General features: G+C 46.5%; 5 protein-coding genes across 6 annotated transcripts in view; 2 read left to right on the top strand and 3 right to left on the bottom strand.

The window, feature by feature from the left end:
* Positions 1-1682, bottom strand: part of LOC135544945 (vesicle transport protein SEC20-like) — a gene marked incomplete at its 5' end in the record, with an annotated part of 2752 nt that extends 1070 nt beyond the window's left edge. The window contains 3 exons of the mRNA XM_064972635.1: positions 910-1028; positions 1176-1280; positions 1588-1682. Coding sequence (XP_064828707.1) covers positions 910-1028; positions 1176-1280; positions 1588-1682 — 319 coding nt within the window. The remainder of the gene's footprint in view (positions 1-909; positions 1029-1175; positions 1281-1587) is intronic.
* A 5025-nt stretch (positions 1683-6707) lies between these two features.
* Positions 6708-11025, bottom strand: LOC135545538 (V-type proton ATPase subunit e 1-like). The gene is made up of 4 exons (XM_064973206.1): positions 10807-11025; positions 10181-10228; positions 8814-8947; positions 6708-7753 (listed from the first exon to the last, which is right to left on the bottom strand). Exons 1-3 carry the CDS (start codon positions 10908-10910, stop codon positions 8854-8856), a joined length of 246 nt encoding a protein of 81 aa, XP_064829278.1. The 5' UTR covers positions 10911-11025; the 3' UTR covers positions 6708-7753; positions 8814-8853.
* Positions 11026-17752: 6727 nt separating this feature from the next.
* LOC135545539 (large ribosomal subunit protein uL24) lies at positions 17753-21279 on the bottom strand. Its single transcript, XM_064973207.1, has 4 exons — positions 21206-21279; positions 20163-20338; positions 19823-19963; positions 17753-17919 (listed from the first exon to the last, which is right to left on the bottom strand). Exons 2-4 carry the CDS (start codon positions 20328-20330, stop codon positions 17791-17793), a joined length of 438 nt encoding a protein of 145 aa, XP_064829279.1. The 5' UTR covers positions 20331-20338; positions 21206-21279; the 3' UTR covers positions 17753-17790.
* Positions 21280-23525: 2246 nt separating this feature from the next.
* LOC135545159 (serine/threonine-protein phosphatase 2A 55 kDa regulatory subunit B beta isoform-like) lies at positions 23526-92501 on the top strand. 2 transcript variants are annotated; one of them, XM_064972793.1, is made up of 10 exons: positions 23526-23604; positions 75365-75462; positions 76681-76846; positions 78160-78272; positions 80077-80254; positions 82025-82189; positions 86344-86513; positions 88863-88954; positions 89099-89222; positions 92272-92501. In XM_064972793.1, exons 1-10 carry the CDS (start codon positions 23526-23528, stop codon positions 92425-92427), a joined length of 1341 nt encoding a protein of 446 aa, XP_064828865.1. In that variant the 3' UTR covers positions 92428-92501. The 2 variants fall into 2 exon arrangements, with proteins under 2 accessions (XP_064828865.1, XP_064828864.1); XM_064972792.1 differs by lacking the exon at positions 23526-23604 and adding an exon at positions 56560-56644.
* Positions 92502-101580: 9079 nt separating this feature from the next.
* Positions 101581-102930, top strand: LOC135545160 (G-protein coupled receptor 151-like). The gene has a single exon (XM_064972794.1). It carries the CDS (start codon positions 101581-101583, stop codon positions 102928-102930), a length of 1350 nt encoding a protein of 449 aa, XP_064828866.1.
* The last annotated feature ends 19615 nt before the right edge of the window (positions 102931-122545 follow it).

Below are 122545 nucleotides of genomic sequence, written 5' to 3' on the forward strand. Positions count from 1 at the left end.
CCTCCTGCAGCAAAGCACCCCTACAACATGATGCTGCCACCCTGTGCTTCATGGATGGGATGTTCTTTGGCTTGCAAGCATCCCCCATGTCAAGCAAATAGGCACTGAGTTTGAAGGTCTTGAAATACATCCACAGGTACACCTGCAATTGACTCAAATTATGTCAATTAGCCTATCAGAAGCTTCTAAAGCCATGACGTCATTTTCTGGAATTTTCCAAGCTGATTAAAGGCACAGTCAACTTAGTGTATGTAAACTACTGACCCGTTGGAATTGTGATACAGTGAATTATAAGTGAAATAATCTGTCTGTAAACAATTGTTGGAAAAATGACTTGTGTCATGCACAAAGTAGATGTCCTAACCGACTTGCCCAAACTATAGTTTTTGTGGAGTGGTTGAAAAACGAGTTTTAATGGCGCCAACCTAAGTGTATGTAAACTTCCGACTTCAACTGTATCAAATACTGCCAGCTGTTACTGCCAGCTGTTTGCTTGTATTTAAATAAGGCACCCGAGAAAGAAACAGTCCTTGGGTCCTCCATTTTGAAGTCTTTTGGTGGAACCATCTCCATATTGTTCTCACCAGTGGTGTAATGGAAGGTAAACACAGCAAATTGCACTTACACACCTTCTTAAAGTTGCTCAAACGTTTACCCACCTATCGCAAACAAATGCATTGTAAATATAGGGAGTATGACTTTATTCACTGTGAAAGGCGATCAGCGTTTACCCACTTTTTACCACTACATCACTGCTTCTCATTCATCTAGTTCTTCCAGATGTGTAAACACTGAAGGAAAAGGGAGCTAGGGGATGGGGTCAGGGGCCGGAATTATAAACACTACTGTCCTCTCAGAAACAAGACTCCGATATCATTCATCCTCTGTACTCTAGGGGGAGCCACTCACCCAGCATGGTTATGGATTCCTCGCTCTGCGTCACCTGCTGTGACATCATCTGGCTGATGCTCATCAGGCTCTCTGTGATGTCACTGGACGTCTGGGCCAGGCCCTCTTTGGTCACCTTTCTGATTGGAGGAAAAAAAACAAATACATTCTAAATCTTCATAGTAACAGACAACAATAAGACAAAGTTTAAACACACAGTGGGTGAAATAAGGGAAAGACAATGAAACACTCCAGAAGAGTATCTAGAAACAGGCAATATTGTTTACCTTTGTCTAAATTCACTATCTCCTCCATAGAGAAGAGATTCATTTTCCAGGTTGTCCAGCAACAGTTTACTGGTCAGGTTGGCTTTCTTCCATACTGTCTGGTTAATGTAGGGATAGAAAACACACTGTTTCATTAGGATGCTTGCGTACAGTTTATGCAGTACAGACTGGATTCAGTACTGAAGCAACAGCAGTGATCCACACTCCTACCGTGCTAATCCACACTCCTACCGAGCTAATTCACACTCCTATCGTGCTAATCCACACTCCTACCGTGCTAATCCACGCTCCTACCGAGCTAATCCACACTCCTACCGTGCTAATCCACGCTCCTACCGAGCTAATTCACACTCCTATCGTGCTAATCCACACTCCTACCGTGCTAATCCACGCTCCTACCATGCTATTTTACCTGAGCATCTGCCTGCGGTGTCTGTCCACCTCACTGAGTAGAGCCAGTTTGTCTGACTCCTTGTCCTGCTTCCTCCCCATCTGATCTAGGTCCAGTCAAATACTGTTCAATTCGTCAACAATAACTATGACGAAAAATACTCGTCAAGTACCTATTTTTCCTGATTAAAACGTGACGCCCTGTGAAAAAAAACATTACCTTTTCATTTTAGTCAACAAAAATATGACGAAACGAGAATTCCACAACAGCATAATGGACATTTAATTTGTCATTAAGCATTTTTTCATACATTTTGTACAATCAGAAACATGCAAGCAAAATATTTCATGCAATCCTCTCATTGGCAGAATTTGCACATTTCAGTTGCGTGGTTTGATTGAGCTGATCTGCCCGGCTCTGCCACACAGCCACCAGGCAGTCACACTTTGATCACATCAGAAGCTCTATTTCCCCATGTGCGCTGTTATTCATTCATCTGTGTTGCCGCTCTCATGCCGCAGTCAGGAAATGCGACATGTGTTTCATTTTTTCATATGGGAAAAATTAATGCTATTTGTTGACTATTAAAAGTACAGTAATGCTTCTGGTTTTTTGTAAAACTCAAATCCCCCTTTCAATGAAACCACTGGAATTTAACCCCTTGACAGTTATGATGGAAAGAAAATTAGAGCTGTAAATTGTTTAACCTGTAGCCAAGCCTTTATAGACTATATGGTTAAATACGGCTGGCATTGGTTATAATCTGCCACAATATCAAATGTTGCCAGCTAAGGTATACCAGGCCTAGTTGGACAAGGCACGTGGTGGAAATTAGAGGTAGCCTAAATATTCGTTATTTAATAGACAAAACGCACTGACGAAGTGACTAAAACTAGACTAAAATTGTCCAGAGTTTTAGTCGACTGATAACTAAAACTAACTAAGGATGAATCATCCCCAGCTTCCAATTGGCTCATTCATCCCCTATCCTCTCCCCTGTAACTATTCCCCAGGTCATTACTGTAAAGCAGGATGTTTTCTCAGTCAATTTACATGGTAAAATAAGGGTTAAATAAAAATAAATGAAATGACTAACAGTTTATTTGGATAGTCCATCTGTAGATGCTCTTTAGACTATAAGTAACATTTAAACTAACTATATACTAACCCTAAAGCATGAAACACGAGAATCTCGCTGCTGATAGACTGCCAATATGAATTTATTACAGTAGGAGTCCGTTTCTTGTCTCGCTAGAACAAACGCGGTACCTGCTGCGTGCCGAACCGGTAGCAACGAACCTACAGCAATGGTTGTCAGTAGCCAACAACTTGACTTTGAGCCAATCAGAGAGCACAAACCTCCATGAAGGGGAGCATAAAAAAGGGCATTTTCTCTGTACATCCACGATGAGCCAGTCACACCTCATATGCAGTGAAGGCTATGGGATGGTAGTTACCGAAGTGACAGACGCAATGCCCACAACACTAAATACTTCCTCCAAGCTAGCTAACCACTGTTGTGTTTTAGGTTACTGTCCTGCTAAAATGTGGATTTGTCTCCCAGTGTCTGTTGGAAAGCAAACTGAACCTGGTTTTCCCTTAGGACTTAGCCTGTGCTTAGCTCTACTCATTTTCTTTTGATCAAAAAACAAACTCTCGACAAGCATATGTAACAGTATAACTCTAGAACGTCCACCCGCCCATACCCAGGCGCGAACCAGGGACCCTCTGCACACAACAACAGTCATCCACGAAGCATCGTTACCCATCGCTCCACAAAAGCCGCGGCCCATGCAGAGCAGGAGAACCACTACTTCAAGGATCTCAGAGCAAGTGACGTCACCGATTGAAACGCTATTAAGCGCGAACACCGCTAACTAGCTAGCCATTTCACATCAATTACACATACCCATAACATGATGCAGCTATCCCGTGCTTGAAAATTTGAGGAGTGGTACCCAGTGATGTGTTGGATTTGCCCCCAAACATAATGCTTTGTATTCAGGACCAAAAGTATATTTTTTTGCAGTACTAGTTTAGTGCCTCATTCTGTACACTTCCTTTTCACGCTGTCATTTAGGTTAGTATTGTGGAGTAACTACAATGTTGTTGACCCATCCTCAGTTCTCCAATCACAGCCATTAAAAACCTGTTTTAAAGTCACCAGTGGCCTCATTGTGAAATCCCTCAGCGGTTTCCTTCCTCTCCATCAACTGAGCTTGGAAGGACACCTGTATCTTGGACTGACAGGGGGTATTGATAGTTTTGATACATAATCCAAAATGTAACTTCATACTCAAAGCGATTCTCAATACCCGTTTTTTATTCTACTCCCATCTACCAATAGGATCCCTTCTTTGCCAGGCACTGAAAACCTCCCTGGTCTTTGTCGTTGAATCTGTGCTTGAAATTCACTGCTGGACTGAGGGACCTTACAGATAATTGTATGTATGGGCTACGAAGACAGGGTAGTGATTCAAATTCATGGGAAACACCATTATTGCACAAAGAGTGAGTCCATGCAACTTATCTGACTTGTTAAGCAACTTTTTACTCCTGAACTTTAGGCTTGCCATAGCAAAGGGGCTAAATACTTATTGACTCAAGACACTTCTGATTATATGTTTTTATTAATTTGTAAACATTTCTAAAAACGTAATTCCACGTTTGACACTCTGGGGTATTGTGTGCAGATCAGTGACTAAATCTAAATGTAATCCACTTTAAATTCAGGCGGTAAACCCAAAATGTGGAAAAAGTCAAGGGGTGTGAATACTTTCTGAAGGCTCTATCTAGTTGTGGCCGTCTGGGATATGTTAACATTAACTAACTAGCTAAACATTTGTCTATGGGCTGGCACTGGCAGTAAGACATTATGAAGAGTGAATTAAATAGTTTCATTGTTATCTTGCTAGGTAGTTATCTAGCTGTGGCCATCTGGCTCTTAACAAGGGTTTTCTACTAAATAGCAACATCAGCACCAAAGACTTGTATTACTCCATTGTGTTAGCGCAGATTGCTTGGGATTTAGACCTTTAGCATAGCCAAACAACACTGCATACCCGAACAACACTACTGCCACCTTGTGGTGGAATGTTTCAACAAGGCTGAGTGGCTGACTTCCAAGGTATTTGCTGTGTGAACTCTGAAGAGATCGAACAGTGTCGGCAGTCAAGAGGTGGTAGGTGACCCCCTTTGTTTTTACACTGCTGCTACTCGCCGTTTATCACTTTACCCCGACCTGTACAAATTACCTTGACTAACCTGTTCCCCCACACATTGACTCGGTACCGCCTGTATATAGCCTCGTTATTTTGTGTTACTTTTAATTTTATACTTTATTTAGTAAATATTTTCTTAAATATTTATTGAACGGCATTGTTGGTTAAGGGCTTTTAGGTAAGCATTTCATGATTAAGGGTGAACCTGTTGAATATGGCGCATGTGACAAATACAATTTGACTTGACTTTAGTACTGTCGGCAGGCAAATGTTTGCCAATCCTACCGGTTTGTCTGAGCATTTAAAGTTGGATTTATTTGGATAGTGTCTTGTTTTGCACAAACTATAGTTTATATATGAATAGTACAGATAGTCTGTAGAGCATCACTAATATCTATAGATGGCCTATTTCACCTAACCCCTGCAATCAGTTGCAAATCCAGACTGTTGATAAATTCTACAGATGGTCATACTATCCGAATAAAGCGACCGAAATGACTAAAATGTGACTAAGACTAAAATAGCTGCCAATATTTGCACAGCTGTCAAACACGCAGTAGTTTCCTACAAACACCGATGGATACAGCTCAATATACCTGATGTACAAAAGGGTTGAACATCAAGTCTAAATAGGCTTGCTCAGTCTCAGAGAGAGAGACGTATTGAGACAGGAGGATTAACTATGTCTCTTATGTGAATCCGTAGCCACTGGTGTAAAGTACTTAGGTGGTTTTTGGGGTATCTGTAATTTATTATATTATTAAAATATTATATTTTTGACTACATTTCTTAAGAAAATATTGTACTTTTCACTCCATACATTTTGAATGCTTAGCAGGACAGGAAAATAGTCCCGATTCACGCATTTATCAAGCGAACATCCCTGGACATCGCTACTGCCTCTGATCTGGCACTCACTAAAAACATATGCTTCGCTGGTAAATTGTCTGAATGTTGGAGTGTGCGCGTGACCTTCCGTAAATAAAATTTAAAAAGGTGCCATCTGGTTTGCTTAATATAAGGACTTTGAAATTATTTATAATTTCACTTTTGATACTGAAGTATATTTTAAACCACATACTTTTACTCAAGTAGAATTTTACTGGGTGCCTTTTACTTTATCTTTACTTGTACTCAATTATGACAATTGGGTAACGTTACGGACAGCGGTGGGAAAAGTAAGGTTTTGTTTTCACTTCGGCAATCAACTCTTGTCAGTTTGACGCGTGGTCCTGTACACTGATTTCCTCATTTCAATGAGTTCAAATCAAAGTGTATTTATCACGTGCTCCGAATACAACAGGTGTAGACCTTACAGTGAAATGCTTACTTACAGGCTCTAACCAATAGTGCGGAAAAAAAAGTGTGTGTGTGGAGGTAAGTAAAGAAATAAAACAGTAAAAATACATTTGAAAACAGAAGTAACGCTATATACAGACACCTGTTAGTCAGGCTGACTGAGGTAGTATGTACACGTAGGTATTGTTAAAGCGACTATATGCATGATGAACAGAGAGTAGCAGAAGCTAAAAAAGAGGGGTTGGGTTAATGAGAGATAAAGATCAAATCTGGCAAATGTATTTTGTGTGATACCCAAAACAATAAATCAGTCAAAATCGATTCCAAATTGGTAGGTGGCCATTGCTGAATAAAGAGCCCAAACAGCTGCGACAGAAAACAAGATTATTCTCCACAATGAGAACGGCAACATACGTATTATATAGTCAAGAACAAGAGCTTACTGAATCGATAGTCATACCTGCACGAGGGCTTTTACTTCCAAGTCATGTTTGATGATTTCTTGCTCGCGTATTCAGACGTGGACAAGAGGACACCATGCTCGACAACAAACCGCAAGGGAGTATGTGTTGAGCAACAAGAACCGGTTTAACAAAATGCAAAAACTTGTAAATCAATAGGTGGATTGATTGATGGTTTAATATCTATAATTTATAAGGACAATGAATGAAAGACATCAAACACCCAATGGAGGGACACATGGAATCAAAGAAAGGCCACATTACGTGCAACGTACATATTAACATATGGGGTAGCTATAGTCCAATAAAAAAGGAGCCTAAAGTTACTGTTTAGAGGCCAATTGGCTCCGGCAGACGAACCCGTAGGAATCGATTATTCATTGCGGTACGGTTCTAGAAACATAAAGCCCTCTACTTTCACATCACATCAAAATAATTTCACAAACGCTAAATATACACTTAATGCAGTTTTAACCAGTTATTTTACAGTGACACGTTTATGGCGCCCATCTTCCGTGTACACGCAGGTGTTCCTAGTCGCAGAAAGCGAATTAGCAGGTAGTCGCTTCTGTCTACCGTAAACAAACGCTGTAAAAAGGGAAATATGACCGTTTGGGAACCCTAACCATATTAAAAACAAGTGTAGTAATTAAAAAAAAAAATTATCCTAGCTGATATGAAAGATAAGTTCCTATGTTTCCAAAACCTTACCGCAAGCGATGCTTGTTTATGTTCAGAGCAAGCATCGGGGCTCCTCTGGCGAGAAGTTGGTATAGTCAATAGGCGCTAAGGTTCGTTAGCGTCTATGAATGGCAAAGGGGGATACCTCGTCAGTTGTACAACTGAATGCATTCAGCTGAAATGTGTCTTCCGCATTTAACCCAACACCGAATGGGCTAGGGTAACTAGTACCACGCCTTGCAAGATCATATATCAGTATTAGAGAATCAAAAAGTCAGCACAATATACAGAACATGCCATACAAATCAAAGGTTGATACTTCTATTCTTAAAGTAGTAAAGAGGATATTTTCAGAAAAGTCCTTTGGGGATCAGTTTGTACAAAGCACCTTTGCAGGCATCTCTCCACACTCTCTAAGGTCAGGTGTCAAAGGCTGGGTAAGGCTCTAGATTTACAAGAACAGTTCCCTTTGTGAGGAGGCGATCGAGTGCTTCATTGGTGTACAGCAGTGAGTCAGGTCCTCTCCTACAGAGAAAATGTTTAAAGTTAATTATGTATTGCTTTTTCCATCTGGGCATTGCTTTCAGATCAATGCAGATGATTGAGATGAGACGATTTCATAAAAAGTACAGATTAAAATAGATAAGGAGCCACAACTACAGACTACTATTGACAGAGAGAGGTTTATTTGTTAATCGATTCATTTAATCTTGCGGCCTACACATTGGCAGCTAAAAAGGCTGAATTGCCGTAGATGTACAGACGACACAAGGAGCCGAGGCATCTGACCCGAGTTTACCTGTAGCGGGAGAGGAGACTGAGGCATCTGACCCGAGTTTACCTGTAGCAGGAGAGGAGACTGAGGCATCTGACCCGAGTTTACCTGTAGCGGGAGAGGAGACTGAGGCATCTGACCGAGTTTACCTGTAGCGGGAGAGGAGACTGAGGCGTCTGACCGAGTTTACCTGTAGCGGGAGAGGAGACTGAGGCATCTGACCCGAGTTTACCTGTAGCGGGAGAGGAGACTGAGGCATCTGACCGAGTTTACCTGTAGCGGGAAAGGAGACTGAGGCATCTGACCGAGTTTACCTGTAGCGGGAAAGGAGACTGAGGCATCTGACCGAGTTTACCTGTAGCGGGAGAGGAGACTGAGGCATCTGACCCGAGTTTACCTGTAGCGGGAGAGGAGCAAGGGATGGTATACTAGGGCCAGTGGGTTTACCTGTAGCAGGAGAGGAGACCGAGGCATCTGACCCGAGTTTACCTGTAGCGGGAGAGGAGCAAGGGCTGGTATACTACGGCCAGTGGGTTTACCTGTAGCAGGGGATGGGCCGAGGACTGGTAGACTAGGGCCAGTGGGTTTACCTGTAGCAGGAGAGGGGTCGAGGGCTGGTAGACTGGTAGACTAGGGCCAGTGGGTTTACCTGTAGCAGAGGATGGGTCGAGGGCTGGTAGACTGGTAGACTAGGGCCAGTGGGTTTACCTGTAGCAGAGGATGGGCCGAGGACTGGTATACTAGGGCCAGTGGGTTTACCTGTAGCAGAGGATGGGTCGAGGACTGGTATACTAGGGCCAGTGGGTTTACCTGTAGCAGAGGATGGGTCGAGGGCTGGTAGACTGGTAGACTAGGACCAGTGGTAGTACATGTACCAGATGGTATCGTTCTTCAGAGCTGGTCCAAACAGAGGGTTGAGCTGGGCCAGGATCGCTATCAGCCAGCTGAAAACATACAACACATACTAATGATTACACATCTACATATGTCTGTCGTGGCTTCTGTTATGTCCAACGGTGTTCTTTGTGGACCCCAGGACGAATAGCGGTCACTAAAGCATCTAATGGGGATCTAAATGAGGGATAAAGATGCCTTGTTCTACCCTATAGTAATGGATGAACATCACAGCAGGGTCAGCTATAATAGAGGAATCCAACTAAGAGTTCAGCAGACTGAAGGAGACAACATATCACTAGATACTTCCCTCTGCTGCCGTGAACACCATCCCCATTATGTGGCCTGCACTGCACCCTGGTGGACATATGGCAAAGTAACATGACACGGCTTTATCTGCGAGCCTCAGCTTCAGAAGCTAAATAATTAACTAGGAAATTAAATGGCATCTCAGGACTACCAGGTTGAATGGAATGATGACATACAATACAAGCAATAGGCATATACTCTCGGATCATTGACCCACCGTCCTCTAGGGATAGATTTATTCTCTATTGGAAAAAACGACCGCAATGAACTTTGAGCGCGTCAACATCTGTTAGTCATTATGTACTGATGTTGGGACATTGAAATCGAGCTGCAGTCGTCCCAATCAATGTTAATGGCAAATGACCTAAGGGAGAATGGTGTTCCCTCTGTGTCTCTGTGGGACAGATGCTGAACACTTCTCTAGCTCCACATATAGGCCAATAGTCCCGTTTCACACTTTCATGAAAGCAACATTATGCATGATGCAAGATTCAACACACACAACACTTGGCTGTAATCATTACGCCGATTCTGTTTCAAAACGTTTTGCAACAACAACAAAAAAGTTTACGCAAAACAGAAAACGCAAAAGTGAGTTAATATTGGTCAAATTTGGGGCGGCAGGGTAGCCTAGTGGTTAGCGCGTTGGACTAGTAGCCGCAAGGTTGCAAGTTCAAACCCCCGAGCTGACAAGATACAAATCTGTTGCCCCCGAACAGGCAGTTAACCCTAGGCCGTCATTGAAAATAAGAATTTGTTCTTAACTGACTTGTTAAATAAAAGTAAAAAATTAAAATATTCAGGTAGGTCCTTCCCAGTTTAATTTTCTGTTTGATTCTTAAAACAGTAAAGGATTTCCGTGATGTTGCACACCTGCGCCCTGTTCCAACCAACTGATCCAAGTTAATACAAGAAGGGCCCTCATAGTGATACTGTTAAATATTCAGCTACATTCCTGGGAGGACTATACTTACAACAGGTAGCAGCAGACAGCAGTTAGCACCAACATGGTAACTATCACTCTGTGGAGGGAGAGAGGGGCATTATTGCACTGGGCCAAGACATTATTACAAAGCAGTAACAAGAAATTAGGTACAACAAACCAAATGTTAGTTTGTTAGTCTATAGTTTATTATGGCAAGTGCTCATCTCCCAGACGGGCCTACTTCATGCGGATAGGGCTTTATTATGCCAACTTCAGTCACATGCAAGTGACAGAGCAGATGGGAACTAGAAATGGACTGGGGAAGTTCCAAAATTACATCTTAATTCGTCTATATTCCATCAATTTTCCATCAAAACGAAATTTGTCAAATGTTAAAGCTTATTAGTACTTTAAAGTCAACTCAACTATTGTTGGCCATGATGAGCAATATTGTTGACAAAAGAACCAGCTGCCAAAAAGTATAATAATTTAGCAACGGACTGAAAAGCAAATCAAAAAAAGTTATTGGACGCGTACACATAAAATAGTTTTCACATTTTCCACGAATATGAATACAAGAGCCATGAGGTCTAGCATGAAGTACGTCCTTTGTTTGCAAACGTTTATAGTTAGTAAGATATTGATTTTTTCTATCATATTAGCTAATTTACTTACCCTCTGTTCGGTCCCTTGGGGACAAACCACGGCACAACTCCACCAATAATCCCCCAAAACAGAGTCATCACCGACATAGGAATTACAAAACTAAGCTCCGCCATGTCTGTCTTTGGTTATAGAGTTTTAAAAGTAGAAAAAGTTAACTTGTGCGCTTGACAACGCTACACGACCTCGAAGTAGCGAAATGCTACCAGACTAGGAAGTGTGGATCACATGACTTCGCCACAATAAACTGGGCTGGTAGTCCAAGATTTTTTATAAATAAACCAAGATAGACTACAGCCTGTTGTTTCCAATGCGAACAGATGGGTCATAGTGGGCAGAACAAGCATGCGGGTGGGCAGAGCCCAAGCACGAGCTAGCGAGATCATATTGGCCCGTTCTAGCATACATCTGTATAGTTCCGTTGGGGACGCCTACTCTGTGAAATGCGCGTGTGCAATAACTCGATTTTCCATTCCGAAACAACGCGATTTTTTACAACTTTAGCAAAGGCGAAAGTCTACAAAACTTACTCCACTCTGTTCATAACACATTTTATTTTTGGGAACAGCAAACTGTATTGAGATCAAATGTTTAATCGATGAGAAGATTTGCTAAATGTATCCCAAAATTAATCTCGTCCAGTTTCTCCCACTCCCCGCCAGCGTGCTTCCTCTCACTACCATATTTGGAACGGATGCTTCATAATCCAGTGATTTAACTATCTCATTGTTCTGTGGGGTAGTGGTGCCAAAAATTGTTCATAAACTGAACCTTGGAAACTTGATCCAATGGGAAAATCAATGGAGTTTTTGGATAAATGGCCAAAATATCTTAGACCTTTTTTCTATGAAATAATCTTCATCAACTAATGGCACTTTTTGTGAATTTTGAAGGATTTATGTGTAGCAAAAAGCCCTCCAGGACACATACAGCACCCGATGTCACAGGAAGGCCAAAAAAAGATCATCAAGGACAACAACCACCCAAGCCACTTGCCTGTTCACCCCGCTACCATCCAGAAGGTGAGGTCAGTATAGGTGCATCAAAGCTGGTACCGAGAGGCTGACAAACAGTTTCTATCTCAAGGCCATCAGACTGTTAAACAGCCATCACTAACACAGAGGCTGTTGCCGAGATACAGACTTGAAATCATTGGCCACTTTAATAAATGGATCACTAGTCACTTCAATAATGCCACTTGTTTACATATCTTGCATCACTCATCTCATATGTATACACTGTATTTTATATACTGTATTGCATCTTGCCTACGCCGATGTCATTGCTCATCCTTATGTATATATTCTTATTCCATTCCTTTACTTAGATGTATTGTTTATATATATATATACCTTTATTTCAACAAGGAACACAGACTGAGACCAAGGTCTCTTTTACAGCTGGGCCCTGCGTACAATGATTAAGAAACTACACAAGACAAAGAAAACGATCACAGATAGCACAACAACATAAAATACTGCAGCAGATTGTTACATTTACACACAGGTTATTCCCCTAACAGGTTATTCCCCTAACAGGTTATTCCCCTAACAGGATTTATTCCCCTAACAGGTTATTCCCCTAACAGCACAAGAACTTGCATTACCTGAAACAGTTACAAGCAATACAAAAATAAAAATCCTCCAATAAATGTTTAAAATGGGCGACAGGGAGACAAGAGTCTTAAGTTAAAGTTTAGTCTGCAGACTTTTCCATTGGCAAGGAGCGTAACAGGAAAAGGCAGCCATACCCAACTCTGTGGAAATCACATGGGCCTCAAGTGTAATCCATGCTTGAGACCTGGTGTTAGGAATTCTAATTCTAATATTGATGAGTGATGATAAATAAGAAGGTAGCTTATTCAGAAGTGCTTTATAGACAAACACGAGAGCTTGTTGTTCTCGTCTCACGGACAACGAAGTCCAACCCACATTTTGATATAAAACACAGAGGTGAGTTCTGTAGCTAGCACCCGTAGTAAACCTAAGTGCGCAATGATAAATAGAATCAAGCGATTTAAGTGTGAATGCTGTAGCATGCTTGTAGATAAAATCCACAATCTATAACAGACATAAAAGTAGCTTGCACAATTTGTCTTCTATTTGTAGAGGACAAACCTGTCCTGTTTCTAAAGAGGAAACCTAGCTTGATTTTTAGCTATTTATAAAGTTCGTCAATATGCATTTTAAAAGACAGTTCATCATCCAACCATATCCCTAAGTATTTATACGCAGAGACCTGATTAAATCTAGAACCATCTAAGCTCATAAGTGCAAGTGTATTTTCAACCAACTTTTTATAAATCATAAAATGTGTTTTCTTTGCATTTAAAACAAGTTTTGGCTGTATAAAGACCCTTGTAATATCTTCAAATCTGTCTCCAATAGTGATAATGCTTGGTCAGCCGTTGAAGCGATAAAGTACATGACAGTGTCATCAGCATATAAATTAATTTGACACTTTCTTATCTCATCACCGATATTGTTTATGTAGAGAGTGAACAGCAATGGACCAAGTATAGAACCTTGTGGGACCCCTTTAACCAACTCCAATGGCTCCGACAGGATGTCCTCGACTCTAACAGCCTGATTTGCATCCTTTAGATAGTCATGAAACCAACGACATGCATCCAATCCCAGCCCTATTGATGACATTTTACCCAAAATTATCGCATGGTCTACAGTGTCAAAAACTTGAGACAAATCTATGAACAAGGCGGTACAGTGCTTTCTATTATCTAGGGCATTAGTAATATCATTTACAACACGTACAGTGGCCGTAATAGTACTGTGTTTAGGTCTGAAGCCAGATTGATTAGTAGAAAGAGTATTGTTAACAGATAAAAAATTCAATACCATCACCACCCTTGAAGAGTGGTAAAACAAAAGCTGTTTTCCAAGATTTAGGAATCTTTTCTACCACAAATGTTTGATTAAAGATATGCATCACTGTAGTAGAAATAATAGGTGCCGCAAACTTGAGTAAATATCCAGATAGTCAGCGCCTAATGATTTCTTAGAATCTATTGCAGATAGTGCAGATAAGACCTCATCTTCTGTGACTTTTTCAAAATTAAAAAAACTGCTTTAAAAAGAAAATAAAAAATTATAGGCCGAGGGACTGAAACAATAGACCGGTCAGGATCATGTTGGCCATTTTTTCATTCAAAAAGAAAACCATCAGAAATAAAAGTATTATTTAAAAACATCACAAATTTCAGTTCGGTCACTGATGATCCCAGATTCCGATGTAATTTGCTACGGCAGGGAAGTCAAGGAGTTTCCTCATTTAAGTGAGTTAACAGTTTTCCAGAATTTAGCGGGATCACCAGCAGACTCTGTCATAGCATCAAGAAAATACCTAGATTTTGAATTTTTATCCCCATTTATTTCTTAATTGCCTAAAAAGCAGCCAATCAGCTGTTTCGCCAGTTGTCCTCGCCAAGGCCCATGCTTGATTCTTTTGCAGAAAAAGGATTTTCAAATCACAGGAGAACGAAGGATTAGTTCCATTTTTTACCCTAAATCGCTTTAACGGGCGTTTTGATCAGCCATACATTTGGTTGATGTAGAATGTGTATTACGTAGTTGTTGTGGAATTGTTAGATTACATGTTAGATCGGGTCACATCTCCTGCAGCTCTGTCGCACGCTGGGTATGTACATAGTCAATGGTAGGCTTCGAGGGGACTCCTATGGTAGGTACACCTATAGCTCATCTCTTGGCAGTAGTACTGTAGACTACTTTATCACTGACCTCAACCCAGAGTCTCTCAGAGCGTTCACAGTCAGCCCACTGACACTCCTATCAGACCACAGCAAAATCACAGTCTACTTAAACAGAGCAATACTCAATCCTGAGGCATCAAAGCCAAAGGAACAGAGTAACTGGCATTAAGAAATGCTATAGATGGAAGGAATGCAGTTTGGAATCCTACCAAAAAACAATTAGGCAACAACAAATTCAATCCCTTTTAGACAATTTCCTGGGTAAAACGTTCCACTGTAATAGTGAAGGTGTAAACTTGGCAGTAGAAAATCTTAACAGTATATTTGACCTCTCAGCTTCCCTATCAAATCTAAAAATCTCAAATAGAAAACCGAAGAAAATTAACAATAATGACAAATGGTTTGATGAAGAATGCAAAAGTCTAAGAAAGAAATTGAGAAACCTGTCCAAACAAAAACATAGAGACCCGAAAAACCTGAGTCTACGCCTTCACTATGGTGAATCACTAAAACAATACAGAAATACACTACGGAAAAAGAAGGAACAGCATGTCAGAAATCAGCTCAATGTAATTGAAGAATCCATAGACTCTAACCACTTCTGGGAAAATTGGAAAACACTAAACAAACAACAACACAAAGAATTATCTATCCAAAATGGAGATGTATGGGTAAACCACTTCTCCAATCTTCTTGGCTCTATAACAAAGAATAAAGAGCAAAAACATATACATGATCAAATACAGATCTTAGAATCAACTATTAAAGACTACCAGAACCCACTGGATTCTCCAATTACATTGAATGAGTTACAGGACAAAATAAAAACCCTCCAACCCAAAAAGGCCTGTGGTGTTGATGGTATCCTCAATGAAATGATCAAATATAAAGACAACAAATTCCAAATGGCTATACTAAAACTCTTTAACATCATCCTTAGCTCTGGCATCTTTCCCAATATTTGGAACCAAGGACTGATCACCCCAATCCACAAAAGTGGAGACAAATTTGACCCCAATAACTACCGTTGGAATATGCGTCAACAGTAACCTTGGGAAAATCCTCTGCATTATCATTAACAGCAGACTCGTAAATTTCCTCAATGAAAACAATGTACTGAGCAAATGTCAAATTGGCTTTTTACCAAATTACCGTACAACAGACCATGTATTCACCCCGCACACCCTAATTGACAACCAAACAAACCAAAACAAAGGCAAAGTCTTCTCATGCTTTGTTGATTTCAAAAAAGCCTTTGACTCAATTTGGCATGAGGGTCTGCTATACAAACTGATGGAAAGTGGTGTTGGGGGTAAAACATACGACATTATAAAATCCATGTACACAAACAACAAGTGAGCGGTTAAAATTGGCAAAAAACACACATTTCTTCACACAGGGTTGTGGGGTGAGACAGGGATGCAGCTTAAGCCCAACCCTCTTCAACATATATATCAACGAATTGGCGCAGGCACTAGAAAAGTCTGCAGCACCCGGCCTCACCCTACTAGAATCTGAAGTCAAATGTCTGCTGTTTGCTGATGATCTGGTGCTTCTATCACTAACCAAGGAGGGCCTACAGCAGCACCTAGATCTTATGCACAGATTCTGTCAGACCTGGGCCCTGACAGTAAATCTCAGTAAGACCAAAATAATGGTGTTCCAAAAAAGGTCCAGTCACCAGGACCACAAATACAAATTCCATCTAGACACTGTTGCCCTAGAGCACACAAAAAACTACACATACCTTGGCCTAAATATCAGCGCCACAGGTAACTTCCACAAAGCTGTGAACGATCTGAGACAAGGCAAGAAGGGCATTCTATGCCATCAAAAGGAACATAAATTTCAACATACCAATTAGGATTTGGCTAAAAATACTTGAATCAGTCATAGAGCCCATTGCCCTTTATGGTTGTGAGGTCTGGGGTCCGCTCACCAACCAAGACTTCACAAAATGGGACAAACACCAAATTGAGACTACACGCAGAATTCTGCAAAAATATCCTCAGTGTACAACGTAGAACACCAAATAATGCATGCAGAGCAGAATTAGGCCGATACCCACTAATTATCAAAATCCAGAAAAAAGCCGTTAAATTCTATAACCACCTAAAAGGAAGCGATTCCCAAACCTTCCACAACAAAGCCATCACCTACAGAGAGATGAACCTGGAGAAGAGTCACCGAAGCAAGCTGGTCCTGGGGCTCTGTTCACAAACACACCCTACAGAGCAGCACAATTAGACCCAACCAAATCATGAGAAAACAAAAAGATAATTACTTGACACATTGGAAAGAATGAACAAAAAAACAGAGCAAACTAGAATGCTATTTGGCCCTACACAGAGAGTACACAGCGGCAGAATACCTGACCACTGTGACTGACCCAAAATTAAGGAAAGCTTTGACTATGTACAGACTCAGTGAGCATAGCCTTGCTATTGAGAAAGGACGCCGTAGGCAGACAGGGATCTCAAGAGAAGACAGGCTATGTACTCACTGCCCACAAAATGAGGTGGAAACTGAGCTGCACTTCCTAACCTCCTGCCCAATGTATGACCATATTAGAGAGACATATTTCCCTCAGATTACACAAATCCACAAAGAATTCGAAAACAAATCCAATTTTGAAAAACTCCCATATCTACTGGGTGAAATTCCAGTGTGCCATCACAGCAAGATTTGTGACCTGTTGCCACGAGAAAATGACAACCAGTGAAGAACACACACCATTGTAAATACAACCCATATTTATGCTTATTTATTTTATCTTGTGTCCTTTACCATTTGTACATTGTTAAAACACTGTATATATAAATATATATATATAATATGACATTTGTAATGTCTTTATTGTTTTGAAACTTCTGTATGTGTAATGTTTACTTTTATTTTTTATTTCACTTTATATATTCACTTCATATAGTATCTACCTCACTTGCTTTGGCAATGTTAACACGTTTCCCATGCCAATAACGCCCTTGAATTGAATAGTGCTGCACTGTCAGAACTAGAAGCACAAGCATTTCACTACACTCGCAATAACATCTGCTAACCATGTGTATGTGACCAATAGAATTCGTTTTGGACGTGAACCATCATGCGATTCGGCCGGTTCCACCAAGCTAAACCAGAGTATTAAGCAAAACAAAGACATCCCCATACGTGTGGCTTGCCCACTGTGCAGCACTTTACTGTGATAAAACCATTTACGACAGACAATTCAAATAGATTTTTTACAACAGTTTATTGTAAACAATACATTTTCACTCTGCCATCTTCTCAATGGTTTCCTCCTTGTATTTGCCCTTCTCCTTTCCGTCAGCGCGAGACTTGGCCTTACGCTCCAGGATCTTCTTGCGATCCTTGTCCAGCTTTAGCCTGGTGATCACAACCTGAGAGGGAAGAGGGAAAAGAGGTGTATTGGCACAATCATTTAGAGCAGAAGGAGGATTGGTTCTAGGTCAACTTCAATATAAAGTGTGGTGAAAAGACAAGATTCCTGAAACACAAACTGAATTCCTCTTCACGAAGAAACACTTCTCTGCCACAAAACTAGTCTAGCTACGCCATGGAGAAACATCTCAGCCACAATACTAGTCTAGCTACGCCATGGAGAAACATCTCTGCCACAAAACTAGTCTAGCTACGCCATGGAGAAACATCTCAGACACAATACTAGTCTAGCTACGACATGGAGAAACATCTCAGCCACAATACTAGTCTAGCTACACCATGGAGAAACATCTCAGCCACAATACTAGTCTAGCTACGCCATGGAGAAACATCTCAGCCACAATACTAGTCTAGCTACACCATGGAGAAACATCTCAGCCACAATACTAGTCTAGCTACGCCATGGAGAAACATCTCAGCCACAATACTAGTCTAGCTACACCATGGAGAAACATCTCAGCCACAATACTAGTTTAGTTACACCATGGAGAAACATCTCAGCCACAATACTAGTCTAGCTACGCCATGGAGAAACATCTCAGCCACAATACTAGTCTAGCTACGCCATGGAGAAACATCTCAGCCACAATACTAGTCTAGCTACACCAGATGTAGGCTAGGCTTGAGAAGCTAAATTGTGAGTTTCTACAAAACAATGGACAATATGCAATCCTAATCAGTAATGACAAATCCATGTCCAGACATAACACAGAGAGCCTTTCTATTAGACAAATGAGAAGAGCTCTCAAATTCTACACAAGACTGGCGGGGAACTATATCAAAATGTATTACTACTAGTAATATCACTGATGTCCAAGACCAACTGGAGCCAAGTAGGAATGCAATGACCATCAAAAATAAGTAACCTAGGCTAGTCTCACAATTTAACATTGATCCAAGGCAACGGCTTACATGTCAGGTAACTGCACTAAGCGGAGTACTAGCTAGTAGTCAATGTTTCTTCCCCAGTACAAAGCATACACGAGGTGCCTGCTGCCATACGACATGTTCAAATCAGTTTTTTTTTACCTTTATTTTACCAGGCAAGTCAGTTAAGAACAAATTCTTATTTTCAATGACGGCCTAGGAACAGTGGGTTAACTGCCTGTTCAGGGGCAGAACGACAGATTTTGTACCTTGTCAGCTCGGGGATTTGAACTTGCAACCTTTCGGTTACTAGTCCAATGCTCTAACCACTAGGCTACACTGCTGTCCAGAGACTTACAGTAAGGCGGACTACAGTCAACTAATCTTCCTTCATAACAGGAAAACACCCATTGCCATGACATCTGAAGGCTGAAACAAGTGGTGGATGGCAAATAGCTGTACATTGGCTCAGTTTACCCAGGCACCCTATGGAAACATTTTAACTCTTTCTCAAGTAAACATTCCTTGATTCCACACCTTGTCAAAGTGCATTGGAGAAAATCAATTGGAGAAAAGCATCTAGAAACTGATGTGTTACCATGGCTTGTCCAATGGAAATACGCAAATTTAAATCTGCAATTTTTTTTTTTAACCGACCATGGCCCAGGTGTGGTGACCACTGAGCTTGGACACACTGATAAACCTGTAGGTATTTAGAAATTCCTACAGGTATGCAACACCAACAGGTAGCTGCTGAGAATGGAAGTTATTTAGATGGCGTTAAAGCCATTTTTTTTTGCGTCACTCCACAACAGAAAATAGTAATTTTTGAAAAACCACTGTGGACCACTCAAATTTAGTTGAGACACTAAAACAATCATTATCAACAATGGTACAGACATCATGTATAATACATCTATACATGTGTCAAAAAGGTACAGGTGTGTGACTACAGGTAAGATGCCAGAGCCTCACCTTGCTGGGGTGGATGCCGACGTGCACGGTGGTGCCGTTGGCCTTCTCTCTCTGCACGCGCTCAATGTAGATGACATACTTCTTCCTGTAGACCTGCACTACCTTGCCAATCTGCTGGCCTTTGTAGTGTCCACGGACAACCTGCACAGCAAAAACATGGAAAATGTCATTCATAACCACGTGACCAAAATCCTAACGTTCATTTGAATTGGTCAGAAATCAGGTGTTAGTTCTGGACTGGAGTTTTATGTAGTTCCTCGGGCGTGTTAGTAACAACTAATAAGGCAACCTCATAATTAGTATCAAGCCTGGTCAAACTGTGTAGTTCTGGGATCTTCACCTGGACCTCGTCGTCCTTGCGGATGGGCATGGACCTGGCATTGTACTTCTGACGGAGCTCCTTGGAGAGGGGGGAGGACATGATCTTCCTCCGGATGTGTGAGGGGGCATTGAAGTGCCTCTTGCGGTTCTTACGCCGCGAGGATGTCACAAATGGATTCAGCTTCATGTTGATGACTGTAGGGCAAACACAGTAGACAACATTCAGACTAGAGCGGTAGGATGGCCCGACCGATCAATCACAACTTGCGACATTTGTCGTCTAGGCAACATGTTTGTTACCAGTAACAAACCAAAACAACTGCATAGTTTATGTACAAAACAAAGCCAAGAGATTCCCGACCGAAAGATAACGTTTGTTCGCGAGCCTTATTAGCGAGCACCTCAAGCGATATACTGTTGTTAAGGTGAAGCTAGTTAGCTACATAGCTAACGTTAGCTTGTCATTATCGCAAACTCATGTCAATAGCTACAACATTTAGCTAGCTAGACAAGCTATTCACCCAACAACTGCATAACTAACGTTTAACCGTCCAGAGACAATCAGAGACCACCACCTACAAGTTCACACAAAAATCAATGAGCTGCTATGTACGCGTCACATCCATGCTTTCAACATGGCATGGGTACACAGATAGCTACCTAGCAAGGTTGCGAATGCTATGTTTGATGCTTGTCAAGCGCAGTGGACTTCAGTGTTAGCGACATTCAAACTACACATTTCAATGCCATGGGGTTCGCTAAAATATGAGACACTATGAAAATAAATCGTGAAATTAATGTTCGGGCCCAGTTCAATTCGTAGCCTGTCTGCCATTCTCTGGGGTTTAACGGGTAGCTATAGCAAGCCAGCACCGGTCGAGGGATGCAGATTCCGATACGTTTTTATTTAGCAACCAATATAAAATGTGGTTCCAATAGCGATCACTATATAAATATATCAGCGGCACCTGACTCTACGAGTACTTTTGGGGACCAACAAAAGTGTATAACATAGGATGGATGTTGATAACTTTGGTGAAAATGTCAACAAGGAATTCTTACCCTGCCGATTACTCCTCTATGACCGGCGGAAAAGAGACTCTCATTGTACTTCCGCTCACATTAGTTCACACATGAGTCCCGCGAGAAGTGCACACAGAATGAGAGTTACTGCTGCTTGTACTTCGAAGTTGAAAGTTACAATCAATCAAAATAATCAATTTTAATCCAAAATAAAAATGTACAAATATGTATATGTAGTACATTGACAAATATGAAATGTTTCTTTGTTCCTACAAGATTGTTACTGTGCTTTGGTGTTTCACATTAGTCAATGGAATGTATTTTGGCTGTTTATGGATTAGGCCTACAATTTCATGAAAATATTAAATCCAGTAAGGGACGACGACGCCAACAAGAGAAAAAGCATATAGTTTCATGGGGAGGCATCGTTTGATGGAACAGTTCCAATGCCTCTCAGAGCATGCTATAGGTTGGTGGTCAGTGTGTGTGTGTGTGTGTGAGTTCGTCAGGGCGGGCTATACGCGCAGTATGGATGTTGTCCAGGAGATGTCGCCATAAAGCATGATGCAATTTAGTCGGACCTCCTGGACCTTTTAGGACTTTCCATCTTGACTGACACCCTGACCATCAATTAGTAGGCAATATTTCCCGAGAAGAGACCTAATACAAACAAACTACACTGAACAAAATTATAAACACAACATGTAAGCCATGGAATGACTGGTCACTTTAATATTGGAACACTAGTCACTTTAATAATGGACCACTAGTCACTTTAATAATGGACCACTGGTCACTTTAATAATGGAACACTAGTCACTTTAATAATGGACCACTGGTCACTTTAATAATGGAACACTAGTCCCTTTAATAATGGAACACTGGTCACTTTAATAATGGAACACTGGTCACTTTAACAATGGAATCAGTGGTCACATTAATAATGCAATCACTAGTCACTTTAATAATGGAACACTAGTCATTTTAATAATGGAACACCAGTCACTTAAATTATGTTGATGTAACAGTATAGACGTTACGTCTGTCCCCTCGCCCCGACCTGGGCGCGAACCAGGGACGCTCTGCACACGTCGGCAGCCACCCTCGAAGCATCGTTACCCATCACTCCACAAAAGCCACGGCTCTTGCAGAGCAAGGGGAACCACTACTTCAAGGTCTCAGAGCAAGTGACGTCACCGATTGAAACGCCACTAGCGCGCACCACCGCTAACTAGCTAGCCATTTCACATCGGCTACATTGACATACTGCTTTACTAATTTCATATGTATATACTGTATTCTATTCTACTGTATTCTACTCAATGCCACTAGTCAATGTCCTCATTTTTATATATTTCTTAATTCCATTATTGTTACTTTATATTTGTGTGTATTGTTGAATTGTTATATATTTCTGCACTGTTGGAGCTAGGAATACAAGCATTTTGCTCCACCCGCAATAACATCTGCTAAATATGTGTAAGTGGGTGGGCCACGTGGGTGGGCCTAAGCCCTCCAAGGCCCACCCATGGCTGCACCCCTGCCCAGTCATGTGAAATCCATAGATTAGGGCCTAATAAGTCAATTGATATAAATGTATTTCCTATGAACTGTAACTCAGTAAAAAGGTTTTGTTGGACGTTGCGTTCATATTTGTGTTCAGTATACATTGTAGCCTGTTAATTGTGGCTTGCTTGACAGGTATTAATCACCATCATCTAGCCCATTTGTCAGTTTATTAAAACAATATATATATATATATATATTCTCCTGTATCCAAGCCTAAATCCCATGAAGGGCTGAAACACTTTAACTATATATAAGTTAGGCTATCAACCTCTGTCCTTAAAGAGTTGCGGAATTTCCAATTCACTTCGCGCTCTAAATTCTACAATTATTTGGGCGCCTTCGCTCTCTAAATTATACAATTATATAGGCTATTTAAGAAGACGGGGCGGAGGGCATAGGTTAATTTGAATCACGCCGAGACCAGGCAATTTCCAACTCCGCTACACACTACCCCGTACCCCCTCCGGCCCCCTCCCTACCGACTCCCATCAGATAACCGGTAAAAGAGGCGCAACAACCCCCAGTCCTGGCCTGCGCGACACGGGATAAAATGACACCATGCAGATAAAAACGGGATGAACACCGAAGCAAAAGGCCTTGTCACGGATATCAGCGCGCTGTTATAAAGGGTTCTGACCATGCTCGGCCCGCACTGTCTGCCTGGGTGACAGTGATGCGGTCATAGCGCGAGCAGTTCCAGCTCGTTCCATCCCTCTCCGGTCTCTCTCTTGCGGCAGTTCGGATGTGGAGCCAACACCGGAGCACTGCTTTCTGCTAACCGGAGAAGAAGATGAAATGTTTTTCCCGTTATCTCCCGTATCTCTTCCGCCCTCCCACCACCATCCCATCTTCCACATGCCACACCGAAGGTAGGTAGAGACTCAGGAGCTGTGTGTATTGTGGTCGATAGGGGAGGGGAGTTTAGATGTATAGTATAGATCTCGTTATGTTATTGATCATATGGTGAACTATACTGCATATAGGCCTATATGCTTTATCCGTGCTTCTGACCTTAACTGTGTGAGCTGTCATTGTGAGCTGTCATATAGGGTCTGTGTCCTGTCTGTGGTTTTATCCTATAGCATGATGTAGTCTAGTTAGGACAGGACAACACTTATGAATGCAAACGTCACCACTGACTGTAACTCGGATCTGGGTGAAATAGGCCTACTTTTGGGCTTCATTTTGCCTGGAATTTGCACTTTTGGGACTATTCTAAGTATGGGAAAGTATTTGACATGTGATTTTACTCTGGTTGTGCTCCATAAGTGGATAGAAGTTTAGAACTGATCATTCTGAGAATCCTTCAGAGAAACCTGATCATTCTGAGAAGCCTGATCATTCTGAGAAACCTGATCATTCTGAGAAGCCTGATCATTCTGAGAAGCCTGATCATTCTGAGAAGCCTGATCATTCTGAGAAGCCTGATGATTCTGAGAAGCCTGATCATTCTGAGAAGCCTGATGATTCTGAGAAGCCTGATCATTCTGAGAAGCCTGATGATTCTGAGAAGCCTGATCATTCTGAGAAGCCTGATCATTCTGAGAAGCCTGATGATTCTGAGAAGCCTGATCATTCTGAGAAACCTGAGAAACCTGATCATTCTGAGAAGCCTGCTCATTCTGAGAAACCTGATCATTCTGAGAAGCCTGATCATTCTGAGAAGCCTGATCATTCTGAGAAGCCTGATCATTCTGAGAAACCTGATCATTCTGAGAAACCTGCTCATTCTGAGAAACCTGATCATTCTGAGAAGCCTGATCATTCTGAGAAGCCTGATCATTCTGAGAAACCTGATCATTCTGAGAAGCCTGATCATTCTGAGAAGCCTGATCATTCTGAGAAGCCTGCTCATTCTGAGAAGCCTGAGAAGCCTGCTCATTCTGAGAAGCCTGAGAAGCCTGCTCATTCTGAGAAGCCTGAGAAGCCTGCTCATTCTGAGAAGCCTGAGAAGCCTGCTCATTCTGAGAAGCCTGAGAAGCCTGCTCATTCTGAGAAGCCTGAGAAGCCTGCTCATTCAGTGAAACCTGATCATTCTGAGAACTTCTTGGTAAACAGCACTACTACCATTTCATTCGAACAGTGTGACATCTGTGTTTCAATGTTCTCTTGTTAATTTGTCTGGTATTATACAGGGGTATGCCACATTCCATGTGCTTCTTTTTGTTTTCTCATGATTTGGTTGGGTCTAATTTTGTTGCTGTCCTGGGGCTCTGTTTGTGTCTGTGAACAGGGCCCCAGGACCAGCATGCTTAGGGGACTGTTCTCCAGGTTAATCTCTCTGTAGGTGATGGCTTTGCTATGGAAGGTTTGGGAATCGCTTCCTTTTAGGTGTGTGTGTGTGTGTGTGTGTGTGTGTGTGTGTGTGTGTGTGTGTGTGTGTGTGTGTGTGTGTGTGTGTGTGTGAGAGAGAGAGAGAGAGAGAGAAAGAGAGGTCACAGTGGTTAAAATTGTATACTGACTAGTTGTAGAGGCCACAGTGTGTGGCCTAGCTTGTATTGAGACATAACATGGAGGGATGGAGGCTGAGAATGAGATACTACATTATTTAACCTTAATTAAAGCATCCCTCTCACACATGCAGTCTCATATAGACAGTCAGGGAAAGAAGCCTTCAGAATGAATATATGTGACCTATATTTTACTGAGTGGGAAAACTGTCTGCCTTGGATATCAGATGTGTGTATATATAAGGCTCAGTCAGTTAGTCACAAACACATCCACATGCCCACTCTGTCAATCCTTCCCCCTGTCATCCCTCAAATATACTGTATGCCAGTTACTGTTTAAGGCTCAGTCAGTTAGTCACAAACACATCCACATGCCCACTCTGTCAATCCTTCCCCCTGTCATCCCTCAAATATACTGTATGCCAGTTACTGTATAAGGCTCAGTCAGTTAGTCACAAACACATCCACATGCCCACTCTGTCAATCCTTCCCCCTGTCATCCCTCAAATATACTGTATGCTAGTTATAAGGCTCAGTCAGCCAGTCCAGCCCTCCATCCCTCACTCATTCACAAAGACACGCAGGGATGCATACACATGCATATACGTACACCAGCTTGTTCATTCACTCATCCAAACCCCCCCTCACACACACACACCCCTTTCCCATCCCCTCCTGCCGGTACTGACCCTCAATAACAGCCCAGTAGAGCAGCCCAGTGGAGCAGCCCAGTGGAGCACTCCCCAGTGGAGCACTCCCCAGTGGAGCACTCCCCAGTGGAGCACTCCCCAGTAGAGCAGCCCAGTAGAGCAGCCCAGTAGAGCAGCCCAGTAGAGCAGCCCAGTAGAGCAGCCCAGTGGAGCAGCTCAGTAGAGCAGCCCAGTGGAGCAGCTCAGTGGAGCACTCCCCAGTGGAGCACTCCCCAGTGGAGCACTCCCCAGTAGAGCAGCCCAGTAGAGCAGCCCAGTGGAGCAGCCCAGTGGAGACTCAGCTCCCCAGTGGAGCACTCCCCAGTGGAGCAGTGGAGCACTCCCCAGTAGTGGAGCAGCCCAGCCCAGTAGAGCAGCCCAGTGGAGCAGCTGAGTTCAGTGGAGCAATCAGTGGAGCAGCCCAGGAGCAGCCAGCCCAGTTTTTAGTCAGTTTAGCAGCCACTCTTATCCAGAGCAACATAGAGCAGCCCAGTAGAGCCCAGTAGAGCAGTAGCAGCCCAGTACAGTAGCACTCCCCAGTGAGCACTCCCCAGTAGAGCATTTCAGCCCAGTAGAGCAGCCCAGTGGAGCACTCCCCAGTAGAGCAGCCCAGTAGAGTGGAGCAGCCCAGTGGAGCACTCCCCAGTGGAGCACTCCCCAGTGGAGCACTCCCCAGTAGAGCATTTGGAGCAGCTCATGGAGCAGCTGTGAGTACAGTAGACAGCCCAGTGGAGCAGCCCAGTAGACCAGCCCAGTGGAGCAGCCCAGTGGAGCAGCCCAGTAGACCAGCCCAGTAGACCAGCCCAGTGGAGCAGCCCAGTGGATCAGAGCTTTCAAATTTCTACATTAGACTTTTTAGTCATTTTACAGCCATTTATCCAGAGCAACATACAGTTGTGAGTACATACATTTCATACAGTAGTGAGTGCATACATTTCATACATTTACATACATTTCATACAGTAGTGAGTACATACATTTCATACAGTAGTGAGTACATACATTTCATACACATTAGTGTGCAAGATCTTGAGAATCAGCTGTACATGTGATGGAAGTGTGCACTGCACATGTGATGGAAGAATACACTGTGCATGCAGAGGGTTGCAATTCCATTGAATTGGGGATAGTTTAACCAAAATATGCCACAAGACCTAGAATTGCCTTATGTGTATCCCACAAAAAATGTTCACTGTTATAAGCTAACTGTTTTTGATGAATTTAAGAAATTCCTCATTTGGGGAATTCCCCAAAATTCCCAAAATTCCCAGGCTTAACTTCCCATAGAAAATTTCCCGGAAAGTTTCCAACCCTTTGCAACCCTAGTCACAACAGACCCTGGTTAGATTCCAGGCTGTATCACAACCGTCCGTGATTGGTAGTCCCATAGGGCGGCGCACAATTGTCCCAGCGTCGTCCGGGTTATAAATAAGAAATTGCTCTTAACTGACTTGCTCAGCTAAATAAAGGTAAAAAAAATGTTTAAATAGTATATTTCAGTACAGTATCATCAAGTAGAGTACAGTATAGTCAAGTACAATAGTGTAGAGTAGAGTTCCGTATAGCCAAGTAAAGTAGAGTTTAGTACAGTTGAGTATAGTCAAGTAGAGTTCAGTTCAGGATAGTATAGTCAAGTAGAGTATAGTGCAGTGTGAATTAATGTTTAGGTTTCCAGGCTATCAGTAAAAAGGTGAGAAAAACTGTCAGGTTTCCAGGCATATCAGTAAACAGAGGTGAGAAAAAGAGACATCAGTCAGAGACTACGCTCCAGAGACATCAGGAGCTCCAGAGACTACCCCAGACAGAGACATCAGGAGCTCCAGAGACTACACCCAGGAGACATCCAGACAGAGACAGAGACATCAGGAGCTCCAGAGACTATGGCTCAGACAGAGACAGAGACATCAGGAGCTCCAGAGACTACGGCTCAGACAGAGACATTAGGAGCTCCAGAGACTACGGCCCAGACAGAGACATCAGGAGCTCCAGAGACTACGGCTCAGACAGAGACATCAGGAGCTCCAGAGACTACGGCCCAGACAGAGACATCAGGAGCTCCAGAGACTACGGCTCAGACAGAGACATTAGGAGCTCCAGAGACTACGGCTCAGACAGAGACATCAGGAGCTCCAGAGACTACGGCTCAGACAGAGACATCAGGAGCTCCAGAGACTACGGCCCAGACAGAGACATCAGGAGCTCCAGAGACTACGGCCCAGACAGAGACATCAGGAGCTCCAGAGACTACGGCCCAGACAGAGACATCAGGAGCTCCAGAGGCCCAGACTACGGCCCAGACAGAGACATCAGGAGCTCCAGAGACTACGGCCCAGACAGAGACATCAGGAGCTCCAGAGACTACGGCCCAGACAGAGACATCAGGAGCTCCAGAGACTACGGCCCAGACAGAGACATCAGGAGCTCCAGAGACGACGGCTCAGACAGAGACATCAGGAGCTCCAGAGACTACGGCCCAGACAGACAGAGACATCAGGAGCTCCAGAGACTACGGCCCAGACAGAGACATCAGGAGCTCCAGAGACAGAGACATCACGGCCCAGCCAGAGACATCAGGATCTCCAGAGACTACGGCCCAGACAGAGACATTTACATTTACATTTAAGTCATTTGGCAGACGCTCTTATCCAGAGCGACTTACAAATTGGTGAATTCACCTTATGACATCCAGTGGAACAGCCACTTTACAATAGTGCATCTAAATCATTTAAGGGGGGTGAGAAGGATTACTTTATCCTATCCTAGGTATTCCTTAAAGAGGTGGGGTTTCAGGTGTCTCCGGAAGGTGGTGATTGACTCCGCTGTCCTGGCGTCGTGAGGGAGTTTGTTCCACCATTGGGGGCCAGAGCAGCGAACAGTTTTGACTGGGCTGAGCGGGAACTGTACTTCCTCAGTGGTAGGGAGGCGAGCAGGCCAGAGGTGGATGAACGCAGTGCCCTTGTTTGGGTGTAGGGCCTGATCAGAGCCTGGAGGTACTGCGGTGCCGTTCCCCTCACAGCTCCGTAGGCAAGCACCATGGTCTTGTAGCGGATGCGAGCTTCAACTGGAAGCCAGTGGAGAGAGCGGAGGAGCGGGGTGACGTGAGAGAACTTGGGAAGGTTGAACACCAGACGGGCTGCGGCGTTCTGGATGAGTTGTAGGGGTTTAATGGCACAGGCAGGAGCCCAGCCAACAGCGAGTTGCAGTAATCCAGACGGGAGATGACAAGTGCCTGGATTAGGACCTGCGCCGCTTCCTGTGTGAGGCAGGGTCGTACTCTGCGGATGTTGTAGAGCATGAACCTACAGGAACGGGCCACCGCCTTGATGTTAGTTGAGAACGACAGGGTGTTGTCCAGGATCACGCCAAGGTTCTTAGCGCTCTGGGAGGAGGACACAATGGAGTTGTCAACCGTGATGGCGAGATCATGGGACGGGCAGTCCTTCCCCGGGAGGAAGAGCAGCTCCGTCTTGCCGAGGTTCAGCTTGAGGTGGTGATCCGTCATCCACAGTGATATGTCTGCCAGACATGCAGAGATGCGATTCGCCACCTGGTCATCAGAAGGGGGAAAGGAGAAGATTAATTGTGTGTCGTCTGCATAGCAATGATAGGAGAGACCATGTGAGGTTATGACAGAGCCAAGTGACTTGGTGTATAGCGAGAATAGGAGAGGGCCTAGAACAGAGCCCTGGGGGACACCAGTGGTGAGAGCGCGTGGTGAGGAGACAGATTCTCGCCACGCCACCTGGTAGGAGCGACCTGTCAGGTAGGACGCAATCCAAGAGTGGGCCGCGCGGGAGATGCCCAACTCGGAGAGGGTGGAGAGGAGGATCTGATGGTTCACAGTATCGAAGGCAGCCAATAGGTCTAGAAGGATGAGAGCAGAGGAGAGAGTTAGCTTTAGCAGTGCGGAGCGCCTCCGTGATACAGAGAAGAGCAGTCTCAGTTGAATGACTAGTCTTGAAACCTGACTGATTTGGATCAAGAAGGTCATTCTGAGAGAGATAGCAGGAGAGCTGGCCAAGGACGGCACGTTCAAGAGTTTTGGAGAGAAAAGAAAGAAGGGATACTGGTCTGTAGTTGTTGACATCGGAGGGATCGAGTGTAGGTTTTTTCAGAAGGGGTGCAACTCTCGCTCTCTTGAAGACGGAAGGGACGTAGCCAGCGGTCAGGGATGAGTTGATGAGCGAGGTGAGGTCTCCGGAAATGGTCTGGAGAAGAGAGGAGGGGATAGGGTCAAGCGGGCAGGTTGTTGGGCGGCCGGCCGTCACAAGAAGCGAGATTTCATCTGGAGAGAGAGGGGAGAAAGAGGTCAGAGCACAGGGTAGGGCAGTGTGAGCAGAACCAGTGGTGTCATTTGACTTAGCAAACGAGGATCGGATGTCGTCAACCTTCTTTTCAAAATGGTTGACGAAGTCATCTGCAGACAGGGAGGGGGGGAGGGGGAGGAGGATTCAGGAGGGAGGAGAAGGTGGCAAAGAGCTTCCTAGGGTTAGAGGCAGATACTTGGAATTTAGAGTGGTAGAAAGTGGCTTTAGCAGCAGAGACAGAGGAGGAAAATGTAGAGAGGAGGGAGTGAAAGGATGCCAGGTCCGCAGGGAGGCGAGTTTTCCTCCATTTCCGATCGGCTGCCCGGAGCCCTGTTCTGTGAGCTCGCAATGAGTCGTCGAGCCACGGAGCGGGAGGGGAGGACCGAGCCGGCCTGGAGGATAGGGGACATAGAGAGTCAAAGGATGCAGAAAGGGAAGAGAGGAGGGTTGAGGAGGCAGAGTCAGGAGATAGGTTGGAGAAGGTTTGAGCAGAGGGAAGAGATGATAGGATGGAAGAGGAGAGAGTAGCGGGGAGAGAGAGCGAAGGTTGGGACGGCGCGATACCATCCGAGTAGGGGCAGTGTGGGAAGTGTTGGATGAGAGCGAGAGGGAAAAGGATACAAGGTAGTGGTCGGAGACTTGGGGGGAGTTGCAATGAGGTTAGTGGAAGAACAGCATCTAGTAAAGATGAGGTCGAGCGTATTGCCTGCCTTGTGAGTAGGGGGGAAGGTGAGAGGGTGAGGTCAAAAGAGGAGAGGAGTGGAAAGAAGGAGGCAGAGAGGAATGAGTCAAAGGTAGACTTGGGGAGGTTAAAGTCGCCCAGGACTGTGAGAGGTGAGCCGTCCTCAGGAAAGGAGCTTATCAAGGCATCAAGCTCATTGATGAACTCTCAGAGGGAACCTGGAGGGCGATAAATGATAATGATGTTAAGCTTGAAAGGGCTGGTAACTGTGACAGCATGGAATTCAAAGGAGGCGATAGACAGATGGGTAAGGGGAGAAAGAGAGAATGACCACTTGGGAGAGATGAGGATCCCGGTGCCACCACCCCACTGACCAGAAGCTCTCGGGGTGTGCGAGAACACGTGGGCGGACGAAGAGAGAGCAGTAGGAGTAGCAGTGTTATCTGTGGTGATCCATGTTTCCGTCAGTGCCAAGAAGTCGAGGGACTGGAGGAGGCATAGGCTGAGATGAACTCTGCCTTGTTGGCCGCAGATCGGCAGTTCCAGAGGCTACCGGAGACCTGGAACTCCACGTGGGTCGTGCGCGCTGGGACCACCAGATTAGGGTGGCCGCGGCCACGCGGTGTGGAGCGTTTGTATGGTCTGTGCAGAGAGGAGAGAACAGGGATAGATAGACACATAGTTGACAGGCTACAGAAGAGGCTACGCTAATGCAAAGGAGATTGGAATGACAAGTGGACTACACATCTCGAATGTTCAGAAAGTTAAGCTTACGTAGCAAGAATCTTATTGACTAAAATGATTGAGATGATACAGTACTGCTGGAGTAGGCTAGCTGGCAGTGGCTGCGTTGTTGACTTTGTAGGCTAGCTGGCAGTGGCTGCGTTGTTGACACTACACTAATCAAGTCGTTCCGTTGAGTGTAATAGTTTCTACAGTGCTGCTATTCGGGGCTAGCTGGCTAGCTAGCAGTGTTGATTACGTTACGTTACGTTAAAAGAACGACAATAGCTGGCTAGCTAACCTAGAAAATCGCTCTAGACTACACAATTGTCTTTGATACAAAGACGGCTATGTAGCTAGCTAGCTACGATCAAACAAATCAAACCGTTGTACTGTAATGAAGTGAAATGAAAATGTGATACTACCTGTGGAGCGAAGCGGAATATTGACCGGGTTGTTGACGTTCTATTCGGTAGACGTTGGCTAGCTGTTGGCTAGCTAGCTAGCAGTATCTCCTACGTTAAGGACGACAAATAGCTGGCTAGCTAACCTCGGTAAATTAAGATAATCACTCTAAGTCTACACACTCTAAACTACACAATTATCTTGGATACGAAGACAGCAAAGACAACTATGTAGCTAGCTAACACTACACTAATCAAGTCGTTCAGTTGAGTGTAATAGTTACTACAGTGCTGGTATTCGGTAGACGGTGGACGTTAGCTAGCTGCTGGGCAGATAGCAGTGTAGACTACGTTAGGACGACGAAAAATACGATAATTACGCAATTATCTTTGATACAAAGACGCCTATGTAGCTAGCTAAGAAGAAATTGCTAAGGTTAGACAAATCAAACCGTTGTACTATAATGAAATGTAATGAAAAGTTATACTACCTGCGGACCGAAGTGTAGATGCGACCGCTCGCTCCAACCCGGAAGTACATCAGGAGCTCCAGAGACTACGGCCCAGACAGAGACATCAGGAGCTCCAGAGACTACGGCCCAGACAGAGACATCAGGAGCTCCAGAGAGACAGAGACATCAGGAGCCCAGAGACAGAGACAGAGACATCAGGAGCTCCAGAGACTACGGCCCAGCCAGAGACATCAGGATCTCCAGAGACTACGGCTCAGACAGAGACATTAGGAGCTCCAGAGACTACAGCCCAGACAGAGACATCAGGAGCTCCAGAGACTACAGCCCAGACAGAGACATCAGGAGCTCCAGAGACTACGACAGCCCAGACAGAGATATCAGGAGCTCCAGAGACTACGGCTCAGACAGAGACAGGAGACATCAGGACATCAGGAGCTCCAGAGACTACGGCCCAGACAGAGACATCAGGAGCTCCAGAGACTACGGCCCAGACAGAGACATCAGGAGCTCCAGAGACTACGGCCCAGACAGAGACATCAGGAGCTCCAGAGAGACCCAGACAGAGACAGAGACATCAGGAGCTCCAGAGACTACCAGACAGAGACATCAGGAGCTCCAGAGACCGGCCCAGACAGAGACATCAGGCTCCAGACAGAGACAGAGACATCAGGAGCTCCAGAGACTACGGCCCAGACAGAGACATCAGGCTCCAGAGACTACTCCAGAGACTCACAGCCCAGACAGAGACATCAGGAGCTCCAGAGACTACGGCCCAGACAGAGACATCAGGAGCTCCAGAGACAGAGACATCAGGAGCTCCAGACAGAGACATCAGGAGCTCCAGACAGAGACATCAGGAGCTCCAGACAGAGACAGAGACATCAGGAGCTCCAGAGACTACGGCCAGAGACATCAGACAGAGACAGAGACAGAGACATCAGGAGCTCCAGCTCCAGAGACAGAGACATCAGGAGCTCCAGGCCCAGACAGAGACATCAGGAGCTCCAGAGACAGAGACATACGGCTCAGACAGAGACATCAGGAGCTCCAGAGACTACGGCTCAGACAGAGACATCAGGAGCTCCAGAGACTACGGCCCAGACAGAGACATCAGGAGCTCCAGAGACTACGGCCCAGACAGAGACATCAGGAGCTCCAGAGACTACGGCCCAGACAGAGACAGAGACAGAGACATCAGGAGCTCCAGAGACTACGGCCCAGACAGAGACATCAGGAGCTCCAGAGACTACGGCCCAGACAGAGACATCAGGAGCTCCAGAGACCCACGGAGCTCCAGAGACACAACAGAGACATCCCTCCAGAGACCACGGATGTATTCAGCCCAGTCTTTGTGTGTGTGTTTAACAGAAACAACACAAGATAGCATCATTCAGCTGCTCTCTCTTCTCTTTGGTGTTGGACCGCCATTCCTCTGTCTCTGCCCCTGTCTCTGCTCTCTCTCTCTCTCTCTCTCTCTCTCTCTCTCTCTCTCTCTCTCTCTCTCTCTCTCTCTCTCTCTCTCTCTCTCTCTCTCTCTCTATTCAATTTCATTCAATGGGCTTTATTGGCATATGTTTACCTTGCCAAAGCAAGTAAAATAAACAATAAAAAGTGAACAGTGAATATTACATTCATAAAACTAATCTTGTTCCAAAAGAATAAAGACATTTCAAATGTCATATTATGTTTATATACAATGTTGTAACAATGTGCAAATAGTTAAAGTACGAAATGGAAGATAAATCAAGATAAATCTGTATTTACAATAGAGTTTGTTCTTAACTGGTTGCCCTTTTCTTGTGGCAACAGGTCACATATAATGCTGCTTTGATGGCACTATATGGTATTTCACCCAAAAGAAATGGGAGTTTCTCAAAATTGATTTATCTCTCTGTCTCTCTATCTCTCTTTCACACTCTCTCTGCTTCTCTCTTCTTTCCAATAATTTGGTGTATATCATGACAACAACAACAAAAACAATATGTCTCCGGTTAATTACACAATTACAAGGCAAGTCCTAGTTCCCCTTGTGTCTCTGTTCTGCTCTGCTGGATTCTAAAAGGATTATCCTGGAGGGACTGAGTGGTAATCTATAGGATTATAAAGGATTTTCCTGGAGGGACTGAGTGGTAATCTATAGGATTATAAAGGATTATCCTGGAGGGACTGAGTGGTAATCTATAGGATTATAAAGGATTATACTGGAGGGACTGAGTGGTAATCTATAGGATTATAAAGGATTATCCTGGAGGGACTGAGTGGTAATCTATAGGATTATAAAGGATTATCCTGGAGGGACTGAGTGGTAATCTATAGGATTATAAAGGATTATACTGGAGGGACTGAGTGGTAATCTATAGGATTATAAAGGATTATCCTGGAGGGACTGAGTGGTAATCTATAGGATTATAAAGGATTATCCTGGAGGGACTGAGTGGTAATCTATAGGATTATAAAGGATTATACTGGAGGGACTGAGTGGTAATCTATAGGATTATAAAGGATTATACTGGAGGGACTGAGTGGTAATCTATAGGATTATAAAGGATTATCCTGGAGGGACTGAGTGGTAATCTATAGGATTATAAAGGATTATCCTGGAGGGACTGAGTGGTAATCTATAGGATTATAAAGGATTATCCTGGAGGGACTGAGTGGTAATCTATAGGATTATAAAGGATTATACTGGAGGGACTGAGTGGTAATCTATAGGATTATAAAGGATTATCCTGGAGGGACTGAGTGGTAATCTATAGGATTATAAAGGATTATCCTGGAGGGACTGAGTGGTAATCTATAGGATTATAAAGGATTATACTGGAGGGATTGAGTGGTAATCTATAGGATTATAAAGGATTATCCTGGAGGGACTGAGTGGTAATCTATAGGATTATAAAGGATTATCCTGGAGGGACTGAGTGGTAATCTATAGGATTATAAAGGATTATCCTGGAGGGACTGAGTGGTAATCTATAGGATTGTAAAGGATTATCCTGGAGGGACTGAGTGGTAATCTATAGGATTATAAAGGATTATAATCTGGAGGGACTGAGTGGTAATCTATAGGATTATAATTGGTATTATCCTGGAGGGACTGAGAGGTTGATCTAAATAGGGGATTGTAGAGAGAGATTATCCTGGAGGGACTGAGTGACAGAGAGAGAGAGAGAGAGAGAGAGAGAGAGAGAGACAGAGAGAGAGAGAGAGAGAGAGGCAGACTGCTAAACTAGGCTGTTTGTCCTGGCAGAGTGGATGGGGGGTGTGTGTAATCAGCGTATGTTGTCAATGTCTTTGCATTTTCATATGTAATGCTAGTTTATGCCAGACGGTGGTGCTGTACGATAAAATGTGCTATGGTCAGTGTTGAAGTAGCAGACAAATCAAATTGTATTGGTCACTTACACATGGTTAGCAGATGTGAATGTGGCGAAATGCTTGTGCTTCTAGTTCTGACAGTGGAGTAATATCTAACAAGTCCCCAACAACTACCTTATACACACAAATCTAAAGGGGTGAATGAGAATATGTACATATTTTAGCCTTTATTTAACTAGGCAAGTCAGTTAAGAACAAATTCTTATTTACAACGACAGCCTACTGGGGAACAGTGGGTTAAGTGCCTTGTTCAGGGGCAGAACGACAGATTTGTATCTTGTCAGCTCAGGGATTCAGGTCTAGCAACCTTTCGGTTACTGGCCCAGCTCTCTAACCACTAGGCTACCTGCCGCCCCACATATAAGTATATGGATGAGCAATGGCCGAGCGGCATAGGCAAGGTGCAATAGATGGTATAAAATATAGTATATACATATGATATGAGTAATGTAAGATATGTAAACATTATTTAATGTGCCATTGTTTAAAGTGACTCGTGATCAATTTATTAAAGTGGTCAGTGATTAATGTAGGCAGCAGCTTCTCTGTGTTAGTGGTGGCTGTTTAGCAGTCTGATGGCCTTGAGATAGAAGCTGTTTTTCAATCTCTCGGTCCCAGATTTGATGCATCTGTACTGACCTCGCCTTCTGGATGATAGTGGGGTGAACAGGCAGTGGCTCTCGTGGTTGTTGTCCTTGATGATCTTTTTGGCCTTCCTGTGACATCGGGTCCTGTAGGTGTCCTGGAGGGCAGGTAGTTTGCCCCTGGTGATGCATTGTGCAGACTCCACCAACCTCTGTAGAGCCTTGCGGTTGAGGGCGGTGCAATTGCTGTACCAAGATGTGATACAGCCCAAAAGGATGCTCTCGATTGTGCATCTGTACATTTATTCAGCCCCTTGAGGTTGAAGAGGCACTGTTTGGCCTTCTTCACCATGCTGTCTGTGTGGGTGGACCATTTCAGTTTGTCTGTGAAGTGTACGCCGAGGAACTTAAAACGTTCCACCTTCTCCACTGCTGACCCTTCCAGACATTCCCTACATGTGAGGTTGATCTGCTCTCTATGGCCAGACAACACAGAGACACACTCCACCTCACGACTCAGTCGAGTGTGAACAGACAGACAAACGGCCAGAAGGACAGACAGGGGCAGCGGGTAGCCTAGCCGTTAAGAGCAATGGGCAAGTAACCGAAAGGTGAAAAAATTGTCCGTTGTGCCCTTGAGCAAAGCAGTTAACTCTCAACAACAACTTTGGGTGCCGAATACGCGGACGTCTATTAAGGCAGCCCCCCCCCCATCCACCCACACCTCTCTGATTCAGAGGGGTTAAATGCAGAAGACATATTTCAGCTGAATGTATTTAGTTGTACAACTGACTAGGTATCTCCTTTCCCTTTCCAGACGGGCAGACTCACAGATAGGCTGGCAGGCAGGCAGACTCACAGATAGGCTGGCAGGCAGGCTGACTCACAGATAGGCTGGCAGGCAGGCAGACTCACAGATAGGCTGGCAGGCAGACTCACAGATAGGCTGGCAGGCAGGCAGACTCACAGATGGCAGGCAGACTCACAGGGCAGGCAGGCAGACTCACAGATAGGCTGGCAGGCAGGCAGACTCACAGATAGGCTGGGCAGGCAGACAGATAGCACAGGCAGGCAGGCAGACTCACAGATAGGCTGGCAGGCAGGCAGACTCACAGATAGGCTGGCAGGCAGGCAGACTCACAGATAGGCTGGCAGGCAGGCAGACTCACAGATAGGCTGGCAGGCAGGCAGACTCACAGATAGGCTGGCAGGCAGGCAGACTCACAGATAGGCTGGCAGGCAGGACAGATAGGCTGGCAGGCAGAGACTAGGCTGGCAGGCAGGCAGACTCACAGATAGGCTGGCAGGCAGGCAGACTCACAGATAGGCTGGCAGGCAGGCAGACTCACAGATAGGCTGGCAGGCAGGCAGACTCACAGATAGGCTGGCAGGCACAGATAGGCAGACTCACAGATAGGCTGGCAGGCAGGCAGACTCACAGATAGGCTGGCAGGCAGGCAGACTCACAGATAGGCTGGCAGGCAGGCAGACTCACAGATAGGCTGGCAGGCAGGCAGACTCACAGATAGGCTGGCAGGCAGGCAGACTCACAGATAGGCTGGCAGGCAGGCAGACTCACAGATAGGCTGGCAGGCAGGCAGACTCACAGATAGGCTGGCAGGCAGGCAGACTCACAGATCACGGCTGGCAGGCAGACTCACAGATAGGCAGGCACTCACAGATAGGCTGCTGCAGGCAGACTCACAGATAGGCTGGCAGGCAGAGACTCACAGATAGGCTGGCAGGCAGGCAGACTCACAGATAGGCTGGCAGGCAGGCAGACTCACAGATAGGCTGGCAGGCAGGCAGACTCACAGATAGGCTGGCAGGCAGGCAGACTCACAGATAGGCTGGCAGGCAGGCAGACTCACAGATAGGCTGGCAGGCAGGCAGACTCACAGATAGGCTGGCAGGCAGGCAGACTCACAGATAGGCTGGCAGGCAGGCTGACTCACAGATAGGCTGGCAGGCAGGCAGACTCACAGATAGGCTGGCAGGCAGGCAGACTCACAGATAGGCTGGCAGGCAGGCAGACTCACAGGTGGGCAGACTCACAGAGGCTGGCAGGCAGGCAGACTCACAGATAGGCTGGGCAGACTCACAGATGGCTGGCAGGCAGAGACTCACAGATAGGCTGGCAGGCAGGCAGACTCACAGATAGGCTGGAAGGCAGGCAGACTCACAGATAGGCTGGCAGGCAGGCAGACTCACAGATAGGCTGGCAGGCAGACTCACAGATAGGCTGGCAGGCAGACTCACAGATAGGCTGGCAGGCAGGCAGACTCACAGATGAGGGCTGGCAGGCAGGCAGACTCACAGATAGCTGGCAGGCAGGCAGACTCACAGATAGGCTGGCAGGCAGGCAGACTCACAGATAGGCTGGCAGGCAGGCAGACTCACAGATAGGCTGGCAGGCAGGCAGACTCACAGATTTTGGCAGGCAGGCAGACTCACAGATAGGCTGGCAGGCAGGTGACTCACAGATTTCTGGCAGGGGCAGACTCACAGATAGGCTGGCAGGCAGGCAGACTCACAGATGGCTGGCAGGCAGGCAGACTCACAGATAGGCTGGCAGGCAGGCAGACTCACAGATAGGCTGGCAGGCAGGCAGACTCACAGATAGGCTGGCAGGCATTAGGCAGACTCACAGATAGGCTGGCAGGCGGGCTCACAGATAGGCTGGCACAGGCAGACTCACAGATAGGCTGATGGCTGGCAGGCAGGCTGACTCACAGATAGGCTGGCAGGCAGGCAGACTCACAGATAGGCTGGCAGGCAGGCAGACTCACAGATAGGCTGGCAGGCAGGCAGACTCACAGATACTGGCAGGCAGGCAGACTCACAGATGCTGGCAGGCAGGCAGACTCACAGATAGGCTGGCAGGCAGGCAGACTCACAGATAGGCTGGCAGGCAGGCAGACTCACAGATAGGCTGGCAGGCAGGCAGACTCACAGATAGGCTGGCAGGCAGGCAGACTCACAGATAGGCTGGCAGGCAGGCAGACTCACAGATAGGCTGGCAGGCAGGCAGACTCACAGATGGCTGGCACAGGCATCAGGATCAGGCTGGCAGGCAGGCAGACTCACAGATAGGCTGGCAGGCAGGCAGACTCACAGATAGGCTGGCAGGCAGGCAGACTCACAGATAGGCTGGCAGGCAGGCAGACTCACAGATAGGCTGGCAGGCAGGCAGACTCACAGATAGGCTGGCAGGCAGGCAGACTCACAGATAGGCTGGCAGGCAGGCAGACTCACAGATAGGCTGGCAGGCAGGCAGACTATCACGGCCAGTCATCTTGTTCTATGCAGTCACTTAGAGAGATCAATTAACCCGTCTAGATCAATATTAGCTTTACAGCTTTACTCTGATGGTCCAATTAAACGAAGCCCAGAGAGTGTAAGTTACAGGCTGGATCAGCTCATTGACATGTTACTATTCAGAGAGGGAGGAGAAAGTATCTGTGATTTATCCTAGTAATAGACTGGAGGGTTGGAGGACTTACATTAACTCTGTTTACTTCAGATCCATAGACAATCACACTCTCTGTTCCCTCTAAGTCACATGTGTGAAACACAAGGCCCGCTGGCCAAATCCGCCCCAGCAATGATTTGGGTTGTCAATTCATTTTGGCCCTCTTCCATAGAGTACCACAGTATAAGTCATAATATCCATAAAACTTAGCGGTCAAACAAGGAACTGGTTCCAATTGTTTTTCCACCATTCCTTTTTCCCTTAGGGGATTTTAGAAACACTTAAAATAAGGGTTGTGTTTTGTGTAGGCTTACCCTGGCCTGAGGTTTTGAGAACCGTGTAAATCTCTCAAGGACAAGGTGACTTTTATGTTTTCTAAAATTCCCTATGGGAAAAAAGTAATGGTGGAAAAACAATTGGAACCATTTCCCTTTTTGACTGTTAGGTTTTATGGGTATTATGACACCTCCACTGTGGGGCTCTATATTGTACTGACGTGATGCGCTGCACTACAAGTCACATCAAGCACCGCCAACGTGCCGCATGCCTAGTGGCAGTGCATTGCCACACCCATCTTACCAAACCCACACAAGTCAGCCAGTGCACTATATCATACACTAAATATACAAAAGCATGTGCACACCCCTTCAAATGAGTGGATTAGTCTATTTCACTATTTCAGCCTCACCCGTTGCTGACAGGCGTCAGGTCATTCTACCTACCCGTTGCTGACAGGCATCAGGTCATTCTACCTACCCGTTGCTGACAGGCATCAGGTCATTCTACCTACCCGGTCATGCTGACAGGCATCAGGTCATTCTACCTACCCGTTGCTGACAGGCATCAGGTCATTCTACCTACCCGTTGCTGACAGGCATCAGGTCATTCTACCTACCCGTTGCTGACAGGCATCAGGTCATTCTACCTACCCGTTGCTGACAGGCATCAGGTCATTCTACCTACCCGTTGCTGACAGGCATCAGGTCATTCTACCTACCCGTTGCTGACAGGCGTCAGGTCATTCTACCTACCCGTTGCTGACAGGCATCAGGTCATTCTACCTACCCGTTGCTGACAGGCATCAGGTCATTCTACCTACCCGTTGCTGACAGGCATCAGGTCATTCTACCTACCCGTTGCTGACAGGCATCAGGTCATTCTACCCCGTACCCGTTGCTGACAGGCATCAGGTCATTCTACCACCCGTTGCTGACAGGCATCAGGTCATTCTACCTACCCGTTGCTGACAGGCATCAGGTCATTCTACCTACCCGTTGCTGACAGGCATCAGGTCATTCTACCTACCCGTTGCTGACAGGCATCAGGTCATTCTACCTACCCGTTGCTGACAGGCATCAGGTCATTCTACCTACCCGTTGCTGACAGGCATCAGGTCATTCTACCTACCCGTTGCTGACAGGCATCAGGTCATTCTACCTACCCGTTGCTGACAGGCATCAGGTCATTCTACCTACCCGTTGCTGACAGGCATCAGGTCATTCTACCTACCCGTTGCTGACAGGCATCAGGTCATTCTACCTACCCGTTGCTGACAGGCGTCAGGTCATTCTACCTACCCGTTGCTGACAGGCATCAGGTCATTCTACCTACCCGTTGCTGACAGGCATCAGGTCATTCTACCTACCCGTTGCTGACAGGCATCAGGTCATTCTACCTACCCGTTGCTGACAGGCATCAGGTCATTCTACCTACCCGTTGCTGACAGGCGTCAGGTCATTCTACCTACCCGTTGCTGACAGGCATCAGGTCATTCTGACAGGCATCAGGTCATTCTACCTACCCGTTGCTGACAGGCATCAGGTCATTCTACCTACCCGTTGCTGACAGGCATCAGGTCATTCTACCTACCCGTTGCTGACAGGCGTCAGGTCAGGATTCTACCTACCCGTTGCTGACAGGCATCAGGTCATTCTACCTACCCGTTGCTGACAGGCATCAGGTCATTCTACCTACCCGTTGCTGACAGGCATCAGGTCATTCTACCTACCCGTTGCTGACAGGCATCAGGTCATTCTACCTACCCGTTGCTGACAGGCATCAGGTCATTCTACCTACCCGTTGCTGACAGGCATCAGGTCATTCTACCTACCCGTTGCTGACAGGCATCAGGTCATTCTACCTACCCGTTGCTGACAGGCATCAGGTCATTCTACCTACCCGTTGCTGACAGGCATCAGGTCATTCTACCTACCCGTTGCTGACAGGCATCAGGTCATTCTACCTACACCCGTTGCTGACAGGCATCAGGTCATTCTACCTACCCGTTGCTGACAGGCATCAGGTCATTCTACCTACCCGTTGCTGACAGGCATCAGGTCATTCTACCTACCCGTTGCTGACAGGCATCAGGTCATTCTACCTACCCGTTGCTGACAGGCATCAGGTCATTCTACCTACCCGTTGCTGACAGGCATCAGGTCATTCTACACACCCGTTGCTGACAGGCATCAGGTCATTCTACCTACCCGTTGCTGACAGGCATCAGGTCATTCTACCTACCCGTTGCTGACAGGCATCAGGTCATTCTACCTACCCGTTGCTGACAGGCATCAGGTCATTCTACCTACCCGTTGCTGACAGGCATCAGGTCATTCTACCTACCCGTTGCTGACAGGCATCAGGTCATTCTACCTACCCGTTGCTGACAGGCATCAGGTCATTCTACCTACCCGTTGCTGACAGGCATCAGGTCATTCTACCTACCCGTTGCTGACAGGCATCAGGTCATTCTACCTACCCGTTGCTGACAGGCATCAGGTCATTCTACCTACCCGTTGCTGACAGGCATCAGGTCATTCTACCTACCCGTTGCTGACAGGCATCAGGTCATTCTACCTACCCGTTGCTGACAGGCATCAGGTCATTCTACCTACCCGTTGCTGACAGGCATCAGGTCATTCTACCTACCCGTTGCTGACAGGCATCAGGTCATTCTACCTACCCGTTGCTGACAGGCATCAGGTCATTCTACCTACCCGTTGCTGACAGGCATCAGGTCATTCTACCTACCCGTTGCTGACAGGCATCAGGTCATTCTACCTACCCGTTGCTGACAGGCATCAGGTCATTCTACCTACCCGTTGCTGACAGGCATCAGGTCATTCTACCTACCCGTTGCTGACAGGCATCAGGTCATTCTACCTACCCGTTGCTGACAGGCATCAGGTCATTCTACCTACCCGTTGCTGACAGGCATCAGGTCATTCTACCTACCCGTTGCTGACAGGCATCAGGTCATTCTACCTACCCGTTGCTGACCCATTCTACCCGTTGCTGACAGGCGTCAGGTCATTCTACCTACCCGTTGCTGACAGGCATCAGGTCATTCTACCTACCCGTTGCTGACAGGCATCAGGTCATTCTACCTACCCGTTGCTGACAGGCATCAGGTCATTCTACCTACCCGTTGCTGACAGGCGTCAGGTCATTCTACCTACCCGGACAGGCATCAGGTCATTCTACACACCCGTTGCTGACAGGCGTCAGGTCATTCTACCTACCCGTTGCTGACAGGCGTCAGGTCATTCTACCTACCCGTTGCTGACAGGCATCAGGTCATTCTACCTACCCGTTGCTGACAGGCATCAGGTCATTCTACCTACCCGTTGCTGACAGGCATCAGGTCATTCTACCTACCCGTTGCTGACAGGCATCAGGTCATTCTACCTACCCGTTGCTGACAGGCATCAGGTCATTCTACCTACCCGTTGCTGACAGGCATCAGGTCATTCTACCTACCCGTTGCTGACAGGCGTCAGGTCATTCTACCTACCCGTTGCTGACAGGCATCAGGTCATTCTACCTACCCGTTGCTGACAGGCATCAGGTCATTCTACCTACCCGTTGCTGACAGGCATCAGGTCATTCTACACACCCGTTGCTGACAGGCATCAGGTCATTCTACCTACCCGTTGCTGACAGGCATCAGGTCATTCTACCTACCCGTTGCTGACAGGCATCAGGTCATTCTACCTACCCGTTGCTGACAGGCATCAGGTCATTCTACCTACCCGTTGCTGACAGGCATCAGGTCATTCTACACACCCGTTGCTGACAGGCATCAGGTCATTCTACCTACCCGTTGCTGACAGGCATCAGGTCATTCTACACACCCGTTGCTGACAGGCATCAGGTCATTCTACCTACCCGTTGCTGACAGGCATCAGGTCATTCTACCTACCCGTTGCTGACAGGCGTCAGGTCATTCTACCTACCCGTTGCTGACAGGCATCAGGTCATTCTACACACCCGTTGCTGACAGGCGTCAGGTCATTCTACCTACCCGTTGCTGACAGGCATCAGGTCATTCTACACACCCGTTGCTGACAGGCATCAGGTCATTCTACCTACCCGTTGCTGACAGGCATCAGGTCATTCTACCTACCCGTTGCTGACAGGCATCAGGTCATTCTACACACCCGTTGCTGACAGGCGTCAGGTCATTCTACCTACCCGTTGCTGACAGGCATCAGGTCATTCTACCTACCCGTTGCTGACAGGCGTCAGGTCATTCTACCACCCGTTGCTGACAGGCATCAGGTCATTCTACCTACCCGTTGCTGACAGGCGTCAGGTCATTCTACCCACCCGTTGCTGACAGGCATCAGGTCATTCTACCTACCCGTTGCTGACAGGCATCAGGTCATTCTACCTACCCGTTGCTGACAGGCATCAGGTCATTCTACCTACCCGTTGCTGACAGGCATCAGGTCATTCTACCACCCGTTGCTGACAGGCATCAGGTCATTCTACCTACCCGTTGCTGACAGGCATCAGGTCATTCTACACACCCGTTGCTGACAGGCATCAGGTCATTCTACCACCCGTTGCTGACAGGCATCAGGTCATTCTACACACCCGTTGCTGACAGGCGTCAGGTCATTCTACACACCCGTTGCTGACAGGCAGGCATCAGGTCATTCTACCTACCCGTTGCTGACAGGCATCAGGTCATTCTACCTACCCGTTGCTGACAGGCATCAGGTCATTCTACCTACCCGTTGCTGACAGGCATCAGGTCATTCTACACACCCGTTGCTGACAGGCATCAGGTCATTCTACCTACCCGTTGCTGACAGGCATCAGGTCATTCTACCTACCCGTTGCTGACAGGCATCAGGTCATTCTACCTACCCGTTGCTGACAGGCATCAGGTCATTCTACCTACCCGTTGCTGACAGGCATCAGGTCATTCTACCTACCCGTTGCTGACAGGCATCAGGTCATTCTACCTACCCGTTGCTGACAGGCATCAGGTCATTCTACCTACCCGTTGCTGACAGGCATCAGGTCATTCTACCTACCCGTTGCTGACAGGCATCAGGTCATTCTACACACCCGCTGACAGGCATCAGGTCATTCTACCTACCCGTTGCTGACAGGCATCAGGTCATTCTACCTACCCGTTGCTGACAGGCATCAGGTCATTCTACCTACCCGTTGCTGACAGGCATCAGGACATTCTACAAACCCGTTGCTGACAGGCGTCAGGTCATTCTACCACCCGTTGCTGACAGGCATCAGGTCATTCTACCTACCCGTTGCTGACAGGCATCAGGTCATTCTACCTACCCGTTGCTGACAGGCATCAGGTCATTCTACCTACCCGTTGCTGACAGGCGTCAGGTCATTCTACCTACCCGTTGCTGACAGGCATCAGGTCATTCTACCTACCCGTTGCTGACAGGCATCAGGTCATTCTACCTACCCGTTGCTGACAGGCATCAGGTCATTCTACCTACCCGTTGCTGACAGGCGTCAGGTCATTCTACCTACCCGTTGCTGACAGGCATCAGGTCATTCTACCTACCCGTTGCTGACAGGCATCAGGTCATTCTACCTACCCGTTGCTGACAGGCGTCAGGTCATTCTACACACCCGTTGCTGACAGGCATCAGGTCATTCTACCTACCCGTTGCTGACAGGCATCAGGTCATTCTACCTACCCGTTGCTGACAGGCGTCAGGTCATTCTACCTACCCGTTGCTGACAGGCGTCAGGTCATTCTACACACCCGTTGCTGACAGGCGTCAGGTCATTCTACCTACCCGTTGCTGACAGGCATCAGGTCATTCTACCTACCCGTTGCTGACAGGCATCAGGTCATTCTACCTACCCGTTGCTGACAGGCATCAGGTCATTCTACCACCCGTTGCTGACAGGCATCAGGTCATTCTACCTACCCGTTGCTGACAGGCATCAGGTCATTCTACCTACACCCGTTGCTGACAGGCATCAGGTCATTCTACCTACCTGTTGCTGACAGGCATCAGGTCATTCTACCTACCCGTTGCTGACAGGCGTCAGGTCATTCTACCTACCCGTTGCTGACAGGCGTCAGGTCATTCTACCTACCCGTTGCTGACAGGCATCAGGTCATTCTACCTACCCGTTGCTGACAGGCATCAGGTCATTCTACCTACCCGTTGCTGACAGGCATCAGGTCATTCTACCTACCCGTTGCTGACAGGCATCAGGTCATTCTACCTACCCGTTGCTGACAGGCGTCAGGTCATTCTACCTTGCTGACCCATTCTACCTACCCGTTGCTGACAGGCGTCAGGTCATTCTACCTACCCGTTGCTGACAGGCATCAGGTCATTCTACACAGGCATCAGGTCATTCTACCTACCCGTTGCTGACAGGCGTCAGGTCATTCTACCTACCCGTTGCTGACAGGCATCAGGTCATTCTACCTACCCGTTGCTGACAGGCATCAGGTCATTCTACCTACCCGTTGCTGACAGGCATCAGGTCATTCTACCTACCCGTTGCTGACAGGCATCAGGTCATTCATTCTACCTACCCGTTGCTGACAGGCATCAGGTCATTCTACCTACCCGTTGCTGACAGGCATCAGGTCATTCTACCTACCCGTTGCTGACAGGCATCAGGTCATTCTACCTACCCGTTGCTGACAGGCATCAGGTCATTCTACACACCCGTTGCTGACAGGCGTCAGGTCATTCTACCTACCCGTTGCTGACAGGCATCAGGTCATTCTACCTACCCGTTGCTGACAGGCATCAGGTCATTCTACCTACCCGTTGCTGACAGGCATCAGGTCATTCTACCTACCCGTTGCTGACAGGCATCAGGTCATTCTACCTACCCGTTGCTGACAGGCGTCAGGTCATTCTACCTACCCGTTGCTGACAGGCGTCAGGTCATTCTACCTACCCGTTGCTGACAGGCATCAGGTCATTCTACCACCCGTTGCTGACAGGCATCAGGTCATTCTACACACCCGTTGCTGACAGGCATCAGGTCATTCTACCTACCCGTTGCTGACAGGCGTCAGGTCATTCTACCTACCCGTTGCTGACAGGCGTCAGGTCATTCTACACACCCGTTGCTGACAGGCGTCAGGTCATTCTACACACCCGTTGCTGACAGGCATCAGGTCATTCTACACACCCGTTGCTGACAGGCATCAGGTCATTCTACACACCCGTTGCTGACAGGCATCAGGTCATTCTACCTACCCGTTGCTGACAGGCATCAGGTCATTCTACCTACCCGTTGCTGACAGGCATCAGGTCATTCTACCTACCCGTTGCTGACAGGCATCAGGTCATTCTACCTACCCGTTGCTGACAGGCATCAGGTCATTCTACCTACCCGTTGCTGACAGGCATCAGGTCATTCTACACACCCGTTGCTGACAGGCATCAGGTCATTCTACCTACCCGTTGCTGACAGGCATCAGGTCATTCTACCTACCCGTTGCTGACAGGCATCAGGTCATTCTACCTACCCGTTGCTGACAGGCGTCAGGTCATTCTACCTACCCGTTGCTGACAGGCATCAGGTCATTCTACCTACCCGTTGCTGACAGGCGTCAGGTCATTCTACCTACCCGTTGCTGACAGGCATCAGGTCATTCTACCTACCCGTTGCTGACAGGCATCAGGTCATTCTACCTACCCGTTGCTGACAGGCGTCAGGTCATTCTACCTACCCGTTGCTGACAGGCGTCAGGTCATTCTACCTACCCGTTGCTGACAGGCGTCAGGTCATTCTACCTACCCGTTGCTGACAGGCATCAGGTCATTCTACCTGCCCGTTGCTGACAGGCATCAGGTCATTCTACCTACCCGTTGCTGACAGGCGTCAGGTCATTCTACCTACCCGTTGCTGACAGGCATCAGGTCATTCTACCTACCCGTTGCTGACAGGCGTCAGGTCATTCTACCTACCCGTTGCTGACAGGCATCAGGTCATTCTACCTGCCCGTTGCTGACAGGCATCAGGTCATTCTACACACCCGTTGCTGACAGGCATCAGGCCATTCTACCTACCCGTTGCTGACAGGCGTCAGGTCATTCTACACACCCGTTGCTGACAGGCATCAGGTCATTCTACCTACCCGTTGCTGACAGGCATCAGGTCATTCTACCTACCCGTTGCTGACAGGCATCAGGTCATTCTACCTACCCGTTGCTGACAGGCATCAGGTCATTCTACCTACCCGTTGCTGACAGGCATCAGGTCATTCTACCTACCCGTTGCTGACAGGCATCAGGTCATTCTACACACCCGTTGCTGACAGGCATCAGGTCATTCTACCTACCCGTTGCTGACAGGCATCAGGTCATTCTACCTACCCGTTGCTGACAGGCATCAGGTCATTCTACACACCCGTTGCTGACAGGCGTCAGGTCATTCTACCTACCCGTTGCTGACAGGCATCAGGTCATTCTACCTACCCGTTGCTGACAGGCATCAGGTCATTCTACACACCCGTTGCTGACAGGCATCAGGTCATTCTACCTACCCGTTGCTGACAGGCATCAGGTCATTCTACCTACCCGTTGCTGACAGGCATCAGGTCATTCTACCTGACCCGTTGCTGACAGGCTGACAGGCGTCAGGTCATTCTACCTACCCGTTGCTGACAGGCATCAGGTCATTCTACCTACCCGCTGACTGACAGGCATCAGGTCATTCTACCTACCCGTTGCTGACAGGCATCAGGTCATTCTACCTACCCGTTGCTGACCCGTTGCTGACAGGCATCAGGTCATTCTACCTACCCGTTGCTGACAGGCGTCAGGTCATTCTACCTACCCGTTGCTGACAGGCATCAGGTCATTCTACACACCCGTTGCTGACAGGCATCAGGTCATTCTACACACCCGTTGCTGACAGGCATCAGGTCATTCTACCTACCCGTTGCTGACAGGCGTCAGGTCATTCTACCTACCCGTTGCTGACAGGCATCAGGTCATTCTACCTACCCGTTGCTGACAGGCATCAGGTCATTCTACCTACCCGTTGCTGACAGGCGTCAGGTCATTCTACCTACCCGTTGCTGACAGGCGTCAGGTCATTCTACACACCCGTTGCTGACAGGCATCAGGTCATTCTACCTACCCGTTGCTGACAGGCGTCAGGTCATTCTACCTACCCGTTGCTGACAGGCTTCAGGTCATTCTACCTACCCATTGTCTGGAGCAGTGTAATCGTTGCTGACAGGCGTCAGGTCATTCTACACACCCGTTGCTGACAGGCATCAGGTCATTCTACCTACCCGTTGCTGACAGGCGTCAGGTCATTCTACACACCCGTTGCTGACAGGCATCAGGTCATTCTACCTAGCCGTTGCTGACAGGCGTCAGGTCATTCTACACACCCGTTGCTGACAGGCATCAGGTCATTCTACACACCCGTGTCTGACAGGCATCAGGTCATTCTACCTACCCGTTGCTGACAGGCGTCAGGTCATTCTACCTACCCGTTGCTGACAGGCATCAGGTCATTCTACACACCCGTTGCTGACAGGCATCAGGTCATTCTACACACCCGTTGCTGACAGGCGTCAGGTCATTCTACCTACCCGTTGCTGACAGGCGTCAGGTCATTCTACCTACCCGTTGCTGACAGGCATCAGGTCATTCTACCTACCCGTTGCTGACAGGCATCAGGTCATTCTACCTACCCGTTGCTGACAGGCGTCAGGTCATTCTACCTACCCGTTGCTGACAGGCATCAGGTCATTCTACCTACCCGTTGCTGACAGGCATCAGGTCATTCTACACACCCGTTGCTGACAGGCATCAGGTCATTCTACCTACCCGTTGCTGACAGGCGTCAGGTCATTCTACCTACCCGTTGCTGAGAGGCGTCAGGCCATTCTACCTACCCGTTGCTGACAGGCATCAGGTCATTCTACCTACCCGTTGCTGACAGGCATCAGGTCATTCTACACACCCGTTGCTGACAGGCATCAGGTCATTCTACCTACCCGTTGCTGACAGGCATCAGGTCATTCTACACACCCGTTGCTGACAGGCGTCAGGTCATTCTACCTACCCGTTGCTGACAGGCGTCAGGTCATTCTACCTACCCGTTGCTGACAGGCATCAGGTCATTCTACCTACCTGTTGCTGACAGGCGTCAGGTCATTCTACACACCCGTTGCTGACAGGCATCAGGTCATTCTACCTACCCGTTGCTGACAGGCATCAGGTCATTCTACCTACCCGTTGCTGACAGGCGTCAGGTCATTCTACCTACCCGTTGCTGACAGGCGTCAGGTCATTCTACCTACCCGTTGCTGACAGGCGTCAGGTCATTCTACCTACCCGTTGCTGACAGGCGTCAGGTCATTCTACCTACCCGTTGCTGACAGGCGTCAGGTCATTCTACCTACCCGTTGCTGACAGGCATCAGGTCATTCTACCTACCCGTTGCTGACAGGCGTCAGGTCATTCTACACACCCGTTGCTGACAGGCATCAGGTCATTCTACCTACCCGTTGCTGACAGGCGTCAGGTCATTCTACCTACCCGTTGCTGACAGGCGTCAGGTCATTCTACCTACCCGTTGCTGACAGGCGTCAGGTCATTCTACCTACCCGTTGCTGACAGGCATCAGGTCATTCTACCTACCCGTTGCTGACAGGCGTCAGGTCATTCTACCTACCCGTTGCTGACAGGCGTCAGGTCATTCTACACACCCGTTGCTGACAGGCATCAGGTCATTCTACCTACCCGTTGCTGACAGGCATCAGGTCATTCTACCTACCCGTTGCTGACAGGCGTCAGGTCATTCTACACACCCGGGAGGGCCAATCATAACTGAGGAATTGAAGTAGTACTGTGTGGCGTAAAGTCACAGAAAGCCTGTAGCTACTGGTGGGAAAATAATTTCCAATCCATCAAATTCATAATTGTGTGTGTGTGTGTGTGTGTGTGTGTGTGTGTGTGTGTGTGTGTGTGTGTGTGTGTGTGTGTGTGTGTGTGTGTGTGTGTGTGTCCGGGTGTGTTTGTGTGTGTGTGTGTGTGTGTGTGTGTGTGTGTGTGTGTGTGTGTGTGTGTGTGTGTGTGTGTGTACAGCTTGCAATGTCCAAGTGGCAGCCTATTCCCTACTTAGTACACTACTTTTTGGAAGGGCTCTGGTCAAAAGTAGTGCACTCTATAGGGAATGGGGTGCCATTTGGGACTTAGAAAACAATCTTTATGATCTTCAGTCTCCTAATGAGAAATAAACAAGAAGTGTCATCCTCTCTTGTTCAGTCCATTAACCCTTCTGTTACAGCGTGTTGTGGATCCTGAACTGTATTGAGACAGAGAGGAGCGGAATGATGACGACATTTAATCAATCTTAATGGTCCAATTACACAGACAGCTTACGTAGTACTGCATAGCAATGGTTGACGCTTCACTGGCAGTTACCTAGCAACAAGAGAGGTTACATACAGAGCACATTGCAGAATAGCTGTACTCATACAGCAATAAATACATTAAACTGGAATAAATGTGTCACTTTTTTGCTGTTAACTACATTGTGACTTTAAAAGAGGGGATTTTGACTGTGTGTGTGTGTGTGTCTGTGTGTGTGTGTGTGTGTGTGTCTGTGTGCGGGTGTGTTTATGTATGCAAGTGTGTGCATAGCCTAAACACGTGTCTGTTAGTGTGCCCTCGAGGTCAGCTAACGTACTGATATTTCCATAGGGAATCATTTAAATCGACCAGTTTTCCTAGGAAAGGTTTCCACTAATCATAGAACATCCATCAATTTAAATGTATTCATTAATGGAGGGTGGAGGGAGGTGGCATTAGAAAAAGGAGGAGAGAGAGAGATGGAGGGAGCATTAGAAAAAGGAGGAGAGAGAGAGAGATGGAGGGAGAGAGCATTAGAAAAAGGGAGAGAGAGAGATGGAGGGAGAGAGCTTTAGAAAAAGGAGGAGAGAGAGAGAGAGAGATGGAGGGAGCATTAGAAAAAGGAGGAGAGAGAGATGAGATGGAGGGAGAGAGCATTAGAAAAAAGGGAGAGAGAGATTGATGGAGGGAGCATTAGAAAAAGAGGAGAGAGAGAGAGATGGAGGGAGTTGGAGGGAGCGTTAGAAAAATGGAGAGAGAGAGAGAGAGTGGAGGGAGAGAGCATTAGAAAAAGGGAGAGAGAGAGAGAGAGAGAGAGGGAGAGAGCATTAGAAAAAGGGAGAGAGGGAGTTGGAGGGAGGGAGCTTTAGAAAAAGGGAGAGAGAGAGTTGGAGGGAGGGAGCATTAGAAAAAGGGAGAGAGAGAGATGGAGGGAGCATTAGAAAAGGAGGAGAGAGAGAGAGATGGAGGGAGAGAGCATTAGAAAAAGGGGGAGAGAGTTGGAGGGAGAGAGCATTAGAAAAAGGGAGAGAGAGAGAGAGAGAGAGAGAGAAGAGAACAGATAGAGAAAGGAGAGAGATGGAGAGAACATTAGAGAGAGAAAGGGAGAGAGATGGAGAGAACATTAGAGAGAGAAAGGGAGAGATAGGGGGAGAGAGAGATGGAGGCAACATTAGAGAGAGAGGAAGAGAAAGGGTGAGAGAGAGAGAGATGGAGGGAACATTAGAGAGAGAGACGGCAATGAAGAGTAAACTCTGCTGTTAGTGACCGACGTCCTTCAGGCTTGATTTAATACACTCAACCACAACTACATATCCATATTTTTATCTACCCCCCGTTCCGTCCCCCCGACTGGACCAACTACCTGGCCGGCCGGACCTAAAGAGTGAGAAAAGGGAAGGAGAGGAGAGGAGAAGGTGTAAGGGGAAGAGGGGAGGGATTTTTAAAAATATTGTGTTATTGACTGTACGTTTGTTTATTCCATGTGTAACTCTGTGTTGTTTTTGTCAAACTGCGTTGCTTTATCTTGGCCAGCTCGCAGTTGCAAATGAGAACTTGTTCTCAACTAGCCTACCTGGTTAAATAAAGGTTACATTTTTTTAATATAAAAAAAGAGGGGGTGTTAGTGAGAAGGGGGATTCATTTTTGAAATGTTTTTATTTATTTCACCTTTATTTAACCAGGTGAAAATACAATATTTATGCTTATGGAAAAGATATTTCACAGCGGTTTAGATGACACAATGATTTTCTACACAATACTTGCTTGTTTTATCACATTAACTGAAATTAAAATTTAACTATTAGAATTTTGCAACCAGGAAATGTCTGAGCGATTTCTGCACAGTGCATCTTGAAGTTAAGGTTTGGGATTAAAATAACAACCACAACAACAACAACAACACCATGAGTGTCCACAACGTCCTAGCAAAACACAATCCTACTTGATGGTAATAGTGCTCACCGTTGCCGCTATGGGCAGTTTTCGAAGACATCTCACCGACATCCTCGGGACATGGACGGATGTCCAATTTTGAAGTGAATCTTGAGCGACCTGGCTGCAAATGGGACCATGGATTACATGTATATTGACAAAATGCAGACACACACACAGACAAACATGCACGCATACGCATACACACAGACAAACATGCACGCATACACACACAGACAAACATGCACGCATACGCATACACACAGACAAACATGCACATACATACACAGACAAACATGCACACACACACACACACACACACACACACACACACACACACACACACACACACACACACACACACACACACACACACACACACACACACACACACACACACACACACACACACACACACACACACATTGGGGGATTATAAAGGGAAGTGTGTGTATGTGAGGGGAGGTCCCACTGGTGATTGATATTAGATCTAGAAAGACCCGGCACTCAACTTCATCTAGTGGTTGCTCCACTCATCCTTCATCATCTCTCTCTCTCTTTCTCTCTCTCTCTCTCTCTCTCTCTCTCTCTTTCACAGTTTATCACAGTGCCATCCGTTTTGTCACTAAAGCACCTTATACCACCCACCACTGCGACCTGTATGCTCTAGTCGGCTGGGCCTCGCTACATATTTGTCGCCAGACCCACTGGCTCCAGGTCATCTACAAGTCCATGCTAGGTAAAGCTCCGCCTGATCTCAGTTCACTGGTCATGATGGCAACACCCATCCGTAGCACGCGCTCCAGCAGGTGTATCTCACTGATCATCCCTAAAGCCAACACCTCATTTGGCCGCCTTTCGTTCCAGTTCTCTGCTGCCTGTGACTGGAACGAATTGCAAAAATCGCTGAAGTTGGAGACTTTTATCTCCCTCACCAGCTTCAAACATCTGCTATCTGAGCAGCTAAGCGATCGCTGCAGCTGTACATAGCCTATCGGTAAATAGCCCACCCAATTTTACCTACCTCATCCCCATACTGTTTTTATTTATTTACTTTTCTGCTCTTTTGCACACCAATATCTCTACCTGTACATGACGATCTGATCATTTATCACTCCAATGTTAATCTGCAAAATTGTAATTATACGCCTACCTCCTCATGCCTTTTGCACACAATGTATATAGACTCCCTTTTTTTTCTACTGTGTTATTGACTTGTTAATTGTTTACTCCATGTGTAACTCTGTGTTGTCTGTTTACACTGCTATGCTTTATCTTGGCCAGGTCGCAGTTGCAAATGAGAACTTGTTCTCAACTAGCCTACCTGGTTAAATAAAGGTGAAATAAAAAATAATATAAATTCTGTCTTTATTGCACTCTCATTCCTCTCTCTCTCTCTATCTTCCTGGTCTCTTTGTCTGTCTCTCTGTCTGTCTGTCTGTCTGTCTGTCTGTCTGTCTGTCTGTCTGTCTGTCTGTCTGTCTGTCTGTCCCTCTCTCTCTCTCTCTCTCTCTCTCTCTCTCTCTCTCTCTCTCTCTGTCTTCCTGGTCTCTTGTTCTCTCTGTCTCTCTGTCTGTCTGTCTGTCCCTCTCTCTCTCTCTCTATTCTTCTCTCTCTCTCTGTCTCTCATCTTTTCCCGGTCTCTCTGTCTGTCTGTCCCTCTTTCTCTCTCTGTCTCTCTCTCTCTCCCCTCTCTTTCTGTCTTTATCCCCCTCTGTTTCCCCTCTCTCTCTCTTTCCCTCTCTCTCTCTCTCTCTCTGTCTTTCTCTATTTATTCCTTCTCCCTCTCTGTCTCTTCCTCTTTTCCCCTGTCTGTCTTTATCTCTGCTTTGATCCATATCTGTCATTCTCAGTCTCTCTCTCTCACCCCTCTCTGTGTCTTCTCTCTCTCCCCCTCTGCCCCACTTCCCTCTCCATCTCTGTTTCCCTCTCTCTCTCCCCACTCGCTCTCTGTCTTTCTCTAGTTATTTCTCCCCACTCCCTCTCCATATCTTCTTCCTTCCTTTCTTTTCCTTCCCTGATCCTGTCTCAGTCTCTCCCTCTGCCCACTTCCCTGATCCATATCTGTCATTCTCAGTCTCTCCCTCTGCCCCACTTCCCAACTCTCCTGATCCATATCTGTCATTCTCAGTCTCTCCCTCTGCCCCACTTTCCAACTCTCCTGATCTGTCTTCCTCTGTATCTTTAGCCTCCCCTCTCACCCTCATTACTCTCTCCCCTCAATGTATTCTCTCTCTCCTGATGTCTATAGGCCTTCAACTTTAACATGTATTACCTAAATCAGTGAGCCCATTCCTTACTGTCACCCTGGAAAAAACCTGGAACTGTACAATGTCATTCATTCATAATTCATGATTTTCTAACTGACCATTGCCAGTAGGCTGCACTGTGGCGGTTGGAGTAAGCGTCACAGCGAGCGTTCAAACGCGTTTGCCGCGTGTAGTTTTGAAGATCCAGGCTGCGGCAATCTGTATTGGGAGGAGCTGGTGCTAAAGCGGCGCGTCAGTACCAGCGGCAGGAATACTGCCGAGTCCAAATGCGCATTAGAGTTCCTTCTGTTCGAGGAGAGAGACGACGAGGACAGTGCTTGGGGAACGAAAGGAAGGAAGAACGCGAAGTGGTACTCAACCGAGGAGGCTGGCATAGAAACGGTGGAATGATTTTAGCCAGTCAGGCTTGACGCATAATCATACTACCGCCCCAGGCACACTGTTCGTTGGAGAGAGTCTTGCCTGCTTCAACTCAAATCCTCACCAGAGGAGATTTACAGAGGACTGCTGTCTGATTCACACGACCGCATACCTGGGAAAGGCAATGTCCTTTACCCATTCCACTGCATAGCAGAGGAGGTTGCACTATATGAAGACATTTTGTCAATCAGAAATTACATAGGCTATTTTCGTCTTTTTTTTGTAAAGACACAAATGGATAGCTGTCATTCCACTATTTATTGCGCACCGAGACTTGGAAGTTGCCAATATGGCACTTTGATCATTCCGTTATAGCTACCGGAGAGTTGGAGTCATGATGACAGCGCTCCCGCTGGTCTCGCCGCCCGCCTGCTGTTGATGGTAACGTCTAGGATGTCTTTTAACGGTCTCAGGATCCAGAACCAACCGATTTATCAATGGAGGAGGAGACTGACACCCCCAAGATCAGCTTTCTACGTGACCACAACTATGCCACTGAAGGTTTGCATCGAAAAACAAGCTAGACTATTCTTCACCACATATGTACACTGCTCGGTTTATTTCATAGAGTATGTGGGGTAGCCTACACCGCTTGTACTTTAAAGAAGGCCGAGTATTCCGCATATCGGTCATGATGAGAGATGTATTGACTTATCCCCATCAGAACAATACCTAGTGGCATTATAGTGTCCCGACCCGGACACTTATCGATCTTGCGTGGTGTCATGTAGACTACCGATTGTTTCGGATGCGCATTTATGGAGAGTGGCGGTCTACTGGTCTGGCCTACTCCCTACCCACTGGGCCCAAACTGGTTGAATCAACGTTGTTTCCACATCATTTCAATGGAATTACTTTGAACCAACGTGGAATAGACGTAACAGTCTGTGCCCAGAGGGGAGTCTCTCCTGCTCCATATTTAGGAACTGATAGAACCGATCTAGATATCTGTTTCACTGACTGGCCCGACTGAATGAATGAATGGGCTATGAATGGTACGTGAAGCGGCCTTGAATGAGTCAGTAAATATACTGTGTGTTTGTGTGTGAGGGGTGTGTGTGTGTGTGTGTGTGTGTGTGTGTGTGTATCTGTGAGGTTGAATCATTCTGTGTGTGACTGGATTCAGTGTGTGTACAGTGTGTGTATCTGTGCAGGCTTGAATCATTCTCAATTCAATTCACTGGATTCAGCACCATGGACAGAGTACAGCCTCCTACAGTGCTGTATTTTATCCCAGTGCCTGGCTGTGTCTGCCTCTCAATTCAATTCAATTCAATTCAAGGGCTTTATTGGCTTTATTGGCATGGGAAACAGTGTTTTTACAATGTACAAATGGTAAAGGACACAAGATAAAATAAATAAGCATAGATATGGGTTGTATTTACAATGGTGCGTGTTCTTCACTGGTTGCCCTTTTCTTGTGGCAACAGGTCACAAATCTTTCTGCTCTGATGGCACACTGTGGAATTTCACCCAGTAGATATGGGAGTTTTTCTAAATTGGATTTGTTTTCGAATTCTTTGTGGATTTATGTAATCTGAGGGAAATATGTCTCTCTAATATGGTCATACATTGGACAGGTTATGAAGTGCAGCTCAGTTTCCACCTCATTTTGTGGGCAGTGAGCACATAGCCTGTCTTCTCTTGAGAGCCATGTCTGCCTACGGCGGCCTTTCTCAATAGCAAGGCTATGCTCGCTGAGTCTGTACATAGTCAAAGCTTTCCTTAATTTTGGGTCAGTCACAGTGGTCAGGTATTCTGCCGCTGTGCACTCTCTGTGTAGGGCCAAATAGCATTCTAGTTTGCTCTGTTTTTTTGTTAATTCTTTCCAATGTGTCAAGTAATTATCTTTTTGTTTTCTCATGATTTGGTTGGGTCTAATTGTGCTGCTGTCCTGGGGCTCTGTAGGGTGTGTTTGTGAACAGAGCCCCAGGACCAGCTTGCTTCGGGGACTCTTCTCCAGGTTCATCTCTCTGTAGGTGATGGCTTTGTTGTGGAAGGTTTGGGAATTGCTTCCTTTTAGGTGGTTATAGAATTTAACAGCTCTTTTCTGGATTTTGATAATTAGTGGGTATCGGCAAATTTATGTATAGTTTTTTGTGTGCTCTAGGGCGACTGTGTCTAGATGGAATTTGTATTTGTGGTCCTAGTGACTGGACCTTGTTTGGAACACCATCATTTTGGTCTTACTGAGATTTATTGTCAGGGCCCAGGTCTGACAGAATCTGTGCATAAGATCTAGGTGCTGCTGTAGGCCCTCCTTGTTTGGTGACAGAAGTACCAGATCATCAGCAAACAGCAGACATTTGACTTCGGATTCTAGTAGGGTGAGGCCGGGTGCTGCAGACTTTTCTAGTGCCCGCGCCAGTTCGTTGATATATATGTTGAAGAGGGTGGGGCTTAAGCTGCATCCCTGTCTCACCCCACAACCCTGTGTGAAGACATTTATGTGTTTTTTGCCAATTTTAACCGCACACTTGTTGTTTGTGTACATGGATTTTATGATGTTGTATGCTTTACCCCCAACACCACTTTACATCAGTTTGTATAGCAGACCCTCATGCCAAATTGAGTCGAAGGCTTTTTTGAAATCAACAAAGCATTAGAAGACTTTGCCTTTGTTTTGGTTTGTTTGGTTGTCAATTAGGGTGTGCAGGGTGAATACATAGTCTGTTGTACGATAATTTGGTAAAAAGCCAATTTGACATTTGCTCAGTACATTGTTTTCATTGAGGAAGTGTACGAGTCTGCTGTTAATGATAATGCAGAGGATTTTCCCAAGGTTACTGTTGACGCATATTCCACGGTAGTTATTGGGGTCAAATTTGTCTCCATGTTTGTGGATTGGGGTGATCAGTCCTTGGTTCCAAATATTGGGGAAGATGCCAGAGCTAAGGATGATGTTAAAGAGTTTTAGTATAGCCATTTGGAATTTGTTGTCTGTATATTTGATCATTTCATTGAGGATACCATCAACACCACAGGCCTTTTTGGGTTGGAGGGTTTTTATTTTGTCCTGTAACTCATTCAATGTAATTGGAGAATCCAGTGGATTCTGGTAGTCTTTAATAGTTGATTCTAAGATCTGTATTGGATCATTTATATGTTTTTGCTCTTTATTCTTTGTTATAGAGCCAAAAAGATTGGAGAAGTGGTTTACCCATACATCTCCATTTTGGATAGATAATTCTTTGTGTTGTTGTTTGTTTAGTGTTTTCCAATTTTCCCTGAAGTGGCTTTAGAGTCTATGGATTCTTCAATTACATTGAGCTGATTTCTGACATGCTGTTCCTTCTTTTTCTGTAGTGTATTTCTGTATTGTTTTAGTGATTCACCATAGTGAAGGCGTAGACTCAGGTTTTCCGGGTCTCTATGTTTTTGGTTGGACAGGTTTCTCAATTTCTTTCTTAGATTTTTGCATTCTTCATCAAACCATTTGTCATTGTTGTTAATTTTCTTCGGTTTTCTATTTGAGATTTTTAGGTTTGATAGGGAAGCTGAGAGGTCAAATATACTGTTAAGATTTTCTACTGCCAAGTTTACACCTTCATTATTACAGTGGAACGTTTTACCCAGGAAATTGTCTAAAGGGGATTTAATTTGTTGTTGCCTAATTGTTTTTTGGTAGGTTTCCAAACTGCATTCTTTCCATCTATAGCATTTCTTAATGTTACTTAGTTCCTTTGGCTTTGATGCCTCATGCTTGAGTATTGCTCTGTTTAAGTAGACTGTGATTTTGCTGTGGTCTGATAGGGGTGTCAGTGGGCTGACTGTGAACGCTCTGAGAGACTCTGGGTTGAGGTCAGTGATAAAGTAGTCTACAGTACTACTGCCAAGAGATGAGCTATAGGTGTACCTACCATAGGAGTCCCCTCGAAGCCTACCATTGACTATGTACATACCCAGCATGCGACAGAGCTGCAGGAGTTGTGACCCGTTTTTGTTGGTTATGTTGTCATAGTTGTGCCTGGGGGGACATATGTGGGAGGGAATGCTGTCACCTCCAGGCAGGTGTTTGTCCCCCTGTGTGCTGAGGGTGTCAGGTTCTTGTCCGGTTCTGGCATTTAGGTCTCCACAGACTAGTACATGTCCCTGGGCCTGGAAATGATTGATTTCCCCCTCCAGGATGGAGAAGCTGTCTTCATTAAAATATGGGGATTCTAGTGGGGGGATATAGGTAGCACACAGGAAGACATTTTTCTCTGTTACGATCATTTCCTTTTGAATTTCTAGCCAAATGTAGAATGTTCCTATTTTGATTAATTTAATGGAGTGAGTTAGGTCTGCTCTATACAAAATTAGCATACCCCCTGAGTCCCTTCCCTGTTTCACACCTGGTAGTTTGGTGGATGGGACTACCAGCTCTCTGTAACCTAGAGGGCATCCAGTGGGTCTGTCTCCTCTATACCAGGTTTCTTGCAGGATGACAATGTCTGTATTACCAATTTCTTTGGTGAAGTCCGGGTTTCTGCTCTTCAGGCCAAAGGCAGATGACCTCAGGCCTTGGATATTCCAGGATGAAATAGTAAAGGCTTTTTGTTCCATAAAGTGTCCAATGTTGTTGGTCGTGGTTTGGCCTCAGGCCAGTAAGTGTGAGCAGAGCCTGCTGAGCTTCTGGTACATGCCATTGGCTTGGGCGAGTGTGAGAGTGGGGGTTGGGACTGTTTGCCCGCTCACTACCTGGGCGTATGTGTGGCTTCCATGTTGAGGCCCTCTTTGCGGGGGTGGGGTGCATGGGGTGGGCAGGAGTGGCATAGGTCTGATCTGAGGGGGCCTAAATGGGGTGTGGGCATGGTTGACGTGGGGGGGTGTTGATTGGTTGGGGTGGGGGTGTGGATGTGCCTGGGTGTGCGGTGGTCTGGATGTAATTCCTCTTGGCGTGGGTCCTCTATGTGTAGGTCCAGGGGGAGGGGTCCTGCAGGTCTGGGAGGGTGTCTCGCTGGTCTGGGTGGGGTGTCTATTGATCTGTTGCTCCTGTGTGAAGTGTTGGGGATACGTTTGAGAGCGATGTCCTTTAGAGTTCGGGGCAAAGGTGGGCACTGCTGCCTTGTAGAGCGTTTACCCGCTGTATTGTGGCAGGGTGGAAGTCTTTTCGTGGTAGCAGGGTGGAGATAACCGCTTGTGCGTTGGGGAAAGTAGAAGAAGCCTTTTCAATCACTCCCTTCAGTGCTGTGGCCACTCTTTCCTGCTGTGCTCTCAGGTCGTTTGTGCCTGTGTGTATTATTATGTGGCTGGGTGAGCCTAGTTTGGCCTCAGACAGGGCGCGCAGAGTTTAGACACACTATATTTTTCCCATTTGAGTCCATAAGTAGTACAAGCTATGTCTTGTGTTTGTCCTCAGTGGGTGTGGGGGGGTTGTCAGAAGGGCTATCGGGGTGGCTGACAGGGGGGGGGTGCTCAGAGGGGGTGAGTGCCGCTGGGCTTGGGGTTCTTCATTTGTCTGTTCTGCTGTGATGTCGACTCTGTCTTGCTAATTGATTAGTCCAGTGATTTACTGATATCATTAAGTCCCATCCTTAGCATGATCTAATTAACGATAGACCCAGTCACTGATCACGTCTATTGATTAACCAGAACTAACTGATGCTAATGCAACTGATGCTGTGAGACTAACCAGTTGGAACCAATCTGATCATGAGATATCATGAGATATCTAACCACGTGAAGTGAAACAGAATGGTGTGCATAGTCCTCTGTCTGGTTCTACGAGGCTATGTGAAACCAGTCTCTGGTCCCCAATGGAAGGATGAATGGTAGCCCCTAGGACCCGTCTTAATATCCAACCCCTGCGCCTCTTATCTCCCTGCGTCCCCTGCATCAGACCTCCCTAACAGAGTCTCTTTTTGTCAGTCAATTCAATGTCAAAGGGCTTTATTGGAAAGGAAACATGTGTTTACGTTGCCAAAGCAAGTGGAATAGACAACAAGGGAAACATGTGTTTACGTTGCCAAAGCAAGTGGAATAGACAACATGGGAAACATGTGTTTACGTTGCCAAAGCAAGTGGAATAGACAACAAGGGAAATAAACAACGGAAATAAACAATCAGAAATTAACATTAAACATTACACTCACAAAAGTAGTAAAATAATATAGACATTTCAAATGTTATATTATTGTCTATGTGCATTGTTGTAACAATGTTCAAGTAGATGAATTATAAAAGGTAAAATACATAAACAGATAAATATAGATTTTATTTACACTGGTGTCTGTTCTCCACTTTTCCTGTGGTAACAGGTCACTAGTCTTGCCGCTGGGGTGGCCCACTGTGGGGCATCCTGATTGACGCAGCGGTCTAAGGCATTGCATCTCAGTGCTAATGGCGTCACTACAGACACCCTGGTTTGAATCCAGGCTGTATCACAACCTGCTGTGATTGGGAGTCCCATAGGGCGGTGCACAATTGGTCCAGCATCATCCTGGTTTGGCCGGGGTTATGGCCATCATTGTAAATAAGAATTTGTTCTTAACTGACGTGCCTAATAAAAAAATAAACTGTGATAGTAGATTGGATTTGTTTTCAAATCAAAATATGTGTGTGCAATCTATGGAAAATATACCGTATGCTTCTCTTTCTCTCTCTGGACAAACATGAGACCTCTATAGACCGGCAGACAGAGGGAGGGTGGGTGGGGGTTAATCCAGGTGGTAAATAAAGGCTGTATCTCCTCAGCTTTAGAGGCCTGTCTGTCTCGTCCGTCTGGGGAGCTCATATGGAAGAGCCCCATCTTTGTGTTTTTATAGCTTCAATTTACAGTTGATCATCAAGCCTAATAACTCATTATAGAGACTGTGTGTGCATGTCTGCGTGTGTGTGTGTGTGTGTGTGTGTGTGCATATGTGTGTGTGTATATGTGTGTGTGTGTATATGTGTGTGTACGTGTGGTCTAAGGGTTTTACAGCAGTATAGTTCAGTCTGCATCAGGGATCAGCTGGTAAGTGTCTGTGTTCAGTCTACACTCTGGCTTCTCACATCGTAAATCCACTATACTAGACACACACGCTTATTGTTGTTTCATTGTCCAGAAGTTCTTTCATTGGCCGTGTATACCATGTGCATCCCATACATACAACTAATAACACTAGAAACTTCAGTCCGAGCTGAGGTCAGATGTTGTGTTTGTTATAGTTCCCTCAGGCACTCACAGCTCATTTTAATGATGTTACATTTGAATGATGTCACACGCTGACCTTTAGTTTGCACCAATCCCATGCCTCAGTGGGTTCTGGGGGTGCTGTCCAAGAGGTGTTCCTATAGCGACCCATGTGATCATAATACCATAATGACTTGCAGGAGGTCAAACTGTAAATGTGATTTTGCTGATTGAGAACATCCTGTCATTAGTCACTTCTTGTCACCATGTTCTTAAAATGTCTCTGGCACATTCTACTAATACTGCTTTTCCTTCATGAACATTGGATGGACTGCGAGATGGAATTATATACTTTTCCCTGCATAATGGAGACAGATAGAAAGCTTAGGTGTTCATTTCATCACTGTGTATTGGAAAGAAAGGCCTCCAGGGGCTGTGAAGACTGAGCAAAGGGATCCTGGGAAAAATAGAAAATTAACATTCCAGCTGATTTGCATTCAGAAACATACAAATGACATTGATAATAGTTGCTAATAGTGATAGGATGGATGGCTCCTCGCTGTGTGTGTATGTGTGTCTGTGTGTGTGCGTGCGTATGTTTGCATGTGTGTGTGTGTGTGTGTGTGTGTGTGTGTGTGTGTGTGTGTGTGTGTGTGTGTGTGTGTGTGTGTGTGTGTGTGTGTGTGTGTGTGTGCAGTGTGGGGTTAATGGACTGTGATACTTCTGTTACATGTCTTCATATCACCTCACACACACATCCATCCACCCCCCACACACATCCAGACACACTCAAACACACTCAGACACACACAAACACACTCACACACACACAAACACACTCAGACACACACAAACACACTCAGACACACATATACACACTCATACATACTCATACACACTCAGACACACACATGCACACACAGACACACAAACAAAACTTTAAATAATTAAAATTTGAGGAATGGAAGAACATATTTTGAAGGAGATTATTATAATTATCTTCCAAATTCCAGTCTGAAGGAGAATTGTAGCTTTTAGAAATGGGGTCAGAATATTTTGTAGCTTAAATTATTCAAACGTCAAATACTTATGAAGAGAAAATAATCAACATTAATCAACAATCCACAAAAACCACTAGATACCACCATAGTGATAGAAACCACACTATAGACAACCACCGTAGTGCTAGAAACCACACTATAGACAACCACCCTATAGACAACCACCATAGTGATAGAAACCACACTATAGACAACCACCGTAGTGCTAGAAACCACCACCATACTATAGACAACCACCATAGTGATAGAAACCACACTATAGATAACCACCGTAGAAACCACACTATAGCTAGAAACCACACTATAGACAACCACCATAGTGATAGAAACCACACTATAGACAACCACCTATAGACAACCACCATAGTGCTAGAAACCACACTATAGACATAGTGACCACACTATAGACAACCACACTATAGACAACCACCATAGTGATAGAAACCACACTATAGACAACCACCGTAGTGCTAGAAACCACACTATAGACAACCACCCACACTATAGACAACCACCATAGTGATAGAAACCACACTATAGACAACTATAGGCACCACCGTAGTGCTAGAAACACACTATAGACAACCACACTATAGACAACCACCATAGTGCTAGAAACCACACTAGACAACCACCATAGTGATAGAAACCACACAACCACACTATAGACAACCACCATAGTGCTAGAAACCACACTATAGACAACCACCATAGTGATAGAAACCACACTATAGACAACCACCGTAGTGCTAGAAACCACACTATAGACAACCACCATAGTGATAGAAACCACACTATAGACAACCACCATAGTATAGACAACCACCATAGTGAGAAACAACCACACTATAGACAACCACCACCGTAGTGCTAGAAACCACACTATAGACAACCACACTAGACAACCACCATAGTCATAGAAACTATAGACAACCACACTATAGACACCACACTATAGACAACTATAGACACCACCATAGTGCTAGAAACACACTATAGACACCCACTATAGACAACCACAACCACTGTAGTGCTAGATAGACAACCACCATAGTGATAGACACCACACTATAGACAACCACCATAGTGATAGAAACCACACTATAGACAACCACACTAGACAACCACCATAGTGCTAGAAACCACACTATACACAACCACCATAGTGATAGAAACCACACTATAGACAACCACACTATAGACAACCACCATAGTGATAGAAACCACACTATAGACAACCACTGTAGTGCTAGAAACCACACTATAGACAACCACTGTAGTGATAGAAACCACACTATAGACAACCACCACTATAGACAACCACCATAGTGCTAGAAACCACACTATAGACAACCACACTATAGACAACCACCATAGTGCTAGAAACCACACTATAGACAACCACCATATAGTGACAACCACCATAGTGCTAGAAACCACACTATAGACAACCACCATAGTGATAGAAACCACACTATAGACAACCACACTATAGACAACCACCGTAGTGATAGAAACCACACTATAGACAACCACACATATAGACAACCACTGTCATAGAAACCACACTATAGACAACCACCATAGTCATAGAAACCACACTATAGACAACCACACTATAGACAACCACCATAGTCAACCACCATAGTGATAGAAACCACACTATAGACAACCACCATAGTGATAGAAACCACACTATAGACAACCACACTATAGACAACCACCATAGTGATAGAAACCACACTATAGACAACCACCATATTGCAACACAACCTTTTCTCTGTGACATGGAGGCAGGGAGCTGGGGATAGAAACAACACAACCTTTTCTCTGTGACATGGAGGCAGGGAGCTGGGGTAGCAACACAACCTTTTCTCTGTGACATGGAGGCAGGGAGCTGGGGTAGCAACACAACCTTTTCTCTGTGACATGGAGGCAGGAAGCTGGGGTAGCAACACAACCTTTTCTCCGTGACATGGTGGCAGAGATTTTTGAAAATGTTTGTCCCTTTAAATTTACCCATCGGAACAATGACCTTAATATTTCAAGTGGGATGACATGTAATCTCTCTCACTCTCACTGAGCCCCGGCCCCAATGTCCCTTTCTTTCTTTCTTTCTTTCTTTCTTTCTTTCTTTCTTTCTTTCTTTCTTTCTTTCTTTCTTTCTTTCTTTCTTTCTTTCTTTTTTCTTTCTTTCTTTCTTTCTTTCTTTCTTTCTTTCTTTCTTTCTTTCTATAGCTCCTTCTACCAGCCTCCTCTTGTGCGTGTGTGTGTGTGTGTGTGTGTGTGTGTGTGTGTGCGTACATGGACAGCTAAATACAGCTCTCCCTTCGCTCTCAGTCTTGGTTTAGAAACCTATAGAAACCACACTATAGACAACCACCGTAGTGATAGAAACCAGTCTTGGTTTGCATATTTGTTTCGTTAGAGCTGTCGGGAACAAACCAGTTGGATGTTGAGAGACGTATCCATCTCTAGGTTGTTTAGAGAGCTGTAGTCTATCCTAAATCCAGGCAGATCAGATGCATGTGTTTCAGGAGGAGAGGAGGAGGAATCTCAAAGGTCGTTGTCTGTCTGTGTTACAGTCTAGAAACACAGAAGCTTGTTTTGGATGCTTGATGTGAGAGATGTATTGGTTTTAGCTCATTTCAGTGGCTGATGAGCCAAATGCACTGGACTGGTGTCTATGAGCTTGGCTGTGAAACAAGTTGACTTAAATGTGTGCATCAGTTGAATTCTGTCATAAAGTAGTGTCCATATAATCTCTCTGTGTCTGTGGATCGAAGATGTCTGGTTTCATGTACTAATGAGTTGAGAGGAAAACGTCTCGGTCCTTTAGGGACTCCTTCACCACTATGACTCCTGCAGGGGAAAGGAGCTGCTTAAGTCATGTAGAGGAAAACGTCTAGGTCCTTTAGGGACTCCTTCACCACTATGACTCCTGCAGGGGAAAGGAGCTGCTTAAGTCATGTAGAGGAAAACGTCTCGGTCCTTTAGGGACTCCTTCACCACTATGACTCCTGCAGGGGAAAGGAGCTGCTTAAGTCATGTAGAGGAAAACGTCTCGGTCCTTTAGGGACTCCTTCACCACTATGACTCCTGCAGGGGAAAGGAGCTGCTTAAGTCATGTAGAGGAAAACGTCTCGGTCCTTTAGGGACTCCTTCACCACTATGACTCCTGCAGGGGAAAGGAGCTGCTTAAGTCATGTAGAGGAAAACGTCTCGGTCCTTTAGGGACTCCTTCACCACTATGACTCCTGCAGGGGAAAGGAGCTGCTTAAGTCATGTAGAGGAAAACGTCTCGGTCCTTTAGGGACTCCTTCACCACTATGACTCCTGCAGGGGAAATGAGCTGCTTAAGTCATGTAGAGGAAAACGTCTAGGTCCTTTAGGGACTCCTTCACCACTATGACTCCTGCAGGGGAAAGGAGCTGCTTAAGTCATGTAGAGGAAAACGTCTCGGTCCTTTAGGGACTCCTTCATCACTATGACTCCTGCAGGGGAAAGGAGCTGCTTAAGTCATGTAGAGGAAAACGTCTCGGTCCTTTAGGGATTCCTTCACCACTATGACTCCTGCAGGGGAAAGGAGCTGCTTAAGTCATGTAGAGGAAAACGTCTCGGTCCTTTAGGGACTCCTTCACCACTATGACTCCTGTGGGGGAAATGAGCTGCTTAAGTCATGTAGAGGAAAACGTCTCGGTCCTTTAGGGACTCCTTCACCACTATGACTCCTGCAGGGAAAGGAGCTGCTTAAGTCATGTAGAGGAAAACGTCTCGGTCCTTTAGGGACTCCTTCACCACTATGACTCCTGTGGGGGAAAGGAGCTGCTTAAGTCATGTAGAGGAAAACGTCTCGGTCCTTTAGGGATTCCTTCACCACTATGACTCCTGCAGGGGAAAGGAGCTGCTTAAGTCATGTAGAGGAAAACGTCTCGGTCCTTTAGGGACTCCTTCACCACTATGACTCCTGTGGGGGAAATGAGCTGCTTAAGTCATGTAGAGGAAAACGTCTCGGTCCTTTAGGGACTCCTTCACCACTATGACTCCTGCAGGGGAAAGGAGCTGCTTAAGTCATGTAGAGGAAAACGTCTCGGTCCTTTAGGGACTCCTTCACCACTATGACTCCTGTTGGGGAAAGGAGCTGCTTAAGTCATGTAGAGGAAAACGTCTCGGTCCTTTAGGGACTCCTTCACCACTATGACTCCTGCAGGGAAAGGAGCTGCTTAAGTCATGTAGAGGAAAACGTCTAGGTCCTTTAGGGACTCCTTCATCACTATGACTCCTGTGGGGAAAGGAGCTGCTTAAGTCATGTAGAGGAAAACGTCTCGGTCCTTTAGGGACTCCTTCACCACTATGACTCCTGCAGGGGAAAGGAGCTGCTTAAGTCATGTAGAGGAAAACGTCTAGGTCCTTTAGGGACTCCTTCACCACTATGACTCCTGCAGGGGAAAGGAGCTGCTTAAGTCATGTAGAGGAAAACGTCTAGGTCCTTTAGGGACTCCTTCACCACTATGACTCCTGCGGGGAAAGGAGCTGCTTAAGTCATGTAGAGGGAAAACGTCTCGGTCCTTTAGGGACTCCTTCACCACTATGACTCCTGCAGGGGAAAGGAGCTGCTTAAGTCATGTAGAGGAAAACGTCTCGGTCCTTTAGGGACTCCTTCACCACTATGACTCCTGTTGGGGAAAGGAGCTGCTTAAGTCATGTAGAGGAAAACGTCTCGGTCCTTTAGGGACTCCTTCACCACTATGACTCCTGCAGGGGAAAGGAGCTGCTTAAGTCATGTAGAGGAAAACGTCTAGGTCCTTTAGGGACTCCTTCATCACTATGACTCCTGTGGGGGAAAGGAGCTGCTTAAGTCATGTAGAGGAAAACGTCTCGGTCCTTTAGGGACTCCTTCACCACTATGACTCCTGCAGGGGAAAGGAGCTGCTTAAGTCATGTAGAGGAAAACGTCTCGGTCCTTTAGGGACTCCTTCACCACTATGACTCCTGCAGGGAAAGGAGCTGCTTAAGTCATGTAGAGGAAAACGTCTGGTCCTTTAGGGACTCCTTCACCACTATGACTCCTGCGGGGGAAAGGAGCTGCTTAAGTCATGTAGAGGAAAACGTCTCGGTCCTTTAGGGACTCCTTCACCACTATGACTCCTGCAGGGGAAAGGAGCTGCTTAAGTCATGTAGAGGAAAACGTCTCGGTCCTTTAGGGACTCCTTCACCACTATGACTCCTGTGGGGGAAAGGAGCTGCTTAAGTCATGTAGAGGAAAACGTCTCGGTCCTTTAGGGACTCCTTCACCACTATGACTCCTGCAGGGGAAAGGAGCTGCTTAAGTCATGTAGAGGAAAACGTCTAGGTCCTTTAGGGACTCCTTCACCACTATGACTCCCGCAGAGAAAGGAGCTGCTTAAGTCATGTAGAGGAAAACGTCTAGGTCCTTTAGGGACTCCTTCACCACTATGACTCCTGTGGGGAAATGAGCTGCTTAAGTCATGTAGAGGAAAACGTCTCGGTCCTTTAGGGACTCCTTCACCACTATGACTCCTGCAGGGGAAAGGAGCTGCTCCTTTAGTCCTTCATGTACTCCTGCAGGAAGCTGCTTAAACGTCTCTCGGTCCTTTAGGGACTCCTTCACCACTATGACTCCTGCAGGGGAAAGGAGCTGCTTAAGTCATGTAGAGGAAAACGTCTCGGTCCTTTAGGGACTCCTTCACCACTATGACTCCTGCAGGGGAAAGGAGCTGCTTAAGTCATGTAGAGGAAAACGTCTCGGTCCTTTAGGGACTCCTTCACCACTATGACTCCTGCAGGGGAAAGGAGCTGCTTAAGTCATGTAGAGGAAAACGTCTCGGTCCTTTAGGGACTCCTTCACCACTATGACTCCTGCAGGGGAAAGGAGCTGCTTAAGTCATGTAGAGGAAAACGTCTCGGTCCTTTAGGGACTCCTTCACCACTATGACTCCTGTGGGGGAAATGAGCTGCTTAAGTCATGTAGAGGAAAACGTCTAGGTCCTTTAGGGACTCCTTCACCACTATGACTCCTGCAGGGGAAAGGAGCTGCTTAAGTCATGTAGAGGAAAACGTCTCGGTCCTTTAGGGACTCCTTCACCACTATGACTCCTGTGGGGGAAATGAGCTGCTTAAGTCATGTAGAGGAAAACGTCTAGGTCCTTTAGGGACTCCTTCACCACTATGACTCCTGCAGGGGAAAGGAGCTGCTTAAGTCATGTAGAGGAAAACGTCTCGGTCCTTTAGGGACTCCTTCATCACTATGACTCCTGCAGGGGAAAGGAGCTGCTTAAGTCATGTAGAGGAAAACGTCTCGGTCCTTTAGGGATTCCTTCACCACTATGACTCCTGCAGGGGAAAGGAGCTGCTTAAGTCATGTAGAGGAAAACGTCTCGGTCCTTTAGGGACTCCTTCACCACTATGACTCCTGTGGGGGAAATGAGCTGCTTAAGTCATGTAGAGGAAAACGTCTAGGTCCTTTAGGGACTCCTTCACCACTATGACTCCTGCAGGGGAAAGGAGCTGCTTAAGTCATGTAGAGGAAAACGTCTCGGTCCTTTAGGGACTCCTTCACCACTATGACTCCTGTGGGGGAAAGGAGCTGCTTAAGTCATGTAGAGGAAAACGTCTCGGTCCTTTAGGGACTCCTTCACCACTATGACTCCTGCAGGGGAAAGGAGCTGCTTAAGTCATGTAGAGGAAAACGTCTAGGTCCTTTAGGGACTCCTTCACCACTATGACTCCTGCGGGGGAAAGGAGCTGCTTAAGTCATGTAGAGGAAAACGTCTCGGTCCTTTAGGGACTCCTTCACCACTATGACTCCTGCAGGGGAAAGGAGCTGCTTAAGTCATGTAGAGGAAAACGTCTCGGTCCTTTAGGGACTCCTTCACCACTATGACTCCTGTGGGGAAAGGAGCTGCTTAAGTCATGTAGAGGAAAACGTCTCGGTCCTTTAGGGACTCCTTCACCACTATGACTCCTGCAGGGAAAGGAGCTGCTTAAGTCATGTAGAGGAAAACGTCTAGGTCCTTTAGGGACTCCTTCACCACTATGACTCCTGCAGGGGAAAGGAGCTGCTTAAGTCATGTAGAGGAAAACGTCTAGGTCCTTTAGGGACTCCTTCACCACTATGACTCCTGTGGGGGAAATGAGCTGCTTAAGTCATGTAGAGGAAAACGTCTCGGTCCTTTAGGGACTCCTTTAGGGGACTCCTTCACTCACCACTATGACTCCTGCAGGGGAAAGGAGCTGCTTAAGTCATGTAGAGGAAAACGTCTCGGTCCTTTAGGGACTCCTTCACCACTATGACTCCTGCAGGGGAAAGGAGCTGCTTAAGTCATGTAGAGGAAAACGTCTCGGTCCTTTAGGGACTCCTTCACCACTATGACTCCTGCAGGGGAAAGGAGCTGCTTAAGTCATGTAGAGGAAAACGTCTCGGTCCTTTAGGGACTCCTTCACCACTATGACTCCTGCAGGGGAAAGGAGCTGCTTAAGTCATGTAGAGGAAAACGTCTCGGTCCTTTAGGGACTCCTTCACCACTATGACTCCTGCAGGGGAAAGGAGCTGCTTAAGTCATGTAGAGGAAAACGTCTCGGTCCTTTAGGGACTCCTTCACCACTATGACTCCTGCAGGGGAAAGGAGCTGCTTAAGTCATGTAGAGGAAAACGTCTCGGTCCTTTAGGGACTCCTTCACCACTATGACTCCTGTGGGGGAAATGAGCTGCTTAAGTCATGTAGAGGAAAACGTCTAGGTCCTTTAGGGACTCCTTCACCACTATGACTCCTGCAGGGGAAAGGAGCTGCTTAAGTCATGTAGAGGAAAACGTCTCGGTCCTTTAGGGACTCCTTCACCACTATGACTCCTGCAGGGGAAAGGAGCTGCTTAAGTCATGTAGAGGAAAACGTCTCGGTCCTTTAGGGACTCCTTCACCACTATGACTCCTGCAGGGGAAAGGAGCTGCTTAAGTCATGTAGAGGAAAAACGTCTCGGTCCTTTAGGGACTCCTTCATCACTATGACTCCTGCAGGGGAAAGGAGCTGCTTAAGTCATGTAGAGGAAAACGTCTCGGTCCTTTAGGGATTCCTTCACCACTATGACTCCTGCAGGGGAAAGGAGCTGCTTAAGTCATGTAGAGGAAAACGTCTCGGTCCTTTAGGGACTCCTTCACCACTATGACTCCTGTGGGGAAATGAGCTGCTTAAGTCATGTAGAGGAAAACGTCTAGGTCCTTTAGGGACTCCTTCACCACTATGACTCCTGCAGGGGAAAGGAGCTGCTTAAGTCATGTAGGGACTCCTTCACCACTATGGAAAACGTCTCTTTAGGGACTCCTTCACCACTTGACTCCTGCAGGGACTGCTTAAGTCACCACTATGACTCCTTCACCACTATGACTCCTGCAGGAAAGGAGCTGCTTAAGTCATGTAGAGGAAAACGTCTAGGTCCTTTAGGGACTCCTTCACCACTATGACTCCTGCAGGGGAAAGGAGCTGCTTAAGTCATGTAGAGGAAAACGTCTAGGTCCTTTAGGGACTCCTTCACCACTATGACTCCTGCAGGGGAAAGGAGCTGCTTAAGTCATGTAGAGGAAAACGTCTCGGTCCTTTAGGGACTCCTTCACCACTATGACTCCTGCAGGGGAAAGGAGCTGCTTAAGTCATGTAGAGGAAAACGTCTCGGTCCTTTAGGGACTCCTTCACCACTATGACTCCTGCAGGGAAAGGAGCTGCTTAAGTCATGTAGAGGAAAACGTCTAGGTCCTTTAGGGACTCCTTCACCACTATGACTCCTGCAGGGGAAAGGAGCTGCTTAAGTCATGTAGAGGAAAACGTCTCGGTCCTTTAGGGACTCCTTCACCACTATGACTCCTGCAGGGGAAAGGAGCTGCTTAAGTCATGTAGAGGAAAACGTCTCGGTCCTTTAGGGACTCCTTCACCACTATGACTCCTGCAGGGGAAAGGAGCTGCTTAAGTCATGTAGAGGAAAACGTCTCGGTCCTTTAGGGACTCCTTCACCACTATGACTCCTGCAGGGGAAAGGAGCTGCTTAAGTCATGTAGAGGAAAACGTCTCGGTCCTTTAGGGACTCCTTCACCACTATGACTCCTGCAGGGGAAAGGAGCTGCTTAAGTCATGTAGAGGAAAACGTCTCGGTCCTTTAGGGACTCCTTCACCACTATGACTCCTGCAGGGGAAAGGAGCTGCTTAAGTCATGTAGAGGAAAACGTCTCGGTCCTTTAGGGACTCCTTCACCACTATGACTCCTGCAGGGGAAAGGAGCTGCTTAAGTCATGTAGAGGAAAACGTCTCGGTCCTTTAGGGACTCCTTCACCACTATGACTCCTGCAGGGGAAAGGAGCTGCTTAAGTCATGTAGAGGAAAACGTCTCGGTCCTTTAGGGACTCCTTCCACCACTATGACTCCTGCACCTTAAGTCATGTAGAGGAAAACGTCTCGGTCCTTTACTATGACTCCTGCAGGGGAAAGGAGCTGCTTAAGTCATGTAGAGGAAAACGTCTCGGTCCTTTAGGGACTCCTTCACCACTATGACTCCTGCAGGGGAAAGGAGCTGCTTAAGTCATGTAGAGGAAAACGTCTCGGTCCTTTAGGGACTCCTTCACCACTATGACTCCTGCAGGGGAAAGGAGCTGCTTAAGTCATGTAGAGGAAAACGTCTCGGTCCTTTAGGGACTCCTTCACCACTATGACTCCTGCAGGGGAAAGGAGCTGCTTAAGTCATGTAGAGGAAAACGTCTCGGTCCTTTAGGGACTCCTTCACCACTATGACTCCTGCAGGGGAAAGGAGCTGCTTAAGTCATGTAGAGGAAAACGTCTAGGTCCTTTAGGGACTCCTTCACCACTATGACTCCTGCAGGGGAAAGGAGCTGCTTAAGTCATGTAGAGGAAAACGTCTAGGTCCTTTAGGGACTCCTTCACCACTATGACTCCTGCAGGGGAAAGGAGCTGCTTAAGTCATGTAGAGGAAAACGTCTCGGTCCTTTAGGGACTCCTTCACCACTATGACTCCTGCAGGGGAAAGGAGCTGCTTAAGTCATGTAGAGGAAAACGTCTCGGTCCTTTAGGGACTCCTTCACCACTATGACTCCTGCAGGGGAAAGGAGCTGCTTAAGTCATGTAGAGGAAAACGTCTCGGTCCTTTAGGGACTCCTTCACCACTATGACTCCTGCAGGGGAAAGGAGCTGCTTAAGTCATGTAGAGGAAAACGTCTAGGTCCTTTAGGGACTCCTTCACCACTATGACTCCTGCAGGGGAAAGGAGCTGCTTAAGTCATGTAGAGGAAAACGTCTCGGTCCTTTAGGGACTCCTTCACCACTATGACTCCTGCAGGGGAAAGGAGCTGCTTAAGTCATGTAGAGGAAAACGTCTCGGTCCTTTAGGGACTCCTTCACCACTATGACTCCTGTGGGGTAAAGGAGCTGCTTAAGTCATGTAGAGGAAAACGTCTCGGTCCTTTAGGGACTCCTTCACCACTATGACTCCTGCAGGGGAAAGGAGCTGCTTAAGTCATGTAGAGGAAAACAATAGCACTGATCGTGTGATGATTTAACCCGCATCTTTAACCCTTATTTCTCCTTTTATCTTGGTTACCAGGGCAACCTGTTGTTTCCTAGATATTCTGCTCTTAAAATACACTGTGCTATTAGCTTTAAGGCAAGCTGAAGCTTTCAGGTTTAATTATATATTTGGTAAATGGAAAATGGGTGATAAATAGTTTTCAAAATAAATATTATTTTAAGATGTAGCAAATGCTCGTGTCTCTGTGCAGCTAACTTTAATCTCTGTGTGAAATTATACCTGTGATACATTATCCACGTGTTGCATTATCCCGTGGTACATTATCTCTGCAATACAATATCACTGTAGTACATTATCCACGTGGTACATTATCCATGTGTTACATTATCCATGTGTTACATTATCCCCATAGTACATGATCTATGTGATACGTTGTCCATGTGGTACATTATCCTTGTGGTACATTATTTACAATATACTGTAGTTGGTAATATTAACTGTGTATGTGTTTTGCTTTAGCTGACGTCATCTCCACGGTGGAGTTTAACCCTTCGGGGGAACTGTTGGCCACAGGGGACAAAGGAGGAAGAGTGGTGGTCTTCCAGAGAGAACAGGAGGTATGAAACACACCCTCCCTCTCTCTCTCTCTGTCTCTGTCTCTCTCTCTCTCTGTGTGTGTGTCTCTCTCTGTCTCCTCTCTCTCTCTCTCTCTCTCTCTCTCCTCTCTCTCTCTCTCTGTCTCCTCTCTCTCTCTGTGTCTCTCTCTCTCTGTGTCTCTCTCACTCTGTGTCTCTCTCTCTCTCTCTCTCTCTCTCTCTCTCTGTGTGTCTCTCTCTCTCTCTCTCTCTCTCTGTCTCTCTCTCTCTCTGTGTCTCTCTCTCTCTGTGTCACTCTCTCTCTCTCTTTGTGTCACACTCTTTCTCTCTCAATTCAATTCAATTCAATTCAAGGGGCTTTATTGGCATGGGTAACATGTGTTAACATTGCCAAAGCAAGTAAGGTAGATAATATATAAAGTGAAATAAACAATACAAATTAACAGTAGACATCACACATACAGAAGTTTCAAAACAATAAAGACATTACAAATGTCATATTATATATATACAGTGTTTTTACAATGTACAAATGGTTAAGGACACAGGATAAAATAAATAAGCATAGATATGGGTTGTATTTACAATGGTGCGTGTTCTTCACTGGTTGCCCTTTTCTTGTGGCAACAGGTCACAAATCTTGCTGCTCTGATGGCACACTGTGGAATTTCACCCAGTAGATATGGGAGTTTTTCAAAATTGGATTTGTTTTCGAATTCTTTGTGGATCTGTGTAATCTGAGGGAAATATGTCTCTCTAATATGGTCATACATTGTCACTCTGTCTCTGTCTCTGTCTCGCTCTCTCTCTGCCTCTGTCTCTGTCTTGCTCTCTCTCTGTCTCTGTCTCTGTCTCTGCTCTCTCTCTCTCTCTCTCTCTCTCTCTCTCTCTCTCTCTCTACCTCTGTCTCTGTCTGTCTCTGTCTCTGTCTCTGTCGCTCTCTCTCTGTCTCTGTCTCTGTCTCTCTCTCTCTTTTTCTTTCTCTCTCTCTCTCTCTCTCTCTCTCTCTCTCTCTCTCTCTCTCTCTCTCTCTCTCTCTGTCTCTGTCTCTCTTTCTCTCTCTCTCTCTCTCTCTCTCTCTCTCTCTTTCTCTCTCTCTCTCTCTCTCTCTCTCTCTCTCTCTCTCTCTCTCTCTCTCTGTCTCTGTCTCTCTTTCTCTCTCTCTCTCTCTCTCTCTCTCTCTCTCTCTCTCTCTCTCTCTCTCTCTCTCCCTCTCTCCCCCCTCCTTCTCCACCCCAGACTAAAAGCGAGCCCCAGAGGCGAGGGGAGTATAATGTGTACAGTACGTTCCAGAGTCATGATCCAGAGTTTGACTACCTGAAGAGTCTGGAAGTAGAGGAGAAGATCAACAAGATCAGATGGCTGCCACAGCAGAACGCTGCCTACTTCCTCCTCTCCACCAACGGTGTGTGTGTGTAGGAGTTAGAAGCAGTGGAACCATAGCCAGAGGAGCTACATCTGGTCGTGTGGCTCTGCTGTGTGTGTCTATTCATATGTGTGTGTGTCTTCATACATGGGTGTCCGTGCATGAGTGTGTGTGTGTGTTCTGCTGTTGCATCCATGCGTGAAGCTCTCAATCGGCAAGGATTCACATTTTTGCACACATTTTTGCCCTCAGAACAGCCTCAATTCATCATGGCATGGACTACAAGATGTCGAAAGCGTTCCACAGGGATGCTGGCCCATGCTGACTCCAATGCTTCCCACAGCTGTGTCAAGTTGGCTGGATGTCCTTTGGGTGGTGTATCATTCTTGATACACACAAACTGTTGAGCGTGAAAAGCCCAGCAGCGTTGCAGTTCTTGACACACTCAAACTAGTGCGCCTGGCACCTACTACCATACCCCTTCAAAGGCATTAAATCTTTAGTCTTGCCCATTGACCCTCTGAATGGCACACATATACAATCCATGTCTCAATTGCCTTAAGGCTTAAAAATCCTTATTTAACCTGACTCCTCCCCTTTGTGACATCAATAACGTTCACCTGGATTCACCTGGTCAGAGCAGGTGTACAATATACAGTATGTACAGAAACTGTCTGAACCATTACTTACAGGTTACCTACAGTACACCTGGTTTTACTGATTAACCCGCGGACTTGTATCTGATCCTCCTTATGACAGCAGTTATAGCATCACTATGTCACCACCCACAATCACGGTAGCATTGAGCTTAATACTCTCACCACCCACCACTCACCACCCACCACCCACCACCCACAATCCACCACCCACCACTCACCACCCACCACTCACCACCCACCACTCACCACCCACCACCCACCAGCCACCACTCACCACCCACCACTCACCACCCACCACCCACCACTCACCACCCACCACTCACCACCCACCACTCACCACCCACCACCCACCACTCACGGTAGCATGGAGCTTAATACTCTCTCTCTTTATTTCTCTGTCTCTTTTATCTTTCCCTCTCTTTTCTCTCTCTTTCATTCTATGTCTTTCATTCTCTCTCTCTTTCATTCTCTCTCTTTCTTTCTCTCTCTTTCATTCTCTCTCTCATTCATTCTCTCTCTCTTTCTTTCTTTCTTTCTTTCTTTCTCTTTCATTCTCTCTCTCTTACATTCTCTCGTTCTCTCTCTTTTTTCTCTCTGTTTCGGTCTCTCGCTTTATGTTCGGTGTACATGTGTGTGTGTGTGTGCACGTGCATGTGTGTGTGTGCGTGTGTGTGTGTGTGTGTGTGTATATAGATAAGACAGTGAAGCTCTGGAAGATTCGTGAGAGAGATAGACAACCGGAGGGATACAACCTGAAGGATGAAGACGGACGAATCAGACACCCATCTACAATCACCTCACTACGGGTGAGAACACACACACGCAAAAACACATATCGACGCACACACACACACATGCACATAGACACACACACAGCATCTCATAAGGACAGAATAATACTAGGTAATAAGAGTTAATATATTATTGTCCCGAGGGGTCCCAAGATGAGAATGATGTTGTTTGATATCACTGACATGAATACTTTATGAACCAGGATATATAAAGCAAATGCTTATGTTTCAGTCTTCTGGCAATATACAATATTGCTCTCCCAAATAAACTCATAGAATTGTGGCTATTCCAAATGACTTTGCACATTTCCATTGAATATGCAGCTCACTTCTCTCAGGACAGGTCTATTTCTCTTGGTACATTCGCTCCTTATCACTGAGAGAAGAATCCGTTTTTCAATACTCTGCTATGGAGAATCATTTATATGACAGGCCTCATATGCTCCGTCAGCACTGACAGACGGCTCGGAGGAGGGAGGGACGGAGTGAGAGACCGATCGATATGTGCACTGAGATGAATGCGATGAAGGGGATCATCTCTCTATATCTCTCTTTCACTCTACCTTCTTCGCAATCCCATCACTCAGCCAAACATATGTAGGTGGGGGTGAAGTGACTATGCATAGATAATAAACAGCGAGGAGCAGCAGTGTACAAAAGGGAGGGGGGCGTCAATGTAAATTGTCTGGTGGTGATTTTATTAATTGTTCAGCAGTCTTATGTCTTGGGGACAGAAGCCGTTGAGGAGCCTTTTGGTCCTTAGGAGGGGACTAAGTACACACCCCTGAGGGGCCCCAGTGTTAAGGATCAGCATGGCAGACGTGTTGGCATGCATCTATTAATGGCCTCTCTCTCTCTCTCTCTCTCTCTCTCTCTCTCTCTCTCTCTCTCTCTCTCTCTCTCTCTCTCTCTCACTCTTGGTCTCTGTCTCTGTCTCTCAATTCAATTTAAAGGGCTTTATTGGCATGGGAAACATATTTTAACATTGCCAAAGAAAGTTAAATAGACAATAAATAAAACTGAAATAAATAATAAAAAATGAACAGTAAACATTATTAGAGACATTTCAAATATACAGTGTTATAATGATGTGCAAATTGATAAAGTACAAAAGGGAAAATAAATAAACATAATTAAGGATTGTTTTATAATAGTGTTTGTTCTTCACTGGTTGCCCTTTTCTCTCTCTCTCGCTCTCTCGCTCGCTCTCTCGCTTGCTCTCATGCTCGCTCACTTGCTCGGTATATGACTGTATGTCATATACCATAATGGATGACATCTGTGTGTCTCTACAGTCTGTTGGGAAGTTGGGAATAGTAGAGTGTGGCTGTTACTGAGGTTGAAAGGCATGGGGGGAGAATGTAGTGTAGTGTGGTTCCTCTGCAGGCCCTCCCTGGCTCCTCAGTCCTAACACCAGCTCACTAGGCCCTCCCTGGCTCCTCAGTCCTAACACCAGCTCACTAAGCCCTCCCTGGCTCCTCAGTCCTAACACCAGCTCACTAGGCCTGCTGCTATGGCTCCTCAGTCTTAACACCAGCTCACTAGGCCTACTGCTATGGCTCCTCAGTCCTAACACCATCTCACTAGGCCCTCCCTGGCTCCTCAGTCCTAACACCAGCTCACTAGGCCCTCCCTGGCTCCTCAGTCCTAACACCAGCTCACTAGGCCTACTGCTATGGCTCCTCAGTCCTAACACCAGCTCGCAGTCTTAGATTCTATGATCTGTGATACAATTAAGTTTTATGATATTTAAGTGATATATTCCTGAGGTCACAGAGTCAGTCATGTGATGTGAATAGATGTGCTCCCTCCCTGCCAGGTGCCTGTCCTCCAGAACTCAGATCTGATGGTTGAGTCAACAGCGCGGCGTGTGTTCAGTAACGCCCACACCTACCACATCAACTCCATCTCCGTGAACTCCGACTTCCAGACCTACATCTCCACGGATGACCTCAGGGTCAACCTGTGGAACCTGGAGATCACCGACCAGAGCTTCAGTATCCTTTCACCTTTACCCCTTAACCCCATACTAACATACCCTCTGTCATAGTTTATCTGTCTACAGTCATGGCCAAAAGTTTTGAGAATGACACAAATATAAATTTTCACAAAGTCTGCTGCCTCAGTTTGTATGATGGTAATTTGTACATACTCCAGAATTTTATGAAGAGTGATCAGATGAATGGCAAAGTCCCTCTTTGCCATTCAAATGAACTGAATCCTCAAAAACATTTCCAATGCATTTCAGCCCTGCCACAAAAGTACCAGCTGACATCATGTCAGTGATTCTCTCGTTAACACAGGTGTGAGTGTTGACGAGGACAAGGCTGGAGATCACTCTGTCATGCTGATTGAGTTCGAATAACATACTGGAAGCTTCAAAAGGAGGGTGATGCTTGGAATCATTGTTCTTCCTCTGTCAGCCATGGTTACCTGCAAGGAAACGCATGTCATCATCAATGCTTTGCACAAAAAGGGCTTTACAGGCAAGGATATTGCTGCCAGTAAGATTGCACCTAAATCAACCATCTATCGGATCATCAAGAACTTCAAGGAGAGTGATTCAATTGTTGTGAAGAAGGCTTCAGGGCACCCAAGAAAATCCAGCAAGCGCCAGGATCGTCTCCTGAAGTTGATTCAGCTGCGGGATCGGGGCACCACCAGTACAGAGCTTGCTCAGGAATGGCAGCAGGCAGGTGTGAGTGCATCTGCACGCACAGTGAGGCGAAGACTTTTGGAGGAAGGCCTGGTGTCAAGAAGGGCAGCAAAGAAGCCACTTCTCCCCAGGAAAAACATCAGGGACAGGACAGGGACATCAGGGACATCAGGGACAGACTGATATTCTGCAAAAGGATTGGACTGCTGAGGACTGGGGTAAAGTCATTTTCTCTGATGAATCCCCTTTCTGATTGTTTGGGGCATCCGGAAAAAATCTTGTCCGGAGAAGACAAGGTGAGCGCTACCATCAGTCCTGTGTCATGCCAGCAGTAAAGCATCCTGAGACCATTCATGTGTGGGGTTGCTTTTCAGCCAAGGGACTGGGCTCACTCACAATTTTACCTAAGAACACAGCCATGAATAAAGAATGGCACCAACACATCCTCCGAGAGCAACTTCTCCCAACCATCCAGGAACAGTTTGGTGACGAACAATGCCTTTTCCAGCATGATGGAGCACCTTGCCATAAGGCAAAAGTGATAACTAAGTGGCTCGGGGAACAAAACATCGATATTTTGGGTCCATGGCCAGGAAACTCCCCAGACCTTAATCCCATTGACAACTTGTGATGAATCCTCAAGAGGCGGGTGGACAAACAAAACCCACTAATTCTGACAAACTACAAGCATTGATTATGCAAGAATGGGCTGCCATCAGTCAGGTTGTGGCCCAGAAGTTAATTGACAGCATGTCAGGGCAGATTGCAGACGTCTTGAAAAAGAAGGGTCAACACTGCAAATATTGACTCTTTGCATCAACTTCATGTAATTGTCAATAAAAGCCTTTGACACTTATGAAATGCTTGTAATTATACTTCAGTATTCCATAGTAACATCTGACAAAAATGGCTAAAGACACTGAAGCAGCAAACTTTGTGAAAATGTATATTTGTGTCATTCTCAAATCTTTTGGCCACGACCGTACAACATTTCTAGGTTACCGACTGCAGCTTCAAATAACCTAGGAACAAGTGCCTGTATTCTGATTATCTGTCTTGTCTTAAAACACCATTTTGCTGAACTGTTATTTCTCCCTGAGCCCCTCCCCAGACATTGTGGACATTAAGCCGTGTAACATGGAGGATCTGACGGAGGTGATTACAGCAGCAGAGTTTCATCCTCAGCAGTGTAACACCTTGGCTTACAGCAGCAGTAGAGGGTCAGTACGACTCTGTGACATGAGGAAACAGGCGCTCTGCGACACACACTGCAAGTGTGAGTACTGGGAACAGGCATACACACAGACACACGTATTCAATCACCCACGCACACACACACACACACGCACGCACACACACACACACACACACGCACGCACGCACGCACGCACGCACACACACACACACACACACACACACACACACACACACACACACACACACACACACACACACACACACACACACACACACACACACACACACACACACACACACACACACACACACACACACACACACCATTCCAACATGGTACATGGTGTGACAGCTAGATTGAGAAAAGAAGGGAGAGAGGGAGGGAAGTCTTCTCTGTCTCTATTGAACCAACCTTTATCCTACTACAGTCAATGGTATGGTTGGGAATGATAAGCACAAACATCAATAAGGTTGTCTGTCTGTCTTCTCTCCCAGTCAAGACAATGAAAGGCTCAACGTCTCAAAGCCCCTGTCTGTCTCTGGGAGCGTCAGATGATATGCATATGCCTCTGAAGGAAATTAATAATGAATACGTTGACATTTAAGCCTGAGGATCCATGGTGTAAGATGCTAAATAAATATATATATACTATAATAATAACATACCTCCCTATGGAAATACCACCCTTTGTCCCAAATGGCACCCCATCCCCTGTATAGTGTATTACTTTTGACCAGGGCCCATTGGGGATAGAGTGTAATTTGGGACTCAGACATTTTGCTCAATAACATTAGTTATTTCCTGAGCTGTATTAACGTGTTCACCGGTCCGTACACACACACACACACACACACACACACACACACACACACACACGCACACACACACACACACACACACACGCACGCACGCACACACACACACACACACACACACACACACACACACACACACACACACACACACACACACACACACACACACACACACACACACACATACTTGTTCTCCCCACTGTAGTTGCTTTGGCCTTAGGGGGAGAATGTGGGAATTGGGATATTTGGGTTATTGTTATTCAAGAATAGCATCACCAACTTTGTCTTCAAATGTGAGTAAAGAGCAGTGAGATACCCTAGGTTTGTCTGATAGCAGAACACACACACACACACACAGAGTCTTGTACAGCTAACCTTGTGGGGACACGCTATTCCGTTTTTTCCCCCCTAACCTCTAACCCGTACTCTTACCCTAACGTTAACCCTAAAGTTAACCCTAACCCCAAAACCTAACCTTAAACCTTAAACCTAACCCTAAACCTAGACTTAACCCTAAACCTAGAACTAACCCTAGAACTAGACTTAACCCTAAACCTAGAACTAACCCTAGAACTAGACTTAACCACTAAACCTAGAACTAACCCTAGAACTAGACTTAACCCTAAACCTAGAACTAACCCTAGAACTAGACTTAACCCTAAACATAGAACTAACCCTAGAACTAGACTTAACCCCTAAACCTAGAACTAACCCTAGAACTAGACTTAACCCTAAACCTAGAACTAACCCTAGAACTAGACTTAACCCTAAACATAGAACTAACGCTAGAACTAGACTTAACCCCTAAACCTAGAACTAATCCTAGAACTAGACTTAACCCTAAACCTAGAACTAACCCTAGAACTAGACTTAACCCTAAACCTAGCACTAACCCTAGAACTAGACTTAACCCTAAACCTAGCACTAACCCTAGAACTAGACTTAACCCTAAACCTAGCACTAACCCTAGAACTAGACTTAACCCTAAACCTAGCACTAACCCTAGAACTAGACTTAACCCTAAACCTAGCACTAACCCTAGAACTAGACTTAACCCTAAACCTAGAACTAACCCTAGAACTAGACTTAACCCTAAACCTAGCACTAACCCTAGAACTAGACTTAACCCTAAACCTAGAACTAACCCTAGAACTAGACTTAACCCTAAACCTAGAACTAACCCTAGAACTAGACTTAACCCTAAACCTAGAACTAACCCTAGAACTAGACTTAACCCTAAACCTAGCACTAACCCTAGAACTAGACTTAACCCTAAACCTAGAACTAACCCTAGAACTAGACTAAACCCTAAACCTAGCACTAACCCTAGAACTAGACTTAACCCTAAACCTAGAACTAACCCTAGAACTAGACTTAACCCTAAACCTAGAACTAACCCTAGAACTAGACTTAACCCTAAACCTAGAACTAACCCTAGAACTAGACTTAACCCTAAACCTAGAACTAACCCTAGAACTAGACTTAACCCTAAACCTAGAACTAACCCTAGAACTAGACTTAACCCTAAACCTAGCACTAACCCTAGAACTAGACTTAACCCTAAACCTAGAACTAACCCTAGAACTAGACTTAACCCTAAACCTAGAACTAACCCTAGAACTAGACTTAACCCTAAACCTAGCACTAACCCTAGAACTAGACTTAACCCTAAACCTAGCACTAACCCTAGAACTAGACTTAACCCTAAACCTAGCACTAACCCTAGAACTAGACTTAACCCTAAACCTAGAACTAACCCTAGAACTAGACTTAACCCTACACCTAGCACTAACCCTAGAACTAGACTTAACCCCTAAACCTAGCACTAACCCTAGAACTAGACTTAACCCTAAACCTAGCACTAACCCTAGAACTAGACTTAACCCCTTAACCTAGCACTAACCCTAGAACTAGACTTAACCCTAAACCTAGAACTAACCCTAGAACTAGACTTAACCCTAAACCTAGCACTAACCCTAGAACTAGACTTAACCCTAAACCTAGAACTAACCCTAGAACTAGACTTAACCCTAAACCTAGCACTAACCCTAGAACTAGACTTAACCCCTAAACCTAGAACTAACCCTAGAACTAGACTTAACCCTAAACCTAGAACTAACCCTAGAACTAGACTTAACCCTAAACCTAGCACTAACCCTAGAACTAGACTTAACCCTAAACCTAGAACTAACCCTAGAACTAGACTTAACCCTAAACCTAGAACTAACCCTAGAACTAGACTTAACCCTAAACCTAGCACTAACCCTAGAACTAGACTTAACCCTAAACCTAGCACTAACCCTAGAACTAGACTTAACCCCTAAACGTAGAACTAATCCTAGAACTAGACTTAACCCTAAACCTAGCACTAACCCTAGAACTAGACTTAACCCTAAACCTAAACCTGCTCCACAAAGGCAAAACGCAGTAACCTCAAATTTGGTCCAAAATCTTTGATCCATTGTAATGGCCAGGTATAATATCTTATTAATGTGGTGTATTTGTTTCCTGACACAGGAACAAGCCAAAATATATCGTAGAGGATTAGAAATTGCTGTCTGTCGAAAAATACTTTGAAGTCAGATTTTGCAGCAAAAAGATTATGTAGTTAACTGTGTTTTGCCTTTGTAGGGCAGTATAACAGGCCCCCATTAGGCACTGATTCTCAGGAACAACAAGCACACGCACACACAGAGCCCCCCCATACACACACACACACACACACACACACACACACACACACACACACACACACACACACACACACACACACACACACACACACACACACACACACACACACACACACACAGACCCCCCCATACACACACACACACACACACACACACACACACCCCCCCATACACACACACACACACACACACACACACACACACACACACACACACACACACACACACACACACACACACACACACACACACACACACACACACACACACACACACACACACACACACACCACCCTGTGATGAATACCAGGACTCCAGTAAGCGGAGCACCGTGACATTGATTTGTTTTCTCCCTCATCCCTTTATCCTCTCGTTTTTCATCCTTTGTTAGACTCCCCACTGACACACAGAGCTGTTCTCCCTGTGTGAACATAGCAAGGAGGCAGGAACACACACACACACACACACACACACACACACACACACACACACACACACACACACACACACACACACACACACACACACACACACACACGCACACAGAATTCATTCAATTCATGAACGCTCCCCCTGGTTTGATAACAGACTTGTCGATGCATAGCTTGTTATTCCTGTGGTGTAACCATTCATCTCTCCCTCCCTCCCTCCCTCCCTCCCTCCCTCCCTCCCTCCCTCCCTCCCTCCCTCCCTCCCTCCCTCCCTCCCTCCCTCCCTCCCTCAGTCTTTGAGGAGCCAGAGGACCCCTCCACTCGTTCATTTTTCTCAGAGATCATCTCTTCCATCTCAGACATCAAGTTTAGTCACAGCGGGCGCTTCTTGATGACACGGGACTACCTGACGGTCAAGGTGTGGGACCTCAACATGGAGACCAGACCGGTCCAGGTATACCAGGTAGTCTACGCTGTGTGTGTACGCTGTGTGTCTACGCTGTGTGTACACTATGTCTACGCTGTGTGTGTGTACGCTGTGTGTGTACGCTGTGTGTGTGTGTACGCTGTGTGTGTGTGTACGCTGTGTGTGTGTACGCTGTGTGTGTGTGTACGCTGTGTGTGTGTGTACACTGTGTGTGTGTCTACGCTGCGTGTGTGTGTCTGTATGCTGTGTGTGTGTCTGTATGCCGTGTGTGTGTCAAATCAAATCAAATCAAATTTTATTTGTCACATAGACATGGTTAGCAGATGTTAATGCGAGTGTAGCGAAATGCTTGTGCTTCCAGTTCCGACAATGCAGTAATAACCAACAAGTAATCTAAATAACAATTCCAAAACTAATTTCTTATACACAGTGTAAGGGGATAAAGAATATGTACATAAAGATATGAATGAGTGATGGTGCGGAGCAGCATAGGCAAGATACAGTAGATGGTATTGAGTACAGTATATACATATGAGATGAGTATGTAAACAAAGTGGCATAGTTAAAGTGGCTAGTGATACATGTATTACATAAGAATGCAGTAGATGATAGAGTACAGTATATACGTATACATATGAGATGAATAATGTAGGGTATGTAAACATTATATTAGGTAGCATTGTTTAAAGTGGCTAGTGATATATTTTACATCATTTCCCATCAATTCCCATTATTGAAGTGGCAGGAGTTGAGTCAGTGTGTTGGCAGCAGCCACTCAAAGTTAGTGGTTGCTGTTTAACAGGCTGATGGCCTTGAGATAGAAGCTGTTTTTCAGTCTCTCGGTCCCAGCTTTGATGCACCTGTACTGACCTCGCCTTCTGGATGATAGTGGGGTGAACAGGCAGTGGCTCGGGTGGGTGTTGTCCTTGATGATCTTTGTGGCCTTCCTGTAACATCGGGTGGTGTAGGTGTCCTGGAGGGCAGGTAGTTTGCCCCCGGTGATACGTTGTGCAGACCTCACTATCCTCTGGAGAGCCTTACGGTTGTGGGCGGAGCAGTTGCCGTACCAGGCGGTGATACAGCCCGCCAGGATGCTCTCGATTGTGCATCTGTAGAAGTTTGTGAGTGCTTTTCGTGAAAAGCCTAATTTTTTCAGCCTCCTGAGGTTGAAGAGGCGCTGCTGCGCCTTCTTCACGATGCTGTCTGTGTGAGTGGACCAATTCAGTTTGTCTGTGATGTGTATGCCGAGGAACTTAAAACTTACTACCCTCTCCACTACTGTTCCATCGATGTGGAAAGGGGGGTGTTCCCTCTGCTGTTTCCTGAGGTCCACAATCATCTCCTTAGTTTTGTTGACGTTGAGTGTGAGGTTATTGTCCTGATACCACACCCCGAGGGCCCTCACCTCCTCCCTGTAGGCCGTCTCGTCGTTGTTGGTAATCAAGCCTACCACTGTTGTGTCGTCCGCAAACTTGATGATTGAGTTGGAGGCGTGCGTTGCCGCGCAGTCGTGGGTGAACAGGGAGTACAGGAGAGGGCTCAGAACGCACCCTTGTGGGGCCCCAGTGTTGAGGATCAGCAGGGTGGAGATGTTGTTGCCTACCCTCACCACCTGGGGGCGGCCCGTCAGGAAGTCCAGTACCCAGTTGCACAGGGCGGGGTCGAGACCCAGGGTCCCGAGCTTGATGACGAGCTTGGAGGGTACTATGGTGTTAAATGCTGAGCTGTAGTCGATGAACAGCATTCTCACATAGGTATTCCTCTTGTCCAGATGGGTTAGGGCAGTGTGCAGTGTGGTTGAGATTGCGTCGTCTGTGGACCTATTTGGGCGGTAAGCAAATTGGAGTGGGTCTAGGGTGTCAGGTAGGGTGGAGGTGATATGGTCCTTGACTAGTCTCTCAAAGCACTTCATGATGACGGAAGTGAGTGCTACGGGGCGGTAGTCGTTTAGCTCAGTTACCTTAGCTTTCTTGGGAACAGGTGTGTGTGTGTGTGTGTGTGTGTGTGTGTGTGTGTGTGTGTGTGTGTGTGTGTGTGTGCTGTGTGTGTGTGTGTGTGTCTGGATCTGATCTCCCAGTATGTCTGTCTGTGACCAGATAGTGTAGAGCGGGGACCAGCTGTCACTGTAGGGGCTTACTAACAGTCAGTATCAGTCTTACAGATGAATCCAGGGTTCAGTAATTCTTCCTTGGGATAATTGGTAGGGAAGACAGTGGGTATGATTGGGTTGAGCGAAGGGGCTGTAGTCTATGTTATTTGATTTGATTTATCTAAACTTCATTTTACATTGTAGGTCAATTGAGGACACCTTTCTCTCCGGAAGGGTAGTTTCATCGTTCATATGCGTGACATTGTAACAATAGTGATCTTGTTGTTTGTCCCCAGGTCCATGACTACCTGAGGGGTAAGCTGTGTTCTCTGTACGAGAACGACTGCATCTTCGACAAGTTTGAGTGTGTCTGGAACGGGTCAGACAGGTGAGTGTGATCTTATGTGTGTGTGTGTGTCTCTGTGTCTGTGTGTGTCTCTGTGTGTGTGTCTCTGTGTGTGTGTCTGTGTGTGTCTCTGTGTGTGTGTCTCTGTCTTCATGTGTGTGTCAATCTCCTCTTGTCTCTCTCCAGTGTCATTATGACGGGGTCATATAATAATTTCTTCCGAATGTTTGATCGGAGCACCAAGAAAGATGTGACTCTGGAGGCTTCCAGAGAGAACAGCAAACCCCGGGCCATCCTCAAACCACGCAAGGTAATACTGTAACACAGTTACATATTAAATATGTGCCAAAACTCTTTTCTTTTGGATTGATTGTATGTAAATATACACTGCTCAAAAAAATAAAGGGAACACTAAAATAACACATCCTGATCTGAATGAAATATTCTTATTAATATTTTTTTCTTTACATAGTTGAATGTGCTGACAACAAAATCACACAAATTATCAATGGAAATAAAATGTATCAACCCATGGAGGTCTGGATTTGGAGTCACACTCAAAATTAAAGTGGAAAACCACACTACAGGCTGATCCAACTTTGATGTAATGTCCTTAAAACAAGTCAAAAATGAGGCTCAGTAGTGTGTGTGGCCTCCACGTGCCTGTCTGACCTCCCTACAACGCCTAGGCATGCTCCTGATGAGGTGGTGGATGGTCTCCTGAGGGATCTCCTCCCAGACCTGGACTAAAGCATCCGCCAACTCCTGGATAGTCTGTGGTGCAACGTGGCGTTGGTGGATGGAGCGAGACATGATGTCCCAGATGTGCTCAATTGGATTCAGGTCTGGGGAACGGGCGGGCCAGTCCATAGCATCAATGCCTTCCTCTTGCAGGAACTGCTGACACACTCCAGCCACATGAGGTCTAGCATTGTCTTGCGTTAGGAGGAACCCAGTGCCAACCGCACCAGCATATGGTCTCACAAGGGGTCTGAGGATCTCATCTCGGTACCTAATGGCAGTCACGCTACCTCTTGCGAGCACATGGAGGGCTGTGCGGCCCCCCAAAGAAATGCCACCCCACACCATAACTGACCCACCGCCAAACCGGTCATGCTGGAGAATGTTGCAGGCAGCAGAACGTTCTCCACGGCATCTCCAGACATCTGTCACATGTACTCAGTGTGAACCTGCTTTCATCTGTGAAGAGCATAGGGCGCCAGTGGCGAATTTGCCAATCTTGGTGTTCTCTGGAAAATGTCAAACGTCCTGCACGGTGTTGGGCTGTAAGCTCAACCCCCACCTGTGGACGTCGAGCCCTCATACCACCCTCATGGAGTCTGTTTCTGACCGTTTGAGCAGACACATGCACATTTGTGGCCTGCTGGAGGTCATTTTGCAGGGCTCTGGCAGTGCTCCTCCTGCTCCTCCTTGCACAAAGGCGGAGGTAGTGGTCCTGCTGCCGGGTTGTTGCCCTCCTACGGCCTCCTCCACGTCTCCTAATGTACTGGCCTGTCTCTTGGTAGCGCCTCCATGCTCTGGACACTACGCTGACAGACACAGCAAACCTTCTTGCCACAGCTCGCATTGATGTGTCATCCTGGATGAGTTGCACTACCTGAACCACTTGTGTGGGTTGTAGACTCCGTCTCATGCTACCGCTAGAGTGAAAGCACCGCCAGCATTCAAAAGTGACCAAAACATCAGCCAGGAAGCATAGGAACTGAGAAGTGGTCTGTGGTCACCACCTGCAGAACCACTCTTTTATTGGGGGTGTTTTACTAATTGCCTATAATTTCCACCTGTTGTCTATTCCATTTGCACAACAGCATGTGAAATTTATTGTCAATCAGTGTTGCTTTGGACAGTTTGATTTCACAGAAGTGTGATTGACTTGGAGTTACATTGGGTTGTTTAAGTGTTCCCTTTATTTTTTTGAGCTGTGTATATATATTCTATACAGTATATTTTGTAAGTCTCTGTTTGGTTATTGGGTAGAGAGAGGTGAAAGGTAGAGGAGTTATATTATAAGACCCCGTCATTATGACACTGGAAAGACGCGGAGAAATAGCAGTGGCCGAATTGGAAGCCATGCTGCAGTGGCCCAGTTGGAAGCCATGCTACAGTGGCCCAGTTGGAAGCCATGCTGCAGTGGCCCAGTTGGAAGCCATGCTGCGGTGGCCCAGTTGGAAGCCATGCTACAGTGGCCCAGTTGGAAGCCATGCTGCAGTGGCCCAGTTGGAAGCCATGCTGCAGTGGCCCAGTTGGAAGCCATGCTGCAGTGGCCCAGTTGGAAGCCATGCTGCGGTGGTCCAGATGGAAGCCATGCTGCAGTGGCCCAGTTGGAAGCCATGTTGCAGTGGCCCAGTTGGAAGCCATGCTGCAGTGGCCCAGATGGAAGCCATGCTGCAGTGGCCCAGTTGGAAGCCATGCTGCAGTGGCCCAGTTGGAAGCCATGCTGCAGTGGCCCAGTTGGAAGCCATGCTGCAGTGGCCCAGATGGAAGCCATGCTGCAGTGGCCCAGTTGGAAGCCATGCTGCAGTGGCCCAGTTGGAAGCCATGCTGCAGTGGCCCAGTTGGAAGCCATGCTGCAGTGGCCCAGATGGAAGCCATGCTGCAGTGGCCCAGTTGGAAGCCATGCTGCAGTGGCCCAGTTGGAAGCCATGCTGCAGTGGCCCAGATGGAAGCCATCCTACAGTGGCCCAGTTGGAAGCCATGCTGCAGTGGCCCAGTTGGAAGTCATGCTGCAGTGGCCCAGTTGGAAGCAATGCTGCAGTGGCCCAGTTGGAAGCCATGCTGCAGTGGCCCAGTTGGAAGCCATGCTGCAGTGGCCCAGTTGGAAGCCATGCTGCAGTGGCCCAGTTGGAAGCCATGCTGCAGTGGCCCAGTTGGAAGCCATGCTGCAGTGGCCCAGATCGCCAGGTCACCCTAGGCCACATCCATGTTGTAATGGATTTCTGTAAGACTGGCAAATGTCCAATTTCAGAATTTTTTTGGTTTGTAACTGAAGAGGAGGAAATATTAACAATCAGTGTGTGCAAGGATGTGCTCATGAAGTCTCACCTCTCCTCACCTCCCCCTCCTCTTCTGCTCACCTCACCTCTCCCCTCCTATCCTTCCCCCTCCTCTCCGCTCTTCTCCTCACCTCTCATCTCCTCATCTACCCCTCTTCTCCTCACCTCACCTCTCCTCTCCTCTCACTTCCTTTCCCCTCCTCTTCTCTCCTCACCCTTCCTCTCATCTCCCCTTCATTCCTCTTCTCTTCTCTCTCCTTCCCCTCCCATCCTCTCCCTCCTCTCCCCTCCCCTCCTTTCCTCACCTCATCCTCCTCTCCTTTCCTCTCCTCTCCTTCTTTCTAGGTGTGTGTTGGAGGGAAGCGTCGTAAAGACGAGGTGACTGTTGACAGTCTGGACTTCAGTAAGAAAATCCTCCACTCCACCTGGCACCCACAGGAAAACATAATCGCCGTGGCAGCCAGTAACAACCTTTACATCTTCCAGGACAAGGTCACCTAGGGGTCAGCTTACTTCTGACCTCTAACCCCTGACCCCACGCAGGGGAAGAGATGGAGGGAGAGACTGAGAGGATGGAGGAAGCGCTGGAGGGGAGGTACAGAGACAGAAGAGGAGAGGGATGGAGGAGATGTAGAGACAGAAGAGGAGAGGGATGGAGGAGAGGTAGAGACAGAAGAGGAGAGGTAGAGACAGAAGAGGAGAGGGATGGAGGAGAGGTAGAGACAGAAGAGGAGAGGGATGGAGGAGAGGTAGAGACAGAAGAGGAGAGGGATGGAGGAGAGGTAGAGACAGAAGAGGAGAGGGATGGAGGAGAGGTAGAGACAGAAGAGGAGAGGGATGGAGGAGAGGTAGAGACAGAAGAGGAGAGGGATGGAGGAGAGGTAGAGACAGAAGAGGAGAGGGATGGAGGAGAGGTAGAGACAGAAGTGGAGAGGGATGGAGGAGAGGTAGAGACAGAAGAGGAGAGGGATGGAGGAGAGGTAGAGACAGAAGAGGAGAGGGATGGAGGAGAGGTAGAGACAGAAGAGGAGAGGGATGGAGGAGAGGTAGAGACAGAAGAGGAGAGGGATGGATGAGAGGTAGAGACAGAAGAGGAGAGGGATGGAGGAGAGGTAGAAACAGAAGAGGAGAGGTAGAGACAGAAGAGGAGAGGGATGGAGGAGAGGTAGAGACAGAAGAGGAGAGAGATGGAGGAGAGGTAGAGACAGAAGTGGAGAGGGATGGAGGAGAGGTAGAGACAGAAGTGGAGAGGGATGGAGGAGAGGTAGAGACAGAAGAGGAGAGGGATGGAGGAGAGGTAGAGACAGAAGAGGAGAGGGATAGAGGAGAGATAGAGACAGAAGAGGAGAGGGATGGAGGAGAGGTAGAGACAGAAGTGGAGAGGGATGGAGGAGAGGTAGAGACAGAAGAGGAGAGGGATGGAGGAGAGGTAGAGACAGAAGAGGAGAGGGATGGAGGAGAGGTAGAGACAGAAGAGGAGAGGGATAGAGGAGAGATAGAGACAGAAGAGGAGAGGGATGGAGGAGAGGTAGAGACAGAAGAGGAGAGGGATAGAGGAGAGGTAGAGACAGAAGAGAGGGATGGAGGAGAGGTAGAGACAGAAGAGGAGAGGTAGAGACAGAAGAGGAGAGGGATGGAGGAGAGGTAGAGACAGAAGTGGAGAGGGATGGAGGAGAGGTAGAGACAGAAGAGGAGAGGGGTGGAGGAGAGGAAGAGACAGAAGAGGAGAGGGATGGAGGAGAGGTAGAGACAGAAGAGGAGAGGGATAGAGGAGAGGTAGAGACAAAAGAGAGGGATGGAGGAGAGGTAGAGACAGAAGAGGAGAGGGATGGAGGAGAGGTAGAGACAGAAGAGGAGAGGGATAGAGGAGAGGTAGAGACAGAAGAGGAGAGGGATGGAGGAGAGGTAGAGACAGAAGAGGAGAGGTAGAGACAGAAGAGGAGAGAGATGGAGGAGAGGTAGAGACAGAAGAGGAGAGCGATAGAGGAAAAGAGAAAGAGAGATGGATGTTTATTTACCTCTTCACTAAGTGTTCCTCCTCTCCTCTTGCCTGCCTTGTTGCTGTGAGTCTGATATGGCTGGAGGGAATGCTGGAATTCATGGAATGGGAATTTCCAGAACACACTTGGGAATTCCCGCTCCAAATGTGAGAGTGTTCAGCCTGGATGAAGTTAGGATGAAGACATGCTTCTTCTAGGCCTGAGTGGAATGAAATTAGCCACTTGCTCTGGCCTGCGCAAGCCTCTCCATGGCCTTCAGTTAACTGTTTTAGTTTTTCATTTGAGTGACACTTGAAGGAGCGTTGTCATGCAACCAGAGTAAGACTGGACTGGAGTCCCAGATCAACTGAGATGAAACTGAGACATAGCAGAACACTCTATCAGACCAGTTGCCATTTTGTTTCCATAACAAGACAAGACAGGAGAATATGGAGAGAACACAGACCTTTATGCAGGTTCCTGAAGTATCTCCTGTCCTCTCCAGCCACTAGGCCACATCTGTCCCGTCCGGAGGTTTAGACAGGAGGTCACTGGACATGGGCATGACTGTTCCACAACTAACTGAACCTTAATTATCGCACTGAAACGGGTTTGACTCACAGTATCTTCACTTGCATACTACCAACTGTAAACCTGTGTGCTAAGTGTGGATATTGGGAGTGTGGATGTTTTGGCCTGTTTCTGACATGATAATAACGTGAAGGATGTGATGAGGACTCTGACATTCAGGTGTTTATTTTATGTGATGATGTGTCTTTTTCTTGTCAATGATTCTGTTTTTGAAGCTGTGGTGCCTTTTTTTGGTATGTGGGGTTGATGAGGGAGGAGGAGGAGGATGGGGAGGATAAAGAGGGAGGTGAAAACAATGCAAGTGTGAATGTTTTTACTCAGAAATATAGGGGGAAAAACTAAGCAAATTTCAGTTACCATTGAGAAGTACTTGAATTCATCGAGTTTACTTTATAATTTCATTTTAGCAACTGACTGCACATTTATAATTGCTGTTTTTTTAATGCATATCCCTGTTTTGACCACTCCGCAGTAGTCTCACCATGCAGTGGATTAACATAACCAGCTAGAAGACAAGACACAACAGTCCTATTATAGCTCAGTAAAAGACAAGGCACACCACTCCTATTATAGCTCAGTAAAAGACAAGGCACACCACTCCTATTATAGCTCAGTAAAAGACAAGGCACACCACTCCTATTATAGCTCAGTAAAAGACAAGGCACACCACTCCTATTATAGCTCAGTAAAAGACAAGGCACACCACTCCTATTATAGCTCAGTAAAAGACAAGGCACACCACTCCTATTATAGCTCAGTAAAAGACAAGGCACACCACTCCTATTATAGCTCAGTAAAAGACAGCGGGTTCTGTGTCTCATAACCAGCGCCCAGAGTTTTCCCTAGTCAGGTCACACAGTGAGGAACACCTCTGGGCCCTACTCTGAATACATCCATAGAAGTTCTCCATGGCTGTGTTTCTCTTCTGTTCTTTGGGGTGAAGTTGACCCCAGATGCTGATCTTAGGTCAGTTTTGTGTTTTCCCCTCTAAGGTACGGTAAGAATTGGGGAAGGGGAAGCTGATCCTAGATATGTGCCTACAGACAACTTCCAGTGTCCAACCAGAGAGGATGGTATCATGACTTCAAGCTTAACAACCGGTGATGAGGGCTCAATGATATCAGTGACTTTTAGCTATGAATGCATCCCAAATCACACCCCGTTCCCTTTATAGGGCACTACTTCTGACCAGGGCTCATAGGGCTCTGGTCAAAAGTAGTGCACTTTATAGGGTATAGGGTGTAATTTGTGATGTACACTATGATTCCTTTACAAAGTACTGTATTCTAAACAAATTCAGTTGTGTAACTTGGAAACAGTTTGTATGGCTCAGAATGTAATGAAATGCAAGTCATTTACCATGCAGTCTTCACGCTTTCTGGAATTATTTTGAATAAAAAAGTTTAAGCACGCGGTTTCTGTCCTTTTTGTAGTTATAATAGATATTTCAGGGAAATGTTTAGGTGCATTTGTTATTGTGTTCTCTGTTCATCGAACTGTTCACAGTGGAAGTTTGTGGAAGTGCAACTTTTATAGTCCTCGTTTGAAAAATCAAGAGCGCCCTCGTCTGGAGAAAGGCATTAAAATGCCCTGCTGGTCTTCCTCCTGATCTCCTATCCCATAACGTAGATAATAATCATAATGGGTCACATACATTTAGAGTAAGGGCACATATAACTCATTTAGGGGACACAAATCTTTATTCTTAGGATATTCCCAAAATATTAATTACTATTCTGAGTCGACCAATTAAGGCATTTTGAAGCAATAATAACTAAGTAATAACAATACTAACAGTGTATAGGCCTATACATGGATATTATATAAGCTATAAACTTAGACAGACTAAAGGCCTATACATGGATATTATATAAGCTATAACCTTAGACAGAGTATAGGCCTATACATGGATATTATATAAGCTATAACCTTAGACAGACTAAAGGCCTATACATGGATATTATATAAACCATAACCTTAGACAGACTAAAGGCCTATACATGGATATTATATAAACTATAACCTTAGACAGACTAAAGGCCTATACATGGATATTATATAAACTATAACCTTAGACAGAGTATAGGCCTATACATGGATATTATATAAGCTATAAACTTAGACAGAGTATAGGCCTATACATGGATATTATATAAGCTATAACCTTAGACAGAGTATAGGCCTATACATGGATATTATATAAACTATAACCTTAGACAGACTAAAGGCCTATACATGGATATTATATAAACTATAACCTTAGACAGACTAAAGGCCTATACATGGATATTATATAAACTATAACCTTAGACAGATTAAAGGCCTATACATGGATATTATATAAGCTATAACCTTAGACAGAGTATAGGCCTATACATGGATATTATATAAACTATAACCTTAGACAGAGTATAGGCCTATACATGGATATTATATAAACTATAACCTTAGACAGAGTATAGGCCTATACATGGATATTATATAAGCTATAACCTTAGACAGAGTATAGGCCTATACATGGATATTATATAAACTATAACCTTAGACAGACTAAAGGCCTATACATGGATATTATATAAACTATAACCTTAGACAGACTAAAGGCCTATACATGGATATTATATAAGCTATAACCTTAGACAGAGTATAGGCCTATACATGGATATTATATAAACTATAACCTTAGACAGACTAAAGGCCTATACATGAATATTATATAAGCTATAACCTTAGACAGACTAAAGGCCTATACATGGATATTATATAAGCTAAAACCTTAGACAGAGTATAGGCCTATACATGGATATTATATAAACTATAACCTTAGACAGAGTATAGGCCTATACATGGATATTATATAAGCTAAAACCTTAGACAGAGTATAGGCCTATACATGGATATTATATAAGCTATAACCTTAGACAGAGTATAGGCCTATACATGGATATTATATAAGCTATAACCTTAGACAGAGTATAGGCCTATACATGGATATTATATAAGCTATAACCTTAGACAGAGTATAGGCCTATACATGGATATTATATAAGCTATAACCTTAGACTGTCACGCCTTGGTCTTAGTATTGTGTGTTTTAGTTTATTAGTTAGTCTGACCAGGGTGTGACATGGGGTTCTGTATTGTTTTTTCGTTTTGGGGTTTGTAGTGTTTGGGATTGTAGTTGATTAGGGGTGTGTGTGTTATATAGGTTGGCTGACTGAGGCGGTTCTCAATCAGAGTCAGGTGCTTCTTGTTGTCGCTGATTGGGAACCGTATTTAGGTAGCCTGTATTTATTTGCATTTCCTTAGGGTGATTGTTCCTGTCTCTGTGCTAGTTTCACCAGTCAGGCTGTATTAGGTTTCGTTCTGTTTGTTGTTTTTTTGTATTTATTAGTTATTCGTGTTAGTTAGTTCGTTTTGTCTTTCACTTAATAAACATGAGTAACTTACACGCTGCATTTCGGTCCGACTCTCCTTCAACTAAACAAGAACGCCGTTACATAGACATACTAAAGGCCTATACATGGATATTATATAAACTATAACCTTAGACAGAGTAAAGGCCTATACATGGATATTATATAAGCTATAACCTTAGACAGAGTATAGGCCTATACATGGATATTATATAAGCTATAACCTTAGACAGAGTATAGGCCTATACATGGATATTATATAAACTATAACCTTAGACAGAGTAAAGGCCTATACATGGATATTATATAAACTATAACCTTAGACAGAGTATAGGCCTATACATGGATATTATATAAGCTATAACCTTAGACAGAGTATAGGCCTATACATGGATATTATATAAACTATAACCTTAGACAGAGTATAGGCCTATACATGGATATTATATAAGCTATAACCTTAGACAGAGTATAGGCCTATACATGGATATTATATAAGCCATAACCTTAGACAGAGTAAAGGCCTATACATGGATATTTGTATTTATTTAACCTTTATTTAACTAGGCAAGTCAGTTAAGAACAAATTCTTATTTACAATGCCGGCATTCCCCGGCCAAACCCTCCCCTAACCCGGATACTACCTACTGGATCTATTATTCACACTGGTCCTTGGCCTTCTAATAGGCAAAACAGAGATTACTAATTCACAGTGTCAAACTATATTGCATTGGCTATAATGATTGCCACCAATTTCCAGCCATTTTCAATCATGGAGGACAGAGGTTTTAGAAATGATAGAAATAGTCTAAATCCAATGTACACAATTCCAAGCAGGAAAACCCCTACACAAGCACTTATTCCATAACTGTACGAGAGCACACAGGCTTCAGTGCAGGAAAGAGTCCAAAAAGCTACTGCAGTTTGTCTTACCACTGACTGCAGAACATCAGGGGTAACCACTTCTTACACGTCGGTTACATGTCACTTCATTGAAGATGGTTTGATGTCTATCTGTCTTCTGGACTGCTTTGAGTTCAGCGACAGACACACCTCAGAGAACTTGGCAGAGGAACAGTTGTGATTGGCCAGAGAATGGCAAGTAGATGGAAAAGTGGTCTGTTGTGTTAGGGACAATGCAGCTAACATAACCAAAGCCATGAACATTTTAAATAGACCCATCATCCATGTCTTTCCCACACAATCAACCTGATTGTAAGAGATGCTCTGAAGGTCATGAAGCCCACTGTGGACGAAGTGAAAGCAGCTGTGGAATGCTGCCACAGGAGAACAGTAGGTGCTGAAAAACTAAAGTCTACACAACGCCAGATGGGGATGCCTGAGCTGAGGCCTAAACAAGACTGCACTACAAGGTGGAATTCAACATTTTATATGTTGAAGAGGTTTCTTGAGTCAAAGGATGCCATCGTCTCTAACCTGGCCATTGTCATTGCACCTGTTGATGCTCAGACCCAAGAGGAATGGGAGGTGGTGGAGGAGATGTGCAGAGTCCTGGAACCCTTTGAGCAGGTCACTGTGGAGATCAGCGGAGAGAGGTACAGTAAGCAGTTATTATTACATCATTATTTAATAAGGTATTATATATGTATATAATCAGTAGATTAGAATGTAGTATAAGCAGACAAAACATGAACCTGTCACGCCCTGACCATAGAGAGCTGTTTATTCTCTATGTTGGTTGGGGAGTGATAGTGACTCGGGTGGGTCATCTAGGTGATTAATGGTTTATGTTGGCCTGGTATAGTTCCCAATCAGAGACAGCTGTTGATCGTTGTCTCTGATTGGGGATCATATTTAGGTAGCCATTTTCCCCATTGTGATTTGTGGGATCTTGACTATGTATAGTTGCCTAGTAGCACTGTTAGCTTCACGTTTCGTTTGTGCTTTATTGTTTTGTTTGGTGAGTTTTGATTTATGAAAATATGTGGAATTCTACGCACACAGCGCCTTGGTCCAATCATTCCAACGACCGCGACAGAACCAGAACTAATAAGTTACTCTTCTCTCTTTTCAGCTATGTGACAGCCTCAAAAATGATACTCCTGTGTAAGGGTCTGCAGCGAATCACAGCCAGCCGCCAGAGAGAAGCAAACATAACTACAGGACATGTGACAGAGTTGATGGACACCATATGTTCATCAATGGACAGAAAGTTCAACAGAATGGAATATAATCACGTTCTATCAGAAACCGCTGCACTTGACCCCAGGTTTAAGAGGCTAGCCTTCAGTGATGCCAGAGCGATTGATGAGGCTCTTCAAAGAATAACCTCAGCAGCAGGGAGGGACAGCCCCAGCAGTCAGCTGGCTCAGGCACCAGGGCAACAGGAAGAAGAGGGATCAGATGGAGCAGAAGCACCAGCAGTAGTGCCACAAACGTCTGCTGTTTGGATGCTGTTTGACGAGAGAGCAACTGAGGATGCAGCATGAAGGAATCTCTCAGCAGATGCCATAACGTAGGTCCGATCCTATTTGGAGGAGCCTTCCCTGGTGATCCTCTGAGCAGGTGGAAGAACAAGGCCTCTGTCTACCCACGGCTTACTAAAGTCATGACAGTGAGACTCTGCATAGGGGCCACATCTTTTCCCTCTGAGAGGGTCTTCTCGAAAATGGGACAAAAAATTACTGAGAGAAGAAACCGCATCAGCCCCTCGAAAGTGAGGCAACTTGCATTTCTGAATGCAAATCTCTCATAAAAGATAGATCTGGTCAGCATTGCTGTGTGCTGCTGGTTATAACATGGCAATAAAGAAGAGAGAGAAAAGAGGGACCAGTTTAATGTTTTAACTGAGATGCTGCAGTTTTGCACATTGTTATTTATTTTTCTTTGATAAAGGGCAATATTCTATTATGCTGTTCAGATTCTATTCGTTTTGAATGGTTAGATTTACAGGCACTTTGTTTATGTACATTAAAAAGTTATACTTTAAATGCAAATGTTTAATAGCTTTCTACTTTATAACAAACCGAGGCATTTTTAAATACATTGTGGTTAAGGTAGAGTATGATTTAATTTAATAATTTAATTAGAATTGTTTATACAACAATCATAGTCAAACAATCGCAAACTGTTTGACTTTAAAAAATACAAAACATATTTTTTTTAAAGCCGTTTGGGAGCCAAAAGAGCCGGCTCTTTTTGGTGAGCTGAGCCGAACGAACTGAAAAGAGCCGGAATGCCCATCACTAAGCATTGTACAGAGCAGAGCCTGTTGGGGACGGTTGGAAGAGGGACAGCGCTCTAATTGGCTCCGGGAATCTCGCACAGTTTAGCTGGGGCTGTCAATCAAACTTCCACCTTTATAAGGGCGGATAAACCCGGCAGGAGACAGACAGACAGGACAGGAGTGTGACTGCCTGGGAGCAGATCGATTTTTGATAAACAGATTAGGCTACAATCAGGAGTTGAGTTTTAGATTGAGATTGACCCATTCACCTGTTTGTTGACTAATCTTTTAGAATATTTTTTTCTCAATACTTTTTTTCCTAGTCAGTCTTCTCATTAGTTGATTTTTTCATCTGTTTACCAGTCTAGACTTCTTGTGTTAAGTTGGCTTTCAATATACTTTTTAAAATATTTCTTTACTCTATATAAAAAGATAAGTCTAAGTAGTTATCTCTTGTCTCTCACCACCTGTTTCTTCTGAGATGGATAAACTGCCAAGGGTGAACCTAACGGCTACTAACAGCTCTACTGTGGACCGGTTTCATCCTTCCTTCATCGAGCATGGTTCCTACCAGCACCTGTGTGTCCTCGTGCCTGTCATCCTGGGGGTGATCTGTGTCCTTGGGCTGGCCAGTACCCTCACAGCCATGGGCATCCTGATCTCCAACGCCCACCGTGGGAAACTCTCCCTTATCAACGCTCTCATCCTCAACCTGATGTTTGCCGACGGCCTTGTACTGGCATTCGCCCTCCCGTTCCGTGCTGCTGCCTTTTCCAAACCCAGTTGGACGCTTGGTTGGACAGTGTGCAAGACCTGTGATTGGTTCCTGCAGAGTTGCATGGCTGCGAAGAGTTTTACCGTAGCGGTGTTGGCTAAGGCTTGTTACCGTTACGTCTCTAACCCCACTAAACAGGTCAGCATCCGTCTACGCTCTATCCTTTTGGTGATGTGGTTCCTCTGGCTGTCTGCCTGCTCCGCTCCCATCCCTACCTGGCTGTTCTCCTCACTGCAGAGAGAGACCCGGGGGCTGGTGTGTGTGCAGGTGGTTCCCCCCGAAGCGCAGGACTTCATGTCGGTCTACGTCAAGGCGTACCCCCTGGGTGTGTTCTGTGCCCCTTTGAGTTTTTCCCTGCTGTATTTCTGGCGGGTGTATGGGCAGTGCCAGCGGCGCTGTAGTAAGACCCAGAACCTCCGAACGCAGATCAGATCCAGGAAGCTCACTCTGATGCTATTCAGCCTGACGGTAGCCATGACAACACTGTGGCTGCCGCAGTGGGTGGTCTGGGTGTGGGAGCGGCACGCTGCGGAGCGAGAGGCACAGGGACCGGGAGAGGGAGGACCCTTTGTTGTCTTCTCTCCCCCTCTCCTCCTCTCCCTCTCCGCCCTGCTCCTCACTTTCTTTCTCTCCCTGGTGAACCCCCTCATTGTCCTCTCTCTGTCAGAGGAGTTCAGAGAGGGTTACAGAGGTCTGTGGAGGCGCCTTACTCTTCGTAAACACACCCTGTCCAACCCCAAACCTGGCCCCCATGCACCCACTGCCCCCCAGTCCCCCTGCCCGCGACCGGAGACCTCAGGCCAGCCGAGGGGAGGAGACGGAGGACTAGGCTCCATCCCTTGCCAGGGGACGACAATTGATCCCCAACCCCAGATGGAGCAGGGCGGAGTGGGAGAGGCGGAGGATGAGGCAGAGGGAGAGAGCCCTCGGGATGGGATCGTGCTGCTAGACGTGGAGCAGTTTTGGCATGAGAGAGAGACAGGCTCCATGACAGAAGAGAATGATCCCATACCCTGGGAGCACCAGGAGGGAGCACCAACCGAAGGGAGGAAGTGAAGGAAGTGAGGAGAAGATATACACACAGACGAACAGGACTGGTTCTAAGAGGCTACTCAATACTCAGTTACATCTGTTCTTGTCTTTGTGTACCTGTCTATCTTGTGTGTTTTTTGTGAACAAATTGTGTTACCCACCACAACCACAACCAGTGATTTTTAAGCAAAAGGTTGTTTGAGAGTATTTGGATACTGCCTCAACGATGCTGATACACTATTTAGCATCGAGACCAGCCAGTCAGCCTCCCACTCTGTTCCTCTCAGTTAGCGCCACAGCGTTCAAACAACCTTCAAACAACACACACACTGACAGACTATATCAAATGTCAGTCCGACTGTAACGGACTGACATTTGACTATACCTCACTGGACTGAAGATCAGTCAACAGAGGAATCAGCACAGGAGACAACATAGGAGACGATACAGGAGACAATACAAGAGACAATACAGGTGACAATACAGGAGACAACATAGGAGACGATACAGGAGACAATACAAGAGACAATACAGGTGACAATACAGGAGACAACATAGGAGACGATACAGGAGACAATACAAGAGACAATACAGGTGACAATACAGGAGACAACACAGGAGACAACACAGGAAACAACACAGGAAACAACACAGGAGTCAATGGTTGGTATTCATTCAACTGTGTCTATGATATTGTTTGATGGGAATTACATTGGCTTGTCAACTGTTTGATTGGTTATTGTTATGGTGAATATACATAAAGTGTTATATTTCACTGTAGATGTGTGTGTATATATATATATATACACACACAGAGAATATATATTGGAGGTATTCTACTTATCCTTGAAGTAATGACCAACAGTAATGTCTGTTGTAAATACCAACAAGAGTTCCAAAATATAAACTGTACATGAGTTTGAAATGATTTGATACAACAACAAGGCAGAATAAATAGCCTTTAGAAATCAGTAAGAGCATTTCTGTCTGCTATTGAACAGTATTTGATGTTACTGTTACATGTATCAGTGTTTGATTCTCCTATTTGAGGTGGTTTTGTATTGATATGTGCTTGTAAAAAAGGTTGTTTATAATAAAGTGATATATACATTGATCCAGTGCTCTATTTGATTTCATCTTTATTACTCTAATAAATTCAATTTACATACAGTGGGGCAAAAAAGTATTTAGTCAGCCACCAATTGTGCAAGTTCTCCCACTTAAAAAGATGAGAGGCCTGTAATTTTCATCATAGGTACACTTCAACTATGACAGACAAAATCAGATTTTTTATGAATTTATTTGCAAATTATGGTCGAAAATAAGTATTTGGTCAATAACAAAAGTTTATCTCAATACTTTGTTATATACCCTTTGTTGGCAATGACAGAGGTCAAACATTTTCTGTAAGTCTTCACAAGGTTTTCACACACTGTTGATGGTATTTTGGCCCATTCCTCCATGCAGATGTCCTCTAGAGCAGTGATGTTTTGGGGCTGTTGCTGGGCAACACAGACTTTCAACTCCCTCCAAATATTTTCTATGGGGTTGAGATCTGGAGACTGGCTAGGCCACTCCAGGACCTTGAAATGCTTCTTACGAAGCCACTCCTTCGTTGCCCAGGCAGTGTGTTTGGAATCATTGTCATGCTGAAAGACCCAGCCACGTTTCATCTTCAATTTGTAAGTCGCTCTGGATAAGAGCGTCTGCTAAATGACTTAAATGTAAATGTAATCTTCAATGCCCTTGCTGATGGAAGGAGGTTTTCACTCAAAATCTCACAATACATGGCCCCATTCACTCTACATATAAATCATAGAGATTTATTTGTAGACTAATACACTTGAAACAAATAGCCAAACCCAAAAACTGCAGACATTACTAGTGCCTCCCCCGCGATTAAACCCCCATAAAAAAATGAAACGCAGCCTAATGTGATCATTGACAGCTGCCTTGAAGGACACAATTAAAAAATACTTTCTGCTACTAAGATCAGTGAAATGGAGGCTAAACTGACAACGGAGTGAAGAGCAGAAATCTCAACTAGCAAGCAAGTCACAGCAAAGAAGAATTGAGTGTGTGCGCATTTACACACCGGCTCCAAGCATAAGTGATACAAGTGGTCTCTTAGACCCGACACAAAACACACACACACTCACACACATAGATGTAAGAATAGTAGAATACACCTGAGGGGTATACAAAGATTTAAGCTACATCTACTCAGTGTTTTCTGAAACTAGCCAGCTTCAGTTAGCTTCACATTCCATTTCAGGCTTTATTCGTATGATTATTGCTTGTCCACCTACCGCTAACCAGCAGGCTTGTAACTGTCGCATGTGGCCCGTCGAACACCGAACTCTTCGTTGAGACAATGCTGATACAACAAACCTGATTTCCTTGTGCCGAAATCAAAATGAAACAACAGTTATCATGCAAATCTAGCAGTCTGTGGTGTGAAATAGGCTTCTTGATCTGATGTATTTATAAAATGATTTGCTGCCTTTGGTGTGTTTATCAATGCACAAGCACCACACTCCTATCGATATAATAATCGTATTGTCATGCACAAGTTTTACTGTGTGTGAAGTTTCAAATATATTCTGTCTTTACTAAATAATAAAATATTTAATCAGTCATCTTCCTCAAATGAAGGGGATGATAATGATAATTTCATTGGTCCTCAACTCATGGATCAGACACGTCATTCGGGATAAACATAGTTAGCTCTGGGTCAGCCTGCCCCGGAGCAGGTGAGTTCTGAAAGATTCGTTGGCACCTGACTTAAAGGTGAGCTAATTTCTTGGTACTGATTAGCCCGAGTTGAATTCAGAGGTTATCAAATTGTCCACGCTACCTCATCAAAACAAGTTTTATTTTATCCTTATTTAACTAGGCAAGTCAGTTAAGAACAAATTCTTATTTTCAATGACGGCCTAGGAACAGTGGGTTAACTGTCTGTTCAGGGGCAGAACGACAGATTTGTACCTTATCAGCTCAGGGATTCAAACTTGCAACCTTTCGGTTACTAGTCCAGCGCTCTAACCACAAGGCTACCCTGCCACCCCAAGTAAGTAGTATAGTGCTCAGGTGCAATTTCGAAATATGGTTGTGCTGCCCAGCTATGTAATGGGAACCCAGCTATGTAATGGGGACCCAGCTATGTAATGGGAACCCAGCTATGTAATGGGGACCCAGCTATGTAATGGGGACCCAGCTATGTAATGGGAACCCAGCTATGTAATGGGGGCCCAGCTATGTAATGGGGACCCAGCTATGCAATGGTGACCTAGCTACCCAGCTATGCAATGGGGACCCAGCTATGTAATGGGGACCCAGCTACCAGCTATGTAATGGGGACCCAGATACCCAGCTATGTAGTGCGGACCCAGCTACCCAGCTATGTAATGGGGACCCAGCTATGTAATGGGGACCCAGCTATGCAATGGGGACCCAGCTACCCAGCTATGTAATGGGAACCCAGCTACCCAGCTATGTAATGTGGGGACCCAGCTATGTAATGGGGACCCAGCTACCCAGCTATGTAGTGGGGACCCAGCTATGTAGTGGGGACCCAGCTACCCTGCTATGTAATGGGGACCCAGCTATGTAATGGGGACCCAGCTATGTAATGGGGACACAGTAATGGGGACTACCCAGCTATGTAATGGGGACCCAGCTACCCAGCTATGTAATGGGGACCCAGCTACTCAGCTATGTAGTGGTGACCTAGCTACCCAGCTATGTAGTGGGGACCCAGCTATGTAATGGGAACCCAGATATGTAGTGGGGACACAGCTACCCAGCTATGTAGTGGTGACCTAGCTACCCAGCTATGCAGTGGGGACCTAGCTACCCAGCTATGTAATGGGGACCCAGCTACCCAGCTATGTAGTGGGGACCCAGCTCTGTAATGGGGACCCAGCTATGTAATGGGGACCCAGCTACCCAGCTATGTAATGGGAACCCAGATATGTAGTGGGGACACAGCTACCCAGCTATGTAGTGGTGACCTAGCTACCCAGCTATGCAGTGGGGACCTAGCTACCCAGCTATGTAATGGGGACCCAGCTACCCAGCTATGTAGTGGGGACCCAGCTCTGTAATGGGGACCCAGCTATGTAATGGGGACCCAGCTACCCAGCTATGTAATGGGGACCCAGATATGTAGTGGGGACACAGCTACCCAGCTATGTAGTGGGGACCTAGCTACCCAGCTATGTAGTGGAGACCTAGCTACCCAGCTATGTAGTGGGGACCCAGCTACCCAGCTATGTAATGGGGACCCAGCTACCCAGCTATGTAATGGGAACCCAGATATGTAATGGGGACCTAGCTACCCAGCTATGTAATGGGGACCCAGCTACCCAGCTATGTAATGGGGACCCAGCTACCCAGCTATGTAATGGGCACCCAGCTATGTAATGGGAACCCAGATATGTAATGTGGACCCAGCTACCCAACTATGTAATGGGGACCCAGCTACCCAGCTATGTAATGGGCACCCAGCTATGTAATGGGGACCCAGCTCCCCAGCTTTGTAATGGGGACCCAGCTACCCAGCTATGTAATGGGAACCCAGCTACCCAGCTATGTAATGGGGACCCAGCTATGTAATGGGGACCCAGCTACCCAGCTATGTAATGGGGACCCAGCTACCCAGCTATGTAATGGGGACCCAGCTACCCAGCTATGTAATGGGAACCCAGCTACCCAGCTATGTAATGGGGACCCAGCTACCCAGCTATGTAATGGGAACCCAGCTACCCAGCTATGTAATGGGGACCCAGCTATGTAATGGGGACCCAGCTATGTAATGGGAACCCAGCTATGTAATGGGGACCCAGCTATGTAATGGGGACCCAGCTATGTAATGGGACCCAGCTATGTAATGGGGACCCAGCTATGTAATGGGGACCCAGCTATGTAATGGGGACCCAGCTATGTAATGGGAACCCAGCTATGTAATGGGGACCCAGCTATGTAATGGGGACCCAGCTATGTAATGGGAACCCAGCTATGTAATGGGGGCCCAGCTATGTAATGGGGACCCAGGTACCCAGCTATGTAATGGGGACCCAGCTACCCAGCTATGTAATGGGGACCCAGCTATGTAATGGGGACCCAGCTACCCAGCTATGTAATGGGGACCCAGATACCCAGCTATGTAATGGGGACCCAGCTATGTAATGGGAACCCAGCTACCCAGCTATGTAATGGGGACCCAGCTACCCAGCTATGTAATGGTGACCCAGCTATGTAATGGGGACCCAGCTATGCAATGGTGACCTAGCTACCCAGCTATGTAGTGGGGACCCAGCTATGTAATGGGGACCCAGCTACCCAGCTATGTAGTGGGGACCCAGCTATGTAGTGGGGACCCAGCTACCCTGCTATGTAATGGGGACCCAGCTACCCAGCTATGTAATGGAGACCCAGCTACCCAGCTATGTAATGGGTTCCCAACTACCCTGCTATGTAATGGGGACCCAGCTACTCAGCTATGTAGTGGTGACCTAGCTACCCAGCTATGTAGTGGGGACCCAGCTATGTAATGGGAACCCAGATATGTAGTGGGTACACAGCTACCCAGCTATGTAGTGGTGACCTAGCTACCCAGCTATGCAGTGGGGACCTAGCTACCCAGCTATGTAATGGGGACCCAGCTACCCAGCTATGTAGTGGGGACCCAGCTCTGTAATGGGGACCCAGCTATGTAATGGGGACCCCCAGCTATGTAATGGGACCTAGCTACCCAGCTATGTAATGGGGACCCAGATATGTAGTGGGGACACAGCTACCCAGATATGTAATGGGGACCCAGCTACCCAGCTATGTAGTGGAGACCTAGCTACCCAGCTATGTAATGGGGACCCAGCTACCCAGCTATGTAATGGGGACCCAGCTACCCAGCTATGTAATGGGAACCCAGCTACCCAGCTATGTAATGGGGACCCAGCTACCCAGCTGTAATGGGGACCCAGCTATGTAATGGGGACCCAGCTATGTAATGGGGACCCAGCTACCCAGCTATGTAATGGGGACCCAGCTACCCAGCTATGTAATGGGGACCCAGCTACCCAGCCCAGTAATGGGACCCAGCTACCCAGCTATGTAATGGGGACCCAGCTATGTAATGGGAACCCAGCTATGTAATGGGGACCCAGCTATGTAATGGGGACCCAGCTATGTAATGGGGACCCAGCTATGTAATGGGGACCCAGCTATGTAATGGGAACCCAGCTATGTAATGGGGACCCAGCTATGTAATGGGGACCCAGCTATGTAATGGGGACCCAGCTATGTAATGGGGACCCAGCTATGTAATGGGAACCCAGCTATGTAATGGGGGCCCAGCTATGTAATGGGGACCCAGCTATGTAATGGGAACCCAGCTATGTAATGGGGACCCAGCTACCCAGCTATGTAATGGGGACCCAGCTACCAGCTATGTAATGGGGACCCAGATACCCAGCTATGTAATGGGGACCCAGCTATGTAATGGGAACCCAGCTACCCAGCTATGTAATGGGGACCCAGCTACCCAGCTATGTAATGGGGACCCAGCTATGTAATGGGGACCCAGCTATGCAATGGTGACCTAGCTACCCAGCTATGCAATGGTGACCTAGCTACCCAGCTATGTAGTGGGGAACGAGCTATGTAATGGGGACCCAGCTACCCAGCTCTGTAGTGGGGACCCAGCTATGTAGTGGGGACCCAGCTACCCTGCTATGTAATGGGGACCCAGCTACCCAGCTATGTAATGGAGACCCAGCTAGCCAGCTATGTAATGGGTTCCCAGCTACCCTGCTATGTTATGGGGACCCAGCTACTCAGCTATGTAGTGGTGACCTAGCTACCCAGCTATGTAGTGGGGACCCAGCTATGTAATGGGAACCCAGATATGTAGTGGGGACACAGCTACCCAGCTATGTAGTGGTGACCTAGCTACCCAGCTATGCAGTGGGGACCTAGCTACCCACCTATGTAATGGGGACCCAGCTACCCAGCTATGTAGTGGGGACCCAGCTCTGTAATGGGGACCCAGCTATGTAATGGGGACCCAGCTACCCAGCTATGTAATGGGGACCCAGATATGTAGTGGGGACACAGCTACCCAGCTATGTAGTGGGGACCCAGCTACCCAGCTATGTATTGGGGACCCAGCTACCCAGCTATGTAATGGGAACCCAGCTACCCAGCTATGTAATGGGGACCCAGCTATGTAATGGGGACCCAGCTACCCAGCTATGTAATGGGGACACAGCTATGTAATGGGAACCCAGATATGTAATGGGGACCTAGCTACCCAGATATGTAATGGGGACCCAGCGACCCAGCTATGTAATGGGGACCCAGCTACCCAGCTATGTAATGTGGACCCAGCTACCCAACTATGTAATGGGGACCCAGCTACCCAGCTATGTAATGGGGACCCAGCTATGTAATGGGGACCCAGCTACCCAGCTTTGTAATGGGGACCCAGCTACCCAGCTATGTAATGGGAACCCAGCTACCCAGCTATGTAATGGGGACCCAGCTATATAGTGGTGACCTAGCTACCCAGCTATGCAGTGGGGACCTAGCTACCCAGCTATGTAATGGGGACCCAGCTACCCAGCTATGTAGTGGGGACCCAGCTCTGTAATGGGGACCCAGCTATGTAATGGGGACCCAGCTACCCAGCTATGTAATGGGGACCCAGATATGTAGTGGGGACACAGCTACCCAGCTATGTAGTGGGGACCTAGCTATGTAATGGGAACCCAGCTATGTAATGTGGAGACCTAGCTACCCAGCTATGTAGTGGGGACCCAGCTACCCAGCTATGTAATGGGGACCCAGCTACCCAGCTATGTAATGGGAACCCAGCTACCCAGCTATGTAATGGGGACCCAGCTATGTAATGGGGACCCAGCTACCCAGCTATGTAATGGGGTCCCAGCTATGTTATGGGGACCCAGCTACCCAGCTATGTAATGGGGACACAGCTATGTAATGGGAACCCAGATATGTAATGGGGACCTAGCTACCCAGCTATGTAATGGGGACCCAGCTACCCAGCTATGTAATGGGGACCCAGCTACCCAGCTATGTAATGTGGACCCAGCTACCCAACTATGTAATGGGGACCCAGCTATATGTAATGGGGACCCAGCTACCCAGCTATGTAATGGGGACCCAGCTACCCAGCTATGTAATGGGGACCCAGATATGTAGTGGGGACACAGCTACCCAGCTATGTAGTGGGGACCTAGCTACCCAGCTATGTAGTGGAGACCTAGCTACCCAGCTATGTAGTGGGGACCCAGCTACCCAGCTATGTAATGGGGACCCAGCTACCCAGCTATGTAATGGGAACCCAGCTACCCAGCTATGTAATGGGGACCCAGCTATGTAATGGGGACCCAGCTACCCAGCTATGTAATGGGGTCTACCCAGCTATGTAATGGGGACCCAGCTACCCAGCTATGTAATGGGGACCCAGCTATGTAATGGGAACCCAGATATGTAATGGGGACCTAGCTACCCAGCTATGTAATGGGGACCCAGCTACCCAGCTATGTAATGGGGACCCAGCTACCCAGCTATGTAATGGGACCCAGCTACCCAGCTATGTAATGGGGACCCAGCTACCCAGCTATGTAATGGGGACCCAGCTATGTAATGGGGACCCAGCTACCCAGCTATGTAATGGGGACCCAGCTATGTAATGGGGACCCAGCTATGTAATGGGAACCCAGCTACCCAGCTATGTAATGGGGACCCAGCTATGTAGTGGGGACCAGCTATGTAATGGGGACCCAGCTACCCAGCTATGTAATGGGGACCCAGCTACTCAGCTATGTAATGGTGACCTAGCTACCCAGCTATGTAGTGGGGACCCAGCTATGTAATGGGAACCCAGATATGTAGTGGGGACACAGCTATGTAATGGGGACCCAGCTATGTAGTGGTGACCTAGCTACCCAGCTATGCAGTGGGGACCTAGCTACCCAGCTATGTAATGGGGACCCAGCTACCCAGCTATGTAATGGGGACCCAGTATGGGACCCAGCTCTGTAATGGGGACCCAGCTATGTAATGGGGACCCAGCTACCCAGCTATGTAATGGGGACCCAGATATGTAGTGGGGACACAGCTACCCAGCTATGTAGTGGGGACCTAGCTACCCAGCTATGTAGTGGGGACCCAGCTACCCAGCTATGTAATGGGGACCCAGCTACCCAGCTATGTAATGGGAACCCAGCTACCCAGCTATGTAATGGGGACCCAGCTACCCAGCTATGTAATGGGGACCCAGCTACCCAGCTATGTAATGGGGACCCAGCTACCCAGCTATGTAATGGGTTCCCAGCTACCCTGCTATGTAATGGGGACCCAGCTACTCAGCTATGTAGTGGGACCTAGCTACCCAGCTATGTAGTGGGGACCCAGCTATGTAATGGGAACCCAGATATGTAGTGGGGACACAGCTACCCAGCTATGTAATGGGGACCCAGCTACCCAGCTATGCAGTATGGGACCTAGCTACCCAGCTATGTAATGGGGACCCAGCTATGTAATGGGGACCCAGCTACCCAGCTATGTAATGGGGACCCAGCTCTGTAATGGGGACCCAGCTATGTAATGGGGACCCAGCTATGTAATAATATATCCCATTTAGCAGACCCAGCTTTTGTCCAATGGGACTTTCAAGTAATGGGGACCACTACCCAGCTATGTAATGGGGACATATGGGGGTCCCAGTCGGAATATGTAATGGGGACCCACCTACGACGCTTGCGTATGTAATGCGCCATGCTCTACCGACTGAGCCACACAGGACCCAGATAATGTAATGGGGACCCAGATATGTAGTGGGGACACAGCTACCCAGCTATGTAGTGGGGACCCAGCTATGTAATGGGGACCCAGCTACCCAGCTATGTAATGGGGACCCAGCTATGTAATGGGGACCCAGCTACCAGCTATGTAATGGGAACCCAGCTATCCAGCTATGTAATGGGGACCCAGCTACCCAGCTATGTAATGGGGACCCAGCTATGTAATGGGGACCCAGCTATGCAATGGTGACCTAGCTACCCAGCTATGCAATGGTGACCTAGCTACCCAGCTATGTAGTGGGGACCCAGCTATGTAATGGGGACCCAGCTACCCAGCAATGTAGTGGGGACCCAGCTATGTAGTGGGGACCAAGCTACCCTGCTATGTAATGGGGACCCAGCTACCCAGCTATGTAATGGAGACCCAGCTACCCAGCTATGTAATGGGTTCCCAGCTACCCTGCTATGTAATGGGGACCCAGCTACTCAGCTATGTAGTGGTGACCTAGCTACCCAGCTATGTAGTGGGGACCCAGCTATGTAATGGGAACCCAGATATGTAGTGGGGACACAGCTACCCAGCTATGTAGTGGTGACCTAGCTACCCAGCTATGCAGTGGGGACCTAGCTAATGGGAACCCAGCTATGTAATGGGGACCCAGCTACCCAGCTATGTAATGGGGACCCAGCTCTGTAATGGGGACCCAGCTATGTAATGGGGACCCAGCTACCCAGCTATGTAATGGGGACCCAGATATGTAGTGGGGACACAGCTACCCAGCTATGTTGTGGGGACCTAGCTACCCAGCTATGTAGTGGAGACCTAGCTACCCAGCTATGTAGTGGGGACCCAGCTACCCAGCTATGTAATGGGGACCCAGCTACCCAGCTATGTAATGGGAACCCAGCTACCCAGCTATGTAATGGGGACCCAGCTATGTAATGGGGACCCAGCTACCCAGCTATGTAATGGGGACCCAGCTACCCAGCTATGTAATGGGGACCCAGCTACCCAGCTATGTAATGGGGACCCAGCTACCCAGCTATGTAATGGGAACCCAGCTATGTAATGGGGACCCAGCTATGTAATGGGGACCCAGCTATGTAATGGGGACTACCCAGCTATGTAATGGGGACCCAGCTATGTAATGGGAACCCAGCTATGTAATGGGGACCCAGCTATGTAATGGGGACCCAGCCAGCTATGTAATGGGGACCCAGCTATGTAATGGGGACCCAGCTATGTAATGGGAACCCAGCTATGTAATGGGGGCCCAGCTATGTAATGGGGACCCAGCTACCCAGCTATGTAATGGGGACCCAGCTATGTAATGGGGACCCAGCTACCCAGCTATGTAATGGGGACCCAGCTACCCAGCTATGTAATGGGGACCCAGCTACCCAGCTATGTAATGGGAACCCAGCTATGTAATGGGGACCCAGCTATGTAATGGGGACCCAGCTATGTAATGGGGACCCAGCTATGTAATGGGGACCCAGCTCTGTAATGGGGACCCAGCTACCCAGCTATGTAGTGGGGACCCAGCTCTGTAATGGGGACCCAGCTATGTAATGGGGACCCAGCTACCCAGCTATGTAATGGGGACCCAGATATGTAGTGGGGACACAGCTACCCAGCTATGTAGTGGGGACCTAGCTACCCAGCTATGTAGTGGAGACCTAGCTACCCAGCTATGTAGTGGGGACCCAGCTACCCAGCTATGTAATGGGGACCCAGCTACCCAGCTATGTAATGGGAACCCAGCTACCCAGCTATGTAATGGGGACCCAGCTATGTAATGGGGACCCAGCTACCCAGCTATGTAATGGGGACCCAGCTACCCAGCTATGTAATGGGGACTCAGCTACCCAGCTATGTAATGGGGACCCAGCTACCCAGCTATGTAATGGGAACCCAGCTATGTAATGGGGACCCAGCTATGTAATGGGGACCCAGCTATGTAATGGGGACCCAGCTATGTAATGGGGACCCAGCTATGTAATGGGAACCCAGCTATGTAATGGGGACCCAGCTATGTAATGGGAACCCAGCTATGTAATGGGGACCCAGCTATGTAATGGGGACCCAGCTATGTAATGGGGACCCAGAACCCAGCTATGTAATGGGGACCCAGCTATGTAATGGGGACCCAGCTACCCAGCTATGTAATGGGGACCCAGCTATGTAATGGGGACCCAGCTACCCAGCTATGTAATGGGGACCCAGCTACCCAGCTATGTAATGGGGACCCAGCTACCCAGCTATGTAATGGGAACCCAGCCCAGCTATGTAATGGGGACCCAGCTATGTAATGGGGACCCAGCTATGTAATGGGGACCCAGCTATGTAATGGGACCCAGCTATGTAATGGGAAGCCCAGCTATGTAATGGGGACCCAGCTATGTAATGGGAACCCAGCTATGTAATGGGGACCCAGCTATGTAATGGGGACCCAGCTATGTAATGGGAACCCAGCTATGTAATGGGGGCCCAGCTATGTAATGGGGACCCAGCTACCAGCTATGTAATGGGGACCCAGATACCCAGCTATGTAGTGGGGACCCAGCTATGTAATGGGAACCCAGCTATGTAATGGGGACCCAGCTATGTAATGGGGACCCAGCTACCCAGCTATGTAATGGGGAGTCCCAGCTACCCAGCTATGTAATGGGGACCCTGTATGTAATGGGGACCCAGCTACTCAGCTATGTAGTGGTGACCTAGCTACCCAGCTATGTAGTGGGGACCCAGCTATGTAATGGGAACCCAGATATGTAGTGGGGACACAGCTACCCAGCTATGTAGTGTTGACCTAGCTACCCAGCTATGCAGTGGGGACCAGCTACCCAGCTATGTAATGGGGACCCAGCTACCCAGCTATGTAGTGGGGACCCAGCTCTGTAATGGGGACCCAGCTATGTAATGGGGACCCAGCTACCCAGCTATGTAATGGGGACCCAGATATGTAGTGGGGACACAGCTACCCAGCTATGTAGTGGGGACCTAGCTACCCAGCTATATAGTGGAGACCTAGCTACCCAGCTATGTAGTGTGGACCCAGCTACCCAGCTATGTAATGGGAACCTAGCTATGTAATGGGGACCCAGCTACCCAGCTATGCAATGGGGACCCAGCTATGTAATGGGGACCCAGCTACCCAGCTATGTAGTGGGGACCTAGCTATGTAATGTGGACCCAGCTACCCAGCTATGTAATGGGGACCCAGCTATGTAATGGGGACCCAGCTACCCAGCTATGTAGTGGGGACCCAGCTATGTAATGGGGACCCAGCTACCCAGCTATGTAATGGGGACCCAGCTACCCAGCTATGTAGTGGGGACCCAGCTATGTAATGTGGACCCAGCTACCCAACTATGTAGTGGGGACCCAGCTATGTAATGGGGACCCAGCTACCCAGCTATGTAGTGGGGACCCAGCTATGTAATGGGGACCCAGCTACCCAGCTATGTAATGGGGACCCAGCTATGTAATGGGAACCCAGCTATGTAGTGGGGACCCAGCTACCCAGCTATGTAGTGGGGACCCAGCTACCCGGCTATGTAATGGGGACCTAGCTACCCAGCTAAGTAGTGGGGACCCAGCTACCCAGCTATGTAATGGGGACCCAGCTACCCAGCTATTTAATGGAGACCCAGCTACCCAGCTATGTAATGGGTACCCAGCTACCCTGCTATGTAATGGGAACCCAGCTACCCTGCTATGTAATGGGGACCCAGCTATGTAATGGGAACCCAGTTACCCTGCTATGTAATGGGAACCCAGCTACCCAGCTATGTAATGGGAACCCAGCTACTCAGCTATGTAATGGGAACCCAGCTACCCTGCTATGTAATGGTAACCCATCTACCCAGCTATGTAATGGGAACCCAGCTACTCAGCTATGTAATGGGAACCCAGCTACCCTGCTATGTAATGGGAACCCAGCTACCCTGCTATGTAATGGGGACCCAGCTTCTCAGCTATGTAATGGGTACCCAGCTATGTAATGGGGACCCAGCTACTCAGCTATGTAATGGGGACCCAGCTACCCAGGAGGGAGAGGGTTAGGGGAATAGGAGAGAAGGAGGAAGAGTAGAGGGAGGAGATGAGTTGAGAGGGATGGTGGAGGCAGAGGAGTTGGTGGTCTCACTCCCAGCCTCCCTCCCCCACTCCCTTTCTCCCATCCTCCCAGACGACATTTCTCTCTCATTAATCATTGATGGTGACCTTTCTTTACCAGAGGCACCAAACTCAATCACAGGAACACTTAACAAATCTAACCCTCCCTTCCTACTAGCTCCTGGGCTAGCACTAGGATAACACACTTAACCCTTAATTCCACTAGCCCCTGGGCTATCGCTAGGCTAGGGCCAATACCATTCCATTAGCCCCTGGGCTAATGCTAAGCTAACCCTCCATCCCACTAGGGATAGGGCTAGGTCCTGCATGGACCCATACTCTATGATGGAAGCCCCTGAGAGAAATATAGCAATAAACTGAAGTGTGATGTTGGCTCTGTCTTGTATAACATTAGAGGCAGTGACTAATGGCCATCCTTTAGTTAAAATAGCAAACATCCAACAGTCATTTATGTTGACCTGAAGGTTGTCATCTGAAATGGCTGATTGATTGGCCTAGCACCTGGAACAGCAGACCATGAGATGGAGAGACGTTTTCTAATATAGAGAAAGCCAGGGACAGAGACAGAAAGACATAAGAGAGAGAGAGTTTTCGACAGAAGGAAAATACAAATCTGCATTTACAGGAGAAACAAGCCCAGGCTTAATTCATTTATTATACAACAGGGATCATGCTGGTAGAGGTGTCAGCAGCTCACAACATGCTAACGTTAATTAGCTCACAGTGCAGTAGGGGGGTAATTAAGATAAACAAACATCGCCCCCTGCTCCACTACCTCACCCTTACGTCACCCATACCCCCCTTCACCTCAAATTTTCCTACCTCACCCTTACATCACCCATACACCCCCCCTTCACCTCAAACCTCCCTACCTCACCCTTACATCACCCATAACCCCCCCTTCACCTCAAACCTCCCTACCTCACTCAAACATCACCCATACCCCCCCGCCCCCACAAACCTACCTCTCCGAAGACCTCTACAACTTCCTAGAGAGTGTGTGTTTGTGTATGTGTGTATTTCTGTGTGTGCGTGGAGGGGGTTATGGGGGCCTTGATGTTTGTGGTCTTTTGATTGGAGTAAATCTGTCTTTCATCTCAGTGAAGATCCAAAGGACATGACCCTTTCAGGCCCTCTGTGTGAACTTATAGGGGGTCTCTTTTTAACTCTCTGCTTTATTCACTGATCTGAAATCAATCATTAAAAGCAAATAAACATTTGCTAAAAACATTTGTTTTGTTTATCTCAAACCACTGAGGCTGAGATTCATTCTGATCTCGGGTTGTCAACAATGCAGCTTTTAAAGACAATTTCTGATTGAGCCGACATCTGCAGTGACTACTGTGAATGCAATCTCTTCAAACACGGGAACATTGCCTTTAAAAGTCACATAGTTGAGAACCCACGATCAAATGTAATCCCATAAAGTATATAGCTCTTACAGTGAAGTTTTTGTAACATTGCCCAGTTGCTAATTAAGACCGTGAAGCAACAAGACAATCGCTAGATTTGAGGGGTTGTCGGCCGCTTCTGACTGAGAGGATGGAAAAAATAAGATGAAGAGGGAGGAGTTTGGAGAGAGAGGAAGATGAAGAAGAGGAAGATAGAGGGAGGAAGAGGGAGGAGGGGGAGGATGAGCTGTCTGTATATTCGGCTGGTATATTCTAGTAGTCAACAACAGCAGCCGCAGCAGCTGGTAGTCATGACACGTCTTCTGAACGGGTACAGTCATACAGACAGAGACGTAGTCATACAGACAGGGACGTAGTCATACAGACAGAGACGTAGTCATACAGACAGGGACGTAGTCATACAGACAGAGACGTAGTCATACAGACAGAGACGTATTCATATAGACAGAGACGTATTCAGACAGAGACGTATACAGACAGAGACGTAGTCATACAGACAGAGACGTAGTCATGCAGACAGAGATGTAGTCATACAGACGACAGACAGAGACGTAGTCATACAGACAGAGACGTAGTCATACAGACAGAGACGTAGTCATACAGACAGAGACGTAGTCATGCAGACAGAGACGTAGTCATACAGACAGAGACGTAGTCATACAGACAGGGACGTAGTCATACAGACAGAGACGTAGTCATACAGACAGAGACGTAGTCATACAGACAGGGACGTAGTCATACAGACAGAGACATAGTCATACAGACAGAGATGTAGCCATACAGACAGAGACGTAGTCATACAGACAGAGACGTAGGCCAACTTGGGGCTAGAGAGGAGGCTGCCGAGGGGAAGACGGCTCATAATAATGGCTGGAATGGAGCGAATAGAATGGCAACAAACACATGGAAACCATGGAAACCATGTTTGATGTATTTGATACCATTCCACTTATACCGCTCCAGCCATTACAACTAGCCCATCCTCCCCAATTAAGGTGCAACCAACCTCCTGTGCTAGATTCAATCTGTAGCGAAGAAGATGCAGCGTTATAGCATGAGTCAAATGTAAAGATAATCTTGATTGAGTCGATGTAAGCATCTATATACGTTTACACTAGGCTCCCTACACAGTGTGGCAGGAAGCCTAGTGGTTAGAGCGTTCGACTAGTAAACAAAAAGTTGAAAGATCAAATCCCCGAGCTGACAAGGTAAAAATCTTTCATTCTACCCCTGAACAAGGCAGTTTACCCACTGTTTCTAGGCCATCATTGAAAATAAGAATTTGTTCTTAACTGGTCTGCCTAGTTAAATAAAGGTTTAAAAAATCACAGGTTTACTGTGAATGCAGTCTCTGCAAAATTATTGTTATTTCTCCATTATTTAACCAGGGAGGCTAGTTGAGAAAAAGTTCTCACTTGCAACTGCGACCTGACCAAGATAAAGCAAAGCTGTTCGACACAGACTACAACACAGAGTTACACATGGAGTAAATAAACATACAATCAAAAATACAGTAGAAAAATCTATATACAGTGAGTGCAAATGAGGTAGGATAAGAGAGGTAAGGCAATAAATAGGACATGGTGGCAAAGTAATTACAATACAGCAATTAAACACTGGAATGGTAGATGTGCAGAAGATGAATGTGCAAGTAGTGATACTGGGGTGCAAAGGAGCAAGATAAATAAATAAATACAGTTATGGGGATGTGGTAGATTGGATGGGCTAATTACAGATGAGCTATGTACAGGTGCAGTGATCTGTGAGCTGTTCTGACAGCTGGTGCTTAAAGCTAGTGAGGTAGGTAAGAGTCTCCAGCTTCAGAGATTTTTGCAGTTCGTTCCAGTCATTGGCAGCCGAAAGAGAGGTTGAACAGGCTAGTAATAGGGGTTGCAACAATTTCAGCAGACAATTTAAAAGAGAGGGTCCAGATTGTCTAGCCCGGCTGATTTGTAGGGGTCCAGATTTTGCAGTTCTTTAAGAACATCAGCTATCTGGATTTGGGTGAAGGAGTAATGGGGGAGCCTTGGGCGAGTTGCTGTGGGGAGTGCAGGGCTGTTGACCGGGGTAGGGATAGCCAGGTGAAAAGCATGGCAAGACACTTTTAAAGAATGACCAGGCATCCTCTACTGACGGGATGAGGTCAATATCCTTCCAGGATACCCAGGCTAGGTCAATTAGGAAGGCCTGCTCGCTGAAGTGTTTTAGGGAGCGTTTGATAGTGATGAGGGGTGGTCGTTTGACCGCAGACCTGTTACGGATGCAGGCAATGAGGCAGTGATCGCTGAGATCTTGGTTGAAAACAGCAGATGTGTATTTGGAGGGCAAGTTGGTTAGGATGATATCTATGAGGGTGCCCATGTTTTACGGATTTGGTGTTGTACCTGGTGGGTTCATTGATCATTTGTGAGAGATTGAGGGCATCTAGCTTAGATTGTAGGATGGCCGGGATGTTAAGCATGTCCCAGTTTAGGTCACCTTGCAGCACTAGCTCTGAAGATAGATGGGGGCAATCAGTTCACATATGGTGTCCAGGGCATAGCTGAACATTGAACATTGACCTTAAATGTTTATCTCTCTATAGTGTGAATCTTCCCCACTACGGATTGAATCTAGGCCTTCTAGCTACTACCACCAGCAGAACAATGTTTATTATATTTTGAATGTAATGCCAATTCATGCCAGTAGAGAGAATAAGTGATCTGATGACACTAAAGGCAGTTAGTTAATTATGACAGTACTGCCAGCTATAGATCATTCTAGGACATTACTGCCATCTGTAGATCATTCCTGGACAGTACTACCATCTGTAGATCATTCTAGGACAGTACTGCCATCTGTAGATCATTCTAGGACAGTACTGCCATCTGTAGATCATTCTAGGACAGTACTGCCATCTGTAGATCATTCTGGGACAGTACTGCCATCTGTAGATCATTATAGGATGGTAGATCTGTAGATCATCTAGGATGACATCTATAGTCATTCTAGGACATCTCTGTAGATCATTCTAGGACAGTACTGACATCTGTAGATCATTCTGGGACAGTACTGCCATCTGTAGATCATTATAGGATGGTACTGCTATCTGTAGATCATTCTAGGATGGTACTGCCATCTATAGATCATTCTAGGACAGTACTGCCATCTGTAGATCATTCTAGGACAGTCCTGCCATCTGTAGATCATTATAGGATGGTACTGCTATCTGTAGATCATTCTAGGATGGTACTGCCATCTGTAGATCATTCTAGGACAGTACTGCCATCTGTAGATCATTCTAGGACAGTCCTGCCATCTGTAGATCATTCTAGGACAGTACTGCCATCTGTAGATCATTCTAGGACAGTACTGCCATCTGTAGATCATTCTAGGACAGTCCTGCCATCTGTAGATCATTCTAGGACAGTCCTGCCATCTGTAGATCATTCTAGGACAGTACTGCCATCTGTAGATCATTCTAGGACAGTACTGCCATCTGTAGATCAAGCTTATTTCTCTCAAATGTTAGTGAGCATTTCTCCTTTGCCAAGATAACCCATCCACTTGACAGCTGTGGCATATCAAGCAGCTGATTTAACAGAACAATCAATACACCGGCGCACCTTGTGCTGGGGACAATGAAAGGCCGCTCTAAAATGTGCAGTTTTGTCACACAACATGATGCCACAGATGTCTCAAGTTTTGAGGGATCGTGCAATTAGCATACTGACTGCAGGAATGTCCACCAGAGCTCTTGCCAGAGAATTGAATGTTAATTTCTCTACCATAAGCCAATGTCATTTTATCATTTGTCACAATGTCATTTTAGAGAATTTGTCAGTATGTCCAACTGGCAACAAACACAATTTGCATTTTATCAATGGCAATTTTAATGCACAGAGATACCATGACGAGATCCTGAGGCCCATTGTTGTGCCATTCATCTGCCATCACCTCATGTTTCAGTATGATAATGCACAGCCCCATGTCACAAGGATCTGCACACAGTTCCTGGAAGCTGAAAATGTCCCAGTTCTTCCATGGCCTGCATACTTGCCAGACATGTCACCCATTGAGCATGTTTGGGATGCTCTGGAACGATGTGTATGACAGCATGTTCCAGTTCCCGCCAATATCCAGCAACTTTGCACAGCCATTGGGACAACATTCCACAGGTTACAATCAACAGCCTGATCACTTCTATGTGAAGGAGATGTCGCGCTGTATGAAGCAAATGGTGGTCACACTAGATAATGACTGGTTTTCTGATCCAT

Source organism: Oncorhynchus masou, chromosome 9, assembly GCF_036934945.1.
Source record: "Oncorhynchus masou masou isolate Uvic2021 chromosome 9, UVic_Omas_1.1, whole genome shotgun sequence".
Lineage (NCBI taxonomy): Eukaryota > Metazoa > Chordata > Actinopteri > Salmoniformes > Salmonidae > Oncorhynchus > Oncorhynchus masou.

Excerpts from the sequence above, each read along its gene's own strand:
- LOC135545538 (XM_064973206.1), bottom strand. The coding sequence starts at position 10,910 with ATGGCGGAGCTTAGTTTTGTAATTCCTATGTCGGTGATGACTCTGTTT. Across the intron at positions 10,229-10,806 it reads CCCAAGGGACCGAACAGAGG|AGTGATAGTTACCATGTTGG; the intron begins GTAAGTAAATTA and ends CTCCCTCCACAG. Across the intron at positions 8,948-10,180 it reads GCTGTCTGCTGCTACCTGTT|CTGGCTGATAGCGATCCTGG; the intron begins GTAAGTATAGTC and ends GTATGTTTTCAG.
- LOC135545539 (XM_064973207.1), bottom strand. The coding sequence starts at position 20,330 with ATGAAGCTGAATCCATTTGTGACATCCTCGCGGCGTAAGAACCGCAAG. Across the intron at positions 19,964-20,162 it reads GCAAGGACGACGAGGTCCAG|GTTGTCCGTGGACACTACAA; the intron begins GTGAAGATCCCA and ends TTTGCTGTGCAG. Across the intron at positions 17,920-19,822 it reads TCGGCATCCACCCCAGCAAG|GTTGTGATCACCAGGCTAAA; the intron begins GTGAGGCTCTGG and ends CTTCCCTCTCAG.
- LOC135545159 (XM_064972793.1), top strand. The coding sequence starts at position 23,526 with ATGAAATGTTTTTCCCGTTATCTCCCGTATCTCTTCCGCCCTCCCACC. Across the intron at positions 75,463-76,680 it reads TCTTCCAGAGAGAACAGGAG|ACTAAAAGCGAGCCCCAGAG; the intron begins GTATGAAACACA and ends TCTCCACCCCAG. Across the intron at positions 89,223-92,271 it reads CCATCCTCAAACCACGCAAG|GTGTGTGTTGGAGGGAAGCG; the intron begins GTAATACTGTAA and ends CCTTCTTTCTAG.
- LOC135545160 (XM_064972794.1), top strand. The coding sequence starts at position 101,581 with ATGGATAAACTGCCAAGGGTGAACCTAACGGCTACTAACAGCTCTACT.